Source organism: Pyrgilauda ruficollis, unplaced genomic scaffold (assembly GCF_017590135.1).
Source record: "Pyrgilauda ruficollis isolate IOZ18807 unplaced genomic scaffold, ASM1759013v1 scaffold41, whole genome shotgun sequence".
NCBI lineage: Eukaryota > Metazoa > Chordata > Aves > Passeriformes > Passeridae > Pyrgilauda > Pyrgilauda ruficollis.
In genome coordinates, this window is record NW_024525601.1 from 7,292,681 (window position 1) to 7,436,859 (window position 144,179).

The 144,179-nt window shown below is 39.4% G+C and overlaps 3 protein-coding genes across 5 annotated transcripts; 1 reads left to right on the forward strand and 2 right to left on the reverse strand.

Annotated features, from left to right (window-relative positions):
* Positions 1-2,976: 2,976 nt before the first annotated feature.
* GREB1L (GREB1 like retinoic acid receptor coactivator) lies at positions 2,977-78,638 on the forward strand. The gene is made up of 33 exons (XM_041477780.1): positions 2,977-2,990; positions 17,770-17,929; positions 18,198-18,395; positions 25,321-25,497; positions 28,163-28,339; positions 30,273-30,395; positions 33,607-33,744; positions 35,645-35,782; positions 36,118-36,237; positions 37,966-38,103; positions 39,869-40,054; positions 45,540-45,866; positions 46,720-46,848; positions 47,530-47,664; positions 49,562-49,759; positions 50,941-51,121; positions 52,521-52,713; positions 54,113-54,246; positions 56,325-56,664; positions 59,555-59,670; positions 60,030-60,274; positions 61,295-61,857; positions 62,303-62,405; positions 65,246-65,401; positions 65,609-65,748; positions 67,477-67,638; positions 67,947-68,151; positions 68,834-68,999; positions 69,679-69,906; positions 71,251-71,392; positions 72,489-72,689; positions 74,434-74,572; positions 75,930-78,638. Exons 2-33 carry the CDS (start codon positions 17,773-17,775, stop codon positions 76,091-76,093), a joined length of 5,919 nt encoding a protein of 1,972 aa, XP_041333714.1. The 5' UTR covers positions 2,977-2,990; positions 17,770-17,772; the 3' UTR covers positions 76,094-78,638.
* Positions 78,639-79,242: 604 nt separating this feature from the next.
* Positions 79,243-108,502, reverse strand: ESCO1 (establishment of sister chromatid cohesion N-acetyltransferase 1). 3 transcript variants are annotated; one of them, XM_041477741.1, is made up of 11 exons: positions 108,397-108,502; positions 108,041-108,239; positions 106,073-107,441; positions 105,324-105,435; positions 104,098-104,161; positions 101,922-102,036; positions 92,385-92,516; positions 86,273-86,362; positions 83,622-83,765; positions 82,583-82,770; positions 79,243-80,218 (listed from the first exon to the last, which is right to left on the reverse strand). In XM_041477741.1, exons 2-11 carry the CDS (start codon positions 108,235-108,237, stop codon positions 80,071-80,073), a joined length of 2,559 nt encoding a protein of 852 aa, XP_041333675.1. In that variant the 5' UTR covers positions 108,238-108,239; positions 108,397-108,502; the 3' UTR covers positions 79,243-80,070. The 3 variants fall into 3 exon arrangements, 2 of the variants coding, with proteins under 2 accessions (XP_041333675.1, XP_041333676.1); XM_041477742.1 differs by lacking the exon at positions 83,622-83,765; XR_005955986.1 differs by lacking the exons at positions 79,243-80,218; positions 82,583-82,770 and adding an exon at positions 86,954-87,076 and having other exon boundaries at positions 83,743-83,765.
* Positions 108,503-116,803: 8,301 nt separating this feature from the next.
* ABHD3 (abhydrolase domain containing 3, phospholipase) lies at positions 116,804-140,930 on the reverse strand. The gene is made up of 9 exons (XM_041477750.1): positions 140,643-140,930; positions 138,934-139,097; positions 136,127-136,309; positions 134,361-134,406; positions 131,426-131,538; positions 127,822-127,995; positions 127,126-127,174; positions 126,876-127,041; positions 116,804-118,891 (listed from the first exon to the last, which is right to left on the reverse strand). Exons 1-9 carry the CDS (start codon positions 140,787-140,789, stop codon positions 118,713-118,715), a joined length of 1,221 nt encoding a protein of 406 aa, XP_041333684.1. The 5' UTR covers positions 140,790-140,930; the 3' UTR covers positions 116,804-118,712.
* Positions 140,931-144,179: the final 3,249 nt, after the last annotated feature.

Sequence of the window (144,179 nt, forward strand, 5' to 3'; positions counted from 1 at the left end):
GTTACTTGCAGATCACAGATTTATCAAGCAGCTGTGACATTAAAGTAATCTGGTTATTCTGTTATTCAGTTATTCTGGTTACAGTATGCATCTTTCAAGGGCACAGGCTTGCATGATGATTCTGAATTCCTGTGGAATTTAACTGAGCAACAGCTGGTCTGTAGGATGTGTAGATTTTAACAAGGTAATGTCTCTGTTTTGGCAAAGGACTTGTGTGACCTTCTGCTGAAGCTGTTCCAAAGTGTCTTCTTCCTCCATTCAAGTCTGTAGGGGTCCTGAAGCAGTATTTGTGAGAATTTTCTCTATTCTCTCTTCTCCTCTTGATTTTATCACAAGTAAATTCTACAAAATTCTTCAATGCGGGGGCGGGGGGGGGGGGAATGAAAATAAAAAAGGACGTAGAAAAAGGTCGTCAACACTACTAAATACAGCTTAGGATGGAAAGAATACTCTTTTTGCTTGTAATTGTGTCAGATTCCTTTTCCCCACAGTTGTTGGTTGGGGTTTTTTTTTCACTTGAGAGAGGTTTATGGTGCTGTCTCTGCCAGGATAACCGTGTCTCAGGGCTGAAGTTGTATTTCTCCCGGAGTTCCTAGAGGTGATGTTATCTTTTGTTCACTCAACAGTATGGTCATTCCTGAGAGCATCTGTCACTTTAGGCATTGTAAGATGGATGAGTCTCAAGTGAACTGCTGGCTGAAGCAAATGGTAAAAATAAGAAAAGACGTGGGGGCTGGGGGTCTTCAGAGGGGACAGACGACAAGGAAGCGCTGTTAAAAATCAAAAGTAAGCCAGACCATAGTGGAAGAAAGAGCCAAGATGTGGGTCACGTTAGCAGATCTCACAGGTCTTGGCAATGAAGATTGGTGGTTGATGAATTCTGAAAAGATCTTCTGCTTCTTGTCAAAAATGCCGTTGATTTGTTTCCTATTTCATTTGCAAATAAGGGAGGATAAGAAGGAGATGACCTGGACATAAGATGAAAAACATTTTTTTGGTCATGTTATGTTATATGGTCAGGAGAAATTAGTGTTACCAATATTCAGGAAAAGGGTTAACGGTATTTTGTATGTCTTAAATATTGTGTGATTATCTGTCAGTTCTGAGTGGGCACATAAGAGTATAAAAACCAAAGCAGCATATCAGCAGTTTAGCTTTTGGAAAAAAAAAAAAAAAAATGGAAACTTAAAATTCATAGTTCATGGTATTTCAGAAGGTACTTAATATTTTTAAAAGAGGTAAGGTTCCCTACAGCATCTCTGATTTAGCTGAACTAATTGAGTTAGACTTTTTAACAGAGAGAAAGTGGTGCAAAACCACATAAACCCCAAGAAAACTCCCTCAAATGCTCTGACAAGCAGATCCAAACCCCCCACCCCCAAGCTGAGCAAAGGTCTGTGTTTGCAAAAGCAGCCGGCAAAGGACAAAAGGCACTTACAGCCCAGTGTGTGTCAAGGTTTGGGAAGGGTCCAGGAGGATCTTGGCTTGAAAAATTATTTTGTCACACTGTTGGCATTGGTCCATAAGGGGAAGCACTGGTTGAAAGGCGAAGAAATTAAGATGATTAGAAGCTTTAAAGCTTCACAAATGGTGGAGTATCTCTCTTCTCAATGGATATAAATAATAGATGAAAGACTGAGAGTGACAACAAAGGCTCAGGGCCTTTAAGAGAATGTGTGCAGCCTGAATAGAGGTCTGTGGCCTAGGGCCAAAGGTCTTAGCTTTGAGTGTAATTAGAAGAAAATACAAAAATGTCATTACTAGCAGGTGAAATGTTCAGCACGTGTCTGAAAAATAGCAATTTCAGAGGCAGGAGCAGTTGGAATTGGATTACAGACGTTCTGCAGGGCCTGCAGTTCGGTCGGGGGCTGTGTGTGCGTTGTCCCTGTTGTCCCTGTGCGGCGGGGGCGCGGTGCTCCCTGGCAATGGAGCTGTTCTGTGCCTTTCTGCAGAACACAGCAATCCTGCCCGAAACCTGCCCGGAGCCGGAGGTGAGGGTTACAGCTGCTCTCTTAAACAGGCTGATTTTTAAAATTGAGAGGCCTTCAGTTTGAAAACCTGGAGTTTGAATTGGGGGTGTACGGCTGAGTTCTGGGTTTGCCAGTGGGCCTGTGCCTGGAGTCCCAGCTTTAAGGCTTAAAATCCCATCTGCGAGCACCAGGGAAAATTCCTTTAACTCTTTTGGCAAAATATGGTCAGTTGCTATTGAGAAACCAAGCCAGTTTGTCTGCCTAAGAAAGTCTTGTCAAAGTCCACTCAATGATAACTTAATTTAAAGCTTTTCTTGATGTTAATTGGTGTTCTCTACAGCCCTAGATATTTTAGGAGTTATTATTTTGCTTGCTGCTTGCTAGACCATTTCTACCATTCCTTGGGGTACTTCAGGTGCATTTTCTTCTATTAAGTGCAATTTCTATTAGTAATGTTTTCACTTCAGTGTTTTAATGGAAAGCCAGATAGGAAAGCAACCAGCTAATTCTGATTTAATTTTGAACATTGATCTCCAGGGTAGATAACTGCTCACACATTTAGTTTGTTCCTTTGTAAACAGTAAAAGAAGTGAAATTACTTCTGCACTATCATATATTTTAAATGTTTCTGCAACAGTTAACTTTATCATATTAATGTGATAAATTCCTAATCTGTCATATAGTGACTTCAGTGCCTAAAATGTGCAAATTCTGAGTTTGTACTTCTGGTAGAATACAGAGAAGCAACCAAGCACATTCAACCAAGTATTCCTCCAAAGAAAAATGTGCTTTTTATAGTCATTGGGCCACCTTTTTTCACCCTAGACTAGGTTTCCACAAGAAGGGTTTTTTGTCTTGTTATAAACTATATGCTGGCATGAGTAATTCTGATTTTTCCTCCCTTTTTGTTTTTCAGGTGTATTTTTCAGGTGTTCAGGATTGCAGCAAGGCTTCACAAACTCTTAGCTGCATCCTTTAATCATGACTGCATTTCAAATAGGTTAAAAGGAATCTGAGAAGGTATTGTACTTGCCTTTCCTAATAGACAATACACTGTATGTTTGTGATCAGCATCTCTGCTTTCATTTCCATTGACTGCATTTTAGGAGCCATGTGGACTGTAAATAACGATTTTATTTTTGCTTCAGGCATGTAAAATGTCCAAGTTCTTTAAAAAAAAATCATGAAATCCAGTTCATATAAGCAAAAAGCAAAAGGGCTGATTTCTGCTTCCATTTTTTTTTCTTATATACCCACAATGAGGTCAACTTCATTATTTAATGACACTTCTTTTGAAGCTGTAACAATCTTCTTCTGCTGTTTTACTTAGAGGCTCTGCAAATACCTAAGCAACTAGCTAAATATATATTTTCTGCACTTGGAGGGCGAATGTTTGTTTGTTTATTTGTCCTCTCAAAGGGTTTAAAACAAATGGGAAGAAGAATGCAGATCTTGGTAATGATTGGGCTAGATTTGTGCTTCCAACTGAGATTCTCACACGTCTTTTTTTCCCCTGACTCCTGAGAGGCGGGGGGGAGGCTTGCCTCAGTACACAATATTGGGCTCACATAGTTTCTTGTTGCATTTAAATAGCCAGCGTGCCCAGAAGGCTGAAGATCTGTTCCTGCTTTATGACCTGTTGTGTCCCTGGGGGCAAGGGCAGCCCTGCGCGGAGCGAGGGGGTCACGGCCACAGCCCGGGTTCTGCGCGGCGCTTGGGGCTCCCCAAACCTGCCGGCAGGAGCCTTTGGCTTGGCAACATCTGGAACGTGGCATAAATCTTGAAGAGGGGGGAACCTCCAGGATTTTGCTTCACCAGGTGCTAGGAGGAAGCAACATTAGCCTTTTTTGATGGGGGGGGAGGCAGATTCTGTGGCCCTGAAGTTAGGCTAAACAATTGCAGAGGTCAAAGGACAGCTGAGTGCGGTCAATGAGACACCCTGGGGTGTATTTTGTTACTTAGTAAAAGGAGCAGCATCCTAAAACCCTAAAGGATTCTCTTGAAAATCTGTGTTGTGAAAAGGTTTTATGAGTCTGATGGCAAAAAGTGCTGATTTAGCTAAGGAATGCTTGCTTTTGTCTAAATGAAAGGCTAATCCTTACCAAATGTTGGCAGCTATTATAGTGCAGTCAATGCAGGTCTGAAAGGACAGTTAGAGTAGAAGTGTACTTTGGGATCCCAAATGTTTATCATTTTGATGGTTCTGTAACTGAAAAGATTTCTGAAACTTTCACCCTTTATCCTAAAATTTAAACCGTGAACAAATTATCTGAAAAAGTAATAAGTAACTCTTCACTTATAATTTAAAAAAAACTGTTCATAAGGCAGCTGTGCCTACCTGGTTGTTCTGTATTCCCTGACAAATTTGCTTTACCTTTTCAGGGTACTGCCTGGCTTAAAGTGTAACTTCCTTCAATTTGCTAACACTTATTAATTGGCTGAAAAAAAAAGTGTGGGGTTTTTTCGGATCTTGAGTAATTTTTACTGTTCTTGTTTCCACGCTCAGGACAAAAAAAAATAAAGAATAGGTTTGGGGTAATTAATTCCTATAATTTGTTTAGCATTATCTTTCTTTAAAAGGACAGCTTATTAACACTTAACATCTGTCATAGAAACAGATAAGAAATCAATGTCAGAGCCAAGACCTTGTAAATAACCCGAAAGGAAATGTAATAATGGCCGTCTTCACCACAGAGGTGGTGGGGGAAGGACTGGGCATGTGGCAGAAAAGGTTCAGTGCTTTTTGTTTTCCTTTGCAAGGGGGGGTTGCTGCAAGGCACGACCCAGAGCCTCTGACTCGTTGGCCCTGCTGTCTTACACAAACACTCGTGGTTGTTTTAGGAAGAAAAAGGTACTTGGGAGTCAGTGGTCGTGGTGCTTTTATAGTGACCAGCCTGGTGTTTCATTGTGATCTGTAGAAGAACTCCGTAAGAAGAGCAGAAAAAGAATAAACTGCATCATTTTCAAGGTGGGGGGAAGTGAACAAAGAAGTTGACAAGTTGGTTTGTTTTGTTTTTGAAAGAAACCTCCTTGCAAAATACAGCTCTTTGTAGCGTTTAATTTTTAAACTCTTCAGAAGTACTCCATACAGATGCCTAGCATTGATTTATGTCAAGGTTAAGGCACCTTTAAACAAATAAAGTCGGGAATGGATAAACCTACTAAAATACAAATCGCCTATTAAACACAGAAGATGTTTGTATAGCATTCAGGTTGCCACAAAACTGACACATGTCCTGAAATTCTCCTGATAACCCCTTCTAAACTCATCAGGAAATGATGGCATGTGTTTGAGGGGTACACAAGGGAGCAGCCAGACAGGACAGAGATGGAAGGTCAGGCTTTAGCTTTGACTTTCTAGGCTTCAGCTTCATGCTTTTGCAATAGGGTGATGGCAAATGAAGAAAGGATTAAGTGATTTATTTATCAATGAGATTGTTCTGGCTTCTGCTGTAGGAATTCAATGAGAGGTCTGAGACTATTTTCAGCTTTATCCCTGTGGACAGTATCTATCACATTTTGCATATATATCTATGTGGAATTAAGTGCTATATCTGTATAATTAAACTGCTTAGAAGAGTACTTATTTGAGCTGTAATACTTAATTTTGTTTATAACTTCAGAATTTTACTACTCAGAGTACATAAAATAGATCTAAATGTGTTATTATATTTTTTTCTCATCTACTGGAGAAAATTGTTTTGTGTTTATAAACTGTTTATTTAGCAGGAGTTTGGGTTTTTAAAAATTTTTAAAAGCAGATTTTAGCCTACAGTGAGAATTTTATGGATAGCGTTTATATTCTACCGTGGCAACAGTCACAGGAAAATATTTTGAGTATTAGTTTCTTCAGTGTCAGGATTTACTGGAAGTTTTATATGCATGCCATCAAGAATGCATAGGACCTGTAAATATTCCATGTTGCTGACTGATTAAACCATAATAGCAGCTTTGGGAATCAATATTGCCTGTGCTAGCATATGTTGCATGTAAATTAAGTCCAGCCTGTAAACATCATTAAGATTTTGGGGAAAAAAGTACAGAAGTGTATCTAATGCCTCCAACAAGTCAAATATTTTACTACAATTTTTTTTCATGTAAAACATAGCTGCCCCCCCTCCCCCCACCTCAGATTTATCATAGTGGTTGATGAGGTACATTACAGAACAATATAAGCATTAGAAACAGAAAATTATTTCCTTCTCCTATTAAGTGTTAATAGTATGTGATTTGAATTTTTGGATTTCTGTTTTGAGCAAAGATAAAGGTGGGGGTGTTTTTCTAGACCTAAATGGCGCTGTATAAATGTCATTTGTGGGCATTTGTCCCACAAAAAAACTTTTGAGATTCCTAAGTATCCAGAAAAGGTAGCTTGAACGTCAAAACTCTTCTTTTTTAGCCATATCCCTGGATATGGTGTTCAAGTGTTGTTCTGTTTATTGCCTGTTTCTTGCAAATTTCATCCTAACTAAAATCTGGGATATTGCAGATGGACCAATAGTGCATCTTTGATCTCAAACAAGAGGGTTGCCTCTGGTAATTTTGGAGATTCTGGATGAAGTTTGTTTATTTTACAGAAGAATTTGTGGTATTCTGGGGAGGGGAAAAAGTAGAGTCAGCTTTGACACATGACAAACACATGTTGTGGAAAAGGAAGAACTCTATAAAGCACTTTGCACTTGGTAGTTCATTTCCACTAAAATTATCTATGAGAAATTTGGACACAGTTTCCCACTAGCAGGGAAGTTGCAAAAAGTTTCTGAATGATATTAAATTGACATTACTTGTGGATTTAAGCTGATTGTTACGGTTTTGACCTATAGAGGGTTTTCTTCTCCATTCAGAGCATTGTTTTCTGCACAGAAATGGCCATGAAAGCAGCTGGCTTTGCTGTGCTGGTCTTTTCTTGTCTCTGCTGAAAATGGGCTGAAAGTGACTGCAGAAATGTTAGATGTGCCTCTCTATCTAGTGACTATATGGGAGCTTCAGATAAGAAAAATCTGGTTTGTTCCATTCTAAAACATATTTTGAGTCCAAAAGGGCAGAGGTATGATCATTTTGACTTATTTGAAAATGGTACTTTTGGAAGAGCTGTGCAGATACGTGCTCTGAGGGAACCTGACAAACATTTTGACACAAGCCTCTGAGAAAGAAGAGGGGCTCGTTTCCACCTTTGCTGGTTCCTTTTAGGGATGACTAAGCCTTGTAAAACCAAGGAGAACTCTTGTTCAGGCTTGCCTGTTTTCAAACTGGGCTCTAGAGAGAAAAGCAGTCCTTTTTCAGAGGATGTGAGGAACCAACAGCTTACCTAACCTTCTATCCAAGTGCATTAGTGAAGGCTAGTTTAATTACTTAAGGCTGACTTGATTTCTTCTTGATTAAATTTTATTTTTAAATCTAGAAATCTGTGTTAGGGATTCTTTCATTAATCTATCTGAAGAGGGAGAGGAACAAAACTTGATGGTGCTTTTGGCAGAATTTTGCACTTTACAAGTGAAGGAGAAGGGGGAAATGCCATGTGTGAATCACTTGGATGCAGGGTGTTACCCTTTGTACAGAGTCAGAGGCACATTCTGGCTGCAGAGACTTTTTCTTTTTTTTAATTTGTAATCCTGAAATTACTTTCAAGTTGCATATTTGTAGAAGTGCCATGGTACATCTCCAGCCCTGCCAACTTCATGGGGGAAAAAAGTTTGCTTGCAGCAAAGGAAAGGTTGAAGTCAACAAAGTTTTACTCCAGGGCTTTATTTTTAGCCTGTTGCAGCTGTCAGAAACCAGAACATGGATCAGATAAGATGAATACAGTGGAAAAAGAAAGTATTAAGCGGGTATTTGTGAAGAATTGGGTCATCTTTGTTTGGAAAGTTTTAAGAGCCAATGTAATCTGTATTACCATTATGGCTATTATTCAGAAAGTTTTATTTTTATTAGTGTCAGTTTGTATGTGTTTCGAGAACTGAGAACTTTCAGAACCACTAATGTTTCTGTGAAATGAATAGCGATTTGTTTATATTGCTGGGCAATAAAAATATCTTTTCCTCTCTTATGTAGCTGCACTTTCACATGAGAAAACTTTAAAAATAAAAGAAATAAAAGAACATGGGGAAAACCACTTTTATTGTAGATATACATAACTAAAATGATCTTTATTAAGGATTTTCTTTTTAATGCTGTACAGCCTGATGTTGAGATGTGTCAAAATGGATTACATTTTAGCTTCTATTTTCTGTATCTTAACAGGGATTTTTTTTTCTGTTTCCTATCAAGTAGTGTCATCTTGGTGAGCAGTCTTTAAAAATGTCAAGCATAAGTTCCTATGCAAATGGTACCTTCTGCCTACAAAAAATAATTAGCATAAACGGTGATGTTGAAAACTTAAAATTTTGCAGCCCAGTGGCCTAAGGATTTACAATAATTTGCATACATAAATAAATAATATATAAATGTATGCTAAGCCATAATGCACAGTCCTACTCCATAGTCCTATTGAAGGCAGCACCAGGCAGGTGAATATGTAGAGTACTAGCTCTGAAAGCAGATCAGAAGAACTGGCGTAGAGACAACTTGCAGGAAAAAAATGAAACACAAACAAGCTGAGCAAACTCGGTGACTGGAAATTACTTCAATATCATTAGCTTCATATGGTGGTCTTTGTTAGTCCAGTTGTGTTGAAGAGTTGGTCCACAAACTCAGTTGATAAGGCATTCGAAGTATGCCTGGGATTGTAGGTGAAGTGCTCAGCTTCCAGGTGCCCAGTCCTGAAGTGCTTAATAGATGATCATTCCTTTCATTTTCTCAGCAATGCCAACTGAGATAGCATTGTGATTGCTTCTTTTTATGGCATTACATGGCTCTTTGGAAACATTGGTGACTTTGCCTTTCAGTTTCTTGGAATAGAAGCAACTGGGAAAAAAACCCCAAACAAATATACAAACCCATAATAACAAATATAAAACCACAAACGAAATACAAACAAAAATATAATTCATAAAAGTCAGAAATTAGTGATTGTTCCCAGCATTAAAATTGGTGACAAGCACAGACTTGGGTTTATTTAGAAAGACCATTCACTGAGCTTCCTAGTTATGGATTTTTTTTTTTTAATGGTGGAATATTAGACTGTGTTCTCTTGAAATGAACATTAAATCATACTTAGAAACAAAGCTTTAAATTAATGGGTGCATCTGAAAATATAATGTACTTCATAGATTTTTGTAAACTACATAAATAAATTTTATATCTCTAATGCTTCTGAATAGTTTGTAATTACTAAATATAGTTGTTAGCTAATAAATTACAATAAGATCTGTGTATTAACAGAATATATGTTGTTAGTGAATGACTAAACACCTATGTATATGAAAATTATATAAAAATAACAAAGTTTCAATTAAAATGTATTTGCTTTGGGAACAGTTACTGATTTTCAATACCTTATTTGAGGAACAAATTTGTACTTGTTTTATTATGTCAATTGCTTACATATTATATTATCTGCTGTGTTATTAAGAGTGGTAGCTAAATTAATTCATAGAATCATAGAATGGGTTGACCTTCAAGACCACCTAGTTCCAACCCCAGAGCCTCACCACCCTCACAGTGAAGAATTTCTTCCTAATACTTACTGTAAATCTATATTATTTCAGCTTAAAGCCATTTCCCCTTGTTCTGTCACTCCCTGCCCTTGTCAGAAGTCCCTCTCCAGCTTTCTCCTAGGGACTGGAGGTCTGCCTGGAGCTTCCTCTTCTCCAGGCTGAACAGCCTCAACTCTTACAGCCTCTTCTCACAGAAGAGGTGCTCCAGCCCTCTAATCATATTCATGGCCCTCCTCTGGACGTGCTCCAGCAGGTTCACATCATTCTTAGTACGATGGAGACCCCAGAGCTGGATGCAGCACTGCAGATGGGGTCTCACCAGAGCAGAGCAGAGGGGCAGAATCCCCTCCCTTGGCCTGCCGGCTGTGCTGCTTTTGACGGAGCGGGATGTGGTTGGCCTTTGGGGCTGCAGGTGCACATGGCTGGGTCGTGTTGCTCTTCTTGTCAACCAACACCCACAAGCCCTTCTCCTCTGGGCTGCTCTCAATCCATTCCCCATCCAGGGTGTATTTATGCCAGGGGTTGTCCTAGCCCAGGTGCAGGACCTTCATGAAGTTTTCATGGGACCACTTCTCAAGCCTGTGAGATTCCTCCACATGGGATCTCTTCCCACCACTCTCACCCCTTTGTAGAAGATTACCAAATTTGCAGGCACAGTTTGTCCTTAGTGAAGCTGTGTTGGCTGTCACCAGTCACCTCCTTATTTTCCATGTGCTTTAGCATAGTTTCCAGGAGGATCTGCTCCATGATCTTGCTGGGCACAGAGGTGACTCAAACATTACTGCCTGACTGTGCGAACACTCCAGGTTGTTAGAAGAATAAATTGTAATTCATGTCTGCTACTAATTGCAAAATCAAAATTATACAGCAAAAATATGCCTTGATCCTATAGCTAGGATTAAACATCAATTAACATTGCTAATTTGCTAACATTAACATTGCTAATTTGGTTGTATTGCACTGGCATTAATAATATGGTTAATAGTCCTGTTGATATAGGACAGAAAACATAAGTGGGGAAAGCTGTGTATGAGAATGCATGTTTTAAGGAGGCGAGCTGAGGTTTTCAAAAGTGCTCCATGGTGATTTATTTGTGCCATTCCTGCCACAACTATGTGAGCATATATCAACGAAGTCTTTTAACAATACATAAATTTCAAAATCAAAAGCGATGTTTGTAGGTTGATAACACTTTTTTTTTTTCCCACCTGAAGGTTTTTTCTATTGAAAGAAAAGTGTATCCCTTTTGTTAAGGGTGCATAGTAATGTTCCTTTTCCTATGTATACTGTGAAAGGTCCCTGCAGCATAAAAGGATTTGCTCCATCTTCTACTGATTTATTTAGAAAACCCTACAAAACCTCCACAGTAACTTATCTGCTCATTTCATAACAATTTGAAAGGATTCCAAAAGCTTTGCAGTCAGAGTAGGCTAAATCCACGTAATTAACTCCTGAAATCTTTTATATGTTTTCCTTCAGCTGCTTATTACATCTGTTTTTTTAGCAAATGGCATCAAGTGAAGCTTGGAACATGCTTAATCTTAAATCACCTCAATCCTCACTAGAGGAATGTGTTGGTGCACTGCCTGCACCAGTTTTCCTCTCACTGTGCTGTAAGAGTTTAACCTATCTAGAATGCAGCATTTTTTTTCCTGAGTGGGAGCCATAACCTGGTGAAAAATAAAACCAGTGCCATTTTGTAAAACTTGACTTGAGCTCAGCTCACAGTGACTTCTGTACCGTTGTGCCTCTCAGTGTATTCTGTGTTTGGTTGTGGTTGTAAACTGCTCTTTGTGTGCACAGCTCTGTGGATAACACTGTTAAAAAGAACTTGAGGTAAAAGAGATGAGATGGTGTTTCAGTGCTGTTTTTTTGCTGGTTTGCCTTTGCCAGCCTCAGTGTCACGTCACTGCTGGTTTATTCTGTGAAGCTGAAAACTCCCAGGCCACTGAATTTCTAAAACTCAGTTCAGACCTAATTTTTGTTTTAAATCACTCGGGGGTGATTTGAAGTTCATTCATGTAAGTTCAATTTAGTAACACCATCCTGCATCCAGCTGTTAATTTTACCTTTAGTACGTTTATTGTTTTGTGAGCTGTTCCTGAGGACTGTAGGAATGGTCTTGGGACAGAAGGGATGGAGCAGTAAGGGCACAGCAGTCTCCATATTAAACCACTTGTGATTTGCTTTATATTTGATGTTGTGGGGAAACAGCTGCCCTCTTCCACCACCCTGTATTTGGCTGTGCAGTGTATGCATTTTTCTGTCTCTGTGCAAGGAATTGTCCAAATCCCAGACTATCTGATGCAATGCTCCAAGTACAGATACCATTAATTGAGCAATCAGAGAAATAACCTTGTCAGGAAAAAATATGTGTTCTTGATCCTTCCCATTACTTTTACACAGTAATGACAGCATTAGACTCAAAGATGAGACTCTAAATAGTACTAGATACAAAAATATTTTCTTAAAAACAAAACAAAAAATAAAAATTAGAGGAAACTGCACTGTAAATAGGGGAAATCCAAATTAATAATTCATTTTTCTTGAAAGACATTGTGAATGAGTTATTTTTCTGTCACTTGCTACATAGGATTGTAAGCTCTTTTACGGCTGAGTTTGAATATCCCTAATGAAGACAAAACAGGGTGAGAATGTCAAAAACTTGAAAAGACTGTGAGGGGGGAAAAAAGAGGTCTTTCAGTGGTTATGAAGTAAGGCTTCTACTCCACCTTACCATCTTGTTTTGAGTCACACATAAGTCTTCCCCACTGAATGCTACAGTCTATGCAGTACATAGACTTTTGACTTTGAAGTCTGCACTTTTAGTGAGTGTATATATTTGTTATTGTCATTATTACCTGACATTCTTTCTGCTGTATGCATGTTCAGGGTACATCCTAGTGATGCTCTAATGGGAAGAAATAATACTCCCAGAACATGACTAAGAATGATGCAAACAATCAAAAACACTAGCTGTACCTGAAACAACCAGTTCAGTTTTTCTGCAGCACAAATAGATGCCTGCTCTCTCTTTGCCTGAGATAACCCTTTGAGATACAGGAGCTGTGCTGGGCCTGGCAGTGCCTTTGTGGAGAAACTTGCTTTCTTTTCCTTTGAAGAGAAACTTCTCTGTGGGGTAGGCCATATCAGAAGCCAGATTATGTGTTTTGGAGAACACAATTACATTATTAGGTTAAACACAAAGTAAGGACTTGATAGAGCTGACTTAATGGAGGGTGTTTGCATCAGATTCATCATTCGCTATCAGGTAATTGTGAAATTGCTTTAAGCCATAACAACAACACTTACCCCCTCCCTCATCCTCCAGTTCGGTTCCTCTCCTTTAAAGTCTCTGGGGTCATGACCCACCTGGAGGCCAAATATGTGGTATCTGGTGTACTGAATGATCTGATTATATTTTTACTAGCAGAGCCTTCAACTCAATGTGCACTTCTGGCTCCAAGAGTTATTGAGTCATGATCCACTTTTCAGAGATGACTTTTATTTTTGTTTGTTTGGTTTGGTTTTTTTAATGTAAAGAAGCATAGTCACCTTTTTGCCTCCTTTTTTCCTCCCTAAAAGTGGGTAGTGCTTACTGTACTTAGACACTTCTGGACCTGGGCTCTGGTTTTTCTCAAACATCCCATGTCATGTTTCTGCACAGATCTTTTGAAACCTGGGTGACCACATGGAACAAAATTATTTGCTTGAATTGACAAGGCCTTTTTGTAAATTCAGCTTCTGAGATTGAAGGAGTGATTACAATTTCCCTGAGTCCTTCACCACACAGTAAAGTGATGCAGTGTTAAAATCAATTGTCTTTGAAATTTTGCTTTTATTATTTTCATTTCTGTCTGCTTTGATAGAAGCTCATGGTAATCATAGTTTTTCTTTCCACAATGAATGCCCGTATTAATTGTTTTATTTAAAGCTGTAGCAATAATCCTCCTTTACCTGTGGTCAGGTTTGAAGACTTTCACAATTTCCTTGGTTAGAGGAATTTCACAATTCCAATAAAGGAATAACAATTGCCTTGTTCGTGTGTCTTTGTAAGGAGACAGATGGAAATGTGAGGGCTGCCTTCCAGCTCTGTTTTAAGGCAGTTCCCACTCCAGCAAATCTCATGGTTAATCCTCTAGTTCAGTGATGGGCCACTGCAAAGAAGACTTGAAGTGGGTTTAGGAAATTTGCTTTGTAGAAGCACAGCAGCAATGGAGATGTGCTGGATGGTGCCTTAGTATCTGAATCTTTTCAGAGAAGAATGCTGAGAGTGATAGAGCCTGGAGGTGGGGGTGATCTAAATTTTAGGAAATTCCCCTATAATTTCATGTTTTCTTTCAAATGTAATTTTGAAATTATTCAATTCTGATAATATCTTCTAATCCCCGTAGTGAGTTTTAAGGAAATTAAATAAAATTCATCTGTGTACGGTGGGAAAGTTGTTGTGGTAGAGGGGGAGCCTTAGAAGGAGTGTTGCCAAATTGGACCTCCTTCCTTGGTAGGGTGGTGGGGAAGGAAAAAGTATAGCAGCTAAATACACATACACTTTGCACATACTAACATTCTGTAGAGTTCAATCCAAAACAGACCATAAAAAGTCACCAAGAGAAGCAGGCAACTTAAGAATTACACTGGTATCCATCAGTTATGCAGGTAAAAGGAAAGGTGAGGGCTGGAATACTGAATTAGAGATGTGCAGATTGCTCATTGCCAGGAATCTAACCAGCTCTGTGCTGAGTTAACTACAATTAGTGTGCAGGTAGATATGGAAATGGTTATTTACCCTCTCATCAAACCTCCTGCCCACTGGAAAACTCTTGGTGCACGCAGGTAAAGCTCCAGCAGAGCTCCATGCCATGTTACTGGGTGCGGAACAATGGACACCAGGGTGAGCCCTGATGTGCCAGAGCTGGCAGGATAAAAACAGGTTTGTGAGATCAGGGAGGAGCTCCTGAGTCAAGTCCAGCTCTGTTTTCTCAGTCACTGTGTCAGATTGGCTCAGATGAACTCAACAATGGAATGTCTTTCCCACATCCTCCTGAGCTCACTGATGCACCCGATGGGCGGAATTTTAAGAAAACCTTGTCTAAATTTCACTACAGAAAGTAAGAGGGTTGGTTTGTTTTGTTTTTACCAAATGACCTCATGTATGAATGTTGGATAGACATATTATTTGGATAACTTTTTCAACAATGAGCATTAATTTAGTTATGTTAAATCATTGGCTTTGGTCATATTTAAATGCATTATGGCAGATACATGTCTTAATTAGAGAAATGTTCCTTGGTTTTGGTGGTTTGGTTTATTTATTTATTTTTTTGCCTCCCTTTAAATTCCATCAATTTATTTTTCCTGTAGGCTCTGCTGCCTCCTCGAGCCCCTCCAGCACACTGGAGTCCATTTAAAGCACGTTCTCCTGTCTCCTCTGCCGCTGCTGAGGTGTGCTCCCATTTTCACTGTGGGGAGGAAAATGAACCATTTCCTAATCGCACCAGGCATTTAGGGGTAGAATCAAGTGCAGAAACACTAAGGAGTGTTGAACTCGCTTGAATTGGTGCTCCTGGCTTTCGGGGAGGCTGGATCAAGCGCAGCCTGAACGAGGCAGCAGCTCACTGCTGGAGGGTCTTGCCATCTCTCCCGTGCCGAAGGAAAAGTCTCTCCCGTCCCCTCCCCAGCTCTATTGAGCTCCAAATGAGGCCCAGCTGCCCTAATGGCCTCAGGCAGTGTTAGGAGATCGGCTGCCCCGTGCTGTTCTCGGGGCTCTCGGCTTCCTCCGCCGCAGCCCCGCCGGCCCCTCTGCCTGCCCCGTCCTGCACGGGCGCATCCCTGGCGTCCCTTCCTCCCGCTCTGCTGCCGCGCTGCAGGGACCGGAGCCCGCACAGGCTGTGCTTCCTCAGCTTTTCTTTGCTTGGCATTTCCACCAACAATCTTCTTGTCTCTTGGCAAGCTAGAAACATCCTCTGGTAGCATTAACCACGAACCATTTCTCTGGTAAATCTGTGACAATCGCCATCCACAGGCAAGTCTCCCTGTGTAGATGCCAGGGAAGCAAATCAAATTGCCAGCATTTTTGCTGTGTGTGTGCTGTGCTTTATTAATAGCTTCCCATTAAAATAATTGTCATAGATTTTATACAACAATGGAATATTAATTGACTTCACACAGATGTTGTGCTGTGGGAATTGCAGATTTTCTGATTCATGAAGGTTGATTCATTTTCATTATGGTGTCTTAATTAAAGTCTTTTAATTTGAGTACAATCCTGAAAATCTTACCTTAAGTACATCATAACTGACATAAATAGCAGAGAAATTAAATTTTTTTGCATGAAATTTAATAGTAGTCTGTCATGATTTCACTTATTTTTGTGGAAGTATCATCACTGATTTCAGTAAAATGAGTATTTCAGTCACTTAGCTGATCTTCGTCAATTCTTTTTTTCAAAGACACCTGACAAGCTTTAGGCTTCTGCAGCCTTAATACTGCTTCAGTGTAGTTTTTTCCCTAACACACTTTGTAGTTGTGTGTTTGTATACAGTTCCTACCACCTCCAAATCTAATAAAAACATGTAGAAGGGAAAAGAGAATCTACTTATCTTAGGTATTTCACTGCTGAAATAGCAGAATGTGTCAGGTTAAGAAATGGGTTTTTATCTGGTATTGTCTCTGGTTGGGGTAGAGAAGTGTAGTTTCCACAAAATCTGTTAAAAGCCAGTCTAAATCAGAGATGGGGAGTTACTTTCCCAAACGTGCATAAAGACTATGAACAGGTAACTGACCCTCTCTCCCAGGTTAGGGGTGAATAATTTGATTTGTTTCACACCTGTGTATCCAGTAGTGCAGTAATAATTAGCTCTTAGCGATTTGTCTCCACCAGCAGCCCTCAAAGGCTGCTGGAAGTGGCTGTCATGATTATTGCCCTTTTACAGGTGGCCCTGAGGACCTTGAGCAACCTGGTGATAAAGCAGGAGTGGAACTGTAGGAATTCAAAATGCCAACTTATCTTCTTGGCCAAGGTCTCTTCCTCGTTGTAGGGCTAGGTGACATCTAGTGAGGGGAAGTACAAAGATAATGTTATAAGGTTTTGGACTTTTGTGTCTGTTGGTATAACTGGGGTAAACTTTTCTCTGTTGAAATACATTTCTCTGAAGTTGGAAAATTTTAGACTGCTGTTTCTTTGGAACAAATGTCATTTGGTATAATGATCTAGCAAAGTGGAAAATTTCATATTTCAGTGAGTCTCCCTTAGCTTATTTTAAAACCTTCCGTGGCCACCCTATTACTAAATGTTTGAATTTGAGTATCCATATCCCAGTGCTGGGTGCACAAATATAACAGTCTTTGGGCTGTGTGAATCCATCCAAGGAGAAGAAATGATCTACAGGTCTGTTTGTGCTTGAATATTTAATTAAGTTCCTAAGTTCATCATTGATATAAACAGAAATATTAATTATAGATAAAGCATAATTTCAAATAAAGACATTTTACTGTATTTGCTGCATGTGGTTTAGAATTTCTCTCTTATTTCTCTTATTTCTCTCATATATATATATATATCTTTTGTTATAATTAGATCCTTTGATAGGTCAGACAAATGTAAATCATAATATTACACTGAAGACAAGAGGTGAAAAGATTCTGAAAAGACAGAGAAACTGACCTTCCATGTAATTTCAGTTAATATGAGCAAGAACAAAAATTCAAGTAATTAGATTTCTTTCTGTAAAGGTTTTCTTCAAATAATGGCATACTGACATGTGAAAAATCATGTAAACACACTCTTCTGCAAAAACAGATGAAGTTCAACTTGATTTTTAAATTTTTTTTTTGTCATGTACCTTTCCATATTCCACCCTGAATATCCTAAATAATCCCCAAAGAATAATAATAATGGATAATTTTATCTATCCTCCATTAATTTTTTATGCCAGGCAGGTTCTTAAGGCTGTTGAGAGGCCATGTACTCAGAAGACACAGAGCAGTGTGTTGGAGATGTGCTAAAAGCTTAGTGGAACAGAAGGATGCAGCCTGCTGGACTGAGAGAGAAACATGAACGTGTGGTGCTTGTTAGAGATGTTGTTTGCACAGCATATTGTCTTGCTAACTTTATATCACTGTCATGGATGATTGTAAGACCTTCTGTAAAGTCTCTGTGCATGGACGTTCCCATCCCCTTATCAGCTGTTTAATTGTGTTTTTAGATCATGGGGAATTCATATGCAGGGCAACTAAAATCTGCCCGTTTCGAAGAAGCTCTTCATAACTCCATAGAAGCTTCTCTGAGATGTAGCAGTGTTGTTCCACGGCCAATCTTCTCACAGCTGTACCTGGATCCTGACCAGCCTCCTTTCCTGCCGGAAGGTAACCATGAAAGTATGGCACGTTTCAGTTGTTTTTCTGTGTGTGAAAAGGGGTGTGTTTTGTTTAAAAAAAGCAAACAGAAACTGCACAGCAGTTAATTGTGTGACAAAATCTGAATGTTGAGCATCATTAAGGGGAAAGAATGGCATGCTGGTTATTTTAAAAGGAGATAAATGTATATTAAAAGGAGATACTGTTGAAAAGTTTAATTTTCTAATTTTTTTATTTTTTACTATATTTTATTATTTTTACTATTTTTATTCTTCAGATGTGAAACCAAAGGTAGAAGAGTTGGATAAAGAGTTAGTACATCGCTATTCACAAAATGGAAACCTGGACTTTTCTACCAACCAAACTGTTAATGAAATGGAAGATGAAGAAGAGGATGAAGACATGTCAGATTCAAGTAGTCCACCAATCCCATACTCGCAAAAACCTGCCCCGGAAGGGTCTTGCACTACTGATGGTTGGTATCCTTTTTTTTACTGTGTGATCTCCACACCTGATTCTAGTGATAATATGCACTCTCTGCAGTTACAAATTCCTGAGCTAGAAAGTCTGAAAATACAGTTTATAGTCAAAGCCATAGATCTGACAAAATACGGATTAGAAGGACTTGAGGACAATAAATTTAATGTATAATTTGAAAGCAATGTTGAGGACTGCTGTGGCACATCATTATTTTCTGAAAACCCTTTTTTGTCTGCGGTTTTCATTGATTCACTGTCCTCAAAGAGGTTATATGAGTTGGCATCAGTATGGCTCCTTCTCAGCCTATCCCTAAATGATTCTCCAAACATTGGCAAAGCTGGATTTAGTTGCTTCCGTGGGCTGAAGGAAGAAAATGGGGAGGACACTTAGTGTACTTTCTGCTGCTGAGGTGACAAGAAGGTTGGTAGTGGAAGCTTGTCTGTTTTGTCTTCCCCATGTGCCTGTTGGCCATTGCTTCCTTACCCTGAGCTGTCCTGATTTGTTGTTGCTCAAGATGAGCAAAATTCTTGACCATACTATATTTGTTTGGGTTTAAATGTGGTAAAGAAAGAACCAGGTAATTATGCATGTTCCTACTTGGCCTAAGAAAAATTTGTGATTGGTTCATCTTATCCCAGAATTGTTCTATTCTGAAGGTTTAGCTTCCTCAAAAAAAGGAAGATCTGCTTATAGTTGTTAGATGTGTTTATTGTTAAAACATCTCCCTGCTGACTTCAGACACCTGAAAACAAGAACTATTCCCACCAGGTCCAAATGCCCTTTTTGACGTTTTATTCAATATCCTCCTGAATCATGGAATTCCTTGTGCACAGTTCATCAAAAGCTGCAATTTTGAAATGGTTTTGCACCTTATTGAAGTATCTGGTTATATGAAGTGATAGAAGTAAGGACCAACTGCTGGTAATTCTTTGACATTTCTGGGGGCTGGGCATTAGTGGCTTGTGTTGTCATCTTTGCCTTTTCCATTTCCAAATGCAGCTCACAGGAGCATGTTTACCCTCTGTAACAGCATCCTGCCTGTTCCCTGTAGCAGAAAGAACAGAAGGGCTGGCTGGCTACTGTGAAAAGGTGGGGAATATTGTTGGGAGAAGTTGTTATTCACACAGGAGTGTGGCTTTCTGTTCTTTGAAGGTTTGTAAATTTGAAGGAGGAGGGAAGGAGAAAGTATAAAACAATGTATTCCTAGAAAAGTGTTCTCAGTTGAGGACAAGTATCAATAAAGTCTGCAAAATCTCCTTTGGAGAGGAGGAGCAGTACTTCACATATTATATGTATGTAATATTAAACGTCTTAGTATGTCCTGGGATTGACCTTTCAGGGGCAGTTTTGTGTTTTGATTTTTATCTATAAGGCTTTTATGATCAAAGCACTTTAGAAGAAAGTTTTGTGTGTTACATATGCAGAATTTTAGGGTTGTTCATTACTCATTTTTAAGTTTACCATTCTGAGTTTACAAAATCTGCCTTACTTTTAGATGTTCTCAAGGAACCGATTTAAGAGAGCAGTGTTTTTGTATCTGGAAAAGGAAAGGAAAACAGATTTTTTTTTCCAAATACTTCTGGTGATCTGTTAGGACAGTTTTGCATAATTGTTTAAAATGCCCTGGTTCCCAAACATTCACACTGCAGACCATATCTCAACAAGATATTAATCTGATGGCTCATCTTTCATCTCATGAGTATGCCTTCCAGAGATGTAAGACAGGATCACTGCCATTGTTTGCATCCCTTATCTTACTTATTTAATTGCAAAGGTAAATAACATTATGAAGATGTTAAACAATACTGGTCGACCATTTGAACTCACTGTATTTGGATACTTTAAACTAAGCATGTATTCAATTGCTTATCCAAGAGCAAAATATTGGTACTAGAGCCTGCAGTTCGTGGCTCTGCTTGCTGTAAAACCTGTTTTCCACCTTTTGGATCAGGTGGGATGAAATCTTTTTCCCTTTAAGGTATTTGTGTTGTTTATTTTTCCTGAATTCAGAATGTGTGCCATAATCATCATATTATTTTCTATGGTGACTTGAGCTTTTATTCAGAGGCATTTGTCAGCCACATGGCTGCAGAAAGTAGATCTTAATGCCTTTAGTTGTCAGCTAAAAAAAAGGAAGTACCTCACAAGTGCGTTTGTTTGAGATTCTTTCTCAGCTGGCATTAGATGTCTTAACTCTCTCCTTAGCCCATTGGAAAGAGCAACTGTATTTGCCACTGAACCTTGCTATTAGTCAAGAAAGTAATTAACTTATTTTCAGAGGCATTGGGGGTTTGTTTTTGTTTTTTCCTGCTCAACACAAATTTTTGTAACTAAAATTTCCATGAAAATAGGGTTTTAAGAAAAATAATTTATTTGTTTTCATATGGGTATCTCAAATAGGCAACAAAATTCTTGCATTATCAAGAAGCTGTTCTGAACTGCTTGCTTGCTGTAGCTTTAAAAGAGGCTGCTTCTAATTTGTGGAATAACATTCTATGCAAGCTGTGGGAAACAATAGTATCACCTTTCTTTTGTTAGCAAATCCTCAATTTACCTGATGCTTAAAGAAAGGCCAAGGTAGTTTCAGAAGCAATTAGGTAAGGAGGTACTTAACACCTGATCAGTTACTGTGAGGTTACAATAGAGAGTGACAGTGACCCCTAATTCATATGTAATTCCTGGAAGCTAATTCCTTATGCAAATACCCCATTTACTACAGTGCAACAAGGGGCTGCTGCCCCACATGGAAACTACCTCTTACAGTGGGGAAAGGGAAGACAGATACAAATTTCATTTTTAAGAAGATTCTAGCACTTGTAGTCGTTGACAGCTGTGGGGATACATTTTCAGGAAGATGGGACTGGGTTACTTTAAATGAAGTGATGTTGGAGAATGCACTCAGAAGCAAAAACTAATGCAGAGAAATGCAGATGTCTGTAAAAGCTGTTAATATTTTAATTTTTTGGTGACTGCTCCTGGTATTTGCAAATCTTTAATTGAAATACAAGTGCCTGTTCCTTATTTGAAATAGAGCTGAGATCCTGTGAGAACATGTTTTTTTTTTTTTTTTTTAGTAGTTCAGTTACATGTCGATAAAAGATTTCACAAAGAGAATTTGGTTTGGTTTACTGACTCGTGTTTTCTTCTCTTTGCACTCAGATTTTCATAAAAGGTTCACAAGTAAATTAAAGTGCCATTCTTTCTTCTTTAGAGGAAATATTTTAGTGCTGTTTGACATAGAAATGTAGGTGCCAGCACAGTTATAAATGAATAGCTATGAAATGTAAATGGATTTTAAATGTTCTTAGACATTGACAGCACAAGTTCATCTAGTACTGAGACATTACGTCTTGTCTTTCCTAATGTGGAAATTGTTATGTCTAACAGATAATTAATTACCAATGCAAAAATCATGCAAAACAGAAAAGAAAATAAGGTTGGGGTCTCTGTGGTGCTTGCTAGTTAGAAAAAGACAATGTAACAGGGAGAGGGTTAATCCCCCCTTCGTCTCCCCACAGTTACTTGCTTCCAAATCAATGTGTTTTGGGTGGAATTTCCTCATTCAGCTTCAAAAAGCAGCAGAAACTTAAAAGAGTGCTTTTCAGCCCTAAAAGTCAAGGGAAAGAAGGATAATGAGGGGCTCTTGAAGTATACCATCTGCATGTCTTTGAAGGAGAATTCAAACCTTTTACTGCACAGGAGCAGATTTGCATCCTCTCCATATCTCCTGGTGGAAGTACCAAGCTCTGCAGCCTTCCCGCTTCTCCTGTGGCAGATGTTCAACGAGCAAGAGAAAAGTTCCTGGAGGCTCTGAGGGTCTGTCTGTGCTGCCTCTCACTGCCCACCCATCGGGATCCCTTTCCCTCTCAGAAGGGGAGCCAGAGGAAACCATTTGGTGTCAGCCTTGTTTATTATCTCACCACCTCAGAAAATGAGGTTTTGGCAGTCACCTGTGAGCTCTGAGCTGGTGGCTGCTTTCTGCCATTTCTGGTAGAGCGGTAGAGATTATAAAGGTAGTGAATTTCAGCAAGATTTGTGAAGTTCAGGAGCTGTTTGGATGACATCGGTGTCCCCAAACTTAAGTCCCCTGGGGCAGCAAAGTAATTATAGCTCTCTCACAGGCTGAACATCACAGAGGCATGTGCTGGCCAGCCAGTCTGCACATGCATACCTCTCTGATCCAGAGATGTCGCCAGCCAAAGCAGAGGAGGATGCCAAAGGAGATTGTGAAAGGAGGGAGAAAGGGGAGCATGCAAGGGGTCTGGGAGCACTGGCTAAGTAAGAGATGATACTGGGGGTGAATCGTAGGTATTGCTTGCAGATTCAGTAGGATGCAGCATTTCTACATTCCAGTCCCACATATCCTAAATGGCGGGAAATATTAATATCTACAGCCTCTCAAGTAAGAGGCTGCTGTTCCCATGATAGCAGGCTGTTACTGAATTGTGCTTGTAAACTTGGTAAGATGTTTTTTATTAGGGCTCTCCTGTACTTTCTTCCTTGGGGACTGATGCAGAATGGTGACACACAGCTGCTCAAAGCATAGCTGAAGTCGTTTTGCTCATAGCCCACATAAAGCTGAGTCTTTTCTTTCACCCGGGATGTTGTGCAGCGCTGCTTCACTTCACTGGGACATCAAAACCCTCAAGCGCCCCAAGGGACTCAAAGCTTCCCATGTGATATTCACCCTCTTCAATGTTGTGTGCTCCTTCAGAAAGCAAGTCTGTGTCGACACACAACAACACTGACAACCTTGCTTGTGCTAGTATGGCTAGCAATTCCTTCAAAAGCCTCCTGTTGGGCACCATTCGTGCTTCTGGGCATTTCCGGAACATTTTTAGGTAGAGACTGGGCTAGAAGCTAATTGTGTAAAAGCACGGGTTTAAATCTGTGTTGAAATCTTACTGTACTTGCTGTTTCATAATCCTTATCTACAGATTTCCTGTTTGCCCACATTGTCAGCAGTGGGCAATTTTTCTGTTTTAAATCTAGATGTAAAGTGGTATTTTCTAAGCATGTCAACTACTCAGATTTCACTGAATGCCTAAATATTTAAGGTCAGTTTTGAAAATTCTGGATTTATTACCCAAGTGACATAAACATTTGAATAAGCAAATTTTATTTTGAATGTAAGGAATTTTTCCCCAGCTGGGTTTGTCTGCAACTGTTTCTTTCTAAATTACATCAGAAAGTCTAGATAATACTTACCCTGGTACCTGGCTTTCTACTTGACTATGATCAATAGTCAATTTTTTAGAGAACATGCCTTAAGAGAAATTTAACAGATTAAAATCAAATGGTGCCTAATCAGAAAAGAACTAATTGTGCTTTAAATATGCAGATTTAATATTTCTCTCCTAAAAGATATGTAAGTTTTTATTGATAAGTTATCGGCATAATCCACTGATTCATACATGAAAACTTCAGGCACTTAATTTCAATTCATTACCTGGAAAAAGGTGTGTGTGAGGGGTGCATCCCAGCTAGCTTTCCACGAGCTGCTGCTGGAACTGAGCTGATGGAAGAACTGAAGAAACCATTCAGCCAAGAGCTGGTTCAGCAGATTGTGAATATAGGCACAAGACTGAACCTGTATTGGACTCTGTTTTCAGCAAGCTGCTGCTTGTGAGGAAATTCATGCAAGCTGATTCTGTGCATTCCACTTTGCACATGCTCTGTGCCTGCTACAGTTCTGAGATAAAAGCAAAACCCATTAACTTCCATAATTTTTGCTGCAGTTGCTATAGGTTTTGGCCCAGGAGCTAAGAGCACAGACATATGTATCAGTAATGGCTGCGGTGGCTTTTGGTTAAGCTGTGATCACATTTTGTTACCACATGCTTACCCAAGATATTTCTCCAGGATTTTTTTCTTCCTTAAAATTTCTGTGACAATGAATAATATTTACATGAATAATATTTTAAATCAAGTGTAAGTAATAGGTATTAATAGCTATTGCAGTAAATTCAAATTAAAAGTAATCTTGATTCTTGTGATTGTGATTTTCTTTATTTATTCTTTATTTAGCTTGGACACTGCTCTGGGTTGCCTTGCTATGCTTTTTGTGTGACCCAGCCTGCTACTTGCTCACTGCAGGTCACAGAACAGCAGGAACTCTCTCAGGTCCCCATTTTTGCCCACTTCTGCTGCTTTAGCTCTACATTGATTAGAAGCCCAAGAGACAATGTTATGTCCTTATTTTGTGGGCATACGTGTATTTGAGTGGAGAACAGATTTAACTGGGGACTTGAAAGTCATGCAGTCCACTGAGACTTTAAGAGACTCAACTGGAGACGTAGCAAAAACATGATTCACATGTCTAAAACTAATGAATTATTTACTTGCTGGAATTTCTAAAATGTGTAGAGAATTTAAAAATTAGATATTTAATTATTGTAATGTAATTAAAAAATTTTTGTAGCCACTACTAAACTTCTGTCATCAATTTTTGTCATTCTTTTGTATTACTTAATGGTGTTTATGTATCAATGCTAGCCTTCTACAAGCAACTAAGACAAAATAGTTTCTCTTGAAAAAACTGTAAACTAAAGTTTGGCAAAGAAAAAAAAAACCTTTGGCATGTTTTAAGAGCTGTTTTCTGTAATTAAATCACAAGCTTATCCTCTTATTTTGATTGTTTTTGAAAAATTGGGTTTCGGAGCCATTTGATGTCTAATGTTTGGACACTTAAATTTCTTTTGTGCCTGTATATGTTCAGTATATTTAAAATAATGAAACTGTCAGCAAGTGGTTGTGATGAGATGCTATCTCAATTTCCTCTATTTCCCTTGAAAAGGATATATTCAAATTCCAGTTACAGTATCAAGTTGTGAAGCCCATTTGCTTTTGCAACTGATAAAACAAAGAAAATTAAATGAATTCTTCTGAAGAGTTATCATTTGTTTTGCTTTGTTTTGTAGGTTTTTGTCAAGCAGGCAAGGATTTACGGTTAGTATCTCTGTGCATGGAGCAAATTGATATCCCAGCAGGCTTCCTGTTAGTAGGGGCCAAATCTCCCAACCTTCCTGAGCACATTCTAGTCTGCGCTGTTGACAAGAGGTTTTTGCCTGATGATCATGGAAAAAATGCACTTTTAGGTAAGAGATATTTTTTTCTTTGTGCCATAATAATTCAGAGAAAAAAAAAAAAGCCAGTTGAAAATTATCTAATGTCATTTCAGCTAATAACCTTCTATTAGAAATATGTTGAGGAGAGGACTGACTTCATTAAATCAAATCTGTAGATGAACCTGCCTTAAAAGCCCATTTTAAAACAAGTCCCTGATTCCACAATTAATCACAATTGAATCTCCTAGGTTTCTGTGTGGGCAGAAGTCAATTGCAGCCCTGGTATTCTAAATGTGAGCTATCCATATACTCTTTATCTCAGCTGGAGCTTACAGCATTTTCATTTAAGGAGAAATATGATCATGCAAGTACGGAAAATGAACTATATAATTTTTTAAAAAATTTTGATTGGGGGATGTTTTCTGCCCTTGGCTTCACCAGGATCGTTGTTCTCAGTAGAAGTTCTGGGAGCAGTTTGCTTCCCAAAACCCAGTACATAGGGACATCCCACCCCACCTTTTCCAATTATGTCATAATCTGTTACATTTATGAAGTTTAAAATTTTAGTACAACAATGCCTTTTGGTAATTGAAGACAGGCCTATGTGCACCTAGATTTCCTGCCTGGGTCACAACTGGTACACATTTTAACAAGCTAGTAGAAGTGATTTAATGTATTTTGGCTCCTTTAGCCTGTTTTGAATTTACTCTCTCATTTCTCCCTCCAGTCATTGCTCTGCCTAGAATATATTCAGAAAGACCTTTCAACAGGAAAGAAATTACAACAAGGGATAAATACCCTGATTTAACTTCGTTGTTCAAATTCTGGTGCAGACCACCAATATTTTGTGTAACTATTGGAAACAGCTTTGTTCTGTGCTTTAACATTACCTCTCCATTAAATCCATTTGATAAATCCATACACAGCAAACCTTTGGGCCTTAGGCAGAATGCCCCTGGCCTGAGTTAGACAGAGCTGTGGTGTGATGTGCCCTCACTGGGTGTGACTGGGGATATGGGATAACAGGGTACACTTCGGGATTCAGAGGAGCTTCTCCCCTGCTAAGCAGGGGAAGTGTCAGGAGCTGACCAATAAGAACTGATAGGCAGATGGTGTTTAAACCTGATTAAATGTGTTACTGCTTGTCTTTGTTGGTAAGCCTCCCCCCCCATCCCAGCTTTGTATCCATCCATCATCTCTGGTCTCATTTGTTAAGGAGCCTGGTGACTCACGCCTCTGGCATTGCTGAGGTATTGAAGTGCCTCCAGGCTTCTGTCACTGGCACCTGTGAGCAAAGAACTGACTCAGTAGCTCTGAGAGACCCTGGTTACTCTTTCTGAAAACTGTGGAGATGCATCAGTAGATCCTGTGGGCTGCAAGGGAGTAAAGAAAGAATGAGTCAGTCCCAGGAAAAACAGATGAAGAAATTTGCATCTTGGCATCCTCATCGAAGCTGATAATGAGGTGCAGTAAGGCTAAAGACAATGGCCTAATTATTAAGAGTTTTATGTAGAAGGAGTTTTGTCAAAAACACTGAATATCTTTGTCATAAACCCGTTATTTTGGCGGACAGGAACCAGCATCCTCCAAGCTGTTTGTCATTGCGGAAACTAACGATAGTAGCAAGAACAAAAAATTGATTCTCTTACAGATCTTGAACTTACTAGTAAATGGAAAGAAACCCAGACAAACACAAATAAAGCATTTCCACTAGGTATTAATCTGCTAGCACTTTTATAAATCATTATTGATATTGCATAGAAAATCTGTTTCATTAAGGGTTGAAAGCAGTACAGAGATAAGTGGCATGACAAGTAAGAAAACGGGGCTTAATTGTTCAGCATTAGATAGTAGAGGGCTGATTCAAACAACAAAGATTTTAAGGCAGACCCATTTCAGAACATGCCTTGTGCTTTGTTCTATGAAATGTTACACTGGTGTCATCGTTATGCCAGATTCCCATTAACATAGCTGTGAATGGCACTGGAAATCAAGGCTGCTCATAATTCTTAGGATGGATTACATCCTTCAGACCTCAACTCAAAATTTCACCCCTTTCTGTGAAACCTCGTTGGGAAGGTTGCAGAAAAACTCTTTGTCCCTAAAATGGTTACTTTCTTGAGAAGCTGTAGGTTTTTTAAACTATTTTGAAGCACTCCTAACTTTGGCCATGCAAATCTTGATGTCAAGTGATTGCTTTCAAGACTGTAATAAAATGTAAGGTTCAGCTTACTTGGAAAGTATTTTGTGTAAGAAGCCTCAAGGAAAATTTATTTGATGGTAATTTTAGTCATATGAAATTGCTCTGGTGGATTAGCCACTGTTTTGAGAGAGATGTCTGCAGTTTGGAACCCATGGTTTTTTAATAGAGAAAAAACAGCCTTTTTTTTTCCTCATGGAAATTTCCTAGTGTGGCAACGTAGTTCTCCCCCTGTCAAGTAGTTATTCTTCTCTCCGCTGTGTAGAGTGGAAAACTGGTGGTAGGATTTTGGCATGAGCCAGTATGCCCCAAAGAGATGTAGCAGTTTCAGAAGAGCTAAGACTGACACACATGTGCTGTGTCCACAGAAGCTGGCTGGCTGGAAGCCTCCAGTCCCCTGGAACTGAACGTGAAGGTAGGTTTAGATGGCCTTATTCCTAGCTGACAGTAAAAGACATTTAATTTGTTTGTGTGTCTTCTGCTTCATTCTTCCAGGATTTTCTGGGAATTGTATAGGCTGTGGAGAAAGAGGATTTCGGTACTTCACAGAGTTTTCCAATCATATCAACCTGAAATTAACCACTCAGCCAAAGAAGCAGAAGCACTTAAAGTACTACCTAGTAAGAAGCTCCCAAGGTGTACTGTCAAAGGGACCCCTTATTTGCTGGAAAGGTAATAAAGGTGCCCATTCAATTTTTGTGGTTTTTGCTGTTAGAGGTGATGTTGAATGAAAAATGGAAAGTTGCTGTTGAAAATGTATGCATTCAAAAGTAATTGCTTGAAGGGAGAATTCTCAATGATTTCACTGAGATTTGGATTTTGCCACAGAAGTTAAAGTCTTAATAATAACCCTGTGATTGTGAACCCTCTTCTTTCATCTCGTCATACTTTTGGTGGCAGCCCTAGATCTTCCCATCTTAGAGTGAGAAGTCATCTTGGTAGAAGAGAAGAGGCTACTCAGTCTGATGATTCTTTTGTGTGCCTGAAGCAAGGTGACTCACAGCCAGGGCTGCAACATTGGTTTCCCACTGATATCCATCTTTGCAGGTGCAATCCAATCTGTCTCATGCCTGAAGATAGCTAGCGTGCTGTAAGATTAAGAAAGCTCAGGGCATTCATCTCAGGGAAAGAAAAGACTTGGATGCTCCTGCCATTTCCAGTGTTTTAAACTTGGTCTTACCCTCTACCAGAGCAGCCTGGGTGATATTATGTGCTACAGGAGGTTGCATTTGTGACCCCAAGGCAAGGTAGCCATGGGGTCTCTTATTGGAGGATTTTGGGGCAGGGTTTTGGAGTTAGAACCATGCAAGGACTCAAGGAAAGAGTAGTTTACCCACCCACTGTCTACCAAGCTGGTTTATGTGCAGACTACCTGACCTTTTCATCTGTGGTCTCACTGACTGAAGTCACAATTTGATCTGGTCCCTGTTGTTCCAAAAAGTTGATGTGAGGAGAGGGGAGGCTCTGCAGGAGAACTGACAGACATCTGAGGAGTCACATCCTCATGTGAATAGCAGCATGACACCAGAAAGAGGTGGTTATCACCAAGCTGTATGAGTGATTATAGTTTGTATCAGTTAGTAGTTCAAAAGGATCCTGGCTTCAGCTGCTTTTTTCTGTTACAAGGATAATTAACTACTGCTTTAGAGTGCATGTGGCTTTTCAACAGCATTTTTTCACAAAAATGACACAAATATTTAATTTAGTAGTGAAATTCCAAATAAAGACAAAGGAAGCCTTATTTTACTTCTGGAATATTTTTTCTAAAACCCCTCCCTGATGCTCATGCAGTTGGAGTTGGTGTGTGTCCTGGTAAATGCAGTTTGGAGTAATTCACATGTGGAAGAAGCAGATAGTGGTTCCAATTTTGGTTATATGCTAATTGCAAGTGTTCTGGGCATCCATGAAAGTTCAGAAAATGAACCAAAAGTCAACCTCATGGGCATTACTTTGATAGGTCTTATCCCCATATTGTTGCCATCCATCTGGTAACCTTTCACTCTTCACTTACATTATAGATCTAATTGGAAAAAGAATGCTTTTAAACACTTAAACCCTTCTCTTAAAACAAATCCTGGTTAGATCTCGGTTTTAAAAATGGATTAATATGTGATTTTCAAGGTGACTTTCTCCTCCCTCAACTCAGTTTTCATCCAGACAGACACTAACAGCGCTGAGATCTCCCTGAAGGTTTGTGGAAGCATATTAAAAATCTGGGTTTCAGCACAATTTCTCCTTTTAAAGGGCAACATATGATGGTTTGTATACAGGTTGTGCCACAGAAGTCGCTGAATGTTTTCTGGGACATGTCCAATACCTTCAAATCTCTTGGAAGCTGTGATCTGGGGGCTCTTGCCATTTTGCAGCATCTGGTCTGTATTTGCCTGGCCCCCTGAGTGGCCCCCCAGGGAGGTTTTCTTAATTAGAAGACAAAGTTGACAAAACTGTGAATCCGTATTTTCGTTGAATGCTGCCATTTGCCGCTGTTTGTTGTACGTGCTCTGTGTATGCTCTTAACATTTTGTCACCTTTCGCCGCCGCGTTGCTGGACTTTGCTGCTGGAAGGAGGCCTTGTTAATATGTACTGTAGCTGCTTCATTTGCAGAATGTAGAAGCAGGCAATCATCTGCTGCTAGCCTCCCTGCTAAACCAAATCCTTCGGTGTCACCGTCCACGACCCCAGAGGGTGGATCAGCTAATGGATACAAATCAGGGTTCACTCAGACAGGTAGGAGCTGAAAGTGCTGTAAAGATAACCATTGGGGGTGGTAAGTTACCTCAGACACTGGTGGGTCAGGGATGCTGTAAACAACTGGGTATTTGCCTAGAGCCAAGTATAGATTACACTGGAGAGGGTGCCTTGCAAAATTTGCTTTGGCAAAGATTAAGACCCAGGTGAGGCTGAAGGTTAGATTAGTCTCAAAACAACAATTGATGTAAAAGTATTAAACGGTCTTTTGATTAATTTATTTGATTCTGTACCTCTTTGTTGAAACCTCTTTGTTTCATTAATTTTTTTTGTGCATCTCAAAAAACTTCAGTTACTTGTTTGTAGGGAAGTGTTTGCTTAGTATGTAAACTAGGCTATTTGTCTGGAAAGGGAGAAAAATCTCCTTTTAGGGAGAGGGGACCAGATGTTATTTTATTTACTTGCTAATTTCCTTATTTATTTAAATTTTATTGCATGCAGAGGTGTACTTAGAATTGCAATTTCCCCATATGCATCCAGTGGATTTTTATTATGTGAGCTAACAGGTCTCTTACAACTATTCTAGAAAGCTATTAATGATATCCTTAAATCAGGAGAAAATATAAAAATCAAATAGACATTGACTGATAAAGAAGCAGCATCTTAATATCATGTATCTATTTATTTATTGCAAATAGACAAAGTGCTTTTTTTTTGAGCTTTCTTCCTCATTGCTTTACTGCAGCTTCATCTATGCTGTTGTTTGTTTCTGTGTCTGTTTGTGCTATTTCTTGAAAAATTAAAAACAAGAGAAAATGTCCTGTTAATTGTTATTAATTGATATGAATGTCCAAAACCACATGTTTCTTTAATGGAGTATGAAATGCAGATAGAAAGCAAGGTGGTTAAAATACTTTTTACACCCAGAAAGTTTGTCAAACGGAGCAATAAACTGCTGAACACGAGCACTCATATGAGACTATAATCACTGATTAGTATTTTCAGAGGTATTTCTCTCAGGTGGTTGCCCCTGTCTCTGTTGAGGAAGCTAAATGCTTTAGGCTTTGGGTAAAATTAAATGATAGTGGGGTTAAAATATATCTGCATTTCATTGCATGATCCCTTGGCTTCCAGATCCAGGCATGAGAACTGTGCAGATGCATGAGAACCTGTTTATTTGGAGCAACAAGAATTCTAATATTTACACAGCTTTGTCTTCTATTTGTCTTCTATTGTATCTGCCAAGTTAATAGATACACCTTTTATATATGGCTTTCTCCTTATCACTCCCTGCCATTTTCAGTCTGCTTGGTGTTTCTGTGTGTCACTGTTTGTACTCCCAGGTCATGCTCATCAAAACCTTTTCATCTCCTTCTGCTGTTATCTCCTAGTGAAGATAATGCCACATACATACACATGAATCCCCTGTGACTGGGAGAAGCGGGGAGAGCACCTTTTATTCAGTGGCATAAATTCTGACGTGTCATCTATGATGGAGGGCTTTTTTGGCTTTTTCTCTCCTAGGTTCTGCATAGCTCTTTCTATTGGAGTTTGCTTCTAGGTTGATTTAAAACAGTACTACTTATTAGGAGGTTGTTTTCTGAAATTGTGTTCAGCTCATCATCAACTCATATTCCCGTTTTCTTTAAAAGTTGTGTAAATATTTCTGGTGAGCAGTTCAGTCTCTGAGTTCTATAAGATACATGTAGGTTCTTATGGACATACAGTATCAAAAATTTGGTTTTGGGCGGACACTGGAGGGGAAAATTCAATTAATGTGTTAAGCAACTAGAAACAAGGCTTTACAAGAGAAAGATGAAGAATTTTGATAACTGGTATTTTAATAACTCTGAGTCCTGCTTATGTAACAGAGTGGTGTTTAGACATACACCAGCCACATCCACATTCACAGATAAAATTTAAAGAAAATGTATTACAACTAGAGATGGGGGAAAGAAAATTCCCAAAGCTTCTGGACAGTTTACTTTAAAGAAACTTTAATGCTACATATTTGCTACATCATATTTAATGGCAGACCAGTGTCTCCCTCCAAGGGCCCAGACCTGGTGGTCTATTTTGTTACCCATTCAGCATATTTCCTCTGAACCTGGACAAGATTTTCTGGTGGGGCAGCAGCAGCAGAGGCTTCTGTGTTTGTTCTTCATGTCAGTTACTCTGTCTGGCAAAGAAGAGCTTCCTCCCACCCTCCTTCACCAAATGGTGTGTGGCCTGAGGGTGAATGTGTTTGGCAGATCAAGTTGGTCTTTGTCTTCTGTTTTCTTTAGCTGGTTGTTCTACTAGGACATCTGTAGGTGAACTTAGCCTCCTTTGCCTACTTGTTGCAAACTACTTGCTGGACTGCCAGTTAATATTCTTTCACTCTGGTTATAAGAATTTGGATTTGTCAGTGTATCAGCATCCCAATGCCAATTTTTTCTTGAAGTAAATTGCAACTATGAAATGCCTAATGTTAAAGGGACTTACATGCTGAGAGGTTTGGAATCAGTTTTATACTGGGCAAATATCAAAACTTGTTTGTTCTTCAGTTTATCCTTCTATAAAATAGAAAGATTTATAAGTTTTAGCCTTGGTAAAGTGCTCTACGAAGTTTGTTAGTTCATGCAAAGAGTTTGGGCTCAAATATTCTTAATTTTTTACCCAGATTTATAAATGGGCATACACTTTTTATAGTTTTATAGACAGTACTGCTGTAAGGAGGCTGTGTTTTCGGGTTTGGTTTTTTCTGCCCTTAGCGAAGCTTAGCTGTGTCTGACAGAGATTCTGTAGCTTGTTGTTGAAAATCTCAGGTGATGGAGACTCCACAACCTGTTTTAGGTAACTTATTCTAGTGCTTATTCCCTATGCTTGCTGGCTGCAAGTTCCATAAGCTCTTGGTCTTAGCTTCCTCTTGTGAACCATGAGATAACTGCATTTACTTGCCTACCCCATGAGACTATTTTGAGGAGCAATGAGATAACCCTTTCTACAGTTAAAATATTTTTTGAGTGTGTGTGAGTGCAAAATATTGTGGAGGAGATCAGTCATGGGTTCAGTGGATTATAAGATTCTACAGAAATGTCCAGTTAAATGATTGTTAAAACTCCTGAAAGATATATGGTAATTTCTTAGAAGTGTAAAAAAATTGTTTGCAATTTATGCAGAGATGACTTTTGATAAGTGTATGTAATAAAAATTATATAGATTTATATATGTAAATTTTAATAATTAATTAAACAACTTCTATTCTCAGATTCTTCAGTGTTCAGTCCAGCAAAATCATCTTCTGCTGCTGTTAACTTAAGTGGAACACAGGACCCATCCCGGAACAAGAACGTTGTGAAACCTCTGGCTCTGTCAGTACAGCTCGTGGGAAAGGCATTTGCTGCAGGTATGGCTTTGCTTTCCAAAACACCTGGGAGCCAAGGGAATCATCAGCTTAACAGCCAAGAAAAGAGAGTGTTATTTTTTTTTGGTGGAGAAGGGAAAGGGAAGCATTCACTAGCATTCTCCAGAACTGTCATATTCTTGCACAGAATATGTCATAGTCTTTGGCACAGAAATTTTTGCAGTTAATACTGTCCCCAAGCTTCAGCCATGCCTTGACTTTCAGATTTAACATCCTGGTAGGAGTGCAGTGATGTCTCTCTCTGCACTTCCCAACTGTAAGAAAGCATAAATGTCACCTCTTGATATCACACTGATTTCTGCCTCAGTTATTGAGAGTTGTGTGCAGCTCTGCATTTCTAACAATTATTGTTCCTCAACACACATTTGGTGGAACTTAGTCTCATTTTAAGGAGTTTTAATATATCTGCTGTTTCAATTGCTTATTTCTGTATTGTGTGTTTAATGAATTGTAACCCTCAACTGTGACATCTAAGTCCTACACTGACATTCTGGGATAATCTGATTGTGTTTTACTTCAGCTTTAGGTTAGTCTTTAAGCAATAAAAAAAAAAGAAATCATCACACTTATTGCAGGACAGTATGTTTGAATAAGAAAATGTATCAATTTATTTGGTTTATATATGCACATGAGCATTACACTTTATACATAACGTATTACATCTGCTATTTAATACTATATATACTGTTTTGATACATAATGCAATTATGTTATATCTAATAAATCATTAACAGTTCTTTGTGCAAAATACCTTCCCCCCCCTCCATACTTGTGTGATTTTATTTTGCACTGAAATTTCTTCCCAGCTTTTCAATCACTTCTGTAACTGACCCATGTCCACCATATCTGCCCGTACAAAATTCTTGACTCAGAGTAGAAATGGGGAGCTTACAATGGGCAAGTGAGGTTATTCAGATTTTGTAATTGACAATTGTGCCAGAATTTGTTTGGATGTCTGCAGCTGGGGAGTTGCATTGTTTTAAGCTACATACCCACATCTGTAACACTTCCAGTTGCAGCTGCCATCAGCAAGCTGCTGCACCATCTCCTGGTGTTGCTCCTGGAATATGTTCTTGGGAGCTAAATCCTTGTGAAGCTGGCCAATATCAGCAAGCAACTGACCGGAGTTTCCACCGGTCTCCATGTTGGCAGTTTATGCCATTTTCTTTCTTCTGCAAAAAATGTTCTGAAAAAGAATGAGAATGAGCTCAGATGAGTGGTGGTAATTTCTGGTGATCATCTGTTGTTGTAGTTTAATTTTGTGGCCTGGATATAGCAGGTCCTGCTGGAGTGTCAGGCTTGCTGGGACTGGAGAATCACCTTAGGCAGAGGTAGCAAAATCAAACATGGTTTGCTTCAGTAATGCTTAGGCCATGTACACTTTGCAGCCAACTGCCCTGTCTTCCCCTGCCCAGTGTCCTTTGCTGAGGCTTTAGATGAGAGCCCTGTAGTGAATTACTGTGCATGGCATGTGGGTGACTGGGGGAAAATTATGTAGATGCACCCAAGTAGCTTAGAAATCTTTACAAACTGAATTAAAGATGTATATTTAAAAAGAATTTCACTGTGTAAGAAAATACCTCACAAACTTGGCAATTATTTTGTGTGTGCGTATTTATTGTATTTTGGTGGGCCTTTCTTTGCATTTTTTCTTCCACCTATCCCTTCTCACCTTGAAATCTGGACACCCCTTTTCAAGGCTTGGATTTTACAATCTGACTGTTTCTCTGCCAAGTACATTTCATGCTTTCCCTGGAGTGTGTTTTTTTTTTCAATCACGCATCTTGCCCTGTTCTTTTGCATCAGTGTGTGGCTGTATTATTTTATTTGTTTGTTTTCAAGATTGTCTCAAGCCACACACTCTGTATTTTATTATACTCAGCTCCTCTTTCACTGCGTGCCACGGATGTTGCTAATGGAAACGCTAATGGAGGAAGAAATAATGCATTGAGTACTACAGTCTCTCGGCCAATGCCTCACTCGACATCCCCAAGTCCTGGCTGTGCAGCTGGAGATCAAGGTAAAGAAAACCTCTCTGTTTTTTTATTCTAAACTGCATTGGATGGTGAGCTTGAAATTTATGATTTTGTTCTTCTTCCGATGGTAGCTGTTCCTACAGTTCAGTTTTTGCAGATCCATTTGCTTTTTGGCATGACCATTAATGATAATTCTGGACATTTTAACACGGGTAACAATGTTTTTCACATCATAATCTGGTTTTATGTAAATCTAGGTATGAGCCTCTGGTGCTCTGTGATGTGATACCTGCTCAACACTGGTGTGAAACGGAGTGTGGGCTGGAATTTGGTCATTTGGGAGGACAGAGTTTGGAATTAGTTTTTGCTTTCCTTCCAGCATCTATGTCCAGTTCTGGACCACCAAAGAAACGTCACCGAGGATGGTCTCCTGGGTCCCCAGTCCCGCCTCCTGGTTTAGCAGTACCTGTTCCTACAATCCGGCCTTCGACAAGAACAGGTACAACTTGAATGACACCGAGATTTCATTTGTTAAAACATGAACTCAGCCAGCCCAGCAGCCCTGTGCTGCACCTCTCACATGTTCCACAGCAAACATAACTGATTTTGTCAAAGTATTCAAGCACACCATGGAATATTTAAGCACACCATGCCCTCAAAAAAGCACGTACGATTGCTTGGTCCTGGTTGTTGTAATCTAAGCTGTAACACAGGGGAAGTAAAACTGCTGGTGGAGAGAGAGGAAAGGAAGTGGCAAATAGTATTATTAAAAATATAAAGCTAAAAGAAATCCATGGTTCCCCCAACTGTAACTCAGTTGTTCTGAAATTGTGCAGGTGTATGGATATATGAATATATTTCAAGGATTTTTCGTTAGCCTTCACCTTGACTGTTGTGTCTCAGTCTGGTGTGGGATGCTACAGAACCTGTACACTCTGTTTCTGCATGGGAAAACCAGCTTTATATAATTTTGGCCTAACAAAGGACACTGATACTGATACACTAGGTGATCTTTAGTTAAAAGCAGAAAGTGAGGCCAAATGTTAGTTGTGCGTGGAAAAGCTGTAGGAGTTTAATATCATGACATGAAATAGAATTAATTACAAGTACTCATTGATATCCATGTAGATAACTTTTTATTCATAACTGTTAATAAAACTGTTCACTATTTGAGTACTTTTCAATTGTGAGATTTAGCATATTTTCTGAAGGGGAATAACGAGTTATTTATTTTTCTCTCTATAGAGTGAGAGAATAAGCATCCAAGGAATGAAAAAAGCCATTCATCAATATGCACAATGCGTTTTTAACTCTGCTCTTGAAGACTAGGTTTTAAGATATTTTGGAATTATTTTCAGATATATTCGTAATAGGAGGAAGGATTACATGGTAGTGTAGGCCTGCTTTTCTGAGCACCTCAAACTGCAGCTTTTGTCTGTTTCTGTCTTCAGAAACCTGCTGAAGAGACATGATATATAAGGCAGTCTCCCCTGTTTGTTGAGTTTGTCTCTACTAATCTGCTACTTCTGTTGTGTACTCCATTTTCTATGAGTCTTTAGTAGTACTTTTTTCTGTTGGTTAAACAGTTTCCCCTGGTAAAATGTATGCATTCGTTCATCCTGACCTTGATGTTTTTCTGTTGATGCCATGGTTTGAAAAAGTTGTTGCAAACCACCAAATGAAGCCTAAGAAACTTGTGAAGCAGGCCTTACTCTGAAACCTGATTACAGGTCACAAAATTCTTGCACTTGGTTTCCTTTACTTATGAAAGCTGCTGTTGCTCTTTCATGAGTAAAGCCTGATTTTTATCCTTGTAGCAACTAAGGGCAGCTTTGAGATTTTGGCCTGCTTTTATTTTTCTTATCTACACATATTCTAGGTCAGAATTTGAAGCAGTTTCTTCCCTTGTATTGAGAGGCAGTATTGGGGGGTGGCCTTTTGGCTTAGTACTTGGCTTTGTTTAAAGATGCATATTCAAACCTGTGTGTTGCTCTCTCATTCTCACCAACAATACAGTGGTCAGAAAAAGTTTTATTTTAGGGATGGGGCTATGGGAGGATATAGGCTCTTCATTTAAATGACTTAAAACTATAGTAGGAAATGCAGAGACCTTTTGAATTTTATTACAGTTAGTGATTTGCAGTAATTTTTTTCTTATTTGTTCATAAGGCCAAATCACAGTATGAGCCTTTTAGTAATGGAAGTCTCTCTTTTCTTTATTTTATAGAGCCTCTTTTGTCAGTCCCAGTTCCTCAATCCATGTTAACTGGAATTTTACAGCCTCAACCCATCCCAGCAGGGGAGACTGTAATAGTTCCTGAAAACCTGCTGAATAACTCAGGAGTCAGACCAGTGATTCTGATAGGTAAGTCTTACACTGGGGAATCAAATGCTGCATTTTGTACTAATACACACTCCCCAGGACAAAGTGGGGTTTATTTCTTTTTGTTGGTTCTGGCATTCAGTACAATATGAATGGTTTGTCACAGATAGTTTCCTTTAGTTGCTCAATATGTAAAACTGAGAGTCAGGCGATTTCTGGAGAACCTGATTTGCAAACAGGTCACCACTAGGTCAAATTTATGCAGAACCGCTGGCCAAACCTAAGTTTTATACAAATAAGATTTTTGAAAAACCCAAGAAGAGAACTATTTCCAAGGAATGAAAATAGCTTTCCGGTATAAACAACTTATAAACCAAGCAAATATTTCCTGCAGCATTTATAGTTCAGATCTTGAAGCCCCAGAATTCTACATGAGAACCAGAAAATTGATTTGCACTGACTAAACAGCAGTAAATCATACTAACTTTTTGTCATTTATAGTCCATAGTTCTTGTAAGCAATTGAGATAATAGATCAGCCTTCAGGCTTTTGAAATCCTTTAGCTGTAGAAAGGACTTCGTTAACCCTTAGAAAGACATTGCTTTAAGAGCATGACTTTAAATGTGAATATGCCTTTCAACCTGAGCTATTTGGGCATAATACATTAAAAAAGATGGGTCAGCTAGTGCTGCCAAAATTATAATGAGTAATTTTTATTTTTCACTCTAAATTTCTTTTAGGTCCCATAGATGGTCATATAAAGTAGCTTCAGTGTCAACAAAACATGCCTGTCAATACAGTCTGTGAAATAATTTAGGAGAAGGAATGGAGAAGTTCTCCAAGTCCTCACTTGCACAGATAATTTTAATACACACAGCTCCTGGAGAATTAACAGGGCCATCCACACCAGTAAATCTGTCAAGGATAGGGTTACGCTTCTGGTTTGTTTTGCTTAGCGTTGTTTTCTGGAAGCCGATTATAAAGCTCTAGCGTGGTGCTCTAATGGTTTTCAGAGAAACACTTCCTTATTAAAGATGAGGGTGCCTACAGCCATCAGCTTAAGTGCAAATTGAATGCAGCCCTTAGGCTCTTGGAGAGCTGCCATTAAGTCCTGAGTTAGGCTAAACGTTAGTGGCCCTGAGGAACAGTGTCCTATTAATAGCACAGAACCAGATGTACCCAAAAGGATGGATTTGGCAAAATCTCTGGGGAAATGCTTCTTTTGAAATGAAAAACATTCTGAAGGAAGAGAGGAGTTAGCCTGGGCTCATGTGCTTCACCTTACAGAGCAGCATTTTAGTTGTCAGTGTTTATTTTACCTGTTTATGAAAACAGAATGGGAAGGTGGCAAAAAAGTGAAATCAATCACAGCAATACCACACTGGCTGAATCAATGCTAATGTCACTTATGCTGCTTGTATAATGTTAAGATCAATGTACCTTTTCTTTCATTGATTGTTCTTCTTTGTACACTATATTATGGAGAATCTGTATTTAAAGGTCAGGGTAAGACCCAAACAGATCATATTCTCATCTGTATTTGGATAACAATAGTTATTACCCCGCTGGATATCATGCAGTTAATGTTTGTTCTTGCAAATGTGATCACGTGTAAAACACAGCAGAGGATCCCTGGCCTATAATTATTCTTTTAAGCTATTATAATGCCAAGAACAGTCATTGATGCAATGTATTTTGCCAGACAGCTTTAAGAAGATGTTTGGAAATGCATTATTGTGCAAGATTTCATGCAATGGCAAATTTTATTAATTTCTGGGGGGGGGGGGGTTTGTTTCTTTTATCATAGGCTATGGCACTTTACCTTATTTCTATGGAAATGTTGGTGATATTGTTGTAAGTCCCTTGCTGGTGAACTGCTACAAGATTCCACAGCTGGAAAACAAGGATTTGGATCTCTTGGGTTTGTCCAGCAGTCAGCTGCTAAGTGTGGAGAATATGATACTTTTAACTATTCAGTATCTTGTCCAACTAGGTAAGCAATTTGTCATAACTACTTGGTTTTGTTTGAGACTGTCCTTTTTTCTTCATACCTGCTTTATGTCCCTTTAGGGCCAGTTTTCTGGCTGCTTTTGTGGCTGGAAGAGGCAAGTGGCTCCATCTAGTGTGTGTGACTTCGCCACTTTGTTCCTGAAACAAGAGAATTTAAAGGCTGATGCTGCTTCTTCTCTCCATATGGGGATTGACCAGGTCACCTTTGTGAAATGGATTTGCAATGCAGATAACTCATTTTCTTAGGGCATCAAACCATCAGTTATCACAGCCCTTTCTAAGGACACTTGGTCTGTTTTATTCAGTTTTGTGACAAATGCTGGCAGATGTGTGATGGTTGTCATTGTTTTGGTGACAGCACTGTTTACATGAAAGCCACATTTGTTATTCAGACTAAGGCAAGTGATTCAGTGAATATCTCATTCTTGTAAATGTTTTTGAAATGGACTTTTTACAAGTTTGAGAGCAAACTAGCAAGCCACCTTTTTTTCTCTTATTGCAGGTCCCTACCTTAGAATAAAAAGGACAGTGGTAGCAGCAAGGTTTTAGAAGTCAAAAATGCAGGATAGGATTGGGAAACTTCTATGGTAGTCTCACCCTAACTTTTGTGTTTGAAAAGATGCCAATTATCATAGGGGAGTGTGAAGTTACTTCTGTGAAGAGCACAGTGCATCTGTAATACGTAATGGTATGAAATACGCAGATGTTCCAAAAGCAGCACAACTGCTGATAACCTTACATTTGGGGACTAAACGTGCAGGTTTCACCCATGAGTGCTTGCACTTCTCTGCAGTTCTGTAAGAGACAGGAAAGAAACCATTTTCCATGTTGTAATACTCTCTAAGTGACCTGTTAGCTTTGTTTATCGATCTCTGCCTCACTAGTCCATTGGATGCCATGTTAGAGCTGACAAAGGGTTTCTTAATTTTTTACAGGATGTTTTTCTGTTACCTTCTTTCAGTGGGCCTAAATTTCTTATTTGAGGTTTTCTACTGGAAAGTTTGTAGAGTGTGTGTGTTAAAACCAGCTGCTTGCAAATTTGTAGCCAGCTGATAACAGCCTTCCCAGTTAAAAATAAACTATTTGTTGAAACCTGTGAGTCAGTGAATCATGCTCCATGAGCAAGTCTAACTTTAGATGGATGCATCAAGTCTATACTTGCTGCAAACTAGAGGAGGCTTCATGCAAAGCCTCTGTAGAACTGTGTTCATTGAGCACTGTGACTTCAGCATAAAGCAGTTCTCTTATTAGCAGGTGTTTAGTTTGGCTTTTGTTCTTAGCTGGGCAAAGCTGAATAGTTTGCTATTTGACCTTATTTGGAGACGTGTGCCAGTACTGTAAGAGGAAAGAGCCTAATGAGGAGAGAAGTAAAAACATTCTGTAGAGGAGGGGATCAAAACATGTTGCTGGTTTGAATATTGCTGTAAACTTAAAACTGTTGGAATTGTGACAGCTGCACTGAAATGTAGCCTTTATCCCGTGTTGTTAAATCAAAGCAGATTAGAGATGATTGGAGGGTGGCCAGATTCAGAAGTTTTTGACAGGAAGAGACAAATACACATATAAATTAACAATTTATTCATGTAAACCTCTTTTTTTAAAATAAGAAAGTAGGACTAAAATGTTTTTCTTTTCTCCAGAGTATATTGCGAAAGAGTAAGATAAAGGCAAAGATAAAAAAGCAGGCAAAAGCATGAAAGAGAGTCTTGCCTAATTTTTTTCAGATCTCACTACTTGTATAAAATATATTTGCAGATGACTGTGATCACAGATGATAAGAATATTATCTATGGAAGTGCTCCTTTTTTGGAAAAAAATAGATATAGCTGAGAATTCATGTCGGTGTTCTTTTCTTGTGAAATTATGACAGTGTTAATTGTAGGATGATGCTGTTGTGTTTTCAGAAATCAGCTGAGCAGCTCGTGATGATATTATAAATCAAAGTAAAAAAAAACCAAAATGCATTTCTGATGCTTTAAACCTTCTTTGAAGACTATACATAGTTAAACCTGTGATTGTGAGCTGTAGTGGGGCTATAAATAAATTCTGCTGGCTGTGATAAAGGAATAAGTAAAAAAAGATAAAGAAGTGTGTTTGATTTTAGTGGGTTTTTTTTTTTTTTTTAGTCTACCTCTGGGACTTACTTGGATTTCACATTTATTATCTTTGGCATCATTCATGGTGAAGTATTCTCCAGCTTTGTTTTTATACATCAGAATGCCTGTATTTGCAGCATGGGTTACATTCCATCATCTATAATCATCAGCTTTTTACTACTACCCTGCCATTTCCACAAACACAGTCTCAGCCTATGCAGTGCTAAGGCGGTCTGTGTTCTGGTTGAAAAAGATTTCTGAACCCTTTGTTATACCTCCTGTTTAGGATTCTGAAATCATTCTCCTTTCTCTCTTTTTGACTCTAGATTTTGTACACTCTGACACCCAGAGGTGTTTTGCAGTTTTAATGTCCAAATGCACATCCAGACTCAAGGCTCTTGCAGGGCTTTGCTTTGAGTGGAAGGGATAGTCAGAAACTAAAAGCAAGAGATTATTCCAGCAATTCTCCTGTCTTAGGTTGTTGGAGAAGTAGTCTCTGTGGGATGTACCCTGAAGTTTGTCTACCCAGAAATGAGTGTCATCCAGAAATGGATGACATTTGAATATGTTGACTTAAACTGTGTAGAATAATAGAATAGAATCCTAGAAGCATTGAATCATTTAGGTTGAAAAAAGCCTTTAAGATCAGTGAGACCAATCACTAACCCAGCACTGCCAGGTTCCCCACTAAATCCTGTCCTCAACTGCCACATCCATGTGTCTCTTAAATGCCTTCAGGGATGCTGAATACACCACTTCCCTGGGCAGCCTATTCCAATGCCTAACCACCCTTTCAGTGAAGAAATGTATCCTAATGTCCAATCTAAACTTCCCCTGGCACAACTTGAGGCTGTTCCCATCTGTCCTGTCACTTGTTACCCAAAAGAAGAGACCAATCCCCACCTGGCTGCAGTCTCCTGTCCGGTGGTGGTAGAGAGCAATGAGGTCCTCCTGGCCCTCTTTTTCTTCAGGCTAAACAACCCCAGTTCCCATTTCCCACAGAACTTGTGCTCACCTGCTCTGCTGCCCTTCTCTGGACACACTCCAGCACCCCAGCATCCTTCCTGTAGTGAGGGGCCCTGAACTGCACACAGGACTTGAGATGTGACTTCACCAGTGCTGAGTGCAGGGGGATGGTCCTGCCCTGGTCCTGCTGGCCACATTATTTCTGGTGCAAGTCAAGCACTGGCCTTCTTGGCCGCCTGGGCATATATGTGCTGGCTCATGTTCAGCCAGCCATCAGCCAGGTGTTTTTCCACCAGGCAGCTTTCCAGCCACTCTTCCCAAGCCTGTTGCACTTCTGGGGGTTGTTGTGACCCAATGACAGGACGTGGCACTTTGTTTTGTTGAACCTCAAATTATTGTCCTCAGTCCATTGATCCAGCCTTTCCAGATCCCTCTGCAGAGCCTTCCTGCCCTCTGTCACCTGCAAGCTGCCTGAGGGTGCTCTCATACAGAATGACTAAATTTTGTGAGTTGAAAGGGACCCATAAGGATCATCAAGTCCAGCTCTTAATGGAATGGCCCATATGGAGTTTGAACCTACTACACTGGCATTATTAGCACTGTGTTCTGACCAACTGAGCCAATCTCACTCAATGCCCTTGTCCATATCATCAATATAGATATTAAACAGACTGGCCCAAACACTGAGCCCTGGGAAGCACCACTTGTGACTGAATGTAACTCAGATATTAATATTTTATTATATTGTTTATTTTGCTGTTTTGTTTTTGAAATAAAGATGATCATGTACATGCTCATTTCTGCAGAGAAGCCTCTATATATTCCCTTTTAGCATCGATGTGTTTTTAAAGAAACTATTCACAATCAAAATCAATATAATTTTGTCTTACATCTCATCTGATATTAGTTCCATCATTTTTCTGGACAGCTGTGGAGAAAGACTGTCATACTTTCTTAGAAGTAATCTGAGTGAAATTCTGTGTACTCTCATACTTAGAATCCGCTGTTCCATTTGTACCATTATTTTAATCTTCTTGGATTCATGATGATGATCCTTGTGTTTAAAGCCTGTCTCTTAAGTATCCTCCCTCAATCACCAAAGGCTTGCTTTAATTTCTGTTAGTGGGTAGCATCATTTTCATTTGTTACTTTATTTCTGCAGAGGAACATTCTTCTCTACTGATTATGTCTAATATGTCTAGTTGTTGGTGGTTTTTTTTTTAATTTTGAGGTCTTCAAGGACCTAGAATGTGTGATGTTTTCTTAGAAGGAAAAAAAAAACCCATTTCCAAAAGAGAACTCTGAAAGAGAGAATTATCCCCATGCTGTGTTAAATTGGACTCTCCAGAATTTTTCAGTTTGCATCAAAAATGAAAACAGCATTGCACTTACAAGTTTATAGTTGTCTTACAATCCTGTGGTAATTGCATGGTGGCATTTTCCATATGTTATTTCTCAAAAAGGCAAAAATGACAACAGGTGGCAGTTTTTACAGATTCTGTGCTGTGGGTTATTTACCCACACCCTGTTTCTCACACAACCTTTCTGTTTCCTGGCCTGAAAGAAAACATAAAACCAAACCCAGTACTTCACATCTCTCTGATATTTAAGCCCCGCTCTGTTTAGTCATAGAAAAGCAAGCTCCTGAAGTGTGAAGCTGCCTCCTTTGGCATTGATATGAGATCTTGGCAATACAAGCCATGGTTACTTTCTACTCTGTGTTCATGAATGTTTTTAACTGTTCCTGAATATCATTGACAATGAGACAAAGCTAACTGAACAGAATGTTCATTGAAGCTCCGTTGGAGGACTGATACCAAGATAGGATGGCTTATATTTCTGTTTTCCAGTTCAAGTTGACAATGCAGTTGACAGAGTCTGGGGAATGTAGATTTAAAGTTGCATATTCTTCTTTAAGTTAGGTGCTTCCAGATTTGCTAAATTAATTTAATTAAGCTAAGGAAGAGGTTAAACATATTTATTTGCATCCTTGGTTAGTTGATTAGTATGCAGGATGAGAAAAAGCAAAGCAAAAAGCACTTAACAGGCTGCATGGCTGTTAAGGATAAGCATTTTTGTTTTCTGCTGCAAAAACATATGGCTGCATGCTTAATCCTTCTCTTCCAGGCAAAAGGCACATATTTTCCCACTCCCTTGTTTGTCCCACCAGTTGTTGAAGCTAGAAGTGAGGTGGAATACCTCATTGTGTTGGAAGAGAAAGGCTTCTAAAATAAAAAACCAAGAATGAGCCATGTGGGTAGATATCCACTGAGTAGTAAGTGGGTTTTTTTAAATATAAAAAATATGATGAAGGAGCTTGTCAGATCAAGACAGACGTAATTATTCCTGATTCAATGACATTTTTATATGAGACATTGTTCTTCTATTTGTTCGTTTTCATTGTAGGTCCTGACCAGATACCCCTGAGGGAAGAATTTGAGCAGATCATGTTGAAAGCTATGCAGGAGTTCACTCTGAGGGAGAGATCCTTGCAAATGAGTGCACAGTGTATCTCTGTGTCACCAGGTCAACTCCCTTGGCTTGCCAGGTTAATCGCCAGTGTGTCTCGGGATCTCGTGCACGTGGTTGTCACCCAGAATTCCCTAGCAGAGGGCATCTCGGAGACCTTGAGGTCTCTCAATGAAATGAAACATCACCAAAAGCTACCAGATTATGTAGTTGCCATTTGTGCATCAAAGATTAGAGGAAATGAATTCTGTGTAGTGGTTCTAGGTGAGTATATTTGCAGACTGCTTCAAATGGCAATGTCACATTCATTTTCTTGAGTTACTGATCTGGTTTTTAAATCCCTTTTGTTCTTTTTATTCTCCTTTGTATTGTTGCACTGCAGCGTCACTTGGTGGAGTTTACTGTATATTCAGCAAGACTTGGAGTACTGAAGTCCATGAGGATATAGCAAAATATCTTTATGCTAGTCATTACTACTTCTTGAGAGGCCTGAGACTTTACTGTTTGTGTGAATGCCTTAGAAAATATCTTGAAGTGACCCAGTGGTAAAATAGATGATTTGTCTTTGTTTCATGGAACAACTGGAATATTTTACATGCAGGGTCTTCTGCAGACTGTTTAAAACAGAATGTGCTTTTCATCCTTTTTGTCCTCATTTTTGTCCTTTTTATTTTGCACTGATGACTGGCTGTGCTTTCTGTGTGTGAATGAGTGTGTCTGGGTGGAAATGAACTTTAACTAGTCATCTTTGTAGGCAGATAAATCAGTAATGCCATTTTTAACTTTTTTTACTTTTTTTCTCCCACACTAGGGATAATGGCTTTTTTTAATATTTATCCAGAATCCTCCATTTTGTCTAAGGTGCAAATACTTATTTTGTCATACAAGAATGCAAAATGAAGTGCAATTGCAAAGAACCTGCTAAAATTAGTTATATCAATTAATTCTCCAGTCACTAATGAAGTAGACTTGAGACTGCTCTCCCAGTCTACTGGGTAAAGGCAGTGGAGATCCATGGTTGAAGATCAGAGTGCCCCAGACTTCTAGGATGAGGAGGTTGTGTTGACAGTAAGCTGTATGAAGGTTTGCTCTCACTCTTTTCCCCTCTCTTCTCCAGGTCAGTATCAATCTCGGGCACTTGCAGAGAGCATGCTTACCACCAGTGAATTTTTAAAAGAGATCAGTTACGAGCTCATCACAGGGAAAGTTAGTTTCCTGGCATCACATTTCAAAAATACATCTTTAGGTGAGTGATTCTAAGAAACAGAAGTCCTAGCCAAGGCAGTCTTTTCTTTAGGGTTGGTGTGTCTGCTGTTCAGCAGTTAAAATGCACGTGGATACAGCTCTGCTCTCTCCATTGAGAGGCATTCTATTCTTCTCTCCTCCTTGTGTGCAAAAGAGTGCTTGTCTCCTTCACCTCTGTGGTGGCAGTTCATAATCCTCTGGCAAAACATTTTTAACACTGTCTCAGCTGTTGAATGTAATGGCAGGGTATGTAATGCACCCATAAGTACACAAGTGTTTTCTAGTTTATGCTTTTAGCAAGGTTTTAGAGGTTGTTTTGTAGTGTGTATTTCTTTGTAATCATCAGATGTCACTAGTAGCTGTAAAGCCACAGACCTGAAATTATACAACTGTGGCTCTTTTTTAAAAAAAAAAAATTAATCCAACTGGTAAATCAGTAGATAAGAGAAAAGTATTATCCCTCCCTCTCTTTCCTGTATGCCCAGTCCTTAAAAAAAAATTAATCCCAACGGGTAAATCAGTAGATAAAAGTATTATCCCTCCCTCTCTTTCCTGTATGCCCAGTCCCTTGCCCGAGTGCAGATTTGACACCAGCTATGTGAGAACATGGGTGTGTGTAATGTTCAATGATGTTCCTCTGAAATGGTTTCCAGATAATTTGGTGTTGCTAATTCTGATCTAGGTGATGATTTGGACAAGCTGCTGGAGAAGATGCTACAGCAGCGAGGGGAAAGTGTCATTATTCCTTTTAATGGAGATGTTAGTGAGTGTGTGTCATCTCAGGAAGCAATTGCCATGGTTTCTACACAAGAACCAGGTAATTTTTTTTACGTGCAAGATATGAAATAAGTGAGTAGCTCGTTAAATGTCAAAACGCATACACCTCAGGAGAATCTGAGGGCACATTTGCAGTCAGTGTGCCAACCTTAAAATACTAATACTACCAGCTAAATGTAGCAATACAGCAGTTGCTCAGATGGAAAATCTCTGTAATATCCTTCAGCAATTTTTTCCCCTGATGTTTTTATATTCTCTAAGGTAAAACATGTTATCTTCTGCTAGGTGTCAGGCAGAGTAGAGAAGATGTTTCTTGTAACACTGGCAGAGTGGATTAATCTCATCTTTTTGCAAAGAGAAAAGGAATGTAACCTTGAGTTTAGGCAGAGGGGAATTGTGTTCTCCTGATCTCCTCAGGTGTCCTCCTGCCTGGTAATATGCATTAGAGACTTGTGCTCTGAGGTTTAAACTTTTAGGGAATGTGGACTGAAAGTACTAGGCAAATGTGATCTGTAATTTGTTGATCTGAGACATGTCTTATTCAGCATAATGTGATAAGATGCTTAAGTGCAAAAGGTAAGCTTGGATTTCCTGTCTAAAATTGCTAATTTTCAGAATTACTTAGCTACTGAGAGTTTTAAACATACTTTCCTTTTCATATCACAATACTGACAAAAGATACATTGAGCTGTTGTGAACACTGAGATTCTTTCAGGTCCAGTATCAAAGCAAATTCAACTTCCAGTAAAGCTTTTTTCTGTGAAAGAAAGGTATGCTCTTGGTTCATATTAGTTAACTTAAATTCATTGACTTGGTGTTAAATCTGAATGAAAGCAAAGTGGCTTATTGTCTTCCCGTGGATCAGGAGATCCAACTAGAAGGGCTGCCAGGCACTTTGTTCTGGCACCCTCACAAGTCTTGAGTTTCCTCAGAAGATTAATTTGAAGGGAGAATGATCTTTAGATTCTGTTTGGTTTTTTTTCTTACTGTGTAGGTTTTTTAAAACCTTCGTATTTTCTCAAACAATTGTTCTGTGTTAGTTGTGTTCTTAATGTATGGCTGTACAGTGGTTGAAGCTATTGAGAAACTGCCTGAATAAAAATAAAAAAATAAGTAAGTCTCCTAGGCAGTGAGAGGGATGTTTCTTCCATAGCAGATCTGCTGAAATGGACACTAAAGGCATATTTGAACAGGAGATAATCACATGTGCACATGCACACACTAAAACACATCCCTATGTAAAACCAACACAGTAGAAAAAGTGGCATAAACAAAAAACTGTAATACCATTATAGGATTTAATCTGATAATCTGCAAGTTGAAAAGTGGTTAAGGAAGCATGCATTGTAAGACATAGAATTTACCTAATGGAAATACTGTAACGGAGCATGCTTTTTATTTTGAGGAAACATGAGTGCTCTGGTCAGTCTCTCAGTTCCCTGCATCTAGTGTGATGTTGACGTTCATTAAGTCCAAATAGATCTGAGTTTCAGGAGAACATTAGAGCTTTGTACCTCTCTTTCTCTGCTTTTTATTATATGTACACATGCACATCTTTATTTATATCTAGGTATGTGCATGCATATTGTGTATGTGTTGGTTAATTTAACAGAATGCATTTCACTGTGTTGGCATTGAGGTTTCCTTGGGTCGCACTGTTAGAAATCCTTAAAAGTGCTTCAGGCATTTAAAAAAATGGGCAGTGCTGTACTTGAGGTCATCTGATATATTACCACATTTTTATCAAAGAAAGAAAGTTGGCATTTGTGATCTGGACCAAACTTTCCAGAGAGTTGAGATTTATTCTGGTGAGTGATTTTTTTTCCCTGATAGTAGAGGGTAGGCTGTTTGGAGGGTCATGTTTTGCTGGGGGGGGTGGGAAAGTAAACATGTTTCTTGCTGTGTTTTGTTTTCTTTTTCAAACAAACACACTCTAGATTTGGATGTTGATACCTTCCAAATTTACCAGCCACAGCTCACAGTTGCCAGAAAGCTCTTGTCCCAGGTTTGTGCTATAGCGGACAGTGGCAATCAGAGCCTGGATCTGGGCCACTTCAGCAAGGTGGACTTCATCGTTATAGTGCCCCGTTCGGAGGTGCTGGTGCAGCAGACCCTCCAGCGGATTCGACAATCAGGTAAAAGGGAGGGGAGGCTGTCACCATGGCATATTTTATGAAAACCCTTTCAATAGGATTTTCTCCTGAGAAGCTGAGGAGCCTCAGGAAAGAAATGTGAACAATAACTGTCTGCTGCTATGAAATGCAACAGGTGCATATTCCGTTGATCCATGTGGATTGTTTTCACTTGATGACCAATCACAGCCACCTGTATCGAGGCTGTGAGCAGTCACAAGATTTTGTTATTCATTCCATTCCTTTTCTTTCTAGCCTTCTGATGGATCCTTTTCTCTCTATTCTTTTTTGTACAGTTTTAGTATAGCATTTTAATTTAATATAATATCATAATATAATAAATAAGCCTTCTAAAACCTGAAGTCAAGATTCTCATCACTTCCCTCATCCTAAGACCCTCGAACACAACCGTAGGAGGGCAAACAGGCTGATAAACCGCAGTATGTGATGTTATTACATCATTACAGGTATAAAGGGAAAAGTAAGTTGCTCCAGCATATCTTTTGTCCTCATAGTTTGTTTTTATTGTACTTAAAAAAAAAAAACCAAAATCATTACGACCCTGGAAAATACCTAATTGGTACATTTTTCAGAGCAATTTACTTCTTTAATTCAAATGGCATTCAATGTCATATACATTGCACCATGCCTAATTTATAAACGTGACAGCAATATATCTTTGCAAAGAGATATTGACACAAATATTGAAGCAGAGCATAAAAAGTATGATGGGATATGATGTATGATACGATACGATACAATATGATAGTAGGAAGAATTGATTTTATATAAATTAATGATATTTGCAAAGGAAAGCTCAGGATGACTTTTTCTAACTCAAACAATATTAATATTAGCTTAATGTAGGCAGGTTTGGCTTAGGATCGATCATAGAGCATACCCAACTGAGTCTGCTTTGGAAATGTTTGTGGAGGCCTGATGTTTTCCCCCCATTTTTTGATTATGTGAGGAGTTTTTGAAAGGTCTTCAAGTGCTTTTTGGAGGAAATCCAGAAGCCAAGGAGAACATTTTGACCTGCATTGTGAGAGAAATCTCATTTGGATAATTGTCTTCTTACTGGGGCCTATTGGTGGTTTGGTGGACAAGTGAGAACTTCCTATTGACCCTTCATTTTTGGATGCACTCAAAGGAAAAGATTTTTGTTGTATTCTCCTTTTTGACAGGTGTGCTTGTGGACTTGGGCCTAGAAGACAATGGGACAGCCTATCAGAGAGCTGAGAAATACGTGGTTCGGCTGGACAATGAGATTCAAGCTAAATTTGAAGTTTTCATGAGGCGAGTGAAGCAGAACCCCTACACGCTCTTTGTGCTGGTTCATGACAATGCCCACGTGGATTTAACAAGGTAGCTGCTCCAATCTGCTGAAGGAAAACCATCCTCTCCCAGCATCTTTCCATTAGGTTTATCAGAAGACTTACCATCTTAGACAGGTTCTGCTTTGTCTAGGCATTTTTAAGGCATTTTGTGCCTTATAATCAGAATCTCTTTTGGTTGCCCATGATATTTGTTATCTAATTCTGATTCAGGTGAAGGTAGGTGAGACTAGTTTCAGATTGCTCGATGCCTAACAGGACTCTTTTTAGGGTTGTGTGCTATGGTGCTGAAATCTAGGGGAAAATGCTGGATTTTGCAAGTTTTTTCAAGTGTTGTCCTTTCTTTGTTTTCTATTCCTCTTCTTTTTCTGTCCTCAAACCCAAATGTATCCGATGCTCACAAGCTGGTTGTGCTTTAATTCATGTTTCTGTCTCTGATAATAGTTTTGTTTGTGATATGAGAAGGCCTACAGACATTTTAAGTCTGCATCATAAGAAAGATGCCTTTTCTGTAAAAAAAGTATTTAAAGAAACAGCTGTATTGAATTTGGCTTTAGGTCTAAACGCAACAAGTATACACATGCAAAATCATTTATTCACACCAAATCACAACTTCATATTGAAAGAAGAAAGAAATAAGTAAAGCTGATTATTCTGTTCTTGAGTAAACTGAGGAGAATAATGTGGTTTAAACATGATGTATAAGGTTGTGTGATTCTTTTCCAATATTAGCAATAGTGAAAGGTGTCCTTTCCCATGGCAGAGGGGTTGGAACTAGATGGTCTTTAAGGTCCCTTCCAGCTCAACCATTCTATGGTTCTATAATAAGCAAAATACTCTCCTTGAAAGACAGCTGAAAATAGACAAAAGCAACATTATTTCTACCTGGTCTTCCCGTTCACTTTTTTTTACTGTCCTTGCTCTACTTTGAATTTGAAATTTCTGAATTTATAATGGAAGTAAAGGCAATTTCAGGAGCTCAGAACGTCAGTAGACTTTCAGGCTCTCCAGCCTTTTAGAAATTTGTTATTTCAGACTGGAAAAGCCACTGGATTTCATAAAATTGCTAATATATCCTATCCCCACAGCTCATGGAACAGTGTTTCTTAATGAAGGGGTTTAATCAGCTTTGGATTATTTTTGGTTTCCTCTATGTGATGCTTTTTTAAATTGTCACACTAATCCACCTTCTCACTGTCAACAGATTTTGATCCTTTATTTAGGTGTTTCTTGTTTTCCCTTGTTTTCCTGAGTTTACCCACAGAGAACAGTCAAATGTTTTTTGAAGTCTTTTACCTTTCCAAAGAGATTTTTTTTGAGCTATGGTTCTCTGTGTCATGGTCATTTAGAGATTTTTTCTGTAGGAAAAGAGTAATTCATTGAATTTCAGGATATCTGTAAGGCAATTCTTTGCATTCTTATTTCTGCAGTGCCATTTCAAGTTCCCTGTCCCATGGTGAGCCTAATCATGGTCTGGCTGATAGAGTTATTAATTGCAGGGAGGTGCTTGAAGCGTTCAACCTCCTTGTTCTTCAGGTCAGCTCTTTCCCTTATGCCCTGCAAACACAGCAGTCCAGGATCAGCTCTAGCAATGAGGTACATTGGATACAATCTGACACTGTGGTAAGTGTTTAACTGTTAATTTTAACTGTGCATTTTAATGTGGAATTGATGCCTAACAGAGTCTTAGAAAATGTGTGAGTTAGGAGGGAGCTCTTTCTCTGCTGGAGTTTATTATCTCAGACTCCAGATGGGCAGCCCTGAGATACTGATGGTAGAGGTAGCACCTGATATTTAGGACCAGGAATTAGGGAATTTTCTTTATCCAGTCACGCAAGATGAGAATCCACTTTCTGTCCTCTGGTCAGACAAAGCTATGATGCCATGCCATAACGCTGCAGAGCTGGCTTTCCCTTTTTGAGCAGTCTGACTTTTGACTGTAAGTTACATGTCACATAGCCTGTCAAGTCTGTTAATTACATTCCCAGTCCTAATTAAAGTTGTGTGCTAGGTTAACAAGTTTTGGTGTTGTAGGTGCAGAGGAAAAATTCTGTTGGATATTCTGCACTATTAACTTTTTTCAGCATTTCAGCCAGCTGATTCAGAGGATGTTTTGGATAAACCTGCTAAAAATAGCATTTTCTCCTATTACTTGTTCGGTGTATTTATATCAGATTTGACTTTACTGTCCTGAGTGGACCATTAGTTTCTGCAAAGTGTCTTAAAATGGGAGCTGTAAAAAATAGCTAATTGAAAATGACAGAGTGAATGAATATTCTAAATTTGCTTTTTTGGTTGATTGTTAATATAAACCATGTTTAATGGTTTCTAAAATGGTCTAGACAATTTTTTGTTTCCCAAAAGTAAAAATTTAACAGATTTCAGTCTTCTGATTAAAAAAAATAACCCACAAAAGCGGGGGAGACTGTAGGTGGTTAATTACATTCCTAGAGATTACTGCTGATATAAATGCACTGGAGAACATGCTGTGCTTTCATCAAAGGCTAATGAAATTTGAAACACAAATATTCTGCCTTTCTGATAGCTGAATACAGATTTCCATTCTGACAAAAAAAAACCAAACTATTAATTTGTGGTTTCCATTAGAAAAGCATGACAATCAAGAACAACTTCGGAAATTAATAATCCTTCTCTTTTCAGGTTCTACTCTAAATAGAAATGAGATGACAGTAGTCAGTAGATTTAAAGCCAGAGATAGGGAGTCAGAAAAGAGTTAGAAGGATTCTAGAAACCCCCTGCAGTCACAGGTAGGAGATAATACTGAAAAATTTGCAAGGACTTACACCTGTCTTTCCTAGCTGTAGGCAAATAATAAGTAAAAAAACAATTTACATTTTATTGTATTCGTTGAAACAAATAAATAGCATTACTTAGGGAGAATGGATAAAAAGAAAGGATTCTTTGGTTGGGAAAGTGCTTTCCACTTATTTTTTAAAGTGACACAGGAAATAAAAATTTGTTCCAGAATACCTTATATTTTTGCTGTTTGTGTATGAAACAGGATGATGCTGCAAGTGAAGAAAAGCTGTACTTTGGTTTGAATGAATACAGCAAATCCCTCCAATGGGGAGTCACAAGTCCCCTTTTGAGATGTGATGAAACTTTTGAAAAAATGGTCAACACGCTTTTAGAAAGGTAAATAATAACATGGAAACTTGGGATTCTGCCCAGTTGGGATCTTAAAGATACATCTTTATGAGCCCCATTATGGGGGAGAAGACATGGTGACCTTTGATGTCGATTTTGGAGAACACAAAGTATGTGCAATTTTATTTTTGTAACAAATTTAGTGCAGTTGAAGAAGGGAGGGGATATCCTTCATTTGTTTTTAGAAGAGATTGGCTCCTTTCAGCAGCAAGCTGGGCTCAGCTGTGCTTCTCTCTTCTTTTGGCTCAGCCCTCACTGAGCTCAGAAGGTACCAGAGGTTTCATGCCTCACCACTTCTGGTGTCTCTCTTGATGGTGGTGAGGGTGTTTCAAAACCAATTTTTGTCATTTCAGTAGCTGGCCATGGTTTTGGTTCCTGCAGCTCAGGACCTCTTAGTACCCTGCAGCTGCCTGAAAAAGCTACTTTCATGGCACATATCCAAGATCCAATTAAATGTGCCCATTTCAGGAGTGAGGGGAGTACTGTCATTTCCAGCAATGTGGAGTTAATCTGCTGTGCCTATCAGCAGAACAGATCCCTTATAGCTCTTCAAATAATAGGTCTCATGTTTTCATATTTGCTAGAACAGGATTGTTCTATGTTCAGTACAGTGTTTTCTGTTTTAATTAAGTCAGTGTAATAGTTATAAATGCATCTGTATTTATTAAGTCAATATAAAATGTGTTAAATTAGCAACATTAATATTAAGTGCATCATTAATACTATTGTAATTAATGATCATCATTAATAATATTGTTATTATCTACAAATAGGCAATAATAATTAGGTCAGTTACTTAGGTTTCTCCTATTCTTTCTGGTCAAAACCAATGGAAGAGATAGTGGTCACTATCACTCTCCTTCTGTTCAAGTGTGGGTGGGAAAAAGGATGAAGGAGGATTTATGTATGTGCAAATAATCATATGAGATCAGGATAATACCAGAAATTAATGGCAGGTGAACCTCTCTGTCTTGGAGCCAGGATATGTTTTTGTGTTGCAGTTTATCAGTTTAGGCTCTGTTTTCAAGAAACTGGGCTATTCTGTCTGGGTGGATGAGCCATTCAGCCTTACAATCTGAAAATATTGCAGACATTTTTGTATTATAAGAAAGGCTCCATTTGTTGTAGTAGCAGAAGTGTAGTGGGCACTTTTATGGCAGGAAGAGTAAAAAGTATTTTAAAAACTGGTTTAATGACATACTGGTTTAATGACTGGCTTGTGATATCCAGAACAAACTACTGTATCTACTGGCTAAACACAAACCCAAAACTTTCTTTAAATGGATATCATATTGTCTATTAGATTACTTAAGAAAGAGACCAGAGAAATTTGGAACTTCTATTTATTTTATTTATTTGGACCTATGTGACACAAGACCAGCACTCAAGGCGTAATAGTGTAGCGTTTTTCTGTATTATGGTGGCAAGTGAGCTTATGGGAAATGTCTAGAAATTGAGTGGGGTTTTTTGCTTGAGTAGGTTTTAATTTTATTTCTCTTAAAATTTTACTTCATATTTGTGAAGTGACAACTGCATGTAGCTGTAATGGAAGCAAAGATGTTGGCTATGTAAGTTAAAAGGCAAAATGGGAGCTCAGATTTGGCTCAGAGCCAGCAATTCCTATTGGTACATCCAACTTTTTGCTGAGAGATTGAGAGTTGTGAAGTTACGAACTGCTTCTCCCACAAACCACTTGAAGCCACAATGGTCCTCAAGTTTGTAGAAGAAAAAGCTTGTGGAAAGCAAAGCAATTATAAGTGTGTGTTCCAGAATAAATTTGATCTGAGGTGTTTCTTATCTCCGTCAAGCCAAAGATCTTCAGCTGAAATTTTGGACCAGATGAGGGTAACAGAAGTTTATAATTCCTATTACTTAAGCTCAAGACTTGGGCCAAATGCAGAGAAGTTTTGTTCAAAATTTTTGTCTATGAAAATGGAAGACTTCATTCTTTGAGCACTACTGGAAAAAAATAGGCACTTCCTCACTATGCAGTCCTGCCTTTTGGCTGATTTTCAGACAGTACTGTGATTTTGCACGTGCTGATGCAGAACTGTGTCTCCCCCAAGGTACCCCCGGCTGCACAGCATGGTGATCCGCTGCTACCTGCTCATTCAGCAGTATTCCCAAGCTCTGATGGCCCTCACCACCATGGCCTCTCTAAGGGATCACAGCACACCTGAAACACTCAGCATAATGGATGACCTTATCACAAGTCCGGGAAAGGATAAGAACGGCTGTGGCCACATGCTCGTCATTCGGGTGCCGTCGGTGCAGCTGGCCATGCTGGCCAAGGAGAGGCTGCAGGAAGTACGGGACAAGCTGGGGCTGCAGTATCGTTTTGAGATCCTCCTTGGGAATCCTGCCTCGGAGCTCACTGTCGCAAAACACTTCGTGACACGGCTCAAGGTTAGTAGAAGCTGAATGTTTGTTTGTGTGCTCACTGTAGTCATCTGGCTGTTGTAGTTTTGTGTTTATTCACATGTGTTTATAGGTTAATTGTTCTATAGGGAAAGGGCAGGTGTTCTGTGTCTGTCACTGTGAATGCATTTCTATACTTTGAGCATAAAAGGTAGAGAGACTTGGAACAAACCTGAATTGTGTCCATGAAGTCAAACACCAGCTGTTATTTCACTTCTTAAAGTTGATTAACAGCGTGCATCAGATAGGGTTCATCTCTAAAAGCAGAGCTCAGATCTCTGTAGGCAAACTAATTATTTCCACCAACTTATCTGTCTGTCTAGTGTATCTGTTGTCTGCTCTGTTCATCCATCTTCTGCCCTTCTGATAACTGGTAAAGTATGCTGTTTGTCACAGATTTCTTTCCTCAACCCCCTGCATGCTGAAAGCCTGAAGAGGCTACATGCATATATGCCTAGCATATCTGCACCAGCCTAAAATTTTGCATGGATTTACAAGAGCATGGTTCAAGTAGCCAAACCCACTTCATGTATTGATCTCACTACATTAAACAAAGGGGCGATGGGTTGCCTGCCTTAGGTATCAGCCTTAAAGTAGTACTGGTTATCTGTCCTGATCTTTGCTCTAAGTATCACAGATTATTAATGTTCTGCTTCTACTATGAGTTATACAGTGTATTCAAAACCACAGGAAATAGGAATTAATTTTGTGAGCCTGTCTGAAAGAGCTTGCCTATAGCCAAAAGCAGATAAAATGTCCTTTAAAGAAGCTATGACTCCTGCTTCTCAAACTTTATATGCAGCAGGAGAGGGAAGAAAATATCATAAATGCGACAACAACATGTGAGATTAACTGTTCTGTGCTGGTGGGTTTTTTTGGATAGGCATGAATTCCACCCTTAAATAATTCTGGACTGAATCCTGTGAGGGCTTCTTAATAGTGCTTTGCCATAATGAGTTGCAGCCCTTTACACAGTGCTGAAGCAGCTTGTGAGGCCTTGACTGTGGAGCTGTTGCAGGTGGATATCCATGTAGACATTGGTCTGGAATAGAGGAATTTTATCAGGTAGAGAGTGAAAAATCTTCAAAATAATTCTTCTTATTCCTCTCTCCAAAACATAAGATGCATTTTTGGACTAAACAGAGCTGTAGGATTCTGGATTTGTTTCTTTTCTTGCAGTTTACTAGAAGAAAAGCCCTCAAATCAGAACCATGCATATGAAGGGAGTTGAGGAGAGGAATTCAATTTCCCAACTATAAGTCTGTAGTGTCTTTTTAGGTGGGGTGTGCCAGTGGTATTTCAGAATAATAAAGGTCACCTGTGAGGCTGGTGCTGCACTACCATACCTGCTTGTCTGGTGCCTGGGATAACACAAGATTTCTGCAGATGAATTTGATTTATTCTCTATACTGCTGGGCATTTGTTCTGACATTAGGTGGAGTACTGAAACTAAAGAACTAGAGCCAGTGGAGAGCTTTCATTGCAAGCATCCCAGCCCTTTTTTTGATGTGTGCATGGGGAGAGAGCCATATGAGGCTACTGAGTGCTGGGGCTCAAAATGTAGTCCCACCAATAAATAATCTTGGTTATTTATCAGGAAGGATGAGACCTCATCATGACCATTTTCAGAGGTAGGGAGAGAAACTTTATAGGTGTCAGTGAACCCAGCTGAAAAGTGTGACTTAACTTAGCCTCTGAGATGGCATTAGCAGGGTTTGTGATGCCACAGCAGGGCAGGGAGGGTGGGAAGCTGTCTCTGCAGTGCTGGTGGCTGCATTGTTCTGTCAGACACACCTGCTGGTCAGCCTGACCTGCCAGACAGGTCATTCCTCTCCATCAGGGAGTCAGAGCTACAGAATGAAACCAGAGATGGAAGACAATTTAAACATTTCGCTGACCAGGGATGCTGTCATGGCATACCCTTTATGTATAACAAGAATCAAGCTGTTTGGGACACATTCAGAAGTGAGGAGCCATGAGGGTTACGCCTCTCTGACTTCTGAGAAAGATGGTCAAAAATATATATATTCTAGATGCAAGTTTATACCTCAAAACCCCTGGCACTCATTCTTTTTAGGTCCTTATGCTAGCAAAAAGAAAATCAAGGAAAATCAAAAGAAAAAAAGTCTTCCCCTATTTCACTTCCTAGTCATGCACTTTCACAGAAACATCAGTCTGTGGAGAGACAGGGAAACACACAGCTGGACTAACCCTGTTGAGCCAGAAATTCTGTCTTTGCTGCCAAGGCTGCTTTACCAAGTCATTAGATACTGCTAATTAATTGGAGAAATAAATTTTTTCAGTAAGCTCTGCTGAACCAGGGGAAGTGAAGGGTGTAAGGACATGAGACTGATGCTACCAACCTTTCCAGTGCTAAGGGAAAATGGTGCAGTTTTGTGGTCTCAGGCCTTGATAGACTGTAGGTAAGGAGTTCTTTCAGGAGGGGATTGCCGCCAGGGAAAGGTGAAATGTGTTTCTGTCACATAATCTTTCATTGTATAATATAATTAAACAAGGTTCATTGGCCCATTTTCGTACTCCACTTCAAAGTCTTAGCTTTACATTAATATCTTTTATCTGTGCCACATTGAATGCATCAATGGCTTTTTTTCTCTGACAGCCCACACTAATACCACACCTGGTGGATATTTCCAGCACGGAATAACATATGCTATGCACCCATTTTCTTTGCATTTAATGCTTGGCTAACAGTTGGCTACCAGAAAACAAATGCATGCCTGCACCCAAGGTCTCCTTCATGTTGGGTGTTGAATAAGCAAGCCCTATATACAAAGAAAAAGCAGGAGCTGGTGAAAAAAGGAAACAGCAGAAGATTTAGATGTCATTTAGGTGTAACTGGAATATTCTCTGTTCACAGGCTTGGAGGGGCAATGAGCAGGATGACTGGATTCCTCGCACCTATCAGGATCTGGAAGGTCTACCTTGCATTGTTATTCTCACTGGCAAAGACCCTCTGGGAGAGACTTTCCCCAGGTGCTGTTATTACTCTGTCAATATGGTTGCTCTCTAACATGTTTAGATAAGTTGGGTTTGATACAATCTAGCTTTCTTTTCACAAAAGAAGTGTATTTTTGTAGACTTCAGTTAGGAACTGTTTAAAGGTTTGGAAAGTGCAGTTTGTGAAAAGTCATATTACTTTACTGTGTGGGTCAGTAAGTGTCTGTGCAAAGTACGAAGGAGCACAACTTACATGCTGGATATTTTTAAATAATTTTATATGTACAGGCTAATAAAATTGTTCATGAATATTTAGTAAGCAATTAAATATAGGGGGTGTTCTTAAAAGTCAGAGAAAGCAGAACTTCTTTTTTCATTTGTGTTGGCTTTCCTAGGTCGTTGAAATACTGTGATCTTCGACTAATTGACTCCAGCTACTTAACTCGTACTGCATTAGAGCAAGAGGTAGGCCTGGCATGCTGCTACGTCTCCAAGGAGGCAATTCGAGGGCCTATTGCAGCTCTTGACCTCAGTGAGAAGGAGCAGGAGAAGGCAAATGGTAGCGAGAATGACTCTGATGAGCTGCTGATAGACTTGGACCGGCCCCAGAGCAACAGCAGCGCTGTCACTGGAACCTCGGGTCAGTCATTCTGCTGTTGGTCTGAAAAACAAGTCTTTATTCCTGCCTCACTGGAATTTGGATGCAAACAGTGAGATGTTCTCTCAAATGTGGGTTGCTTAGCTGGATTCAGCTGCAGGCTAAACAATGAAATGTTGCAGATTCTTCACACAGTGAGCAATTTTCCTGTCTACTGCTAGAAGGAGACGGTGTTTCAGTGGAAGGGATGGTATGCCATAGCTAAGTCTCCCTTGTGATTTTGATTTTTAAACTTTCATTTGACATTTGTTGCTAGCTTTGTTCGGTGGATCCTGACAAGATCTTAAAAATCAGAGCAAAAAGGGCTAGTATAAAATTGTAGGAATACAAAAATGCTCTGAACTCTGGGAATACCTGTGGGAGAGAATGGATATCTGCCTCTTTGCCAAGAGCAACAGAATGGTTGGGTTTTGTCCTACCTCTTCAGGCATCACCTCCCACCAAGCCTTGCCTTCTTTACATTCTGCAGACACTTGTGGTTTCTTCTCTTTATTTCCCTATGAGTCTGAGGTATTAAGACAGCTGAACTGGGTCTTTGCAAGTGTATGGGAAGACTTTATGTCTTCCCATACACTAAGTAAACCTGACAGGTAGGGAGGAGGGGACATAGCCCAGTTCATGTCCAAGTTGCAGTGAAATAAATGCTCTGTTCTTCCTAGAAAGGAAGATGCAGTTGATCTGTGTATACTGTGGTTTGTTAAACTTGACTTTCAGAACGTTGTACCATCAAATTCCAAGTCCTACATGGGAAATAATAGCTAGCATACAGAGATTAGGATTGAACACTTGGAGTCTGAACCCTGTTGCTCCAGGGCATTTGCCTCTCCAGCCAAAGGGACAGACAGATGTAAATGATTTCTTCGTACATGGTGCAACTGACCTAAGCCACAGCAGCATTCATTGAACAGAAGTATTTGTACATTAGGAATGTTGTGTAGATCAAATTAATTAGTTTCTTATGTCAGTCAGTAACTTTTCATTGCCTGCTTTTTGTTTTCCCAGGCTCCCTGGCTGACAACGGTGTGAGCTCCTCGAGTGCCGCAGACAAGTCTCAGAAGCAGGCTCCAGCCCTGAACTTCCAGGCTGTGGCACACAGCTCCGTAGATGAGGGAGCTTACTCAAGTTTTACAGCCAGAGAGACCCTGAAACAAGAGTGTGACTCTCTGGGTAACCAGATGGCGAGCAGCACCACTCCCAAACTCTCGTCCCTGTCATCAGTCTCCCAGACCTTTCAGTGGCCTGCCCAGTCAGCCAAGGACAGCAAGGCCCTCCGTGTGGCACTGCCACGCATCGTCATCCTGTCCAAAGCTGCCTACTGCCTCCTGAGCTCGCAGAAAAACGGGAACTTGCCTTCCTCCTCCTCCCTCCTGCCTCATGCTGACGTGTCTTGGCTGAGTTCCCTGAGGCCTCTGCTCCACAAGGACATGAGCAGTGAAGAGCAGTCTCTGTACTACAGGCAGTGGACGACAGCCCGGCAGCACCATGCGGACTTCAGCAACCAGGCTGAGCCGTCTGGCACCAGGACCTTCCACCCCCGGCGGCTGCTTTTGACAGGGCCACCACAAGTGAGTTCCTCCTGCCTTTTCAGCAGTCTGAGGGGGCCACGTTTGCAGGGATGTGTTTTGAGGTCAAAAGTCAAAGTCAAATTTTAAGGCTAAGTCCATGCTGAAAGTGGTAAGGAGAGGAAGAGTGATGCTTTATGTCATGTTTTAGCCTAAATAGAGCACATGTGGGTGGCACTGGGCATCACATTGTCATCAGGAGAGATGCAGTTATCACTGCTGATCTCCCCGCATACAAAAGTGACACAGGCTGTGGCCAGGTTATGCTCAGAGACTAATTTAGTAAAAGTGTTTTCAGTATAGTAGGCAATATTACATCTTGCAGTGTTTTCAGGCAGAGCTGAACACAGAGCTTTGGGGTAAGCCCAGAGGCATTTATCTGAAGTTTACCCTTCCACTGTAGTACTTTGGGTTGGCATTTAGACTTTTTTTTCCGTCTCTGGCTCAGGTTGGAAAGACTGGTTCATACTTGCAGTTCCTAAGGATTCTCTTCCGCATGCTGATCCGGTTGCTGGAGGTAGATGTGTATGATGAAGAAGAGATTAATGCCAGTAAGTATTTAGTAGGTATTCTTAAGAATTTATCATAAAGAGCCTACATTGTGTATTAGTCAACAAGTAAGTTTTTAGGCTCACTAAAAGACTATGAATTATACCTACTGCATGTCCTCTCCATTGGTGTGTAGCTGGACTCTAGGTGTCTGCATATATTTCAGTATAGATTGATAAAAAAGTGAACTTCATAATGGGCTTATCTGAGAACTATTACATGTATTTTGGGCTGATACATTTGTAGCACTGAAACGAAAGTGAGCACAAAGTTGTAAATGGGCATCATCTGCCCAGGTTTTCTCTCCTTGTAGGTTTTTAAGTGCTGGCTGCTTTTAAGCAGACAGGACATTTTGTTCCTGGCTGAAACCTATTATTTATGTTTATTTAGAAGCTATATACCATTTTCAGTAAGGTTGTGTCCTGTCTGCAGTTTGCAGGTTTTATGCTGTGGATAAAGGAGAGCGCGATCCTCTTTGGATTTGTGCTCATTTGTCAGATCTCACAGATCCATTAACTGCCATTGCAGGACTTTGCCTTGAGAAGAACAAAACCTTTTAAAAATTAGTCCTCTTCATGGTGTTCTGGTGTTCTCATGACCATTAGACTGGCAACCTGAAAATGTAGTTGTTGAACCTTTGAAAAGGCTAATATTTCTGTTCATACAGTGCTATTTAATGAAAAAGAAGAAAAAGAGAGAAATATATTTTCCTTTGATTTGAAGCTTTGGGGGATGTAATTCCTTTGTTATTCAAACTAAAGTACCACAGAAACTTAGGATGAAATATTAAAATGCAAGAGATTTTCTGCATCATGCTGACTGGCCTGTTGAGATCATGGCAATGTGTCACACCCCTGCCAGGAATGCATGGAACTCCAGCAGAAGAGCAGTTTGGGTTTGGTTGGGGTTTTTGTTTGTGGCTTTTTTGCTCCCAGTACATCTTTTGGAATGCTTCTCCAGAGCCTTTGTGTTCCCAGTATTTTAAATACTACTTAATTCTCCACCCCAAATATGTTTCTGTCCCATTTATGCGCCTTCTCTTTGGTACCAAAAAACATAGTAATTTAAATTAAAATACTTTTTCTTTTCTTTGAGATTGGTTTCTTTGGAGTGGTCAGGCAGCTATCTTACCTCCCCTTCAGCATTCATCTAGGTAGTCTGGATCTTCTTACAGGGTTCTCACAAATGACAGGCTGTTTACTTTCCTTATCAATTTTTTACTCTGGCCTACACATCTATTTTCAATTTATCCTTCTGGTGCATGGGTGAGCAGAACTGAATGTTTAACCAACAACAGCTCATGTATTTCCCTGCCCCCACTGAAAGCCTCATGACTGGTGAAACCTGTGAATGCACTGGTCTTTGCCATTCTCCCTTTTCACTGGCATTGATGCTTAGCTTGTACTCCAAGGTTTCTCTGCAACTCTGTCATTTCCAACCAAGGCGCTCCCAACCTGCTGCAGAAGTGCTTGTTATTAATCCTTGAATGTACATGTGACTCCCATTTTTTCTGTTAAATATCACCAAGTTTTTGTTGTTACAGTTGTTGAGGCCATTGAATTCTTTCCAGCTGATCTTTGATTCTTTCTCCATGTTGGCAGTGACTTTTAGGAGTGTGCCACCAGCAGACTTAAGCCAATTTTTTGTTTAAACTGGTGACATTAGTGAAAATATTAGACAGGTGCCCCTCTACTGACCTTTTAACTTCATGGATAATCTCACCTGCCTTAATGCTTACAAAGTTACATGCTGCCATCTTCTATTTAGTCAACTCTTTCAATTTACAGACAATTCTCCATTTTCTTCAGCTGTATTAATAATTTGTCCTATAATATCATACCAAATACTTGAATCCAGAAGGGTAAGATTCATTGCATTTCCTTTGTTCAGAGAAATAGGAATTTCGTGGCTGTATAATGAAAGTGACACAGAATTTCTTTAGTCTATTTGCATTTTATCACATTTTTCGTTTAATTCAACATCTTTAATTACTTCCTTCACCCTCTCTAAATTTTGAATATTACCCAGGTCAGACTAATGGATTCAGAGCTCTTTAGATTACTGTCTCTCCTCTTGCATCAGGGTAGGGTGAGCATGTGCTCATCTGTATACCCAACCTTCATTTCACCTGAATTCTCTTTTCTAAAATCAGTAAGCTCAGTTACACACCTACTTTCATGTGTTCTTCCATCTAATTTTAATCTGAATTGACTCATGTCCAAGCTGCATTCCAAAGCTGTTTTCTTAGGCCAGTGTTTTCTACCATTCCCTTTGATTAAACTTGATTTTTTACTTTAGACTTATTTCTGTTGGATCAATACAGAAAAGTTTCATTTGATCCTTGCTGGCCACATCCTATTCTGTAATAGGAGTGTGTCTACTACTGCCTTTATCAGGTACCACCAGCTACTAGTTCATAAATGTGTACAGCCTCTCTTTCCTTCCTTTCATCCTTCTGCCTTTGGATACTTTTGCTTCTCATTTACCCAGTGCTCTTCATTCCATCACAAAGAGGCTCGAAACTACTACACCCATGCCTTCTGCACAAATAGGACCATTCAGCTGAGCACTTTATGCTTAAACTAGAGTGAATTATACCTCAGCAGCATGATGAGGAACAGTGCAGGAAGGTACCTAGGAGGCTTCTTCTCCTGCACACAGTTTCTAAGGAATTGCCATTTCTTTGAGTCAGCTTTGTGTGGATTGTAATTTCATTGGTAGTATTTATGATGTTCAAAGATGTTGCCTGTGTGAGTTCCAATGCAACTGTAAAGCAGCAACCATCACATAAGCATCACTTGGTGAGTATCTGATTCTGCTTACCTGAAGTGTGTTGTTGCAGATCATACAGAAAACAGTGAAGTTACTCAGTCTAGCAATGACCACTGGCCAGACATTGAGATCTTCAGCAAAATATCTTTCGACCTGAGTGTACATGACCCTAAGTACAGAAATATAAGTCCTGTATACACAGAACAACTCTCAAGAGTGAAACAAGGTGGGTAAAATGTAGACTTTTTAAGGAATACTTTCCTACAGAGACTCAGTGTTTATTGGTTCATTTGAACAGAAGTTCACAAGAACCTTTATTCTCCCAAAATTAAATGGAAAAAAATTATGTATTCTTTACAGTTTTTACCAGGACCAAAATCTCTGGTTTTTTAACGTTCCTAAAATTTCTGTTACTTCTTTTCTTTCTGCACAGAAACAAGCAAAGAAACAAAATCAGAGGAACCTAAGAAAAGGGAAACTGTGTCCATGATGCTGACTAAATATGCAGCTTACAACACCTTCCATCACTGTGAGCAGTGCCATCAGTACATGGACATTAATCCTGCTGCACAGGTTGGTGTCAAGGTCTTAGGGTAAACTGCATCCTTGTTTTTTTATTATGGTCTCTCCAGGCATACTGCTGTCATCTCAGGACTCATGCTCACCTTCCCTCAGATGGAATTGTTTAATTCTTCCATTCTCAGGGGAGATATTGAGCTACAGACCCAGAAGCATCAGCTGTGTCTGCCACGTTCTGAATGAGCAGTTTTCCTCTGCAGCTGCCTCTGGCAAAGGGTGAATATTGTGATGAGTTTTCTGAAGCCAAAGCATTATTCAGCCTGCTCTGAGGGTTTGCAGTGTCTCATGGGAGAAGACTAAAAATTAAGAGAAATGCTTGTCTAACCTAAATGCTAGCCATCCATACCTGTGATGGGAGATGGCAAGGCCTCCTTCTTCCTTGCTTTGTATGTAGCTGTGCATCCTTCTCAGCAGTAGCTTATGAGTCACTGGACAGAAATGAACATTTTAATCTGTTTAATTAAAAAAACCTTTCATTTCTAAAGCAAACAGAAGACTGGCAAGTAAGATTATTCCTAGTTAATAGCTCACACATTATTTCTTAACCACCAGCAGCAATTTACCTGGAAGTTTCTTATCTCCATTCATTCATTCCTTGTTCGCTAATGTTTTCCAGCAGCTTGCTATTAAGATATGGCTGTGTAGACACCCCGACCTGGCAGTGCACAATGCCAGTTCCCTGAGAGCAGCACCAGCAGGTCTGATCTAAGCCTCATGCTTCATTAAGTCCATTGACAGAAGCAAATCCTCCCCAAGGACATCTGTTGTTCCCGCCACTTATCTTTGTGCATGTGGTTAAACATAACTAGTACTAATAAATATAAACATCTACTTCTATGTGCCAGTGCGAGCTGTGTATATAGAATTAAGATAATTAAGCTCAGGGAAATTACGCTTTCAAAGGGGAGTCACTGGATAGCAAACATTATGAAGAAAGAGGGATTCTTAAATGCTTTAACAAAACCTAAATAAAGTCCCTTGCATTTTCTGTCTTAGGCTAATTATTTCAATTTTTAGCAAAAGATTTTTAGCAAAAGAAAGCTCATTGGTAAGAGTAAGTGATTTGACTTTGTAGTAAGACAGATGCTTTTGTGGGATGAAATCTATCAGCTGTGTAGGCATTTGTATGCACTTACATGGTTCAGTGAAGTGCTGTGCAAACTTAAGTTCACCCACATTCTTCATGGCCTTGTTAATGGTGTGGTCTGCTTTGGTCACACAACTACTTAGGAGAGTATTGCCACAGGAAAAATACTGTACTGACACGAATACAGTGGTGCTCCTGCTGAGGTGTCTGAATGACAGTGCATGCTGCTGTGGAGGCACCCCCACCTACTGCACTCCTCTTTGAACCTTCTAGGTGAATTGATTTGGACAGTTTTTTTCCTAGTGTATACATGTTTGTGTGTGTGAGTGTGTGTATGTGTGTATCTGTATATTTGACTTCTCTTTGTAAACACTGAGAAATAATTCCTAGCTGAAATGGACTTCAGAAGAGTCCAGTTTGGCCAAAGACCATTACTGGTACAGAAAGCTGATTCCTTTAATAGCAAGGCCTCAATATTGTACCTTATTGTGAGGAAAATGATTACTGAAAGAGGGTGGTTTGGATGTTCTTCTCTGATGGCTTCCAGGGCTGTGACTGTAAGAACTACTTCTCCTTACATAGTCCTTATGTGTTACCTGCTTGGAAACCTCTTTTTGCTGCTTGTTTGTCTTCAGGTGTCTGACTCCACTCTGCATGCATTCACGTTTTCATCCTCAATGCTGGGAGAAGAGGTTCAGCTGCATTTTATAATCCCCAAGTCCAAAGAGAGCCATTTTGTCTTCAGCAAACAGGGAAAACATCTCGAAAGCATGCGACTCCCACTGGTTTCTGACAAGGTGCGTGTGCTGCTCTCACCCATCTGCTGCATGCAGTCAGCTTGACATACATATGCAAATTAATGGGGGCAGGTTTTTTCTGTTGTCTTTTTGTTTTAAAGTCTTTTGTGTAAATCTTGCCTAACTGTCCTTAGAATGGATTTTTTGAGGGCAAACATCCTTTTTTTCTGTTCCTAGCGTCCAGTTCATATGTGTTTCAATAATCAGGGATGTTTAAGTATGGTATAAGAAATGAACAAATAGAAGTCCCTACCAAGAATAACCTGCTTTTTTACCTAATGTTGCCAAAATACCTTGTGTTCCAGCAGAATTTGAATGCAGTCAAGAGTCCTATCTTCACCCCATCGAGTGGACGTCATGAACATGGACTCTTGAACCTCTACCATGCCATGGAAGGCATCAGCCACTTGCACCTCCTGGTAGTCAAGGAGTATGAAATGCCACTTTACCGAAAATACTGGCCCAACCACATCATGCTTGTCCTGCCAGGCATGTTCAACAACGCTGGAGTTGGTAAGAGACACCATCAATGCATTGCTGTGAAGGTACCAAAATCTACCTTGGACAATGTGGATCATGCTGTTGCAGGAAACCATGCAGCAGCTCCTCACATAACTGCTGTGAGAACAGCAGTAATGTCTGTACAAAAATGTGGAAGAACTGCTGTCAGGGGCATGGAATATATGTTTGCATGGATCACTGCCTTCTCAGCCTAAAGTCTGATGTTTTGTGGGCCATATTCTCATTTTACTCAACCCTTCTGTGTAAATTCTAGATGTTTTACACATATTCAAATTGCAACATTTTAGTTAGCAGAAGGTAAATATTAACTGCAGCTGAACACTGGGGGCTTGAACTTTGGAATTAGTTTTCATGGATGCTGAGTTTATTATGCAAGAAGTTTTAAGTAGCTTCAGTTTTAGAATCTTAGCCCCTTCTTGGTTCAAGTTGCGTCATTAATGCCCACAAGACTGTGTTCTGCAGAGTGTCTTAAAGCATCCAGTGTTCTTGCAATCTGTCTTTTGGATTTCATCACACTGAAAAAGGGATATACAGATTTCTTTTCAAACTAAAGTGTTATGAGCACTAAGTTCAAAAAGGGTAATGACTGCAGATGTTTGTGTTACCTTTCTCTGGAAGGAGTGATAAAGTCTAATAAAGATGTCTGTACATCTTCTTTGTGGTATTTCCTCAGGTGCTGCCAGGTTTCTAATTAAGGAACTTTCCTACCACAACCTGGAACTGGAACGAAACCGCTTGGAGGAGCTGGGAGTGAAGCGCCAGTGCGTGTGGCCCTTCATCGTGGTCATGGATGACTCCTGCGTGCTGTGGAACATGCACAGCCCCCACGAGCAGTCCAGGTTGGTACCCACCCACGCTGCCTTGCACTGATCCAGCGCTGCCAGCAGCACATCTGTGGCCGAGGCTCATCTCCAACATCTGGCAGGGATGCCAACATCAGAGCAGTAGGAACGCTCTATGTTTGTCTTGTTGACCACCAACATTCAATTCAACACGTGCTGCTGAACACTTCCACATGACTGTTCCCTTACATCTGTGTCAGTACCTCCAACAGACCTCTCTGCTTGTGTTTGCTCTTTGCCTAGAGCCACTGTTGTTTCTAGCGACTGTTTGAGGGATTTTTCAATATGTTACTTTGTTTTGATTCAGTTTCTGTTTCTCAGAGCAAACAGTTTATTTGGGGAACTTAGAAGACATTCTCACTGCTTACACTGTCCAGTACAGAGAAAATAGCATTCCAAAAATTATTCTTTTCCCTTCATAAATTGCTGTGTAAGAAATTATTCTGCTGAAAGGCTCATTTTCTGAATGGTTGCCCTGATGAGGGCAAAAATTAGTTGCCTGTTGCTAAAAAGTCTTCATTTATGTATATATTTTTACAGCATCTGGAGTAAACATTCTCAGTTGTCAGTGGAATTTTTTGATCCTTTTTATACACACACATGTATATATTTGTAGTGTATGTAATATAAAAATAATAAAATATGTTTGTATGTTGTGTATGATCATGTTTTGCAGCCAGTCCCTGGAGCCTGGGAGTTTCAGCAAGAATGTGTCTTTGAAAAGTGTCCTCCAACACATTGAAGCCACCCCCAAAATTGTTCATTATGCAATACTGGGTGTTCAGAAGTGGAACAGCAAGCTGAACACCAGGAAATCAAAGGCTCCGTTCTCCAGGTGCCATGTGCGTGATTTTATACTGCTCAACATAGACCTGACCCAGAACGTGCAATATGACCTAAACAGGTAGGCAGTACATATATATCTGTGGAAAAATAGCATATTGGCTTGATAAGAAACTTGTCACAATGTTTCTGAATGCTGTTGAGATAAACAGAAAGATTCTACCTTAGGTAATGAGTGCACAATCACAAAAATAAAACACAGTGTGATATATGTTTCATCTGAGTGAGTAAGGGATCAAAATAAAACTGCTATAAGCCAAGAAAACCTGGGGGAGACAGATCAAGGGCAAGGAAGGGCTTCAGAGGACTGAAAAAGTGAGGAAATAAGAAACTTGAGGAGAAAAAAATAACTGGGACACCGAAAGTCCAAGAAAGGAGCCAAAATGGCATCAGTTACAGGAAGAATGGGGAGTTTCCAGAGTGCCTAGAAGGAGGGATTCCTTGTATTTCCTTCAGAGATAGTTGTCCTCCCTGCTGTCACCTGAGTTTGCAAGAAAAACAGATGAAAAAATTTCTATTTCCTTCCTCCCCCCACCCCCCAATGAACTTCATCCTAAAGCATTTGCAATAAAGCACGCATATCATGGGCCTTTATTGATAGCTGTCATCACAGATTGAAGAAATACCCAATTTTCTTCTTCCAGACAAGTGAGTTCCAAATAAACCCTGTCTCTGCTGGCCACAAATGGCCCTGGGGCTTCTCACCTTGGGCTCCTGCTGCTGTTTTCAGGGATCCTGTATGTTTCAGCGAGGAACTGTAGCCTGTCAGTGCAAGCTGGTGTGACTTTTGGAGCTCTTGATTTCACATTCTGTGTCAGGTTGAATCATGAAGTGGGAGTCAGCCCATAGAAATGAACAACATTATGAATAGTGGAGGACTAGATAACTTCCCAGCAGCTTTTCCTCCCATAGCCAAGTATTTGTTAAAGTTATATTTTTCCACTAATTCCAGTTTATGGAGAAATATGTCATATGGAACTGGTTTGTTCAGAGGTGGAGGTTGGTCACTGCAGAGCTTCTGCCAAGTCCAAAATACATAATACAAAAAACCCCAAACATAAAAAGAATTTTAAAATAAGTAAAGGGTGGGGAGAAAATGACTGATGCCAGTATGTGATGAGCATGAGAGCACAAGCCAGGTTTGGTGTGGGGAAGAAGCACACAGGTGCACGGAAAAGTGAAGACTAGTTTGGGTTTAGGGTGAGCAGCTGCTGCTTTCCTTGAGCAGGAGCGCATTGAAGGAATGAGTCTTCGGAGCTCTGCAGAAAATTTGTATTGGCACCATATCAGATGATCTCCAAAGATCTCTGCTGAGCCCATAGTGCTGCCTTTCAGCAGGGGGTGTGTGAATGCTCGTGCACAGCAGCCACACAGCTGGTTTAGTGATCTTGTGTTTAATGCCCAGGTATTTCTGTGAAGATGTGGATTTTAATCTGCGGACCAACAGCAGCGGCCTCCTCATCTGCCGCTTCAACAACTTCAGTGTCATGAAGAAACATATTCAGGTTGGAGGACAAAAGGACTTTGTTGTTAAGCCAAAAATCATGGTAAGTCTCGTGTACTTAAGGTGTAAAATCAGGACCTGTTTTTCCTAGAAATAATGAATTCTCTAGTACTTTAAATTCATTTCGTGCTTATTTGACATCTGACATTCATGGCTTAATCTATGGTAGGGCTGCCACATCAAAAATAGAAAATGAGAAACATTTTGCTATTTATAAATTACTAAAAAAATCCTCCTAATCATTAGAAGATGGACTGAGATTGGGAAGAGTTTGGTCTAGCTTTTCAGTGGTATCTCTGATAGAGGAAGATTTTGCAGACTCTGATCCAAAGCAAGCAATTTGTACCAGAGTCAGTTTTAAAAATTCAGCACAGCCACAAGTTTCTGATGTTTGCTGATTTGTGATGACTTTCAGTCCTTGCACTTCCTAACAAAAAGTGGGCTGAAGAAAGGCTCTGAAAACTGCAACCTTCTGAAATCCCCCCAGGAAATCCAAGTATTTGTAAAAATATATAAAATATTTTACACAGAGTATGTTACACCTATTCCAGCTTTAAATGGAGGTGTATTTCAAAGGATTGTCTTTAATCTAGGAATCTTACAGTTTGTGCTCTTGGTGGTTTTGAACACAACCCACACCATCTTCCTTTTAAAAAACCACCTCCCATATGTCACAATTTAACTGACTAAACTCTGGGTTTAAGTATTTTTGAAGATCATTTTCTGATTTTCCTTTTCTTGTGGTTGCAGTGGAATCTGTAGTGATGGACTGGCCTATGAGAAAACTCCATAGAAAACACTTTTTGTGGATGATCCACACAAGGAGTATGTAATTTCATATAATGCCCACAAGTAGGGCAGGATGAAGGCCACTGTGACAGTTTGAACTTCACATTTTATGTCCCTTATTTAGGCAAGCAGATATCCACAGAAGTACGTAGCAAGCACAGAACGAGGAATTAATTTATTTCTGTGCTTTGGTGCTGTGTGAAAATCAAATGGGGAGTTTTGATCTTTTTGTTCCTCTTCTCTCTCTTTCTGCTCTGTCATGTCAGTCCTTTCCCCAGTCAGAGGAACTCCAGCAGAGCAAATACACAGAGTAGGCGGGTTAAAAGGGCTTCCCCTTGGTTTCACTGCAGGTCTCAGAGAGCGTGGCACCAATAATGCCCCTTCAGTACGTCTGTGCTCCTGACAGCGAGCACACATTGTTGGCAGCCCCGTCTCAGTTCCTCCTGGAGAAATTCCTTCAACACGCAACCTACAAACTCTTCCCCAAGGCCATTCACAACTTCAAGAACCCGGTATTGGCCATCGACTGCTACCTGAACATTGGGCTCGAGGTACAAGAGATTTTCAGGGATGATGGGGACAAGGAAATGCAAACCTCTACTTCAATATCTTTGTTGTGTTGAAATGCCCTTCCTCAGCATCAAGGGTAACATTTGAAGACTTTGGTCTCAAACAGATTCTGCTGCTGGAAGTAAAGGACCAATCCACTGGAGCAGCTGGTGGTGAAGCCTCCAGCTGGCTGGTGTGGGTAGAGACCAGAGGTCTGTGATGGATTAATGTGACTGCTGGACTGTGTCACGTCCTGCACTTGGGTCCAACAACTCCATGCAGTGCCACAGGCTTGGGGAAGAGTAGCTGGGAAACTGCACAAAGGAAGAGGATCCGGGGGTGCTGGTTGACAGCATCTGAACATGAGCCAGTGTGTGCCCAGGTGGCCAAGAAGGCCAGTGGCATCCTGGCTTGGATCAGCAATGGTGTGGCCAGCAGGACCAGGGAGGGGATCATTCCCTTGTACTTGGCACTGAGGAGGCTACACCTCAAATCCTGTATTCAGGTTTGGGCCCCTTAATTCAGGAAGAGCATTGAGGTGCTGGAGCATGTCCAGAGAAGGGCAGTGAAAATGGTGAAGGGTCTGGAGCACAAATCTGATGAGAAGCAGCTGAGGGGGCTGGGGGTGTTTACCTGGAGAAAAGGAGGCTCAGGAGAGACCTTATCACTCCCTACAACCACCTGAAAGGAGGGTGTAGCCAGGTGGGAGTCTGCCTCTTCTGCCAGGTAACAAATGATGGGACAAGGGGAAACAACCTCAAGTTGTGCCAGGGGAGGTTTAGATTGGATATTGGGAAAAATTCCTCCATGGAAAGGTTTGTTCAGCACTGGAACAGGCTGCCCAGAATAGTGGTGGGTTCACCATTCCAGGAGGTATTTAAAAGATGTGTAGATGTGGCATTTGGCAACATGGTTTAGTGGTAAACTTGGAAGTGCTGGGTTAACAGTTGGAGTCAGTGATCTTGGATCTCATGGACCCATGATAACAGTGGGATCTCGATGAGCGCAACCTAAACAATTCCATAATTTGCAAAGGAATTGGGCATGTCTGTCTGAAATAATATTTCATACAAAGCAAAAACCTGAAAGTGATGCCATTCTTGACAAATCCTAATGTTCATCCTTTGATGCTTCTCTTTTTATGAACTTGGGTTTCAAGGAAATTAGATTTTTGCAAATATATTCTAGATGTCTGTAGGTGGGGAGTTTAGAATTTTTGAACCCAGTGGTCAGCTTGAACTGGGTCTGGAGCAGGGCCAATGTCTAACAAGGATATTGTTCAGACAAATTTTATGGAGGTCAGTGGTACGATAGAGGAGGCACCCTTTGTTATGTACCAGCTATCACAGCACTTAGACACAGGAGTACTTGGAACCACAAGCATCAGGATTTCCTCTACTTATGGAATTGCTTACTTTGACAAATGTATCCTTATTAGAATAACCTGTATAATCTATACAGTCATTATAAGCAGGTAATTTGTAGAGGGAAAAAAAAAATCAAACTGAATTACAGAGAGCCCTAAAATAATGTGTTGCAGACTTGGTGACCAAATTTTAATCTAGAAGTTTGTTCTGTGTGTTACTTCTTTGGGAAAGTTTGCTCAGTACTGCAGTCTTGTTGGATTGGATTTTTATCAGAGCACCAGCTGACTTGCCTGTTATCACCAAGCTCTATTCCATTCCCTGTAAGTCATCCTTAGACATTTCTGAGACAGAAAGCATTTCTTTCCCCCTTGTGTTTCAGGTTGCCATATGCTACATTAGCTCTCGCCCACACTCAGTCAATGTCAACTGTGAAGGGGTGTTCTTCAGTGGACTTCTGCTCTATCTCTGCGACTCCTTCGTCGGTGCAGACCTCCTCAAGCGGTTCAGGTTTCTCAAAGGTAATCTTGCTTCTCTGCCGGGCATCCTGGGTGCCTCTCACCAACTAATAATAGCATGGATGACAAGGGAAAGGCAGAGGAATAAACAGCTGGATTAAACAGCTCCATTATTTTCAGTTTGTTTTGGCACTGTTTTCAAAAGAAATAGATGGGGTGGTTTTTGAGAGGTCTATGAAACTTCTGTTCTTGTTGGCAGATAATTGAACCTTAGGTAAGCGTTGATAAATGACATTCATTAAGTTACTTTAAAGTGACATCATCAAGGATTTTGGAAATCAGGTAGTGAATTGTGCAGTCAGCAACTTGAGAGTTGGGAGCATAGATGTTACTGATGAGGATGGGAAATTCTGCTCTGGCAATCAGTCTATAATGGTAGTAAATCTTCAGTTCTGTAAATAAGGACAGCTCTTAGCTGAAGGATGATTTGGTCTGCCTCACCAGAACTTGATAAACCTCATAAAAATCCTTATTTTTATGTCTTAATGCTGGCAATTAGCAAATTGCCGGAGGAATTCAGTAATGCTGAAGTGTGTTGCAGAGCTGCAGTGCAGTTGTGGTGGCACAGCTGAGCCATTTCCCTCTCTTGCTGACCGAGGATGGTCCATGTGCAGGGGGACCATAGGAATGACTCTCAGCCAGATCCAAGAACCACATTTTGAAGTTTGCTCCTGTGCCCTCTTGGGCCCTGCAGGGCAGGGACAGAGGAAGAAGGCACAAAGACACCCTGGGGATGTTCCTGAAGGTGTCCAGTTCTCCTGCTTATTAAATGATCATGTGTAACACCAGGTGGAATGAAGTTTGTAAATTTGTTAAGCCACAGAAGAAATTAGTCTCTTTAGAGTGCTTTACCAAGGGCAGCTCTCATACTTAAGGAAGTCAGTGGATTTTCTTATGTCAGTTGCAAGACTGGTTTGGTTTCATAGAATTTCATCACTGACCTTCTACAAACCTAAAAGTCCTATGAAATAAACAAAAAAGTATGCTTTATTATTTGAGCTTAGTTATCAGTAGTAATTTAAAGATCCAATCAATGTTCTCTCTGCTGCAGTTGATGATATTAACACTGCCTGGCTGTCGGCAGTGACATCCTGTGATCCAAAGCACACCCCACACCATGCTTGCTTCTCCGTGTCTGTGCCTTCCTGGGAGTGGACACATTCATTTCTGTCCTGAGGCTCAAAGGATTGAGCGGAGCCTGGACTGGCTGGTGGTGATATCACTGGTTGGTGATAGACCCTTGTAATGCTACTTTTTTCCTCCCTAGCAGCAGAGATTTCTTTAAAATATCTTAGGAAAATCAGTGAAGGAAATGAGTTGTTATTGTACCTTGAGAATCTAACATGCTTTTCAATTGAAGGTGCCACCCTGTGTGTCATATGTCAAGACAGGAGCTCGCTACGGCAGACAATAGTGCGGTTGGAGTTGGAGGATGAGTGGCAGTTCCGACTTCGGGATGAGTTTCAAACTGCAAACAGTAGTGATGATGAACCTCTCTATTTCCTTACGGGACGCCACATATAAGCTTCGCTAACGCTAACAAAGAAAAAAAAGAACTCTTTTTTTAAAAAGTACAATCACTGTGGAGCAAAGTGCAACCAATATTTATCTTGACTGCTCTAAAGGATTCCCCACATTCTGAAGTAGCTTTATTCTTTGGGGTAAAATTACCGCATTGGTTATGATTTAAAGGATCCCGGATTCCAGTTATTTTCACATCATTCACAACCACCGACACCAATCACACAGCCAACCAAGCTGTAGGATCTGGGAAGAGGATGTTGTTTCGTCAAAGAAGAATCCTTTTTATATTCAGCTGAGTTAGGGGAAGAAGCTGCTCTCCTCTTGCAGCTGTAAGCTTGAATGTGTTACATGAAATGCACCCTAGCATGTGGAATTTATCGAAGAAAGGTGGAGGAGAGCCCACCACGTCTCTTCAGCTCTGTGCTGTGGTACAGGAATACTCAGGGGTTTGAAACTACAATATAAAGTAGATATTTGTATTACGAGGAATAGTCTTGTTCTCTGTGCAGTGTTAGTTTAAAATTTGTAATTGTGTACGTATTGAAACTGTCTTTGGCAAAATTTCCACAGGTGTTCAAAGTTTACTACTTAAACCTGAACAAATGGGCAAACGTGTGGCAGGCACTGCGCACCCTTAGCAATGGTATTTTGCCCCAGCAGGCGCCCCCTCCTCAGCTCCAGGGCCCAAAGCAAAAGGCTTCTCAGAGCTGCTCTCTCTTCAGTTAGAGGCCAGAGTAACTCCCCAGCAAATCACCCTCAGTTTCTCACTCTCCTCAGAGCTTTGGAAACTTGCGGTCCGTCCCCCTTTGCGTATGGAAATGCATCCTCCTGTTTGTCCAGTGCCTTTGTGGTGGACTGCCTGCAACTCACTCTCCATTTCCTTTACGCTCGACTCCAGTTGGCTGCAGAGCTGAGATCAGGTCTGAGTTGTACCCCTCCATGAAGCAACACACCAAGAAATGTGCAGGAGCCTAACAGTGCCTGAGCTGGACCCAAGAGAAACAGAAAGTATTCTACAGTAGCTCCAAGAGGGGGAGCAGAGAAGTCCCAGGGAGCTGGGACTGCTCAGGAGGGACTCTCCAGAAGCAGAGATGTGTGAACACATCACCTGAAACCATCATCCGTGTACCTCTGTAGATACTGGCTCTGCAGCAGTCACACACTGTTGTATTTCCAGCTGCAATACTGATCCTTGTGAAGGTGTTCCAGAATTAACTTGATGCTGTAGCATTTGGCTGTCAGAGGTGTATGCAGCAGTGCTCTGTTCCCCTCACACTCGGCAGGTGTTGTCTCACGGAGGTTTATTACACACACACCCTCCAACAATTGTCTTTCTGCACATCTTGACCCCCTTTATCAATAAGAAAAATGCAGAATGTTCTTAAAGGCTATTCAGGAATATGAATTTACTACCCAAAAAAGCAATGAAATTAATGCATCTTTATACCTGACCTGCAGTCCTTGCAGAAGGACCTGCCAAAGCTGCATTTTTTTTAAGGCATAGTGTTAATTAAGCAACTTTTTTTATCTTGTGAAGAGATGTTTACAGATGAATAAACATAATATATTTGACAGAGGCCAAAGGAAAACGGTTTGCATATGTCTGTGTTGATGTAGCATTATTTCTGATGCTGTAAATTTAGCAAATTTCACATGAACAACCCCTTTCAGTAAATTTCTTTTTTGTTTTCCTTCAGATGCAACCTGCCTTACCTATTTTAACACTGGGAAGACATAGGGATATAAAAGATGATTCAAAGTGTTTGCTACATGCCTGAATGTATTCCAGTAGCTCTGGTTTTGCCAGAGGGTTTAAGGCCAGCCCCCAGTCTTAGCACGGTGTACAAAAGTGTCAGGTATTACATGTTCAAAAGTGGTTTCCTTTTTGTTCGTGTATTTGATGTTTGCACTAAGTTCTTAAAATTCCAGGTGCTGAGACTACCAGGAGGAGCTAGCCCACTGGTGGAGCAGAGCAAAATCATTCTGAGGGCTGAGAGTGCATTTAGAAATCAGTGTATTTGCCCGCCTTTACCAGCTAATAGTAACCCATTTCCTTAGTGCTGTCCCCTATGGAAGCAAGGAGTTTCAGTAACGCTCTGGCCAGAGTGCACTACACCAGCCCCAACACCACAGGCCTGTCCCATGGAACACTTTAAATTGGCTGCCTGTGAATTCCTGGCAAGGAGACCCTTGGCTGACAGGCACATGATTGCTATTCCATTTTGGTTTTAAGCCTTGCCATTAAGGCCATTCTTATGAATGTATGAAAATTGGCCAGCGTTATAGTTTACCTGTAGATGTTCTTGTCTATTCACAGGTTAACACTGAATGTAAACTAAGATTTAAAGAATCATATGCAGATGCTTTTGGCTTAACTTATGTAATTGCTTTTTGTGACTTTTGGAAGAGGGTTAAAAACGTTGCTTTCCTAGTGTAAAGTTTTCTTAACCAAAAACTTGGTGAATCTAGCTTCACTAGTCAGTCTACCTCATGTTATTGTTTATGAAATGAAACTGTCTGAAGTTGTGGCTATGGTATGTTTATAATGTGCTTTCATTAAATTTGAATATATTAAGTTACCATTTCAGACTGTCTCTCTCTTAATGGGTTCTGCTCTTCCTTTCTGAGCCCACCATAGAGGATTGCTTCCAGAGTTCTGGTGCACCTGCACCACTTTTCTGACAAAGCTCTTTACAGGCTGCTCACAATCCCCTGGAAAAGAACACGTGGCAGCTTGGAAACAAACAGCCTCTGCAGCCCAGAATTCAGCACTGTTCTGCTACTCCAGCTTTAAGTACTCTTGAGTATTGTTTGGGATGTGGTGCGAGGTCTTTGCTACAGCTCTAGACCAAGGCTAAAGACAGCACACCATGAACAACTACATCCTGACTGCACACAGGTTCCAAAATTGAAACAAACACTAAGTTTAACCGTAACTAAATCTTTCCCATCTTCCATTAGGGTTTTAAACTGTTACTCAAGACTGGAGGTATCCCCACTCACCTTACTATAAACCTTGTATGAAGATGGACTTGATCCAGAGCTCCTGGGGGCATTGATCTTCAGCATGTTATGTTTATCCCACCAATAAAAGTATGAAATACACTAAAGATTCATTCACACTCAGTATTATACAGAGTAACTTTAAAAAAGCTATCAAGTATTTTATTTTTAATCTATCTACATTATGTACAGATCAAGAAAGGCCACAGCAGTTTTTCAACATACAAACCCTTTGAAAGAGGAGAGATTTATGAAGGAGCGACAAGTATCAAAGTGAAGTCCACTAACAAAGGTATATACTCAGTACAATACTTGAAGAATGACGAGCACACCAGTCCTTGGGCTTTTCATTCCACCTTTTACTCCAAAACTAATCTGGGGGAGAAGGGGACAGGGGCCACAACAAGATTTCAATGCTGCTGCCAGGGAGCAGGCGCCCTGACATGGAGCAGGGTACAGGGGCACCCCGGAAGGCACCGTACAGCCTGTGAGGGTTGTTGCCCACAGCGGCTGCACTGTAACACTTCCTGCCCCAATTCCACTGGGCACAGCCTGGAACTCTGTCAGACAAGTGCTGGTAGTGGGAGCTGGGGCAGGAGCCCAGCGCTCCAGTACTGGGAAGCACTGGTATATTACCTCAGTAAGAACTTCAGCATGTACTCGTCAGCCAGACTAGAGTCTTTGCATTAGTTTACAGTCCACTATGAACAATTTTCTGCTGCATGTAAACATGAATAACTAGATAAAATACAATCAAACTTTTGTAAAAGTTAATAAAATATCTTTCTTTTAAAAAAACAAAGTTAGCCTATTACTGCATTGTTTACAATTTTAATAAAATAGTACAACCATTTGGTTGTTACCAGTCCTGAGTTCACTGTAATAAAAATGGCCCTGGCTTCTGCTGAAGGTCTGCACCCACTCCATGCAGTTTGGCAGAAGTCTCCAATAAAAAGGGAATTCCTGCAGAGCAGTTAAGTCTGGTGCTGTCCATTCAGGAAGTTGTATACCAGGAACTGGCCAGTGCCACAGTACTGTGTTGCAAAGAGCTTTCCATCAGGAGTGGGGTCAGAGAAAGCAATTTCTTCCTTGCTTAAGTATGAGCCATATATGAAGTTGCTCCTGTTTAAAAGAGGGGAAAAGGAAAAAAAAATAAAAGAAGATAATTACCCTCAGAGAATCATGAAAAACATTTATGCTATTAGGCAACAAACCATTAATTAAGTGGCACAGACATTCAAAAGGAAGAAGTTCCGTCAGGAGGAGATGCATCTATTTATAGGATTTATCTCCTCCTTCCAAAGAGCAAGGAGGACCACTTGCTCTGGGAGGGGATTTTATATGGGTCTGGTGTTTCAGAAGGAATATTTGTACAGAACAATTGCATCACGAGTTAAATTCAGAGTTTAAAATACAAAGTCTGAATTCATTCCAAAGATTTTTTTAATAGAAAAGAGACCACTAGGGCTGTGATTACAATCACTAGGAATGAAAACAAGCTATGAATCAAGTTGGGGTGCTCAGGGAGGGGCTTCAAGGGACCAACCTCTAGGCATAACTTCTAAATACACATTCAGTAATTAACTATACAAAAAGAAAGAATCAATTAACTTGTTCATGAAGAGTATTTCCTGTATGTTTTAGTCATATTTGAAGGGAGAGTGGGAATCAAGTGATAGCATTGTAATTTTCTGGCTGGCTGTGTGAGTAATTTTAGAAAACTGAATTCAGGGTTTAAGACCTCAACTGGTCTTAAAGGGGAGGTGTTATTTTATCCTTAGAAACAGAAGAAACTGCCTTTAGACTTAAGTTCTTTAGTTTCTATAAAATAATCAGAAATGTACTTGAAGAGCAAGCAGGAGCTTCACTGATAGAGACATCACCATTAAATACTGAGGAAAAGATAATGAGAACAAAATCGTTTTTAATTACTACCAGCTTTATTCTCTTCTCTTTCATGTGTTAAGAAAGATGATTTTGCAAGGTTAAGACTGACTGGATTTCTGTGACTCCAAGGTACTGTGAAAGCCTGAGTGAAATGGGGCAGACAGTCTCAAAATGAGCCTCGGTCTCTTACAATGCCTTCAACATTTTGAAGTCACGATTTAGCTGGTTACCAATATTACCCCATTCCAAGTACCTTTTCCTATGGAAAACGTTTAAATTTAGGCAGCTGAGCAGATGTAACTGCTTACTGCCATCCCAAAGCAAGTCTCACTCCTTTCCTTTGCCTTCTCTAACTCCCTAGGCTCCCTCATCTACACCAGCTCTAGAGGTCATCAGACTTTTCTACAAACCAAAGGAGCACCAGAGTAACACAAAACTTTTTAGTGAATACAGCAATGAGCTACTGGAAGGCCAAGCAAGCACCAGAGCACAGTAAAAGGGGAGGTGCTGTGCACAGTTAAGAGGAAAACTGCACTATCTGCAACAAGTCATCAAAATTGATTCTAAAGTTCCTTTAGGGCTGTAGCTGAGAAGTAAGTTCAGCATCATTTTGGGAGACAAATCCTTCCTTTAGAAATAGTTTCTAGGAAGCTACAGAACACACTATTTAAAATCTGCCAAAAACATGAGCAAATCATCAAGTTAATGTATTTGTGTGAATACAGCTTTACTGTCAATAGGTGAGCCAAAACATAATCTGATCATGATTTGCTCCACCAGCTGGACAGGATGAATTGTGCAGGGCAAAACAGCCTTGCTGAGTTCTCCAAATACCCAAGAGGGTGAGGACTGGCAGAGGCAGCAGAATCTGTTCTAGAAACTCCAACAAGATGAGGCGAGCACAAACCTGACAGCCCAGCCATCGTTAAGATTTGAGCAGTTCTTGCCATTACTTGGAACAGACATTTAAACTTCTTGGAAAGAAACCTCAGGTTTGGAGAGTCAACATTTTTAACATTTATCTAGACAATAGCACAGATGTTTGAGTCCTTTCTATGGACTCAAACATTCAGCTGGAATACACTCACCACTTGCTACTATATCTCCATGGAAATGGAAAATATCCACAAGTTTCAGTGAACCTGAGTATATATAAAAGAACTAAAACAAAACAACAGCTGGAACCACCAGACTATATCCAATAGTTTGTTGCACTGGGTCTCTGTTGCTTCCCTCTTGCTACCTCTAAGTAATGGACAATCAGCCAATGGCTGGGTTGCAGTCCATGGGTCACCTCACACTTTGTGACCAAAGACAGTCCTGTGTCCTCTACTCAATTACTGTGGAGGAACTTCCCCCTGGGAGTCTGCCAGGGTGACTCATTACAATTGCACTCTAAGACTTCTGCGAAAGACAAACGACTGTAGAGTACTGACATGAGTTACTGAACTCCAATACTGGAACTGCCAACTGTGCTCAAATCCATATCCCCAGAATCACCAGCAGCTGCAAATACAAGCTTGATACACACAAAACAATCAATGTCTTGCATGGAACTCTGTGTAAACCATGTGTAGCTGAGGAATGTTTCCCTCTTACCTGAGACACTCTATCATCCGAGAAGCGATCTTTTTCCGGCGCATCATGCTGAACACCCAGATCCGACTGATCCCGCAGATCGCGGGTTCTGGAGAAGTTGAACAGCACCATGCTTTCTGTCTCTCAAATATCACTTTCTCATTTTCTGAACTGATTTCTGGAACCTTCTCTTCTATAACTCTGTAGCCCTGCAGATGATGTAAAAACCATGCGTCACTTTATAAAAGCATCACTAATGACTAAAGAAAATAATTAATGTTTGATTTATTTCAGGTAAAACATACTTGGCTGCTAAAACGCCTTACCAAAAACACTGTATTTTTGCAACTCATTTAATTTCTCATAACAGTTTCAAAAATCAAGCAAATTATAGAAGATTAAATAAAGAAAAAACCCTCTGAAGTTTCTCTCACTTAAAGTAACAGCAACAAATAATCCAATCCTTATTACTACCTGCATTAAAGCGTTTGCATCAATTTCTCTGGCTTTGGCTAAGATTGTTTTGCTTGTTGTCTGATGCTCCCAAGGGACAATAGAAAACAATACAGTGTGGAATGAAGAGACAGATTATGTGACATCAGTGATTAGTACTACAAAGACTTCTTGTCCTGCCTTCCAGTGCAGTTCTGTCCTCTGTTTTTATTTCCTGTGGAGCTGTTTGACCCTGTGGTGATTCAACTCAATCATACAGAGCATCCACTCTTTTATCCATATTGGATTTCTGCTGGGTAGGGAGTTGAACCTGCTTGTCAACAAGCAAGAGCACAGCCAGAGCTGTGTAACAGCAGAGGAAGACAAAAATTCCACCCCTCAGCTCTAGCAAGTTTTTAAATGATGAGGTCTGTCTGAGCCAAGTATGACACCATCCACGTGTCTCTGCTCAGTGTCAACCACACAAAACTGAGTAACTACATTTCAGAATGGCCCAAGCACCCAGGCTCTTCATCTGTGGAACGGACACACACAGAGTAATAATTTGCTGTGTAAAACAGTTATTAAGCACTGACATAGATTATCTTTCTCCAATTCAATCACTTACCCACTGGATATGTTCTGCAATTAAGCAGCCAATGACTTTTTTGTCATTAGAAATGAAAAGAAGAGTTTTAGTTCTAGAGTAGCACATGAGAGGAGTTTGCTGAAATCCCAAGTCATTGTCTACCATTTCTCTGATTTCTTCAACCTGTCAAAATAATTTTAAATACTGTATAACAAACTCATCTAAATGCACATTTTTATAAATTTACATTAAAATCACAGACTTGCAGAAATGTATTAGGGTATCTAGCACACTGAAAGCTGTTCCAGAAGTTAAGGATCAACCCAAGTAACTTGCAACACATCATCTGCATAAATGTTCCTTAAACAATGCTCGTTTGGAAATAGGAAGAGTAGAGACCCCTCAGTCAGCTTCCATTAAGTCCAAACTTCATTGGACAAAGGCTAATAGAGAGAATGCTGATAATCAAACCGTGAGCTCTGATATTTTAGAAGTCAATTAGACCTGCAAGGAAAGTTAAAGCAGTTTAAGATTTTTTGTTATTTCTGAAGTCTTGAAAGAACTAATCCATTAAGGGTTTTGAGCAGATAACAGCAGGCACAGTGCCAAGGTAGATAGAAAATACAGATATTTGTTTTAAAGGAGTAACTGCTGTCTCTTTGCTTCAGCTTTTTACTCTTCCATTGGGTTTTCAAAGAGCAACTGAAACTAAAACTAATTTCTTTTTTAAGTATTAGCAGGTTTAGAAGAAAGAGATAATCTTCAGCATGAACATAAATGAAAGTTTATACATGAGCTGGTATTTTACTGAGGCATTCCTGAACCTACATCTGGACATTGGAACAGCCTCTATCATCCCTCATCTCCTGTAAGACAAAGAAGGTGCCCTCACCTATGGTGCATTGAATGGCATAAGCTTCTTGAATGCAAGTTGTAGTTACAGTAGTAATGCACAAGGAGAATTACTGCTCCTGTGAGTATCACAGAACCACAGAACAGGTCAGGTTGGAAGGTACCACATCTGGTCCAACCTCCCTGCTCAAGCAGGGCCATCCCAGAGCATATGGCACAGGACTGCATCCAGACAGTGCTTGAATATCTCCAGTGAGGGAGACTCCACACCCTCTCTGGGCAATCTGTCCCAATAAACAGGCACTCGCGCAGTAAAGAAAGCTGTGTTAAAAATGCTTTAAAAATAATTTTAACAGGTATTGATTACTCTCTATTTTCTCACCTTCAGGTACTAATAATTTAATGACACATCCTATTATCTGAAACACCAAGCAAAACTATTCTTGAAATTAGGCACCCATGGTTGTGACAGCTCTAAGATTCTATCAACTTCAGCTACACAGAACTAGACAGAGAACCCTATCCTAAATGACTTAATTTGCTACAGTCTTCCTTTTCTTCAGCCACTATATTAAAAAAATGAACGTACAACAAATAAGATAAAACTTAAACTAAAATTAAGACAATCCCACAAAAAAATACAACTAAACGAATTAACCTATCTGCATAAATTGTGAAAATCTGTAGTTTCATTTTAATTCAGTAACTCAGACTAAAGAAACCTTCTACAGCCACACCAGCAGCAAGAGCTGTCTTGGGCATCAATTCAGCCTCCAGAGGTCCCTTCCAACCTCAGCCATTCTGTGACCCTGTGACAGGGATACTGTAAAAAGTCCCTATCAGCCACAGCAAATCCCCAGCTAAGCAGAGTCAGTGCCAGGCTACAGTGAAATGACTCTTCCATATGTATGAACACAGGTTAGCCAGCAGGACACTGAAGTACCCAACTGCCCTAAGTCCCCATTAGTGTGCTGGGCCCAGTTTTAGAGCTTCAAGGAAGACATGAATCATGGCACAAATGGAGATTAGCTAGAAGAGAGCAAGAAAATGAATGGAGCTCTAAAAAACATCATTTAGGAGTATAAACTAAAAAATCCAGCACATCCAGTCAATCTCCTTAAGGAAAAAAAAAAAAAAGAATCAGTTTGTTCAGGCACAAAAGATCTGCTGCAAGGAGGAAAAGAAGGATGTTTTCTATCGCTGTGGAAGTATGATTAGTAATAAGGAGCTTAAATTGCAGTATGGAGATTCTGTTAAGACATTCAGGGAAAATTTCCTACTGTTATGGTTAGCACAGCACTGTAAAACAGTCTGAAGAGGTCAGACTAACCTCTAGTGGTAAAATTTTTAGGAAGTTGTCAGATGCGTCATAATCAGAGCAAATCCTGCTTTGGACATGGCAATGGACTAGATGACTTTGGGCCACTTTCCATCTAATTCTGTTTTTATCAGAAAGTCACCTAGAGAATGGTGCCACATTTGTGCTGTGTTATAAAGTTAGTAAATTTCACTTCATTTAAATATAAGGGGAAGTTTATATTACATAAATATCTGTCAGATATTCTGCAAGGATACTTAAAACAAACCAACACCAAACTTTAAGAAGTCAGCTGGTTGATGGTCTTCCCACCCCTGCCCAGCCTCTCTATGAAGAAACCAGCAGTGCTTAAGAGTGAGGCATCTGATCTGTCTGTGGAAAAGGGATCAGAACAGTGGTTCTGTTTTGAGTCCAATTTCAACTGTTCACATGCAAATGACACAAACTTTTCTATGAACATTCTCATTATTTATATGAAAACGTCAAACAAAGCAGTCAAGTCCAGTCCTTCTCACCATACCTTTTTAAGTGCATACTTTGGGTCATCAGGAAGAACCATTATTATCTTTCCATCAGGATATTCAGCCAAGATTCTCTCCTTTTTCCAGCCCTAAATAAAACAAACACTTATCTAAATCATATACATGATGCACTTTTACAAACAGAAGTGGCAAATTATTGTTCTGGACACTGAATTTATGCAGATTTCACAGAATTTAGCAGTTGCTTTACTAGAGAAGTAAACTTCAGCTAGCCTTTTAAAATGAGAATAACAGGTAAAACACGATGTTATTTATACAATTATTTATACAGTAACCTAACTATAATCTAAAAACAATATGAAAGTGTCTTACAATTCCCAACTAGATTTTTTCCCCCAGAACTGCAGCACAAACTCAATTTTAGAACAGAAGTAACAAATTCAGCTCACATAACTGATTTCCAAACCACATAAATACTTATTTTTCGAAGTCCAGTGAATGAGAAAGCCCTAAGTTTTATTAGAAGATTTCTTTTTAACATAGTTACCTCCACAAATACACACTCAGTTTTTTAAAGTCTGGCATGCGAAAGACCTCCAGGAGGTTCTAAGTGAACTGATTGGCATGCAGTTGCCCAAAATGTAAGGAATAGTTTATTTTGTTACTGATCATAATTGTTAAAGCCACAAGAAGGATACTAGAAAAAAATTTATAACTACCTTCTAAGAATCTAATAGGGAAGGAGACTACGTTGTGTGTATCTGAAGTATAAACATGCTCAAAAAAATAGAGGTAATTAACTCTTCTTCAGATCCACACTCGTGGTGAATAATGAGCAGTACCTGCATGGAAAAAAACAAAACAAAAAAGCCACTTAAATCTAGCAAGATGGGACTGGTAGATATTAGAACTCAAGTTGCTTTGATGGGACCTAAAAATATTGAATGCAGAAGTAACTTCAGCCACTAAAAAGGCTGATCTACAAGTCTTACTTCAAAGCAACTTTAAATAAAAAAGTCTTTGAAGAAACAATACTGATGGAGTGATTCTCATTGAAATTTGCACCTTCCCATAAAATAACGTTTGACTGAAGACCAAGCAATGGCATTTGGCACTATACGAATGCCATATATACTACCACAAAAAATGTTAAACTTCAGTGTTATAATACTTGATCTGTACATCATTTTATTCATACTGATTTTACTCCCTTACCCCAAGCAGCACATGAAGAGAATAATTTTAGAAATGTATCTACTTGCTGCCAGCCCTGAAACTATTTAAGTATTATTTTAGCACCCAGCATGGCAATCGCTGCAACACAGACACCATTTTAATCCTGTCTGCTTTTCTTCTCAGTAGTAACTGAACAAATGAAGATCCTGCTTGAATTTATATACATTATGGTCTGAACACAAAGGGCAGTAAACAGCAGTGTCATCATATTTAGGGGTGCTGGAAAGTGTAATTTGTGGAACTGTGACATGCTTTTTCAAGACTGTATTCAGGAAAGGCATCAAAAATCAGGCAATGATTACTACTCTCCAACCTCAAACCTTACCTCTCTCAAATTTTTGTCTTTTTCTGCCTTTTGGCTACCTGTTTGCTCTGCAAGAGCTTTTTACAGTCTACTTTAAATCATCACTCAGGATATAAATGCAATCTGTTTGATAATCCTGCCATTACAGCATCCAGACTGCCACAAGCCTAATGCAGAAAATTCAACACTAATTTTTAGGTTAAGGTATATCATTACAAAAAGGGCAATACAGACAAGTACTTGCTACCAGGTCATGAAATAGTGTGGACAGTAGCTACCACTACAGATGCAGTTCATTGTTTCCACTGGATATGATGTATGCATATAAAAAACGAGGTAGAACAGAGGTGTAATGATGGCTCCAACATTAACAGCTCAGTAACTGAAGGTTCAGTGCTCTGTTTTTCATTAATTATGTTCTGTTTATAGCTTAAAATAATCTCTGATGTAGATTGGGTCTTTAGAAGTGTAAGTTAGCAGATGTGATAGCCTGCTTCCAATGAATTTCTTAAGTTTTTAGAAATTCTTACATATGAGTATGAAATGAAATAGCAATGCTGGTGCCTGTTTATGCCAGTTCTGGCTTTTCTCTAATTGCTATTTCTCAACCAAATACAAAAACATGAAAAAAACCCAGTAGTTTTTTTTTTTCTCATAAGGCTTTTTTCCTCAAAAATACTGAGGTACTGAGGAAAATATGGTTAATACTGTATAATTCTTGGTCTTCAATAAGAAAAGCATTTATGAATGTTTTCCCTAGTAATGAAGTCTAGTGTGAAATTTTGTAAACTATTGTTCTTGACAATTTGCAGCAGAGAAATGAGTCTGCTGCATTCTTCTTCCTGACAACTACAGATATTCTGCCTCTCCTTCCTATGCATGGAATGCAGAGAATGAGTTTTTGACTGCAGAACACATTAAGATCCCTGGATATAACAATTAAACTATTAAAACTTCTCACAGAAGATACTAATGGTAAGAACTTCATTTGTAACATTATTTTTATGTCATACAGATGCATTACTTTAGGAATTAATGCAAATCAAGACAAGTATGATATCCTTCTAAGATGACATGAAATTCAGCGCCATCTTCAATCCCAATATCCTAGTAACTTTGGATGCCAAGAAGTCAAATATTGCTGTTCTTTAAATGTGAGAATCCTAAGAAATTCAGAGACTAACTTGGGCGCAGTTACAGCAGAATAGCTGTAAACTTATCAAGATTACATAGCCCAAATAACAGTTTCCTCCATTTTCTTAAGCTCAAAATATTCTTAACCAAGAAGATGAATTTGAAATACAAACACATTAACTGCAATCACATGACACCTGAATCCAGAAGCATTTACTTGAATCTATAATCAATAACTTAAGGTTTTGGCTTTGCAACTTCAGAACATCGTTAAACATGCCTTGCTCTTACAAAAATATTTTGCACAAATACTAAGCTGATCCTACATAGTATCAGAAAAAGGTTGCAGAATTGATACTGTGTGGTATCACAGCTAGAAGATTACAGAAAACTGAATCCTTTATCCATCCCATAGAGTTGCCCATCCTGCTGGAACTAACACCTGATGTGTGCATCACTGCTCAGTGCACACACACACTAGAATGGCATCAAGTCTGGAGACTTCCAGATGTCTGAAACCAGAGGAAATTGAGACAGATTGTTCCATTTGTCTGCAGCTGGGGACATCTCTCATTCCAGCTCCAGTGCTACCCTTGGCCATTTTACCTTCTTGCTAATTTAATCTGCATGTTTCTATTAATAGAAAATGTCACCCTTAGGAAAACCTGTATCAATCCTTGCCAATCTTCTGTTCTCAAATCTAGAAATTGTCATTACACTTGTCAAATTTTCTCTCTACACACAAGGCCAACAATTACCTTAACATCTCTATCAGACACTCACAACAAAACAAGTATCCAATACTAACTCCTTGTTAGCCTGTCCTCCTTTTGGGGTCATCCTGGTATTTCTAGAGACCTAAACAGAATTTATTACTACAAGGAGTAAGACAGGCCTTTAAAATAACCCACTGAACAAAGTTGAGGTTTGTTGAAGATAGTAAATAATTTATTTACATGCAAGCTACCTTCTACTACTCAAAACAGAGCACCTCCAGGCAGGTGGGAAAGAGACTAACAATAATGTCCATTTTCACAGTTCACAGCAAGGAGCATGACAATGTATATATACCTACTTTTGAGTCTGTGAAATGAATCATTCATAGAACTACTAAGCCCATAACAAGAGACGCTTCAAAGAGAGAAAAAACTGAGAAAAGTTTTCTCCAGTCAGACTGTGACCTCATCATACGGCATGGAGAATGTGAATGACAAGAGAATGACAAATGCTTATAAAATCCCTTACAATGGCCTCTGAATCACAAGTAATGCCAAACATATTAACTGCTTATAAAGAGTGTCTGCAGAGCCTAAAAGTAACATGTCAAGGTCACTGAGACCAGGTGTTCCTGGACCAGCAAGTCTAACCAAGGAGTTACCAGGACTTTCCCTAGTACATTTTTTTAATCCCCTGATGCTGCTATCCAGTTAACACTGTCAGGGCAAGGAAGACAGTTAAAATTTCAATGCAGTAACTACAAACAAATATCGATAAACCATCCTCCCAAAAATCCCCACTAAAAACCTCCTAGCAAAACCAGGAAAATTAGCAATCATTCCAGTATTTCTGGATGACTAAGAATTAACAAGTAGTCACTTGGTGTACTAATTTGCTGCCAAGAAGGCTTATCTTAAATTGAAGTTATTTTCTAAGAGGAGGTGAGAATGTTTCTGTCACAATACTATCAACCAAGAACCAGTGACTCCAGATCAAATGACTAGTGGGAAAAACTCATCTATTTAGAATGGCAAAAGTTCCTTATCCATGCAGAAAACCGTGTTAAGATTGTTAAGAGGGAAAAAAAAAAAAAACCAAACATAGGGCAATTTGAAGACTCCTAAGAGTTCTTCTTTCACCTCTTACTCCATAGTTTCCGTTCCAGAATAACCATCTAAATCATGGCTCCATGGCTCTATAATCGTCTACAATGTCATAAAGCACAAAAAAGTCTCAAAAGATTACAGAGAGACAACTCTTTACTCATTGAACTGACTATACAAATAATTTGCTTGAGTACACATTATTGGAAGTTTTAAGAAGATGGCTAGCAAATGAGAAAACAATAGGGAAAGCTTTTTTCAAATTAAAAGTATACCTAACTCTGTATGAAATTATTTATGACTGGTTTAAGTCTGCTCATTCACTTTCATGTTAATTATGTAGCTACCCTAGACATACACACAAGGGTGAGATTTCAGCTCTTTCAACTTCCAAAATATCCAAAACTTCAGTACAGCTTCTTACCTACATGAAGCTACTGAACTCATGTGTCAAAGAGCTTCTGTCCGAAAGAACTAAACATCATCTTCTGTGAATTATGTTTACATCTTTGGTAACATTCAAAATCTGAAAGTACTTGGGTGGGGAGAGGGAGGACAAACAGGAATACAATGGGGAAACACGTTTTATGCTGCCATTATACTGTACTGAGTCCCATCACAATTTCTGCCCAGTCCCACCCGACAATATACCTAACATGTATCAGAAGAGATCTTTCCAGATGTCCAGATTATTTAGCAAAAACTAACCAAGGACAGAATAAATACCAGAACTATTCACCAGAGACTTTCTAACACTTCAGGGATGAAGTTATATCTTTATATCTGCAAACAGTGGGATAAAAGTGTGCTTGAGATCTAAGAGTAGCCCAACAGCCATTTGGCGCCTACATCAAACAAATAGGTGGCCTCAGTTCAGTTATCCTGGAGGTCTTATCTACTCGAGTGTAGAGTACTGAAGGTAACATGTATGATAAGAAAACAGACTTTGTGGATTCTGTTCTGGATTTCAGACATGTGAACAGGCATTTCCTATGTCTTGTAATATCAGCTACTGTGAAGTAGCTGATTTTACAATATACTTGAAATTATACAGAATTTTTCAAATCTGAGATTTAATGAGAGATACTCAGAGACAGCATATATAATGAAATTTTCAAATACGTATTTTAAAGATCACTTTCTCGTAAATTCAGTATAGCTTCAATATGCTATGAAATTCTATCAGTTGAATTCTTAGGCAGTGTCTCCTCAAATTACACGTAATTAATGGAAAAGTAATTTCTAAGTCTTCTAAGATCACACACTTAAAAAAACAGGACAGTCAGCCCTTCATCTGACTATTAAGTCAACTGCTGCTGCGAACATCAGCTGTAGAGAAACCTGTATTTAATACTTTCAGAACAGTGACATTCCTTTGTTTTGCGATCACTACCCTCACACCTCCCCACGATCAGGTAATTGTAGCAGAAGTAATAATATGACAATGGAACACCATTATTGTACTAATTATTTTTATACATAATATATAACCTGTCTACCATGGCTCTTAAAAACATTTATTTCCCAAAGTGGATGATTTATCGCCTACTGTGATAATAATTTATTAAAACACAACTTAATGTAATATGAATTGTAACTAGTACAAAGCAAACAAAAGATATTGTTTATGTCTTTCAAAAGAGAAGGTTTTCTTACCACATATTTAACAGCACTTATGAACTGGTTGTGGAATAACAGATGTTGGGTTTCATCCTCTGGATTTGACACAGTGTAAAGCATTCCACAAATATTACAGGAAATAGCACCAAATCTCTTCTGTCCTCCATCCTATAAAAAAACAACAAAACCAAACCAATAACCCACAAAGCAGGAACTTATCAATTCCTTGCACAGTAAATACAGTTAAACAGAACTTCCATTGAATCAGATATCCCTCCTAATAGCATATCTCCTGGAAACTCAACAGGAAGACTAAAATGGGGTCAAACAGGAGAAACAATAAGCACAGAATTCAGAATTTCATCTTTCAACAACCTATATACCCTTAAAAGGCACAGGCATCAATCACAAGGGAAACTCTACCTTAAGAATAGTAGCTCCACCCCCATTGCTTTTGAACAAATTACTTTTATTCTATGACATACAAAGAACAGAGATTTCTTCCTTCATTTCATCATCTGCCAAAATATAAACATCTTCCACAAAGAAAATTCTCATATCCAGCCCCACACTACTTGGTTTTCCCTACACTTCTGCTGCTGCCTGTCTTTGGTTGTGAGCTGCTTTCAGGTAGGCGACAGGTGAGCCATTTTCCTGAAAGTCTGGAAACTTATCATAAAAAATGAAAGTTATGGAAATAATTATTAAGATCAGCAATATGTCTGCAACAGCTGATCACTACCTTCGTTAGTTTTTAACAAAAATCAAATATTTCAAAGCAATTTTTGAGACACTGCATAGCAGCTACACTGCAAATGGAAAATCATACCACTCATGACCTTCTAGGTTCTCCTGCTACTCTATATGCAACCATTACCCAACTCGGGGCACTGCTCAATAACTACTGCTTTATGTTTATTCATTAAAAGTGTTAGTAATCTGGAAACATGCTCAGATTTTGGAGTCAGCGCCTAACGAAGGGTGGAGTATCAGGTGCTGCGGCTGCCTTTTGCAAAGAGCAAGAGAACACCAGTTAGAATAAAATCTTTAGCCAAAAAAGGCATGTTTAAGTTACAGCTTAATGCTCAACTACTTTTTTTTCGTCTTTAACTACATCTGGAAATTGAGCTTATGCAACCAGCAATAAATGTCACTTTTAATTTGTTTTAACATACAGCACAAGCAATAGAGAAACAGGAACTTACTGTATACTCTAAACCAGTACACAACATAAGCAAAAAAAGATTTGAGAACGTTTTTTAACATTAAATTGACCTGTGCGCACAATTTGCAAGGAAACTGATCACATGAACTTAATATTGTTTTCTAAGAGCTGAAAATATTCAGGGTATAATAAAAAGCCTATTTTACAGAAGAAAGCATTTTGCAACACAGAAGTGTTTACAAAACACTTCCTATTCCTTCCATCTTCAAAGACACGTCTACGAGCTAAACAACAGTTCAATTCTCCACACAACAGCAACTTATTTCCAAGAGACATTAATACACATCTAAAGTGTAGGTATCAGTTTCTTTCCAAGAAGAAACTAAAGGCACAACAGGCCAGACAAATTCAGAGTTGAACATCTCCTTAGGAGTACATCTGTGGAACTCAGCCAAAAGAAAGAAGCTGAATCTGGGAAGTCATTGCTTTCACCATACATCAATGTACAGATCACTACCATATACAGAAGGAGAAACAGGAGTACACTATGCTTCTGAAGGGCAAGAGGAACCCTGAGGTTAGATTTGTAAAGTCAGAATAAGATGAGCTTTCTAAAAGTCCAAAAATTGAACCAAACATATTTTATTTTACTTCCAGATTTCCTTTAAAGCCACAAAACAAAGCACCCACCAAAAACAAAGTAGCCACCAAAAGACACTGCATTTCAAGGATTAATACAAGAAAGATAAAAAAGGCAGTGCAGCTGACTATCTGAAGATGAACCCACTGAACCAGATTTAATAATCCTATCCTGAAGACGGAGAACATATCCCCTACACCTTGAGGAGGATAAGTGGAAAGGAAGTGTATTTTGATGCTTGGAATATATGCCAAAAAAAAAACCTCCACCACTTAAATTAGAAAATCAGCTACATAAAGCAAGTCAAGTATTGGTACTGCATTAAGTCTCATAACAATTTCTGTTCAAATCATCAAGAAGCTAAAGGAATGAAATGAACCTCTAAGTTTATTATCAAAAAAATCTCAAGCCAAAGAAACCCTAATTATGCAGGAAGTAATCAGAAAAAACTCAAGGCAAGGATACCCTCAAAGCTGTCCAGCTCCCTAGCTCATCCCATCTTGCCTTGCAAATACAAATGCTGTTTTTCCAGGAACAGATTAGTTCCCTGGAATAGTACTGCCATACTGTATTTTACAGTCAGACTGTCTCAGACATTGCTGGTATCAGTGGCTTTGAGTTTTGCAGGGGGAAATTTTTTGTTTGGATTTTTTTTTTACGGATTTCACTGATATTACTATTCTACACACATTCAGTTGTATCAATGGGCTACCCATAGAGGTTAATATGAAAACCCTGTTTCATAAATTAGCAGAAAAACTCACATTGTAGTATCTAAAGCAATCTTTTAAATTCTGTAGCCCTAATAACTGTGGACTATAGCCTTTAGGAAATATTTTACAGTCTCCTGAAGACAAGGAAGAAGATTTCTGTATAACTGAAGTACTATTTCAAAGCCACAGCACACGCAAAAATTAAATGCAGGAGGTTTAAAATCCAACACAGACTGCAACAACAAAAAAAGACATGCAAAATAAAGTCAGGAATTATGATCAATGCATGTCTGTACTTCAACAAAACATCTACAGGATGACTATTTTTAAAGTGATGTCATTGCATAAGCAAAAGTGGAAAGGACATGCATTCAGAGGAAAAAAGTGATCCCAAATCATAATACTGCATTAAAGCTTGCCAGACCTTCCTAATGGGAAGAAATCAACAACAACAACCAGCCAAAAAACAAAATTAAACAACTCCAAAAAACCCACAAAAAACACAAAAAACCAAACCAAACAAAAAACCCCAAACAAAACAAAACTAGAAACAAAACAAAAAAACCAAACCCCAATAACCTAGGAGCACCATTCTGTACTATGTATGAGAGTAAATATAACAGGGACTTGAAAGTGGAGGGGTGGAATCTTCTCAGCAAGCATCAGATACCAACAAATAAAGTGCTGACTTGTCACAACTAGAAAAATATGCAAGAGGTTTGACTCTCACAACTTAATGTTTTTCAGAGCAACAATACTCAGGAAAATGTGGGTTTTCAGGCAGAAAAAAAAATGTTGTCATTCCATTTACAATTCAGTTTTCTAAACAACAATGAAGAGAAAAAATACTTTTACTTCCTAAGCAAATGCTGCACATGTACATGGCAATTAAGAATTCCAGCATCTCAGGCAATCCTAAAGTACAGGATATCCACTGTTCTACTACAGGCTAACTGTAATAGAACATTGAGACCATACTGCCTTAACTTCACAAGGTTTCTTAACTCGGTGTTAGACAGAAAGGAAAGTCTTACCAATATCTTCTTTGAGAAGATGCATGTCTGCTGATCCTCCACATGTGCAATAAGGAACCCTGCAAGCAAAAAAGGCATTTGGTGCCTCTGTAGGAGATGAAAAGGGGCCTTTTTTTTTTTCTTCCTTTCTTTTCTGTCTCTTCAGTCACAGATTGGGTCACCTTCTTCTGGATTACCTAGTATTAGTTAGAGGAAAACTGTTTTTTCCTCTTTTCTCTAGCCTTTTCACAGAACAAAGAATAAAGCCTAGCCAGTGAAACAGGCAGGCTGGAAAGGAAATACAAGAAATGCAGGAAGAAACAACACAAAGATTTTGGGGCTCTCCGCAGTAAATAAAAAGGTCAAAGAATGCTGTTTCAGTGAAAGATGCATTCAAGACTGAAACTGATGGATAGATCCCCTTGCTGACCAGCAGGATCAGAAGAGATGTCCCAACTCAGAATAAAATCCAGTCTTCATTTTGAACAAAAAACCCCAACCAACCAAGAAAAAAACCAAAAAAAAATCCCAACCCATCACCAGTGCCCTTCCTACAAAGCTATTTTAACAAAAGGATATAAATCAACTTGAAGCTTTCAGAGCTGTGATACATCTAATTTTCGTTAACATATTTGAAAAATTAAAATGGACGGTCATTATCCATCATGAAATTATCTCTTCACTGGTCATTGGCTAAAGCAATACGAAAAGCAATACAAAGTAAGAAAATAAATCTGCAAATATTTACGATGGACAGGCAATCCATTCTGAACTCACACAAAAGTATTAAGCAGGAACATTACAGGAAGTGTTCTGATGAGCACAGGTTTTGGCTTGGATAAGGTTAATTTCCTTCACAGCAACTGCTATGGTGCTGTGTATTAGATCTGTGACCAAAACAGGGCTGATAACAGAGGGATGTTTTAGCTACTGCTGCACAATGCTTACACAGCATTCAAGGTCTTTTCCATTTCTCACACTGCTGTGTGAGGAGGATGGGGGTGCCAAGAAGCTGGGAGGTGACGGAGCCAGGACCAGCAGATCCCATCTGACCAGAGGGGTATCTCATGCCATACGGCATCCTGCCAAGCAGTAAGAGCTGGGGAAAGAGGGAGGAAGGGGAGGATGTTTGGAATTAATGGCATTTGTCTTCCCAATAGTTACACGTGATGAAGAGAAGGCTGAACACCTGCAAGCTGACGAACAGCAGTGAATGAATTCCTTATTTTGTTTTGCTTGTACGCACAGCTTTTGCTTTACCTATGAAACTGTTCTTCCCCATCCTACTTGGGGCCAATGAGGGAACAGCCGCATGGTGCTTAGCTGCCTGCCAGGGTTAACTCACAGCACAGTGTTAGCAGCCTCGGTGCCCGAATTCCTGCAGCGGCTCCCAGCTAGTGTTACAAAGCATTCTCACCTCCCTTCGGGACAAAGGACACCAAGTACAGCCCACCTGAATTTGCAAGACAAAGCTGGGTTGCTGCAGAGGAGAAGAAATGGGAAGAAGTGATAATAAGAGAGGATACCATCCCTGTAAGAAGAGAGCACCATTTGCGTGGAAGGAAAAAAACCTGCTCATAACTACCAAAATCCCTCCTTTGGCTTACGAAGTAGTCACTGTCTCGCTTTCTCTGGGCTAAGAGGACAGCAGAGAGGCAGTACTTAACTAATGAGAACAATTAAAGATTGCATAAAAGCCATTCTCTGAATCTTCAGAGAAACTCCCTAACCAGACTATACAAGTTTAAGGAAGAAAATAGCTACTTTAAATGATTGCTATACAAGTTTCTTCAGAAATTCTTCTTATAAGAAATTACTCTTACACTTCTTATTTCCATTAAGGGCTGTGGGGCTGTGTTTTCACCTTAAAGAAAAATATTTTTTTCATATATAACCTATTTCAGCCAAGCAGGAAACTATGCTCAATTTCAATCAAAATATATGTAAGGAAAAATTCAAGCATGATATCCAAATGTGTAAACTGGATTAGCATGCATATCACATCCACATTTTTTTGAAGCTTTCAGATAATGTTGAGTTGGTATTGCACCAACTCAAACCTCAGAATCAAAAACACCTTCCATCAAGCAATCCTGATCCATGCACTTGCTGATACTTACAAGGATCAACTACATTTAATCACATTTGCTGGCATCCAGGCATTAACTCAGAGCTGTAGGAAGGCAACCGTGTAACTCAAACCTATCCCTCTATCACTTCAGTGATTTGTTTTCACTGTTCATTCATTTCACATGTTCTTTGCTAAAACTGCTAATAACATTTTCAAACTAGTCAAATTCAAAGGAACAAACCTCAAAACGGAACATGTACCCCTGTGCTTCATAGGTAATCATTTAGGAGATTTCTTTGTAGCATTAATGCTTTTATCAATTCTTATTTTTATGGTCGAAGTTTTGTCCTAGGTCTGACCGGCAAGCAGAATTTTTACAAGACAAAAACAACTGACTTTCCTTGTCTTGCTTGTACAGCATCTCTCATTTGACAAAAACTGAGAACACATGCTTTGTGCATCTGTATTTCTTTCCATTTCAGAATTTAAAGGAACAGATGATTTCATACTCAAGTTCTCATATTTGCAAATCACATTCAAGTAATGGCAAAGTAAAGAACAATTTTAGTGCATTACTCTACAAAGCCTCCTATGCTGCTTCAGGCAACCTGACAACCTACCAATTGAACGTTTAAATGAAGTGTAAGAGGGTGAAGTTCACAAATATTCAGAACAGACTATTACACCAAACACCAAGTCACAAATTTGGAACACTATGAATTTTTAGCCTCGATCTTAATTTCTTTCCCCTAAGAGAGAGGAAAGAAATACAGGAATTTCTTTGTCCTAAAAGAGATCATACTCTCTTCAGTCTGAACCTGTCTTTGCATATCACTTCAACCACCACTGTTTCCTGGCACTGCTTGCTTTATGAAGTGTCTTGGAGCATTAGATGCTGTTCTGTTCTCAGCTAAGTTCTATGCTCTGAAGAGACTTGCCTTTTAAGATGTGTGACAGCAAGCAAATCTGAACAGAAACAAACCCATCATTTGACTTAGATGTACTTTTATAAAATGAGATAATTTTATGTTTGAAAGCTGCCCAGAAAACTCGATGATGTTACTAGGAAAGAAAACACTGCAAGTGCAGTTATTAAGTATTTCTTCTACAAACAGAATCTGTGTTATTTTACTTCTGTTAGTCAAACAGCCTTATAGCTTGTTAAAGATTATATTACTTAAGAAAAAAAAAGAAAATTAATCTATTCACTATAGTAACCAAATGGGAGAAGAAACAAGCTAAGATACATCTTCAACGATTAAATATAAAAAACCCAAAGCACGTTGTGAAAAACAAAGCCCAGTTTTACCATAACACCTCTCTAAATATAGCTCAGGGACCAAAAAGATTAGAATAAACAGACAATACTGTAACATTCCAGACTCTGAGCCTCAGATACCACCAAAAAATTTAAAAGGACAGGGGTCAAACTCACACTTGCAAAATAATAATAGCAGCAAAACAAAAATTTTGCATTATGTGACTAGTCAAATAAATAATTAGTTTTTCAGCTTTGATTACAAAATGAGAAATGGATTCTGTATATACATTAAGATGGACTGGCTTAACACATCTCCAAAAGAATCAGACCTCACTTGGAGAGCACTAAATTGCATTTTTCAGGCGTTTAGTTTTTTTTTAAAAAGTGTAACAAAGCACTAATTAAATGTCTCTTGCTAAGAATAAAAGCATCACTTCCCAACTCTGCTCACGGTAAAGAATAATGAAACTGCTTCTCTTAATACAACATACCAGAAACTTAAAATAAAAATGATTTCTAGCTATTAACTATAATTTTTTTAGACACTATAAATGCTAATTTAAGTGATTTGACCTTGCCTAGTGAGACTGCTCTCTACACAGGAGAAATTTCAACCTCAGCAGTTTTTAAACTGTATCACTCATTTTTCTGTTCTCACAGAATCATTATGGAACTACATAAACACCTTTGAAAATAATTACTACTAATAATAGAAAAATAAGCCCAGCCATTCAGAATCCACATTTTAAAATCTCACCACAGTTTTGCAAGCCAAACTATTAATTACAAAAAGTACCTTATTTTATTATACGCATTTAATCCCAAATCTTTTGAGTATTTGTAGGAGGAAAGCCGAGTAATTCAGAAGTTAATTTAGACACTTTTCACCTCTAGAAGCTGGCACAAACTATTCTAAACACAACTATGTCTCATCTCCACTGTAACCATGGTCAAGGACAGTATTTTACAAAGTGGCTTAACTAATATTTGGGTTCTTCTACATGTTTTGACAAAAAAGCAGTTTTCCCCAAGATAAAAGAATAATGGATCAATACTCTACCTAATGTTGTCTTGGTAAACTGAAATATAGGCATTATTAAAATGCCCTCTCCACACAATAAAAAGCTTACTCTGAACTCAATGAAATCGAAGTGAATTGGATTTGTATGAAGTGCTGAAATATGTAATATATTGTGAAGCTGTTACTTACACATTCAGAAATTAAATATCCACTTGCATTTTCCAGAAATACCCATAGAAAACCACAAACCAAGTCTCTCCCATTCTTCCTCATTTTCTCCATTGTTCTTCATCAATGAACCTTTCTTTAAAATTTTGCTTGGTAAATAGCTTTTATTGCTGTATACCTGAAGAAAAAATTACTCTCCTAATTCTAGCTGAATATAAGGATACTATCAGCATAATCAGTAACTCGCAAAAAATCTCATTGTATCATAAACACTGCAAAGAGCTACACAAGCCCTCTTCAGTAGCCAAGCAGGAAGTTCTCTATTTCTTCATGTCAAGGATCCGAGCAACTTTTCAGCCAAGTTCTATCACTCTATGAGTAAAAATTAAGTTAGTTTCACAGAAATGAAAAGGGATATTCTTACAGCCCTTTTACTGTAGTTAAGATATTTAATAATTCATTTTAATTCTGTTGGTAAAATGGATTTCAAAGAGGCAGTAATTGAAATACTTCTTAAATGTTAGATACAGTTCAGTTATCCTGTGGCTGGGCATTCACATGCCTAGATTTGTATAACATCAGACAACTGGAGGATATATTTATCACTTTAGATCTTAGAAGCTCTGATTTTAAAATATTTCAGTATGGATATAAGAGTGTTCAGAATTCATTTGGTTCTATTCCAGTTAATATTTTCATGTGTATAATCCATACATTACATGAAAAAGAACAACTTAGTAACACCTCCAATAATATATGTTAGAGGTATAATTTCATAAGAAAACTCCTTCCTTCCTAATGTCCTGGATTCCTCACCCTCTCTAGCTCTTCATTTCTCAAGGATTATCTGACATATACGTTATTGAAAACACAAACCAAAACAAAATCAAAAACTCCAACTGTCTCACAATCAAGTTGTGTAATCCTACACAATGACAGAACAACTGTGTCACTCCCTTCTCATTTCACATTTTCTTTTTACCTGTATTTTGTAGCTAATAGCCAAAAGGGTAAGAATAAATAACCCAGCTGGTACTACTGCTTAAATACTATGGTAAAAATAAGTGCATGTACTGGGAAATCTTTAAGTTGGTCTCAAGAAGAATGGACACTCTAATGTCACAGGAACAAATCTGTTGATACAAATTCTACACACAATCTACCATATGCACCTCCCCCTATAATTCTGAAATCTTAAGATAGTGAGAATTTCCACATAAGTAATTCACTTATTCATATTCACTCTCCCTCAGTATTTTCACTGAAAAACCATTCTATTTAAAAAGGGCAGAAAATGTATTTTAACAAGAAATGTTAAACATTAAGGCTTGCTGACACCATTTTCCCATCAACACTGAATGGCAATCTAGTACAGGTTCTACTTTTACAAGTCATTTACAATGGTGATAAGTAGTATGTACCAGTAATGATTTTTAGACAAGTTCGTTAAACCACAACACTGCAAATTCAGAGATAATTTCTCCAAGAAGCTCTAAGCCTTACTAAAATGGTATTACTTACTGTGATCAGCTGCTTATCACCATCTTTTCCTGCTTCTTTTAGTTTCTGAATAGGCTCCTCAGATGATGGTAAGTTACTGCATTTTGATGCTAATGAAGGATTTGACAATGGAGCCCTTGAAATACAAATATATTTCATGTTAAAAATGGAACTGCTTATACACGTCATGCTACTCAAAACGTTGTGATTAGTACAAACTTTACCAAGATGCAAATCCAAATTAATTAAATAAAACAGTCCTGTATATTTTAACGTGCAATTCAAACTGAAAAAATAAGGAAATAAAAGGATTCATCAAAAACCACCGTTTGTAACTAGCCTAATTACAAGTGGTTTTTTTGGTTTCTGAAAAATAAAATATTATTTTCAAGTGGGTAGGTTAGTCTCAACCATTAAGAGCAGCATTTAAAAGAGGCACTTTCAGAGCACGACCAATGGTGCCTGATGTATTGCCAAAGTAAGATTTAGGTATCATACATGAGGCTGCTAAAGCAGACCATGTAAATATATTCTCACAAGTCTAAGCCACATGTCAAATCCTTACAACTAAAACTTATTCTCTTCTAACAGGTGGCAGTGAAGGGAGGAAGACCCAAGGAATAAATGCATCGGTATGCAGTAAATGCACTGCAATCTTACTCAGTTTAAACCTCTCCTTGTCACAGCTGAAAGAAACACTAAAAAATACAATAAACTATCACCAACACCATTCTATGAGCTTGCTCCTATATTCAGGGGAAAAAAAAAGATATTTTTTCCAGGTTTGGATAAAACTCGTAGAGATTGCCAAAGCAAAACACACACAAAAATACACATACTTCAACTAAGTATTTACATATTTTTCTGTTTCTGAGCAAACTTAATTGTGGCACCTCCTGTAGCACAGGCAGCAGGTTAATCCAGTGAGCTTTTTAAAAAATTAACTCTTGCCAGACATTTTTAAAACAGCATTTTGTGCTAAATCAGGAGTAATTTTTTTATTCCCCTCATGTGCTCTAAAATTTGCTTTATGTAGCTACTTCAAGGTGTGCCTTTTCCTACAAAGCCCTAAAGAGAGCTACATGGTAGATATGCACACAGGTAACAGATTACTCTGTGTAATGGCAAGATGACCACAGGAAGAATGATGGCTTCAATCTTGGATATCATATAGAAAGCAGGGTAAGAAAGGTCTCAGAATTAAAATATATATCCAGATAACATTAAAGCAATATAATCTTGTTCAGGTAATAAAGGCAATAAATTTAAGTAGATACCATAAATCTGTTTGGTAGTTGAGACTAAATATATAAAAAAAATCAAAGTTATTGCAGTGCTTATCAATACATTTTAAACCACTCATTTAACTAGTTTGCATCTACCTGACCAACCATCTTCAGTGAAGTACCACAATAGTAGAGTTTTTCAACATGTACAAAAGGTCTGGTTAGTCAGAATTGTTAATCTGGCCTCAGAGAGATGTACTGAAAATTACCTGAAACATTTCTTCTTGTCCCCCATTATGAATATAGAAAATAGTAACAACACACTGACAACTGCTGCTGCTCAAGGTATCAGGTACAAAGAAATTTTTGTCTTAAGCTTGCAATTGGCTAAAACCAGAGCCTATGTCAGAACTGCTCAAAAACGGTAACAGTCCATGTGATTAAGGCTAAAATACAAACTTGAACTGTTAGACAAATTTAGTACTAAGAACTTTTTATTTTTAAAATGGCTGCTGACACCTTCATTTCACAGCAATCAGAAAATTCTGAATTAAACCCCCTCCTCATCACCTAAAAAAAATTCACATGTACAACACTCCCACAGTACAAGGAGTAGAAAAACTCCAGACATAAGTGAAATAATTCAGTACATGAAAATCATGTGGCAAATCCTTCCCCTACTCCCTGGTTCTCATCTGATTTGAGGAAGAGACCAGTATGAATGTTTTCCCAACTCTGTTAAATAATACTTTTTGAAATAAATGTGCAGCTACAAACATCTTAATTATTTTCTTAGCAAAGCAAAAACATCCCTAAACAATGGGATAAAATGAAAGTCTGTTTTTACAAAGGACAAGTTACTTATCTGAAACTGAAAACTGAGGCTGGGAGAAAACTGTTTTATAATAAATTCTCTCGTAACTCTATCCATGCAAGGTTACTGTAATTTCATAATGTATGAAATACCATACCTGTTCTCAGATTCAGAAGTCTGACTCGTTACTGAAGTTTGCATCAACTGTGTGGGAGCCAAATCTACAATTAATCAAAAATTATAACTTCATTATAAAGTTTTTAGTTGCAAAGGAAATTTGAGTTACACAAACAGTGATTTTCAAAAAACATATTCAAAACAATTTTGCAATCTGTTCATGGCCAATAAAAAAATATTCAAGTTTGATGCAGTACTCGTAGGTTTCTCCAAGTATAATTTAAAAAAGGCATTTTTCTCCAACATTTTGACAGCAGTTCTGCAGGACAGTTTGCTATAAGCTAAATAAGGCCAGCAGTAAACTACACAGGAGTTTAAATATGTTTATACTGATACATATATAAATAGCTGTCTGTATTTTATTAGAATCATAAATGTACAGTATGCCCCCATCTGAGACATGTTCTACAACACTTAAGGAAAAGAAACAATCAAAAACAGCAAAAGAAAGAATTTTTTTTTAAATTCTGTAACAGAAATTAAGAGTAGTTACCCTTCAAAACTATCCTACAATAACAGGAAAAAAACTCCAACTGTTTAATAAAGCTAAATAATAAAACAGTGCACACAAACTAAGGTTCAGATTTAAAAAATACATGAAAACCCTACAACAAACCCCTCATCACTAAAAACAGAAAAAAAAATAATGAAGAGACAACTTAGTGATTTATTGACAGTATTTCTTAGTCAAATGCACTTCAGTCAAAATATTCACATCACACTCATCATAACCTTTGACAAACTGCATTCACCTGCTGATAAATGAAGACTACATAATAAAAACAGGGGAGTGATTACTCAATCAGTAATTTGGTTAAGATCAAGTAGAAAAATTTAGAAGAAACAAATGCAGATACTTATTCAAAGGAAACAGAGCAGAGAATTAACAAAAACCAAGCCAAGAGAAGAAGCCAACTGAAATATGCAAGTTTTACTGCTTTATTACATGGAAAAGGTAAGAATTTGGTTGGGTTTCTCCTCTATCCTACTCCACAGCCCAGAGAAGAAAGCACATTTCAGTGCTACTCAAGTGGCCCTGGGTGTGATACAAAGCAATATAAAACCCCCTGGTCAAAAGTTCCAACTCCTGAACTTCAGTTCTGCACCAGCTATGCCTTACTCTCTGAACCATTCCTCTTGAAGGGAGACTTGTCCTTCCCACAGAACTGATCAAATCAAGCACAGAAATCTGTAGTAGACAGTTACCTTGAGGTTCACTTTCTCTGGGTTCTTTTTTTAACTGTTTTGGTGGTCTAGGAGCTGTAACACACTTTACTGGAGAACTTTCCGGACTTGATTCCAAATGTAATCGAAAGTTCTATGCAAAAGAGAAAAAATTAAATTTATAAATGTCCAAATTATTCAATGCCTTTAACCTATGAATAAAAACACTAACTGAACTAAGTATTAAAATTTTTAATAGAGCGTCAGTTTTGTTTAAGAAGACAAAATTAAACTTATTAGCTAGTCTATATTGAAGTTTGTGGTATTAATTAAAAAAAAAAATCTTTTTCATTTTATATATAAGCTTGTAAAATATTTTCTGCAGAACACAGTTATCCTTAAAATCCTAAATTTTAGTAGAAACACATTCGGACAAGGAAATGAGAAGAAAACAAGTTCATTTACTCCTAAGGTGTAATACAACTTTGCAAAACAAAACAGCTAGAGAAGCTGAAGTGTCCATATGAATCCATACAACCTTTGGCTCCAGCACAAAATTTTATTGATCAACATTTAGTTAACAACAGAATCTAGGAAGGTGGAATCAATTAAGTTTTCAGCTTACTATCACCCCTCTATAACAATACAGCAGTAAATCTCTAATACATTTGAAAATTTTAAGTTACTGTAAAAGAAAGTCATTGTTAAAACAATTCTGAGCATGGGATTCTCAGAAAATAGAATAGATTTAGAACACCCTCCCACTATACACCATAATTAAAATAACTTACCTCATCTGGTCTTGGCTCACATAAATGTTTTGTCAAGTTAGGCAACAGACCATTTTCTGCACCTTTCCTAGTGGGCTGTTTTGTTTCTAATGTCACTTCTTTAGCTTCAGCTCTTTCAGATGAAGGATGTGATTTCTCCTGTGCACAAGTTGTATTTTCATTCTCAAACAGTCTTGTTGACAGCTTGCCTTGTGCCTTTGAAAGCTCTGCTTCTGCAGCCATTTGACTTGCCTCTGAAACTTCAGGGAAATCTTTTAAAAAAGGAAGCTTGGGGACATTTGGAAAGTTTGAGTTACTTTGCTTCACATTACTAGCTTTCAGCAATTTAATTTTGGTCCATTTAGAGTTTTTGTTTGAGGAGTTATTTCTACCATTCAGAGTGCATTTGACAGGCATTGCTTTTTTGCTAGGGAAAAACCGTTTGCACTGAGTACTTTGACTGGGTTCCTTCTGAGTAAGCATTTCACTTTGCTGTAACTGTGTGTCATCGTGCTTTTCTTCTGCTTTGCTATCCTCTGCATTAGGGGAATCTTTTCTCACTTCTACTGTATCTGACTCAATCTCACCTGCAATTTCTTCACAAAGTTCAAGGATGCTCACCCTTTTGGATTTCGCATCATTCTCTGGTTGATCAACCACATCTGTCTCACTTACAGATGGCTGTGAAGCATTTTTTGGTTTTGTACTGGGTTTTATGTTGTGATGTGTTTGTTGCTTTTCCTTAGATGCTGTAGAATTTGGCTTAAGAGAAGCAGTTTCCACTTTCTTTGTGTTGCTAGTATTAGGAGATACAGGGCCCGTTTGGTCTTTCCTGACTTCCTGAAGATTCTCAGCAGGACATGATGAGGACCCTTGAAGATTTTGTTGAAAGCTACTGGAATTATCCTTTTTACTGTTTGCTTTACACTTTTTCTCTTTCAGAGAGCTGGTCACTTCTGCACGTACTTCTTTATCCTCATTTGTATTGTTTGGCTTTATCTTTGTGTTTTTCTGTTCCGTTTTCCCTCCAGCACATTTCAGTGGTTTTGCTTTAACACTGTGAGTGTGTTTTTTTGCCTGGCTACTGTGCTTAACTTCTGGAACTTTTTCTTCTTTAACTTCTCTGCTGCGCAGGGATCTTGCTGGAACATGCACATGTGTTAACTGCTGCAGTCTCTGTGATCTCCTCATTACTGGCTCGTTTGGTGTAATTAAGCATTTTGACTTAGGAATTTCTTGCACAGATTTTTTCTGGCATACCTCCTTATTTTTTGCAGATTTAGGTTGCTGCTGTTGAACTGTTTTGCCAGGTATTGTTTTATTATTTGAGTTGAGTGCTGATGATCTTGTAGTCATCCGTGTTCCTACTTCAGGTTCACTGGTGTTATCACTGAAAGAGTCAAATAATACTTTTTTCAACATACAGAAAGTAGAATCTGTCATAAGATTATTTTCATTCCTCCTCTACCTCTTTCTTTTCTTTTTTTAAAACACTAGATCTTATACTCTCAGTACTTCTGGAAGAATTTCCTCAAGAATTATCCCAAAAAGGTGTTCACTTCCACCTAGTTCCTCTTAAGTGTTGTATTTAATGTTTTTTATGCATGGCAAGACTAAACTATGAACCTCAGATGTATACTTTGTAACATTTCTAGCAGTTTTTAATCACTGATGCTTCTGACTTTCAAATGAAGCATGAGTTACATATATACAGACAGATAATATTAGATTTATTTTTGCTTCAGAAACTTTTTTGAAGGAGGTCTTGCTGCATTTCAAGGCACTTAAATGTTTCCAGAGAAAAATCACGTAGCAGACAGCATACATAATGATTTGAATCTGATCTCCCTTCTAGTACTATTTTGCTAGTATCTTTACTAGCAAACTATTTGCTCTATCTTTAACTCAGATTCCCTCTGCTTAGATTGTTTCTGCACTAATGTACTCTATCAAGAAAATGCAGAATTGTGTAATTTTTTTGTCACTGACCTGTTTGGTTTGACAGAGGTTTTGAGCACAGCTTTCTCCTGCACTGCACACTGACTGGGCTTTGATTTATTTGAGCCATGTTTTGTATCTGACACTTCTTTTTCCTTCTTGGACAAAGATGGTTTGCTGTTCTTGTCCAGCTTTGGACGTTTAGCAGAAGGTTCTACTAACGTGGACTTCCTTTTCTGAGCTGCCATTTCTGTAAAAAAACAAGCAACTCAGCTTTTAGACTCTTTGCCAAATATCATAACTTTTCATTTTTATATATTCACTTTCCTTTTACAGCCAGATCATGCTGTAATCAGAAAGCAAATCATTAAAGCAATCTCAAATCAAATGACGCTCATTTTACTTACAGGTTTTTACAAGAGGCAATCGATGTTTAGGCCAAAGTAACTTATCAAGGTGTGACAAGAGCATTCCTTATGCATATGCTTACAAACAGGATGTTTCATACCACCTAAGAAGAACAGAAAATGTTCATGCAGTAGGCATTTCATTACTTCCTACTCAAGATTCTGAATTCCCACCCTCTTCCATCCCCTCAAACAATGCTTACCTTTAGAGTTTCATTGATAAGGAAATTTAAAAAAAACCCCAAACCAACAACCAACCAAAAAACAACAGGTAAATTTTATTTTTTATTTCCATATCCAACAATTCTTGGCACTTTGCTGTCTCAAGCACTACCCTTTTACCTTTTAAAATGTGGCAAGTACAGTACAAGTCAAAAGGAAGTTTCTCAGTCTTTCAACTTTTTCAGAAAACAGTGTGCTGCTCTCTTTCAGAGCTGGCAAAATACGTGGGACTGCTGTCAGTTCTGTGCTTCACAGCAACAGGGAATAAATCCATTAGACTCAGTTACCAAGTTTTGTGATTGCTACAACAGAATTTTACAGACATCAGCAACCACCTACAACTGTTCCTTCTAATATGACTTAAGCTACAAATCAGAGATGGAAAGCCTAGAAAGTAGCATTATTAGAGACATTTGCCTTGGGCAGTTAAAGACAATGTTTTCAGGAGAACTGAAATGATGTTAACAATGCAGAAGTTACACTGCACAAGAGTCTGAAAGCCAACAGAGATTTTTGATAAAAATATCTTCACAGATTTGGCTGATCATCCCTTTCATATACATTTCTGACTTGTGAAACTTTTCAGTTCCTTTATTCAAAGACACCACTATTGTATTATGGCAGAGATAATAATTGTTCTATAAAGTTTTACTAATAACTTTATAAAATAAAGTTTACTGGAAGACTCAGTGGTCAGAACTTCCACATCACCTTTTTCAATCAAGAATTACCCATCAATTTTTGTCACTGACAGACTCTCAGATTATATACACGTTTCTATAAAACTACATTGCTTTTCAAACCTTAACTGATCTGATGCTAAATCTGAAATATTTTTAAGGTCAAACAGGAAAAATTCACCGGTTTTGTAACACAGACCAGACACTTTCAGTTCATTACAACTAAAGTATGACTTCCAGTATGGACAAATGTATGTCTTTCCACAACAACTTGAAAGATACTTACATTAAGCTCCTTTTAATAACTCATCATTATCCAAAAGGAAAAAGTAAACAACTGTACTTTTTCTTTTCTTTAGACTTTACATTTTCCTTAGCCTCATTTTCATTTATCCACTTATGAAAGCATTTCTAACCATACAAAACTGGTAATTCTGTTAAAAAACTGATGAAAAACTCAGGTTCTAGACACCAGTGCTGTCTTCTGTCCTCCTTTAAAGAAGATACATGATAAACAACCCACATTTGAGGAAAATTTTTGTAATTCTACCCAGGGAACAAGTCTCTAACAGCACTTTTTGTGGTGCTATTTTCACGTCTCTCCCTAAGGAGCAGGAGTAGAATTTGCATGCCTACATTCTAATAGCTCAGGAGCTCCGCGACACCTCATAAGTCTATGGGTTTCCAGCAGTCAAAGGAAACCCGTCAGAGATGCAATATGGTCACTCATCCTGAAAATAGCAGCCCTAGTTGCTGAAAAGGTCTTTGGTCTCTCTTAGAGCACAACACCGACCCTCAGAATTAGAGAATATCATGATGCTGTATACACCTGGACCTCCTTTGGTTTTTTCCAGACATGACATGGCACACTCGGGGAAGACTTACAAGTACAAAACAGAAAGTACAGAACTTCCCTCGCTGGTACTCCTTCTCAGGCAACTAGAAAATACACTCTCCTCCCACGGAGCTCTTGAATGGTAATTTCTTTCCTACTAATACTTTGTACAACAGAGCAAAGTCTTTTCCAGACATTCCAGAACTGGCAGTCTCTGCCCTGGAGAAGTCACCCTCTAGTAAAAGCCGGATTATGGAAAGCAGGGAAGACACAGAAGTGCAGGAACAAACTAGAACACGAGCAAAGAATGGTTTGGTGCAAGGAGTGGAGGGGGGGGAGGGAACCCCGAAAACAAAACAGAGCAAACAAAAACCTCAATCCCAAAAAATCCAAACCAACAAACGAACAAAATAGAGAAACGCGAGCCGCACGGCTTCCAGTCCTTAGAGCAGGGGCTGAGGCAGGCTGCCCACCAGCTGCACAGGGCGCGGGGCTCTCGAACCTGAGCCGTCCCGGCTGAGGGCCACGGCAGCGCCTGGCAGCCCCTTCGGCACAACTCAGGATGAAGGGAAGGGAAGGGAAGGGAATGCCCATGGCAAGGGGGTTGGAACCCGACGATCTTTAAGCTCCCTTTCTGTCCCAGTGTCTCAGCCTGCTCGCACCGCCGGGCACCCGAGCCTCGTCCTTGGGCCAAAAACAAGGGGGGAAAGCAGCGCCATGTGTCATGGAGCCAGTGGGAATGAAGTGATTGCAGTGGCGGCCTGCGCTGTGTCAGTGGCTGACACCTCACAGCTGGCAGCCATAGGGAAATGAAGAGTCGACTGAAGAGTCAGCTGGGAAGGGGCCTCATCAATGTGTATAAATATCCAAAGGGAGGGTGTCAGGAGGATGGAGCCAAGCTCTCCTCGGTGGTTCTAAGCAGCAAGAGGCAATGAGCAGAAACTGATGCACAGGAAGCTCCACATGAACATGAGGAAGACCTTTACTGCGTGGGTGACTGTGGACTGGAACAGATTTCCCAGAGAGGTTGTGGAGTCCCCCTCACTGGAGATATTCAAGAACCATCTGAGCACGATTCTGTGCCATGTGTTCTAGAATAACCCTGCTTGGGCAGGAAGGTTGGACTAGATGACTCTCTGTGGTCTTTTCCAACCTGACCAATTCTGTGTTTCTGTGATTCTGAGTCCCACCAAATTCCTGGTGGTATTACAGCACATGTGCTTCCAGCAGAGTTTCCTTAGTGTTTGTGGGCCCCTTCTCACAATTACGTTTGCAGACACCTTTGAAATAGGTTACTCAGCTGTGCAGTTCTGCAGACAGCTGCCAGCCCTCTTGGTACAGGTGTGTCACAGTGTCAGTGTAGGTCACTTAGTTGTAAAGCAGGATGGATACTTGTCTGTGTCTGGGATATTAAATATGGTTTTGAATGTGACTTGGTTCTGAACCGTGTCTACTCCTCTCTCCAGAACACTGAGTTCAACTCAGTAAGCTGCCTTTTTGAGTCCATTTGTCCAACTTGTTTTGCTTTCCGAAGTCCAGCAGTAACTTTGAAGGTGCCAGCTAGCTCTATTTTTCTGTGTATTCTGCACAGTGTTTCACAACTCACTCTATAGCATAACCACCTATTTGTGATTTTTGCCATGGTCTAGGATATTTCAGTCCTTGCTACACTTGTAAAGTGTTTATACCTCACCAAACCTTATGTCATGCCTTCTTTGCCTCAGGATATTTATGTGTCTGAGCTTGTTGTCTGCACTGGCAAGTATGAGAAGTTCTGAAGAAAAAGCTGAAGATCTGACATCCACACCACTGATGTGGCAGTCCAGCTTTTGTCACTATGGATGCAGTGACAATTGGAGTTTGAGTATATTGAGTGTGTTCTGGGGGTGTAACTGTGGGTTTGGTTTCCTTCAAAAGGAATCCATTATGCACACTCCAAGACCCTGGATGGTAAGTGGGAGCCATCAGAGGATTCCCGTCAAAAGTGAGCTGCTGATCCTATCTAGAATACTGATGCAGAGGTACCTCATGCATACCTAATGTGCTCCATCCATATTACTTTCTAGGGGTAACCTGGAGTAGATCCTACCTGAAATGCACATAGAAGAAAAGGTAGTATGTGATGGGGTTTCTCACAGAGATTTCTGATTTCCTTTACAATTTCTGGTTACAGTTCACTGATCTAAAGGAGACCACAGAAGTATTTTATTATTTGGTTTATTATTTTTATTATTTATTATTTGGTTCTGTAAATGTTCATTTGTTAATGCTTAAAGTTTTTTAAAAAAGGGTTATTTTTGTTTTCATAATAAACTTTCTAGGTCTGTTTTACAATCTTCAAAGCATTTTAGTGATTTCTATTGTTGTCACATTTATGGGATTGTTGGAAATTGCTGTCAAGTTTCTGTAGAGCATAAATTTGTTCATATAAATATCAAATTTACCTGGAAATACTCTGTTTTGCCTGTAAAGTTTTCTGTCTCTGTTAACTGGAACAAGGAACTGCCTTCCTTCATAAGTCCTCTTTCTGGACAGACTTCATTTAGGCACAGTTTCTACTGGATAAATGGAAATTTTCAGCAGCTGTAGTTTTTTGGTTTTTTTTTTTTTTAAAGCTGATAACTCCCTGTAGCAGCTCCTTGTTAATGCATGATAATCTGCTGTGACTTTACAATGAACGCAGCCACGTGTGGTCTGCTGCTCTCCTTCAGTAACCAACAGGATATTTTCCAGATGAAGGATATTTTAATCACTAGGCAGCATGTAAATTTCCTGAAGGATGATAAAAGCATTTCTTTATGTTACCATTATCTTTATAAATTTAAAATTATGTTTTCCCATGTCTCTTTCTTAGGAACATGAAGCAAATAAACCAAGATTTTCTTCCATACTTCCATGAAATAGTAATTTTCTGTACAGCAGGGAAATAGTAAAGTAGCAGGCATTCTTATAAAGCATTAAATTGCAAAATTTGGAAAAACTTATTTCACAGGATAGAAGAATATCAGTAATTTTCCAGTTTTCCACAGAAGGTGGCAGCATTCTGAAGCACTGATGTCAGTGTGAACTTGCTAGCAAATGCCGTTGTTGAAAGAACACAAACTTTACAGAAATATACTCTCCTTGGAGGTTGTGGTGAATATAAACAGGAGTGCTTGGGCATGAATTGTTGAACCGGGGAATCTGGGGAGAGAGGAGAAACTGCATACACATAGGTGGAGTGTATGAGTAGGACAGATTTAACGCCAAAAAATTTAACCCCTTTGTTAATTTAGCCATGTTTATTTACCACTGCAGTAATACTGCTGGAGTGACTCTTGTCTGAAGCTATGTGAAAAATTACTTGCTTCTAGGTTATGGCTTTTTTTCACAGAATAACTCAGCTGATAATGGATCACTCCAGTAATTGCAGAGAATGTCCTGTTGGGCTGCAGCTTTGGGAGATGACTGTCACCAGAGAGTGGAAGCTTCTCCTGTTATTTTCTCCACTGCCTTTGCCCATTCCCAGCAGTGTTCTCCAGCTCCTTAACCGTGCCAGCCTCCATCTAGCACCTGAGGGACCCCCACAGACATGCAGATTTAACCTCCTGAGCTAACAAAAAAAAACACAACCCCCCCCCCCCCCCCAACAAAGCCAGTGGAAAAACTGTCATATTCTACCGGAGTAAGAAAGGCTGAGGACCGTGTGAAGAATCAGGATAAAAAAGACGGGAGGAGGAAGCGCAAGCCTTCCCCTTTTGGCATGAGGGAGCTGTTAACATTGACAGCTGCTTGTGAAACCGCAGCCTTAGGGCGGGCTGCGTGGTTACGGGATTGAGCTCTTGATCCCAAACTCGATCCCAGCGGTCCTACCAGCACGCAGGTTTTACAGCCCCCTTTGGCATACAAACACGCTTCCCTCCCTGCCCTCTTTTTTATCAGACATCTCATCTGAGCAAGGAAGCGGTGACAGACAACCAAAAGGCAGGAGCTGCTTAACCTTTCACCGGTAATTAACCTTGCAAGCGCCGCTCGAGCCTCAGAATGCCTCAGACAGGTGAGGTAAGGCCACACGGGAAGCTCATTTAAACCAGTGGCTTTCTAATCACTACATATACAGAACATTTAAGGAACTGGAGGAGCAGCTGAGATAGCACAGGGCTCCGATTTTCCTCCTTTCAGCTGATTCAAAAAGTCCCTCTATCCTAGGAAGAAGGGAGAAGCTGATTTTTTTGCATTTCTGGTAGAAGGAATGAGACAGGAAAATTGGATCCTTAAGAGGAAGAGATGCTTGCCAATGAAGAATCACTATCTGCTTAGCAGATTTTTCCTTTTCTTCTGCTGGAATAAAAATTAAACAACAACAAACCCAAAAAGTGGCTGAGATATTCCACAGCAGATTGGCTGCAATTGAGTTGCCTGGGGGGACCCAGCATGTATGCTGGAGGTCAGTAGCAAGTCCCCAGAGTAAGACTCTTGGGCTTTTTTATGCCGCCTTCTTTCTTTTTCATTGCCTTGAGCATTCCAAGGCTTTTTTACAAGCTGGCATGCTGGGATGAGAACCTCTGTAAGTGGCACAGGTTGAAGTGTGCCCGTGTGTTACAGCAACTCGATGACTCAGGCAACAAATGTTTCCTTTTTTTCCCTTGGGGTGATGATGCACTGAGCTGAAGAAACCCGGGGAGAAGCAAAGCGCCGGGCCAAAAGTCTTCTTCCTGGCAGGTGTGAGTCACTGGCAGGAGCCAGGCAGCTACAGGAGTTGTAGGTGAAAGAGACAGTCCCCCTCTGAAATTCTGTGTAGATGGCACATGGGACAGCAAGGATTGGAGAATGTCCTGGCTGCCTGGACTTAGAGAGCTTTACAGGGCAGTTAGTTGAAAAAGTAGGGGGCCATGTTCGAAATGGGAGGAGATAGAATTTGAATAGTTGGTTGTCTTTTGGTGTTTTCCTTTTTGCAGGGAAGCAGGAAAAAAAATTGGGCTGGGACTTGTCCACTTTGCTTGCATGCCGAATGTGAGTTTAGTTTGTTTTTTTCCTGGGGAAGAGGGGAACAGGAATAAAAAAACCCCTGCAGGTAGCTACATCTGGAGGGAAGGCTGGTATAGTTGGCTTACAGAGATTTGGGACTGGGACAGGGAGTTGGTATGTGTGTGAGTGGTGCACAGGGGTCTAGACCATTGCAGAAATAAGGGAGGAGGCTGTTGTCTGAAACATTTGGGAGCTGCTGAAATAAAGTAAGCTGCTCCATTCTGTTGATTTGAAGCACTCAAACCCTCAACGCATAGTTGACTACGAGATCTCAGCTGGAAATTGCAAATTGCAGCATGGAGAAAGTAAGGAGAAGCTTCCTGAACCACATCTGGGGAGTAATTCTTGAATGTGGAGCCCTTTTCCAATCTCTGTAATGAGTCTAAGCCTCAGAGTGACTGCACTCTGCAACAGTCAGCGTGTTGGTACCTGAAGTGTGACACTCAGTGCCACATTGACAGGACCATGTTCACGTGCCTGGAGTCACTGATGCTTAATTGGCATTTTCTTGACACCAGCTCCTGTGGAGTTGTAGACTATCATCCACAGCCCTTTCTGCTAAGTATTTTAAACGGTGCTGTTATGTGTCTTGGTTTCTGAAAAGAGCATTAATTCTTCTGTTCAGTGTGAAATGTATACCATGGGTTCATTTCTCTATTCAAAGAACCATATTTGCCTATTGGAAGTTTTCAGGTTTTTAAAGTATTTTCTTTTTTTGTTTGTTTGGTTTTGTGGGGTTTTTTTTTTTGTATGTTTTTTTGTTTGTTTGTTTGTTTTGTTTGTTTTTTGGTTTGTTTTCTTTTTTTTTTGCCAGGAGTGGACATAATAAATTACACCTTAAAGTCTTGGTCTTTATGATCTGGTGCTAAGACAGCTGAGGCCATGAATGGCTCTTGGGTGACTGAAGGCCTCACAGAGAAAAAGAACTGTACTATGCATTGACTCCAAGGGAAAAATGAGAAGAGGTGGATGTTCTGGAGCATGTATGTGATATGTCCTGTCTTAGTCAGGAGGGTGGAACTAGATAATCTCTAGAGGACCCTGCCTTCAAAGTAGCTTCAACTTCAGCTGCTTTGGAATTCTGAACTAGGAAGAAGTTTTTTTAAGAGGTAGGTGTCTGCAGCCTATGTGGTTTGGAATTTCATTTTTGTTCTACTTAATTTTTTCAGTAATGAGTACATTGAGAACTAACAACTTTCTCCCACCTTCAGCATTACCTATCCCTGTTGATGCCTGGATACTCAGATCACATGAAAAGCCAAATAAAGACCCTGTGAATTCACACTATTTTGAATAGAGGGCACACTGTGGACTTTGGCTCACTTTATAAAAACTGCATGTGAGGTACAAAGTTACTACACAGCAAAAATGTTTATGGCACTTGCTTCTAGCTTGTGTGCACCCTGTAAGATCTGAGGTGTCTGCATTTTTTTTTTCAGAAAATCTGACTGGGAAAGCTTGAAGACACCCCTATTAAAATTTGATTGTTACCACCTTGCACACTGTGCTTTTTCCCTAATGGGGTACAAGGACACTGTACACTGGGGAGGAGGAACACCAGCTTTACAGATTTTTGCTTGATGTAGCTTTAAAGATAAATGTCTCATGGAGATCTGTATAGGGATCAGACCTAAATTAAGACAGTGCAGAGAGACAGAAATTCTGGCATTAATCATAATACTTTTATTTAAACGGTAAGGTGTGATTTAATGTAAGTGGTTTTATTTTTATTAATACTATATGCTGAATTTTGAACAGTACTGTACCTAAACAATTTTACAAATATAACACTAAATACACTTTTTATTGCTCTTTTTTTTTTTTTTTTTGCATGAACATAAAACCTGGAAATGAATACAAGAATAAATAAGGCACCCTACTAATATGCTATTTTTCTGTATTGTAGTAGCATGCAAAAAATTTAATTTTGCTTTTGCAAGTCACTTTCCTCATTTTTCTTATTAGAGAAAGAGTTCATTGTTTGGGGAAGTGCCTGTTTGAAAAGTCAAAACTTGAAAGCACTTTTTAATTTTCTTAATTCAACAGTCTACCTTACAAAACAGCTCTCGTATAGCATGTCCTAATTTCTTTTTCTAAAGACAAAAAGTATTTTTGTTCTTCCTTTGCTGTTACTAGGAAACATGCCTTGCAAGAGGAGTGTTCACGTACTGCTTGAGACAAAAGACCTGACTTGCTTTTTTTAGCTGCATTTTCTTCTTGTACTGACCCCACTCAAAAGATAAAAATAAAAATGCAGAGACATCTTTCCTGACTTCTTGTATGTGGCTGGGCCCAAATCAGTGATCAGCAAAAGATGGGAGCTCCACAGATGCTGCTTAAGGGCCTGTTCTAAATTTCAGTATGCCCTAAATTAGGGCTTCCCAACAGTTTCAAAATACATTCTGTCCAAGTGTCCTTTCTACATGCAGCCTGTCACTCTGTCAGGGCTCAGGAGAACAGTGATGCCTCAGCTACCCTCACAAACTTGTAAGCTGCTAGGGCAGAACTTGGTTTGCAGTGGCTTCAGTGATTTGACAACCTACTGCCAAAATGGTGACAAATCATCAAATAAACAAACCAGAGGCACAACTCTGACCTCCATCCCAACTTTCTTTAAACAGTTTGTTCCATTCTTTTCAGAAATGATATGAGACAAAAGGTTTGAATTTGTTTTTCTTTTTTAATCTAAAGCAGATTATATAATAATTTCTTGATGCTTTAATATTTATTCTTTAAAACTGAAATGTTCTTGCAAGGTAATATAAACATAGCAGGTTCAATCACTGAGTTTACCAGTTATATGCAGTATGTGTTACTTACTTATGTGACAACACCCAGCTTTACATAAACTCTGAAATGCAAAATGTCTTTTAATTACATAAGTTATTACAGTACTGTTTTAAAGGAATCTTTTGGTTATATGTAAACACTATAAATTAGCTCTTTAAAAAATAACCATGTAAGACAAGTATGGCATTGACATAGTTTAAAAAACAATAAACAGTCCTAAATCTGAATACTCTCAGGGCAGAACAGCAAAAGCAGGTATCAGTCTAATGCTGTGGAATAATAACATGCTGAAATTTCAATTTATTTAAAGAATCAGTACTTTTATTTGATCCCTCCTTTTGTTTTAATAGTTTAACATTTTCACCTTTAGTGCTCTAAGGAATGGACCAAGTGGTACTATATGTGAAAGGATAATATAAGATCTTTTGAGTATTGCCATTCTAATAGTAAAAGCCATCTAAATAAAATCTCCTAAATACATACTGGTTTAAATTAAAATCCTGAGGAATTATAATCTCTCTACTTGATAGTTTTGGTTAAGTGCAATTTGATGTATGCAGAACACTGTTTCATTTAAGGTCATTCTTAGTAAGGCATATTAAAAATAAATATAAAAGTGACAACATAATATTTAGTTTCTTGCTACAAAATCTTAGGCAAAAATACTTTTGCATGTAATAATAGACTTTATCCATTTGCTGGCTTACAGGAGTTAAAATTTGTGCACTAAGCTTGACTGCCCTTGTCAGAATGTGCCACTGTGCTATTACAGTGGTCCAAAGCTACATGCTAAAGATTTTATTTCCATGCTCAAACACAGCTTGCACAAACTGCTTGAAGACTCTGTCCATGTAAGTGCACTTCCTTGGCCATATTCCTTCCAGAAAACCGATATGGCCTCCGCATGAAGTCAGAACCAAAGCAACGTTTGCATTCTGTTTGGCAGTTTCTACTGGTATAGCTAAAAGGGGAGAAAAACGTTTTAAGTCCTTAACCTTCTATGCAATGCCAGCCATTGAAAAATTTCTTTTAAACATTTCTCATATTATGTATGAATAAATAGGCACAACATTAATATACACTTAAATGTCTTACAGGGTTTAGAACCACAGCTGTATTAAAAGCCATTTTTCTCTTCATCATTAACTCACCTTATGTGTGTGGGTTTTTTTTCCCCTGGCTGCTGTAAAAATTCCAGCTTCACCTGTCTTTCACTCACACTGATGGAACAGCACCCAAGTTAATACATACTTAGGATTTGCTATAAATAGTGTAAGTAAAAAGACAATCAGCCCTCTAATTTTTAATTGTTATTGCAATATTCAACTTCAGAAAACTGAGGAACCGGGACCTCAATTGCAATTGTCTGAGACTCCAAGCACAGAAACTGTAATGGCAGGGTAAGATTTAGTCTGTAAGATATCCTATCAGCTAATATAAAAGATTACCATTATATCTGATCTGCCATATGTTTACACCTGCATGTTTAGAGCACACCATGCAAACACACTGGGGGAAGGTTCTTGCCCTGAGGAGCCCATAATCTAAGACACAAGGTAAACCGAGAAAGAGGAAGGAGCAAACTGTACAAGGACACAGAAAGCTGATCCGTGCCACCCAGGAGATTAGTGGCTCTCTACTGAATAGTGACTGCTAGAAATTATTTTAGCATGTAGATTATTAGACTGGATAGTACAAGGATTTTTCTTTTGCTGGCTTGGTTTTCCTGATCTGATTAGCACCCTAATCCAGTTCCCCATATTAATGCCAACATCTGAATAGTGGCAGCCACAGACAGATGGAGCCTTCAGTGTGGTGGCCATTTCAGCAATAGCCTACAATTAGCCTGAAGTCATCAGTGAATGACACCTGAGATATGCACTGATCTGGAAATGTGTAGGAGGGAGGCATCAGGGCCTCCTGTTTTGACTCTGCATAGATGTGTGGCTTAATCAATTTCACCACCTGGGCAGTTCCCTTTCTGAAGGAAAACAGAGGTCACTTAGCACAGACTGACACTAGAGGAAACATGAATTTACAAAGGATATTTGGTGCGATGGCATCACCCTGGTTGACACAGCAGTGGAGCTTTATATGAAGAATGCAAACACCACAGATCCATAAAAATTAAGTTATATAAGCAAATTCCTCTGGAGTTTTAGGTATGCTAAGTAGACATCTGAATGAGCAGAAATCTCGAAACATTTCAATAAAGAATGCATTTCAAATTTCCAGTTTTCAAGTAAGAAACTTTAGAAAACAGAAAAAAAATAAAAATCATACAGATTTTTGATTATTCAAGATTGACAGAAAAAGCAACAGCAAAACAAAAATGCTTTGTCCAAAGAAGGGAGTAGCAGCAGTTTCACTGTGTTGTCTGAAAAATGTTGTGAGAAGAAAATAATGCTGATTTTAAGTCATATACTGCTCAACTAAAAATGCCTTGTCATTCCAACAGTAAGCAGCAAGTTGTTCACAATATTTATATTACTTCTTCATTTACTTTAAAGTATTTTTGAATCAGATTCAATTTTGGGCGTGTTCAGTTGTTCACATCCCTTTCTGATGGCACTTCCTTCAGAGACACCTTCCACTCATTCCTGTTTCTAGGAGTCTGTTCCTTTACCCCTTTATACATTTGCTATCTCAAAGGTCAAGGTCATTATCCTTGAATAGTCCCTATCTCTGCATATTACTGCCTACTTCATAGATATGCTCCTCACTTTCATTTGGATGCTGGCAAACTCGTAGCTGTGTGCTTGAGATGCCAGTTTGCTTTCATTCTCAGCAACTGGAGTAAGAGCACAGAGTAACCCTTTGCTTAGCCAAAAAAGGACCCTCAGCCAGAGTAAGTCACAGGAGGACTTGAGTGCAATGACTGTGGCGAACAGCTGTGCAACTTAAAATAGATCAGGGCAGAAGCACTGGACCTGTGGAGCCAGGGGAGCAGTCTGTGCCTCACAGGTCCCTACCAGCAGTGCCTGGAACGACACGCTCTGTTCCACTCCAGGGCCTCAGCACGGATGCAAAACCAACTGCCTGCCGAGCTAGGTTAGTGTCTGTTGTGAAGGTGTTCTACAAGCTCCCTGCCCATAACATTAGGTACCTGACCATGCCCTGGGGGAGCTCGGACTGAGCTCCAGAGAGCGTGGGAGGCTCTCTTGCCAAATATGCGAGGTTCTTTGCTACTCAGTGCTATCCCTTTCTTCCACTCTTTCCCTCCTTTCAAACTTGCAGACATCTAAGTATTTTGTAGATTCCAGCATTTACTAAGTGACTTTGATTCCTTACTAGGAGAAAGAAACTCTGTTTCTTACTGTTTCTACAAGAAGTCCTTGGCTTTTCCTTTGTTTGGTTGGGAAACTGAAAATACTGCATGCAGAATCTGGCCCTTTTAAAGCAGTACTGAGGCCAGACTAAAAAGTCAATGATGTAAAAGCCTAGACTGGGGAATAGCACATGCTGAGAACATGAGATGCAGAAAACAATGTGTTATTTCTTGCAATCCAACACATGCATCATTTTCAGACTCAGCACGCGCTTGTCTGGAGTTTTGCCTGAGTTAATCTGCTCAGCAATCTCTGATCTGCCTCTCTTGGATTCTGTGGAGGAACACGTTGCCATGTACAAAGAGAGTGGCTGCAATTCATGTCACCTTCTGCTGACTGCATAGGAATTTGCCCACTTATCTGTACCAAGCCATCTGCTCTTCACTTCAGTAGCCTGTGGTCCACGTTAAACAGAATCCCAAGAGAGAATTTGGGATCAGACACAAACCCCATGCCTGCTTCAGGCAATGAATCACACTTTCCACACTCGTTCTGCAGCTGTCTGCCTGGTCACTGAGGGGACTAATAAATAGGCTTCTGTGCAGGGTATGAGAAGGAATATATGAGGAGAGACAGATTTGACCTCCAGGTACCAGAGATAGGCATGAGAACCCCATCAGTCCTAACAGATTCAGGATCAGCTGCTAACTGGACTGAACATACCTCTTCACTCGCTAAAATGTGCAAAAACATGACAGTCATTCAGTTTGGCAGACTAGTGGCAATGTGTAAGGAGAATGTCCCTTCCTGATAAGAAACTGCTTTGCTGGGGGATTAAAAGGGAGATCATAATAAATGTCTCCTCTACTGTGCCAACCCAGCTGGGGGAGCCCTTACAGGCCACCAAACTCACCATGACCTCTGCATGCCTGTCATTCAGAAGTTGCCAGTGTAATCATAGCTCCCAAATCAGTTTGCTGGTGGTCATTCATTCCCACACTGGTTGGCAATACTGTAGTAGGTGCCACGTGCTGCCTGCCTCCCCTAAAGTGGCTAAAGTGGCTCTTTTACTGGAAGCCTACCAGTCCTGCACTAGGATACTCATTATTTTCCATGCCTGGTAAGGTGCATGCCACATGCAGGTCTTTACAAATGTCATCTTCCTATTCCTGAAATTCCCTCTATTTGTCCATTTAAGTCCTCCCCAGCAGAGTTTTTTGCTCTGGAGGTTCTCAGAAGAGAATTGAGTATATTGTGTTGCTCCTCAGTGCCAAAATGCAAATGATGCTTGGCAGTGGTGTGGTACTTTTCTCAAGGCTGTGTCTGTTAGCCATCCAGCAAATAAAACCACAATGCAACAGAGTAAATTTTGCAACGTAAAAGGCAGATTAATGGAGCACTGGATGTATGCGTTCTGGGAGATAGGACTGCATGCCAAAAGATACCACTGTTGATTTTTGTCCACACATAACCTTGTACTTAAGTTTCTTTTGGCCAAAATCTCTACTGCTGTTTGATCCAGCAACCACAGACCTGATTTGTGATCACAGAACCACAATGTGAATACTTATATGCAGAATTACTTCATTTAAAACCAATTTGTTGTACATTCTTTGCCAAAAAGAAGTTATTATTTTCTTAAAGAACAAAAGAAAAACGTATAAGTCACTGCTGTCAGACAGTCCATTTTTTGCTTCATTTTTCTCTGTTCCTTAAACTTTTAACCAAATTATTATCTGTCTATTTCTTGGTCATGTGGTCTCTTCTGACAACTGCATTCAACTGCTATTTATGTAACAGGATGTACACTAACACATAAAACAATTCAAGTCTGAATTCAGGGGGACACAAAAGCTTCAGAGAGTTCAATAAAATATATATAACTGAGCTTTAGACATGCACTTATTTGTCACAGTGGATCAGGAGGGAGCTGGCATGGTACCTAGCTCCAAGGGCAGGCTTCCAGCTCGAGCACAATGCTCATCAGCAGCAATTAGCTAAGCATTAGTATAGTGAAAATCAAGTCAGATGCCTAATACACTGCTTAAAGTCTCTTCAGAGAAAAATGGCACTTCAGATGAAAAGTTAAATGTGACAGTGATAATGAATGCTATCACATCATCTTCCTGATTTATTTTTCACATTTACAAAATACAAGGGCTTGACTCGGCTTTATTACTTATTTCCTGAAGCAGTGGTTTGTTTAAATTAGTTATGGTGAGAGAAGTGTCATGCAATGAAGAAATCATTTGTTTTCATTAGTCAGTATTATGCAATATGAGAATTGCATTCCAGAATTAAACTACAGATACATCAGCTGCCAAGCTCTGTGAACTTTAAACAGCAACATTAAGGAAGGACTGCAAATTGATTGCTTCTTCATAATACCGGATTGAGGTCAAATGGCACATTTTCACAATACATTTAAAAATAACTGCTGGGAAGTACAAAAAACCAAAAAGCACATGAGAAGAAATTATCAGGTAGTAACAAACAACTGAGGCAACATCTGCACTTTTTAAGGGAAGTACCTCTTTAGATCCACATTATGTAGTGACAAAGCAGACTTGGGTTTGTATCCCTCAAGCTCTGTTACTGGAAGATAGATGTGCCTGGCTTTATGGAAACTATTTAAACACAAAGGAATTCTGGCACAGCTTTCTCCCTGATGAGTTTTCTAGGCTGGTTTCCCAGCTCTTGGAAACCACAGCTATCTACAAGAGAACTGGAAGGTAGCTCAAAAGCTGGTAGGTATTAGTGGGAGAAATGAGGCATGAAATAACCAGTCCCCAAAGTCAACAAAAGGCTGGGGTTTGGATTTGGGACTATGGCTTTGAGTCCATGTTACATTTGTGAGTGGAAACTGCCTTTGGTTGCCATAAGCTTCTGTATGTCCACACATAGAAGTTTTTAAGTTAGAAAAAAGAAGCCACTTGCCAGACTAAAGTCACATCCAAGACTAACACCAGCCCTTTATGTTTGCTAACATAAAACAGCTCACAGAAGATGTCAAAATGTCAAGATGAACGAACTCCAGTAACTAATGGCAGCAGACATAAATCCCGGGCTGCTAATAGGTGTGCTCTGTGTCTCCTGCCAGCACAATTCCCAGTGAGGGTACACAGCACAAATGAAAAAGGAGCCAAGGATAGACAGATATAACAGAGTTGTGCTATTAGCAGGAAATCAGCATCGTCTTGATGGCCCTTTCTGAGGTAAACTTGTCTGCACAAGTACAAGGGTTTACAGCTAACAGCATTAACTCTGTGAACAAGGAATAAACGAATGCCTAACCACCTAAATATCTTCATGGAGAAAGGCTGGTTACCATCAGAGTTTTAAGAGAAGATGGACAATTATTACAGTAGACTCTTACCACTTCTTGCTTCAGAAGTACTGGTGTTCTACCTTGCCCCCCTCTACACTTCAAGACTTCTAAGGCATCCTCACAATAGTTTAGATACTTAATTTTACGCAAACAACCATCCCAATGTTCACCAAGACTTGTGTTACTTTTACAAAAGAGCTTCAAGGATTAAGAGATCTACTACAGCTGTACTCTAAGGGGACTCAATCTTTGAGTACTCAAACTGCACATCACATAACTGTTTTATGTTAGCTGAGGCTCTAAGACACGTCTTGAGATCATCTAGTCCAACCACCTGCTCAAACAGGGTTACCAGCAGCAGGTTTTCCATAACTGTGTCCAGTAAGGTTGTGAGTATCTCAATAGATGGAGACCACACAAACTATGCCAGCATTTGACCACTCTCACAGTAAAAAAAAGTGTTTTCTGGTGTTTAGGTTGAATGTCATAGGGTCAGATCAATAGCTGGGTCTTGAGAGCTGGAGATAAAAAGGGGATGGAGTATCTGCACTAATTTTCATCTAGGTAACAAATGTCCCAGTCCCAGTCATAATGGGCTGGGAAAGGTTAATAAATCTTTCAGGGACTGAGGCACACTGACTGGTTTACTGCTGTTGTCACTATGCTAACTAGGTAGACCCTGCCACAGTTATTACTTAACTTCAGACAGAAACCACAAACTAAGCTAGTGCTAAACACTAGCTAGGTGAAGCCATTGCTCCCTCTCTCAGATATTCTGTGAAAGAAACATGGCACAGCAGATGACCTCCCTACAGTACTATGGGGAAAGTAATCTCCAGGGTCCTAAGATCTATAAAAATTATCTTCAGAATCACTATCCAGATTTTATATTTGGACATCGATTTTAGGGTCACAACCCATTCATTCTCATTTTCAGGCCATTATAAGCTAATGAGAGAACAAGCAACTGTCTGATTTCAAGGAAAAAAATCCCACAGAGAAAATAAATACAAAGGGACTAACTCTGTTTCAGAAAGCCTTTGAACTGCAAATTTTTTAAGGTGCATACAGTATTCCACTATAATATTACTAGGTTTATCCAGACCTTATTTTTTTTTTAAGCCTCTGTTTTGGCCAATGTAAGGGATAGGTAGTTTGGCTAATCTAGAGACACCATTTTTTCCCCTCATATTAGATGTCTGTCACCTCTTTACATTGTTCATGCAAAGCATGGATGCTTTTTGTTCTAGAGAAGAAGAAATCAGTAGTGCAATCTACTGGAGCAGCCCTTTTCATGTCTCTAACATTTGTATCTAACTGGTCTTCAAACTATAAATAGTAACATGTGTGCATGTTTCTGCATGTCTTGTACATCAGCACACAGATAAACAGTACACACAGAGTCTCTTCCAATTCTTTCATTTCTGCTTGTTGTTCTGATCTGTTTGCCTGCTCACTTTGGTTTCATGACTCCTTCTACAACAATCTCACTTCACCTGTGGTGGCAGAAGAAAACTTCCCTGAAATAAATCAGCTGTATAAACTACATTTTTAAAGGTGTCAGGTACTCATTGCTGAAGACTGTTGCCTCAAACAGCTGTTCATCTTAGTGGTTTTCTTCTACATTAGCTTTTGTTCTCCTTCTCAGAAGCTATAACCAATACACAGACCACAGGAATAAGCATATATTTTCAGAATAGTTAGCAACAGGGTTTTGATCTTCAGAGGAAAAGAAAAATGTTCATAATGACCACGTGTTTGGCATGAAACAGAACGAAAATGGAAAATGGAGTTTTCAGCCTGTTACTTAGCTGATATTGATGGTTCTTATTCATTTCAACCTGCCTCCTTCTAGGAGCCCACCTTGTGTATATCTTTTTCCTTACCCTAGATTTTGGCCTATGTGATTAGATATAACTAATCTAACTTAGTTGGGTTTTTTTGCTTTTAATTTACAGGCAGAGGAGGTGACACTGAGATCAACAGATGAGCATTTCATGTCATCTCAAACATAAGCAACTCTTACACATTCTTTGTAGCGACTCAAAGAATGGCAATAAAAAAAACCCACTTGTTTACAGTTTAAATTCTGAATGTCTACACCCAGACAGAATGACTTCAGAATCCAACCTTTTTTATGGGTTCTCTTCATACTCAGTGAACAGAAACAGGTGCTTCTGAGAGGGCACTACATCTGCTATCTTCCTTTCAATGGAAGTTTTGATCCTACGTGCAAGTAACATTTAAATACACTTCTACACATAGGTCTGAGTTTATTCTCAAACCTATGTGGTTTGTCTTAATGACTGCATATACAGATAAATATATTTTAAAAAGCCTAAACTTACCATGACCTGGTGAGAAAACATCATCCACAGAGTTTAGACATAACACTGGAATTCCTACTGACTTCAGCTTGCGGCATGGGCTAGCATCTTCATAGTAATCATCAATTGAACGGTAGCCAAACATGACTGAAGTGAACTGCTTATCAAATTCTCTAATAGTTCTAGCCTGAAGTACAGAATTCAAATAGGGAACTAGGTCAGCATTTGGAAAATAGCATCCAGCTCAAGCAGAAGTAACATTTTCACATACCTTCATCACAAGATCCATATCAAATAATTTCTCCAACATTTGTCGATGCCTAAAAAGAAGAATATAAAAAATTGGAGGGCTTGTATTTTGTTATGTAAACCAGCTTAGAAGTTCTCTGCTTTACAGACACATTTACAGAAGTAACTGTCTAACATGCTTGTTTTTAATTTTCTCTCATATCAAAAATCTGTCTGGAATCTAAGAGCAGAATAATTGTTCATCCATATGTACGTACATCCAGCAACATGGTAAAAATCTGCATAAGCCATGAGAAAGATGCCAAAGATAAGAGAACTTAATATTTGGGAATACAAAATACACCCTGGTTTTATAAAGCCAGTTATGAACTAGGCCTTTCTGTGCTTTTGCAGCCAACACCAACTTTAAAAAATTATTATATATGCAAATCTACTCAGTCAATATGTGCAAGTCTAAAAATTTAAAAAATGCATTTACTTCATCTATAGCTACAGAAGTAAATTGGGCTTGTTGTGAGTCCCTTCAGCAGCATATAAATTTAGTCACAATGATGACAAACTTTCTTTAAAAGATCTTTTTGATTTCAAAACTTACCAAAAAATGCACAAAGAACAACTAGAGTTGTTACAGCGTTAATTTTGCCAGTATTTTTATATATGCTGTGGATCTCATGTTAAAATCCTTCCACCTTGCTAAATAGTTCAGAAGGCAACTCACCTGCTGATAGAGGATTGTAGACAAGTGGTCAAGTAATAGTTGAAAAGAAGCCAGTTTAGTGGCTTCTCCAGAGATTCTATAGATTCAAAAACATTCCAACCCGCAGAGAAAATTGCAGCTGCCATTAAAGGAGTGTCTCTGCCAGTTTTTCCCAGGTAATTTAAAAGAAGCATACTACAAATGAAAAACAGAAACATACATACTATCAAACTGTTTGCTTCAATTTAGAGTAAATGTAACAGCCATGTTTTTGTCTGTTTTTCAATAGTTTCTTGTATGAGTCCTACAGTTGTGCCTAGTACACCTAGAAGGTAGTCACCTAATCAACATATGACTCATGAAGTTTACTTTCTCTACTATCAGAGAGGAACAGGGTTCACTGTGTAGGGTGTGAGTAGGACTGCATTTAGAAATAGAAATGTACTAGTCTTACTTAAATCACTAAAGGGAGGGAAAAGTCAATTGATTCTTACTCATGGAACAAATATTCCCAAGTGTCAGCAACTTTTACCATCTTACAAGCTCTTGGTTTTCCAGATGTGATAAATCTGATCAGCATGCCTGACAAATGCAAGCTGCCCCTGGCACACCTGCCTCACTATGAAGAAGTCTTCTGAGATTAAGGCAGTGCCATTACCTCACCTCACACATGAAAGAACATAGCTCTTATTTAACACAAAGTATGTGAAGTCTGGGATCATGGAAACAAAATTATGGCCCAAATAAATGGCTCAGGTCTTGTCTTTCTGACCAGTTGCAACTTACAGTCTCTACTGCTAATATACACTTGGGGAGTTCACAAGTATCTACCCTTCAAATGTAGAAAAAATGAAACAGCAGGAAGAGAGTAAAACAAAAATACTGATGGAAAAGCTCTAAGTCTTAATTTACTGCCTAAGACCATAAATTTACAACAAGCATTTTAATTCCAAATCTTAAATACAAACAACTACAGTTGATAAGTAACATTAAGATAGCTCCCTGGATTGCCACACTCTGTACCTTGGCTCATCTACTGTACTTCAGGAGACAGCAACCTTTAGCAAAGACATTATGAACCAGCCTTCCATCACAGAGATTTTATCCCTCTGCACTACCTACCACATCATAGGATGGCAGTCCAATAAACCAACCAATAAAAAGTTGCATTAGCAGAAGCACTTCTCTAACAGAATTCATAGAGAATATGTGATAGAGAGGTGGTGTAGGAATCTTTATGTTACAAAATAAAGTCCCTTTCCACAACAATACCTACAGAAGATAGTGGAACAGTGGTCTTTCATTTACATTTATATATGCCTGTGAAGTGAGTATCTGTTTTAGTTCTAAGCTGGGGCAAATCTGTTTTATATAGACAATCTGACAATTCAGAAAATTCTGAAAAGCAATAGATGATAAAAAATTCCTGTAAGCTTAAGACATGTGGATGATTTTTGCAGTATGTCCCTGATGAGATCTTTGCTCCTGCTTAATGTTAAACATGCAATGCTCCAATTAATTTTGAAGCAAGGAAATAGTTCTCATGTAGATGATTATAGACTATTCCAGTGTTCTGTACAATTAAGCATATGCTTTCTGGTTTTGGTTCAGGATTTTAAAAACATATTGGAGGGGGAAGGTGGAACACCTTGCCTAAAATTGGCCAGTGGTGCTGGTTACATATAAACCAGGTACACAACACAGACTCCCTGTGCCATTGTAACAGACTTTGCTAGTATTTTGGATAAGCCAAGGACAAAAATGACACTAAGGACTGATGTGGCCTTGTGTACCAGTCTCAGAACTGCCAGCTCCTCCCACACCTTCAGCCCGTCATAATTGCCAGGCACAGGAAATTGTAGCCATCCCAGCATCAACTGCCACAGCAAGGCACAAGCAGACCAGATTTCTGGAGAGTGTTGAGGACAATATTTTGATATACAATCAAGAATCTAAATAGGAAAAATATTATTTGGATCTGCTATTCATAAGTAAGGAAGAACTGGTCAGATAGAGAAGATGCAGAACAGTCTTGGCCATTGAGATTATTTGATGGTGGATTTTTAAGATGAAAAGTCAGTGGATAAGGTAAGCAGCAGAATTGTAATACTGGAGAGAGCTGGCTTTCATTTGCTCAGGAATCTAGTTGGCAAGATCTTACGTCAGATGGCTCTGATGAGCAAAGGGGACTTTAAGGATAACCAAACATAAAGCAGAAGTGTGATACATTCTGATATGCAGGAAGTTGAGCAAGAGTAGCAGAAGACCACATGGAGGAAAAAAACTCTTCTGACCAATTTCAAGGAGGAAGTATCCTTAAGGTGGAAGACAGGTCATCTGTCTGGGAAAACAGTCATTTCCCAAGCATGCAGGGATGCAGATAGGAAAATTGAAGTTCAGCTGGAGCTGGCACAAGCAAGGGATGTGGAAAACAAGGGAAAGGTTTCTGCAGCAAGAACAGCTTCTGTAAGTCTTTTGGTACAAAAGACCTCTCAGAACAAACAACATTCTCTTCTTTCCCCTCATCAGTGAAGCCAGTCATCTCTTCATAGAATGCAATCAGATCACCTGGGCATGTTTTGCCCTTGACCAAAACAGTCACAATTACTCCCCATATGCCTGGAAATGGCTCCCAGAGGATCTTCTAAAAAAACTGAAGTTAGGCTGACTAGCCTTTTTTCCTCCTGGGACCACTAATCAACAGAACAGGGAACCTAGTGACTAAAGATTTGCAAAAAAGCAAAAAAATACCAGTCTTGAGCAAATATGTATTTATCTCAAAGCTCCTACAAGTCATTGATATAGTAAAGTAGTATAGTATACTAGTTAATATACAGTAATATACATTAGTATCAATATATATGAACTGTATCTGCCCATCCCTCAAAAAATTTATCAGAGAAAAGGAGTCTCAGGAAGTTACCACTGTGTCTGCAGTATTCCTAAGGAAAATTCTCCTCTGCTACGTTTTTTGTTAAAGAGGCTGCTGGGATATTTCTGCTAGCTTCTAGCAGTGGTTTTTTTCTTCCCCTAAGAAACTGTGCTATCATTGTCTGTTCTCGCTGTGCTTTCTGGAGAGAAGCCAGGACACAGCAAGTCTTAATACCACAGGCTCTACCAATCCCTATCGGTTTGAACAACAATACTACTTCTTGCTTCTGAGCCAGACAGAGAGATATCCACACCTCTTCCAGCCTAACCTACCCACACACTGCAGAACACAGAGTGAAGACAAATCTTATTGCCAGAGGTTGCTATGAAACGTGGTGTATTAGCTCAAGATCCTGTTTTATATCCCTGTGTTCTGAAGATAGCCTCCATAGTTTCTGAAGACTGTATTGCCTACCTATTTGGCTGTCAATCTGCCTCTCACTGTTTCCTGTCTTTCTCCACGCCCCCCCTCCAGTTTTTAAATGCTAGTCAATTTCAACCTTCCCTGACACAGAGGTAAAAGCCTCAAAGATACAAAGTTTCTAAAAGTCTTCTGTATATTAACTTTTGGAGAGAAACCAAACTTGCTTGAAGGTCAGTAAGCAATGCAACTATTCCAGAGTAATAATTTACAATCAGGCTACACCAGTCTTATGATCACAGTTAAGCTGAGACTTGTGTTACACAACCTTACCCTCCCATAGAAACACCTGCTGCCATAAATGGAGCTGAGGGGTGCAAGCTGTGCACATGATGAATAACAGTCTCTAAATCCTCTGTGTTAGCTGCACAGTAAGTCCTTGGTGTCTGTAAGGAGTCAAGAGGGAAAAAAAAATGCCATCATAAGCTTTTGTGTTATCCTTTAAGGACAAAGCAAACTGAACAGTGGATCATTATATAAAAAGATAAATTTAGCATTTATTGTGAAGCTTCACTAAATGGCAAATAGAAATCCAGAACGTTTCACAAGGAGGTGAAGGAAGGAGTTATACTTGTTATAAAATAAAAGCAGTGACAGGCATCTTCAGTATCTGCAACCTCTAGGTCATTAGACAAAATCTGAAGAGAGAACAATGTGCTAAAGTAGACAGAACTAGATCAGAACTAGCTAGACAATGATATTTTTAAAATACCCCAAGGAAATGGAAACATTATAAATGCTGTGGTTTACAGAAAAGGAAGTTGTAACAACAATTTTACTATATTCATTCGCATTCAAATGCAAAAGAAAGCATTAGATTTCAAGTTCTGTCAGCCAGCATTTGAAAAGCATATTTAGATTCTACGTACAACACAACCAAATAAACAGATAAATAAATTCCCCAGTGTGGTTTACCTAATTTAGCAAAGCATTCTATCAATTAAAGCAATGAAACATATATTATCTGTTCTTTATCCATCATCAGTGTCTCTTTAAATCCTGAATCGAGACTTGGAATGACTTCTGCTGGCATCAGGTCGGGTAACCCCTCGGGTAAGATTTGGTTAACCACTTCCCTGCTATTGAAGGAGAGGCACAACTTTTGAGCCTCCCCTGCACAGACACCTGGAACAGTCCAACCTGAGGGACTCTCTGGAGCAGTATGAGAGAGACAAGTCCATTTAGGCACCATAAGAATCACAGTGACATGAGTTTTTTCCTAATGTGGTGTTGTCCAGATCTTATCTACAGAGAAATAAAATTTTTAACTTTAGAGCTGCTAGGAACATGTTAATGACCTGGACTTAACTATACTGAATTGGTACTGACTGAATTGCCAAAATTCAGTAAACATTAAAACTAAATATAAAAATACATAACTATGAGTGAATGGAACTTTTCTGTTGCCTGAAGCAACAACGGATTTCAAGGGTGTTTTTTAAATTGCTTTCAGTTAAACTGCCTGGCTATTTATGTGTGATTTTAACAACATTAAACTAATTACTTATAACACATTTAACAAGAATATTGTAATGTTGACGTCAAAGATGAGGAAATGAAAGAAAAACTAAATCTAGATAATTAAAACTGAAGACGTTTTTAATTTCCATTTATGTTGCTTTTCCATTTCTCATCCACATTAATCACTCTTCACTGTTTAACATCCTATTAATTATAAAGAGTGTGAATATGTTTTATTTTAATTAAATTGTCAACCTTACAAGGAAAAATAAATTATTTTTGGTAACTAGGATCTAATGCATTCTAAGTGAAAGTGTATTTGATTAAAGTTTATAAAACTAAAGCTACATCATCCATTTTAAATTCAGGTAATTCCAGATAGTTTAATGTTTAGCTATCTACACTTTGTATGAAGATATTTTAAAACAACATCTTGGCTCACAGTGGCTGTGGTCAATATAAGATTTGATTATTCCAGAGCAATAATTCACAATAGCTTTTAATAATCAATGAGGACAGTATTCTTTAAGTAACTATTATTTGTTGCAATTTTGAATCTATCTTTAAAGTGACTAGAAAAATAACTACTTACATAACTAATTTCTACTGTGGTGCTTAACTATGCTTCAGACTCATTACGTAGGGATTTTATACTAAAATGTTGCAACCTCTTTGCAGAAAATGTGATAATTTTAGCTGGTTTGCTGCACCACAGGAATTTATAAAGCTTAAAGATCTAAATCCGATTACAGTAAAATACACACAATGTATCCAAACAAGGGATCTTTTCTCTAAATGATTCAGAAATTCATCAATAAAGACTTTGTGTGTCACAAAACTGCTTTGTAGATCCATCTCCAAAAGTATGCAGAAAACTACTCTTAACATGGCAATATTTGCATTGAAATGTTTTATCTGATTATGGAAAAACATTCTGAGCTTTTTAAAGTTTGAACCAGGGGATTAAAAAAATGCTAAACAATACCAAGTATTATGCACATTCATTCCAGCTGCAGAATTGTCAACAGAACACATAAGAAAAAACAAAGCTTATTCAGCAATATTTCATCATGCCTTGTCCCTAGCTGCAGAAAATGTTCAGCTTCAAGATTTTTTCATCTGAGGAATGGCCAGTTATTTCTAAGCAGACATGATATGTCTGTCCCAAAAAAAATGTCCTCTGTAGCTGAGTTTGTGTCGTGATTGCTGAGAAAAATACAAGAATGCATTTAACTTTCAGGATACAGATATCTATGTAAAGCTGGTTCATTAATTTACTAACAAGTGGTATGGATCAATTTTAATGGCACACCTTTTTAACCATATCAAAAATATAGTTTAAACTGGAAAAGAAATTACAGTGGATTATATTTGGAAATGTATGTTAAATCAGTGGGAGAAAATTGCAATGATTGAGCAGAGATGTGCACATTTTACATACTGCACTATTTTTGGAAAGAAAATGTAAGGATTGTTCATTTTAGTGTTACAGATATTATTAACTGAATAATTTCCTAAAATGAGATGTTCAGAAAAAATTGTGTTGACCAGTTGACCTCTAGGGTTTCAAAACAAAAAATTAATATTGGTACATGATTGATCTACCAGATGGCTGAATTATCTTCTCTGCATTTTCAACCCATGCTCTGAGTTTCTCTCATTTAAATCCAACTGTACAAATAGGCACGAATTATTTCATAATTACCACTTATAAGTGAGAGATGTTTATCTTAGAAGTCATCCTTACCAAAAGCTCCTCGCCAGCAATTCCCCGATTGTTAAAAACCACGCATCTAAAAATTGAGACAGTAAATTCAATTGTGCACATTGTTAATTTCACCAAAAGAGATAGCCAGCACACAAAAAATGAAAATGCATCAAGAAAAATGAGCCATTTCTATGAATAAGTTCAGCACATAAATATTTACAGACCTACAGATCCTAGAGGCTGACCTGTGTGGAACAAGCTTTATATCAAAATGGAGTTCGCTGAGTTCAGTGGGACTATCAGAGCTCTGTGCTTTTTTGAGGTCAGATTGCAGGGTGAGAACCCCAAGGTTTAGCTGAAGGTGGTACAGACATGTCCTGCCTGCACTCTGCAATAAGCTCTGACAGTGCAGGGCACAGCCTGAAGCTGTGCTCTGAAAAAAGAACGTCAGAGATCCGTGTGTAGACATCCCCCAAAGCTACATAATACTATTAAATTGGAAGAAATGAGCCAAGTCAAAATGATAATGACAGCTGGATTTAAGTTGCAGGTTCTTGGGAATGGTTTTTTTTTTTCATCTGGTACAGCAGAAGTTTCTGGTCTCTCTCTGTTGGTGGGAGTCTCTGAATCTTCTAGCAGTATCACCATGATTTAAGAATCCATAGTTTCTCAATAAATATTACTTTTCTGTTGCTCTTCTACCATCTCACTGAAATAATTTTAATAAATAATATATATAGTTAGATAAGTTAAAGGCATGAAAGAATATTTATTTTGTTATTTTTCTCAAATGTTGCTATTTAAAAACAAAATCATAGCATCCTCTTGAAATCTGACCTAAAGTTCCACTTTTTAATGGTCTACCTTCTTCCCTTAGGGGATGAAATGCAGATATAACTTCCAGTTTAAAAATTAATAGTAACAAGTTGTTGATTTTAGGGCTTTCCTCTGATATTTTTTACTGCTAAGTTTTAAGGTGATTTTAAAAGTACTTTGAACAATTAAAGTACAGCTTTATATTCATAATTTAGTAAAGTAGTTATCCAAATAGAGAAGAGATAGCCAAACATGTAGATAAAAGATAATATACACATATTCAAAGAACTTACTGGAGTCAGCACCAGAAGCCAATCTGCAAAGACAAAATCTAATATTCCAAATACAGATCCTGGAACAATGACAACTTATTTTAATGCGCAGCAGCAGCAGCAATATGGTTACATAAAGGAGTCTACTCATCAATTAATCCACTTATGTTACCCAAATCTGACCAGAAGTCTTAAGAATAAAACTAAATTACACAGTGACAATGAAGAAGTGACAGACCCCCTCAAATGCCATCAGTAAGAGTAGGCTAGCTCTCCTTTCTGCACCGTGGAATTTGGGGCTGCTGAATTAAGCAGTTTTGGCATTCAGAAGCTGACCTCCTCCAAGGCCTACTGCCAGCAACCCATCCACACAAGTCTTGGAGCTGAATACAAAGCCTTTCTCTAGAAAGTGTAAAGGTTAACACCAATGTAGTATGATATAATATAATAACTTAAGAAGCAGCAGCAAAGCCCTATACAGATTTAGATGGTGTTCACTGCAATCTCTGGGGCACATCTGTAGATATTAAAACAGCCCTTCCAAATGTACTGCCTGTTATATAATTCCACTATGATTATTATTACTAATAACACTTTCTTACATAAACTACTGTATTCAGATCTCATTTGCCTTAGGAAAGTATCTGATACATATACATACTGATATTGGATCCTGCCACAAGCAGCAAAATGAATAGCAGTGAAAAACAACAGTACCTATATCCCAGTGTTTCGCTTTGATGGATCATATGAAGAATGTAGGATTCCTTGCTTGTTCCTGTCAGGCCAGGCAATAACAGGACAGTGGGTCTTGTGCTGGCATCCGGATAATATGAGCTGTCATTATTATCAAACCAATCCAACGAAATCTGTCCTCCATCTGCTGTTTTAATGAGCTCACTGAAAGGTACATTTTAAGATGACACTGATTAGATTGAAAAATACATACATGCTATTAAGAGTGCTTGCAGTTTACAAATTAAGAGGTATGAATTCTGCATTTTTCGTTACGTTTTAATACTCCAAGTGCCACCTGACTAGGCATGTCTGCATTCAGAAAGAGTTACACCTACAGCTGACAAGAGTTAGAACAGTCAATTGCCGAGTAATTCCTGTTCAGTTAATGAAGATATCGCCTTTCATAAATTGCTGCTGATGTACTGGAAGCTTATAACTAATGTGATTTTTGGCACTGCCTTGAGTTTTATACAGGCATTTTTGTGTACTACAGATTTCCTTTGAATCATCTAAGAATCTTTTGATAGCACACTGGGTAATGTGATAAACATTTATCACATTTTTTTCGCTCTTCATCCAAAGAAGTAGAATGTATAATGGATTGTTATGTTTTAAACATGTAGAACACAGACACACACCACTGCATCTTTCATCCTGTATCACTACAAAGTGTGCTAGAATGCACTCTTATAGCATACATCTTCATAATGCAACAAATATTGTAATATCTTAGGAAGATATGCATGCATTAAACAATGACAAAAAAGTTTTGTTATTTTGTTTAGAAACATACAAATCTTCCCACTTCCTGGAAATTTGAACAGTTAAAGTGCTACTTCACTTTCTTAATTTAGAAAAGTAGTTATCCAAATGGAAAAGAGATAGCCAAACTTGTAGATAAAAGCTAATATATTCATATTTGAATGGTTGGAGGGAGTTGGTGTAGAAACTGCTGAAATGTAAGCCTACCTGGCATTTGATTTTTCTTTTGAAATTCTTGGTAGTGACTACTGCAGATTTTAAAGGTGACCAGCCTTGTCAGACTCATTAGCTCAGCTTTGCCCTTTTTCAGTAATGGGAAGTAGATGCACTGCTAGTGAGTACTGCCAACACAATGTAAAATGGTGCAAAATAAGCACTGCTCCACAGAACTATGTTTCTTTTCTCAAAACCCTTGAAATAAAAGTGTACAAGAAGGATTAGAAGAAGTGGACATGGCCATACCACTGAAATGTTTCCTAGTTACTAAAACTAAGGGAAGCTGCTAAATGCTAAATCTATTCTACCGTGCAAGCAGAGCTGAAACAACTTGTGTTGCATCCAGGTTCCGGCACATAAAAGTCCTTCTCCTTAGGTCTTGTGCCAAATGCCTCATTTGCCAGACTAAGTCTCATTTCTGTGTGAAAGAGATCGGCTGAGGACAAAAAATAAATATAAGGGATTTTTTTCCCTCTTAGAATGAGGGAAATGTTGCCTCTTTAGGCATGCCTCTTAGGCATGAAAGAACACAACAAAAATTCCACAGGTAAAAGTTACTCTGAAAATCCCAGAAGTTCTGTATATTCAAAACAACGCTGAATGTGGCTGTGCTATGGTTAAGGTACAACATGTTGTACCTTAATGGACAGATACAGTGACTGCATGACCTTTGCAAAATTCTGGCATTCGAACACCAGAATATTTGATAAGCCAAGTAACTGTGCTGCCATTCAGAGGGGTCTCTACAGGCTGCAGAAATGGGTTGACAGGAACTTCACAAAGTTCAGTGAGGGGAAGTGCAAAGTGCTGGGCCTGGGAAGGAACAACCAGGAGAGGCTGCCCATCTGGAAAGCATCTTGGCAGAAAAGCACCCAAGGGTGCTCGTTGAACACGAGCCAGTAATGTGCCCTTGCAGGAAAGAGGGCCAAAAGTCTGGCGACTGTGGAGGCTTAGGAGTACTATAGCCCTTAGGAGCAGATTGAGGGAGATGATCCTGCCCCACTATGGAGCACTGGTGAGGCCATACCTGGAGTATTGAGTCCAGCTCTGGGCTCCCCAGTCCAAGGCAGACATGAACATACTGGAGGTAATCTAGCAAAGGACCACAAAGATGACGAACAAACTGGAGCCTATCTCCTGTGAGAAAAGGCTGGGACAACTGGGACTGCTCAGCATGAAGAAAAGGCTCAGGAGGAACTTAGCAATGTGTTTACATACCTGAAGGGAGGGTGTAAAGAGGATGGAGCCAGGCTCCTTTCAGTATTGCCCATTGACAAAACAAGAGGCAATGTGCCCACTCTGAAGCATGGGAGGTTCCCTCTGAATATCAGGAAACAAATTTTCAATGTGAGAGTGCGCCACCGAGCACTGGCACAATTTGCCCAGTGGTATTGTGCAGTCACGATCCTTACAGAAATCCAAAAGCTATTTTGACATGATCTGGGACAACTGGCTCTGTGTGACTCTGCTTGAGCAGGGCAGTTGGACTAGGTGAACTTCAGAGGTCTTCTAAGACCTCATTCACTGTGTAATCCTGTGAACATATAACCACATCAGTTCCTATATTGTCACCCATATTTCAGTGCTACAAAACTCTGAGCTAAAATAAGACCATTTGGGAACATGGACCTTTCAAACCTACTTCATATTAAATCCATGATAAAGGTAGTTCCAAGTCTATGACAAAGTCTAGGTGGGCATAAAGCAAAAAAGTTAGGCACAAACTTGAGCAATGAGAGTGGGTGTGACACAGAGCAAGAGAACAGTTGGATATCAAATCAATCACTTTCCAGAATAAAGGCACTTACTTCCTGTACTGTACTTGGGGTCTAGATGTGATAAAGGGGCGCAGGAGTGTCTGTACCCGACCTTCCCAGCACCAAATCGTGGGATAGTAAGTTTCTGTCACAACAGGGCAATATTCCTCGAGAAAGCGGCAGAAACGGTCATTGCTTGCCACCAGCTGGGGTTTCTAGGAAAAGAGACTGCAGTCAGACATGGGCATTCTTCTAAAACAAATTAAAAAACAAATAAATAAAGAAATAAAGCTTATTTAAATCCTCTCTCAGTGAACTAATTTATTTCATATAGTGATTTGCAATGCTCTTACCTTTAATGGTACAGCGAGAAGTAAATGAAAACCAAACAAAATGCCAAAATGTCCAAGTGAAAAGTGAAACCCATTAAACATAATGGATTCCTTATGTATTTCTAATAACATACTGATCTATCTCTAATTTTACCAGCATTGTATCTTCACTGACAAATTAAAATCACACTGTTTCTTAGTAAACAAGAAAGATTTTACCAAGTCTGTTTTCTTGGACCACACAAAAATGGCATTTAATTAATGCATGCACTTTGACAGTAGTACCTTTTTTAACCTGGTAGGACACTTCTCCTCCCATCTCATTCTACAGTACACAAGTGCACCGGTTCCTCCTCTCTAATAATGCTCTGCATGCAGACAATTTGCTTAGAGTTTCCATTTGTTTACCAATTAACATGGAAAAGTGCCTGTATTCCAAACATCTCAGGTATACCAACCATATTTCTTATACCTCTCTGTTACAATGACTCCCCACCATGCAACCATTAATAGGACAATAACACATGCTTTGAGGAAAACCATTCCACATAAACAGCTGTAATAGCACATCATCCCTTCGTTTTTCTCCTCTGACCAAAATCAAGTACTCTCTTCTCTATGAAGAGGAAGATTATGTTCCCAGCGGTTCTCTGAAGGACTGTGGCAACACTCAGGTCCTCGATGGTCAAAACCCTTTTGATACGCGTATTTTCAATTGATTACGCATTCAACGAGGCGCTCTTACCAGGGGGCCACTTCAGATCTCGTCAGGCTCACTGTATCCAAGTAATTTGCGATTGCCTAATTCATCTGTGGAATTACTGCTGATGAGGAGATGCCCAAGAGTGCTCCAGCCCCCAAAACGCTGCCATGGTGCCCCCAGAGGTACTCAGGATGGTACCGACGGAGACACAAGGGCAGCAAAACTACTTTATCACTTGCCCCGCTACTGAACCAAGTAGGTCGGGTTTGTGTGGTGGAGGGCAGACTCCTAACCTCCCTCTCCAAACCATGGCACCCGGCCAAGCTCTCAAACTGGTACAACTGCATTTTGGGGACTGCCGAAACCGGAGCCCCTTCCCCTCCCAGACCGAGCAGGACCAGGGGAGCCCTCCCTCACCGCAGGCCGGCGGCCTCCGGGGGTCACCGGCGGCCCCTGCGGAAGACGCAGCCCCGGCGGCCGGGGAGGCTGCGCTGCCGGGCCCATGTGGGGTTCGAGCGGGGTTTCGGCCGGCCGGGAGCCCGGCGCGGCACTCCAGGGGACGGACGAGGGATTTGAGGACAAGGCGGCCGCAGAGCCCTGCCCCCCCTCCAGCCATTTCAGGTGCGATCCCCTCGCCTACGGGCGGGGGTCGCGGTGACCTTCGGGACTGTCCCCATCGGCGGGACACCTGCGGAGCCCGCCCGCCCCGCCGCCCTCCCGCTCACCTTGGCGATGCTGTTGAGGTAGTAGCAGGCGTAGGCGACACCGAAACCCAGCACCAGGGACAAGCCCACGCCGGAGCCGAAGAACCCCACGCGGACCTGGCTCTCCAGGTAGAGGGAGAGCTCCCTGGTCAGCACCTGCCAGTCCATCGCACACGGGGGACGGCACGGCAGGACACCACACCCCGGCTGCCGCGGGCGAGCCCACCCCGGCGCCGAGGGAGGAGGAGGAGGAGGAGGAAAGGGAGAAGGAGGAGCTGGCGCCCGCCTCCCGCCGCCGCTGCCCGCGGCCCGCTCCGCGCTGCAGCGCCGCCCCGGGACCGCCCCGCCGCGGCCACTCGGGCCTGGGGCCGGCTTGGAGCGGCCGGGGCCGGGCTGGGTCACAGGCTGCCCCGCAGGGGACGCAGTCCTGAGTCCGGCTTCTCCGCGGCAGTGCTGCCGGCATCGGCCGCCCCACGGCAGGTGACATCTCGGTGCTCCTTCGGTGTTACCTTGCCCCGTCGCTTTGCCGGGAGGGCAGAGAGGGCGTGTGGGGTTGAGATAGGAAAGGGACCCGTCCAAAACCGTAAGGAGCAGCTGATGGAGGCGTGTGGAAATTCAGTCACCGCCGGGCAGGGAAGAGGGAGCACGGGCTTCCAAATGCAGCAGTGGTTAATCAGCAATCTCTAAATACTTTAGGTGAGACAGGAGTGTGCTACTGCTCTTTCACTTATCACTGCTGTTACAAGGCATTAGTGAAGACCAGAGAGGAGCAGAGGTATCTCCAATTCCCAAGAGAATTTCACCCAGCTCCCTTTTCAGCTGTATGGATTATTGCTTGGAGGCCCTCGTGTTTGCTAACTCAGATGCTCCCCCCTTCAGCTTCATAAAAAGACGTGCAGTATCTGCGTCTTTTCCTTGGCAAAATCCTAGGAGCACAGCTGATAACACGAAGATCCTGGATCTGAGCATCTGTTATTTGAGATGCATCCATGCACCACAGTACACATAAGTACTTTCCCTCTCCTTATTTTATGGCCCAGCTCCATGAACTGCTGAGAGAAGACAGACGTTGCTCCATGAGACTCTTCGCTTCTTACCTTATCTGTGTTTTCTTGCTATATCCAAATTTCAAAATTTACAAAATAAAAAAAAACAAAAAAAGAAAAAAATGTAACTGCAGAAAAGGAGATGTGGCCTTTTTCATTTGCTCCTCCTAATTAAGACAGAGCTTACTAGAGAGATTCTGCTTTGACATAAAGCATCTCGGTCCAAAATGTTCTTGTTCACCATGGAAAGACTAATAAGAGTGTACTGCAGAGATCTGAAGAAATTTTAAAATACCTGTTCTTCCTATACAGTCACTGTCCAAAGTTGAAATGAGTATGGGAATTAGTAAGTGGAGGCAGGTTTTTTTCCCCAAAGCTGTTACAGAAACAGGAAATTGAATGGGTGGAATCCTACTGTCATCAATGCTGCACTTCCTCTGCTGATGGAGAATAACCATACCCAGGTTTTGGTCCTGACTTGCTGGGAGTGTATGCTGTACACCCCAGATAAAAGGATTTATCATGAAGGACACTCCAGTGGGAGAGCTGGAGTAGATAGCTCAGTTTGAGAACATGTAGGCTTCATCTGCAGTTTGAACTTAGGAATCTTCAGAGAAAATAATTTGGCTGAACTGACAACTAGATTTTAGGATGCAGAGGAACCTGCTACATCTTGCTTGCAGCAAACTGTTCCATATCTGAGTCCTATCCTCATTAAGCTGAGGAATCCTTGAGTCACCCAAAATCTAGAGAAAAGGAAAATCCCAAATGTCTGAGAAAGAAGAGCCTGTGTCCTTGGGTCTAGAAGGTTTCTAAATGCATATCCACTCATTTGACTGAAAAGTGGAAGGTGTGGCTGTTGATGGTTAGAGAAGGCCTTTGAGTCATACAAATCCAGTAGTTTAATGACTTAATCAACAATCAAGAGAGATTGAATGCATGAAAAAACATCCAGACACAAAGGTTGATGAGGTTTATCTGGTCTTGGACTTCCACCTACCCTGAGCTGGTTACTCATGGGAATATCAACAAGGTCAGGCACATGTGACATGCTGCTAGCAAACTGAAACAAATGACATGTACTGAGAAGGGCTGAGGGGTTTGGGTTTTTTACTGTGTAAACATGTTGCTACATTGACAACAGCAATAATGTCAATAACTTCCTTCTGCTTCAAGCAATCCCCATCAGATCCTCCAGTTCTGGTGTTGGGTTAAGTCCTTAAGAGGTTGTCCTTTGGCCTACAATGCATTTTGCAGAGCTGATAAAGAAAAGGCTGTATTGTGCTCATACTACAACTACTTCCAAGTGATTGAGTCGTTGCAAATTATGCATGTGTGAAAAAATGAAGTGGTCACTATGGTGTTTTGAACACTTTGTGCATTTTTTCCAGAGAAGGAGAGTCCATATTCCCAGCGAGTGTTCCTGTTTGCAATATGCTCTATTCTTTCCAAGTGCTTCATAAAACGATTGCCTCAACCCACTACTAATGGATTATAGATTAAGCAGAAACGAAAGGGCACAGGACTGTTCTTTCATATTGTCTCCCAATTTAACTTGCTTAAGCAATAGGTAATAATTGACAGAAGCAATTGAAGAGTCACAGTCTGATTTGCGTTTATCACTGGAAGTCTGCACTATGTTTATGTTATCTTTTGTTTAAGGAGGTGGTTCTATGATCATCTGGGGTTTGGGACAGAATCATTATGTTCTTACTGACATTCCAATGGACAGTTGCAAGTTGGCCCCACTGCAGTTCTCTGGAATGGATTTCAGTGCAGTACCTCTGAGGAGGGGCAAAGTGACTTTTAACCTCAGAGCTCTAAATTCAAGGTTCTGTTTGATTATATTATTTTAATGTTTATTTAACTTTAGTATTCATCTAACAAAATGGGGAAAATATCTTTGTGTCAGCATATACTATCTTGGGATACTTAAAAAGTGTGAAGTCCATGCATAAAACATCTGAAAAGTTTTCCTTTAAGGAAAAGGCATCCAGTGTTGGTGATATCTATTGTCAGCAAGGGAATGGGAGAAAAAAAGTGCATTTGAAAAATTCAATTCAGCATTTCTCAAGACTTCCTTATGCATATTATTTATTTGTCTTCCCTTAAAATATGAATGAAGTCAGTGAAAGTGCTCTGTGTTGGAGGCTCTTCAAATTTCAGGTGGAAAAAGCCAGGCTGTGTTTGTACTCTCGGTGCTCGTGAAAAAATCAATAATTGTGGCATTAGGAAGGGCTGCTTCTCTTGTCCCTTTCTTAAGCTTTGCTACTCTTACTATTATTTTCATGTATATATTTTTCTTCCATGGTTCTTCTCTTCACTCCATCAAGGAGTATTTCTCAGCCCTTTATGGTGGTAAAATTGAAAGGAACAAAGGATTCAAAAAGAACTTATTTGGGACATGTTGGTGGATGAGAAACTCATCTTGACCTGGAAATTGCTTGCAGCTCAGAAGGCCAACAGCATCCTGGACAGTGTCAAAAGGAGCGTAGCCAGCAGGGAAGGGAGG

Excerpts from the sequence above, each read along its gene's own strand:
- GREB1L (XM_041477780.1), top strand. The coding sequence starts at position 17,773 with ATGGGGAATTCATATGCAGGGCAACTAAAATCTGCCCGTTTCGAAGAA. Across the intron at positions 52,714-54,112 it reads GGATACAATCTGACACTGTG|GATGATGCTGCAAGTGAAGA; the intron begins GTAAGTGTTTAA and ends TGTATGAAACAG. Across the intron at positions 60,275-61,294 it reads CGCTGTCACTGGAACCTCGG|GCTCCCTGGCTGACAACGGT; the intron begins GTCAGTCATTCT and ends TTGTTTTCCCAG.
- ESCO1 (XM_041477741.1), bottom strand. The coding sequence starts at position 108,237 with ATGGCAGCTCAGAAAAGGAAGTCCACGTTAGTAGAACCTTCTGCTAAA. Across the intron at positions 102,037-104,097 it reads ACTTCTGAATCTGAGAACAG|GGCTCCATTGTCAAATCCTT; the intron begins GTATGGTATTTC and ends TTGTATTTCAAG. Across the intron at positions 82,771-83,621 it reads TTGCAGAACATATCCAGTGG|GGCTACAGAGTTATAGAAGA; the intron begins GTAAGTGATTGA and ends CATCATCTGCAG.
- ABHD3 (XM_041477750.1), bottom strand. The coding sequence starts at position 140,789 with ATGGACTGGCAGGTGCTGACCAGGGAGCTCTCCCTCTACCTGGAGAGC. Across the intron at positions 127,996-131,425 it reads GCAGGTGTTTCTATGGGAGG|TATGCTTCTTTTAAATTACC; the intron begins GTAAGGTTGTGT and ends TTTCATTTGTAG. Across the intron at positions 118,892-126,875 it reads TGTTTTCTCACCAGGTCATG|CTATACCAGTAGAAACTGCC; the intron begins GTAAGTTTAGGC and ends CTCCCCTTTTAG.